General features: G+C 57.3%; 4 protein-coding genes across 24 annotated transcripts; 2 read left to right on the top strand and 2 right to left on the bottom strand.

Annotated features, from left to right (window-relative positions):
• Positions 1–1,768: 1,768 nt before the first annotated feature.
• On the bottom strand, positions 1,769–4,361 carry ADM2 (adrenomedullin 2). Its single transcript, XM_005903414.2, has 2 exons — positions 4,060–4,361; positions 1,769–3,340 (listed from the first exon to the last, which is right to left on the bottom strand). The coding sequence occupies exons 1-2, from the start codon at positions 4,167–4,169 to the stop codon at positions 3,022–3,024; spliced, it is 429 nt and encodes a 142-aa protein (XP_005903476.2). The 5' UTR covers positions 4,170–4,361; the 3' UTR covers positions 1,769–3,021.
• Positions 4,362–9,746: 5,385 nt separating this feature from the next.
• SBF1 (SET binding factor 1) lies at positions 9,747–40,932 on the top strand. 7 transcript variants are annotated; one of them, XM_070371375.1, is made up of 41 exons: positions 9,747–9,963; positions 16,107–16,192; positions 16,553–16,690; positions 16,888–17,046; positions 17,131–17,241; positions 17,824–17,929; positions 18,051–18,183; positions 18,267–18,375; positions 18,479–18,592; positions 18,693–18,770; positions 18,891–19,004; positions 19,074–19,202; positions 19,284–19,382; positions 19,476–19,680; positions 19,762–19,874; positions 20,676–20,825; positions 21,038–21,190; positions 21,268–21,426; positions 21,496–21,761; positions 21,842–22,014; positions 22,092–22,165; positions 22,238–22,433; positions 22,666–22,793; positions 23,347–23,525; positions 23,609–23,745; positions 23,852–24,059; positions 24,148–24,344; positions 24,467–24,604; positions 27,565–27,642; positions 27,904–28,076; positions 28,152–28,331; positions 28,783–28,884; positions 29,388–29,573; positions 29,643–29,769; positions 29,893–30,023; positions 30,093–30,323; positions 39,291–39,428; positions 39,519–39,730; positions 40,114–40,201; positions 40,298–40,429; positions 40,503–40,932. In XM_070371375.1, exons 1-41 carry the CDS (start codon positions 9,909–9,911, stop codon positions 40,599–40,601), a joined length of 5,784 nt encoding a protein of 1,927 aa, XP_070227476.1. In that variant the 5' UTR covers positions 9,747–9,908; the 3' UTR covers positions 40,602–40,932. The 7 variants fall into 7 exon arrangements, with proteins under 7 accessions (XP_070227476.1, XP_070227477.1, XP_070227479.1 ...); XM_070371376.1 differs by having other exon boundaries at positions 39,321–39,428; XM_070371379.1 differs by having other exon boundaries at positions 9,748–9,963; positions 21,122–21,190; positions 39,321–39,428.
• Positions 40,933–41,849: 917 nt separating this feature from the next.
• On the bottom strand, positions 41,850–103,483 carry PPP6R2 (protein phosphatase 6 regulatory subunit 2). Of its 8 annotated transcripts, XM_070371383.1 has the most exons (25): positions 103,243–103,483; positions 102,849–102,986; positions 87,508–87,634; positions 73,528–73,770; positions 66,141–66,327; positions 61,128–61,265; positions 59,966–60,031; positions 58,604–58,716; positions 58,181–58,294; positions 57,085–57,211; positions 56,077–56,229; positions 50,325–50,528; positions 49,086–49,150; positions 47,652–47,767; positions 46,618–46,703; positions 46,403–46,483; positions 46,094–46,191; positions 45,714–45,771; positions 45,520–45,635; positions 45,315–45,436; positions 44,868–45,039; positions 44,694–44,782; positions 44,106–44,253; positions 42,531–42,755; positions 41,850–42,442 (listed from the first exon to the last, which is right to left on the bottom strand). In XM_070371383.1, the coding sequence occupies exons 4-25, from the start codon at positions 73,752–73,754 to the stop codon at positions 42,346–42,348; spliced, it is 2,802 nt and encodes a 933-aa protein (XP_070227484.1). In that variant the 5' UTR covers positions 73,755–73,770; positions 87,508–87,634; positions 102,849–102,986; positions 103,243–103,483; the 3' UTR covers positions 41,850–42,345. The 8 variants fall into 8 exon arrangements, with proteins under 8 accessions (XP_070227484.1, XP_070227486.1, XP_070227485.1 ...); XM_070371385.1 differs by lacking the exon at positions 102,849–102,986 and having other exon boundaries at positions 44,868–45,006; XM_070371384.1 differs by lacking the exon at positions 102,849–102,986 and having other exon boundaries at positions 44,868–45,036.
• A 10,313-nt stretch (positions 103,484–113,796) lies between these two features.
• Positions 113,797–124,568, top strand: DENND6B (DENN domain containing 6B). Of its 8 annotated transcripts, none has more exons than XM_070371395.1 (20): positions 113,797–114,084; positions 119,301–119,339; positions 119,410–119,452; positions 119,971–120,083; positions 120,504–120,584; positions 121,139–121,244; positions 121,362–121,441; positions 121,515–121,577; positions 121,837–121,892; positions 122,423–122,545; positions 122,627–122,722; positions 122,819–122,913; positions 123,033–123,098; positions 123,231–123,295; positions 123,374–123,463; positions 123,548–123,601; positions 123,753–123,862; positions 123,968–124,070; positions 124,163–124,237; positions 124,319–124,568. In XM_070371395.1, the coding sequence occupies exons 1-20, from the start codon at positions 113,917–113,919 to the stop codon at positions 124,439–124,441; spliced, it is 1,749 nt and encodes a 582-aa protein (XP_070227496.1). In that variant the 5' UTR covers positions 113,797–113,916; the 3' UTR covers positions 124,442–124,568. The 8 variants fall into 8 exon arrangements, 7 of the variants coding, with proteins under 7 accessions (XP_070227496.1, XP_070227497.1, XP_070227491.1 ...); XM_070371396.1 differs by having other exon boundaries at positions 123,383–123,463; XR_011464299.1 differs by having other exon boundaries at positions 123,033–123,295; positions 123,968–124,062; positions 124,319–124,382.
• The last annotated feature ends 2,703 nt before the right edge of the window (positions 124,569–127,271 follow it).

The raw sequence follows: 127,271 nt of genomic DNA on the forward strand, positions 1-127,271 counted from the left end.
AGGCAGAGCTCCACGGGCCCGCATGCCCGTATATATGCCCAGAGGTTACATAAGTGACCGGACACCACCCAGCCCCTTGGCCTTGGCCCTCGGTAATGAGTGACCATCCACCCTCCTGCTGGCCTCTGAGAGTTAATGTGTCAGCATAGCACCCCCCCACCCCCGGCCCCAGCCAACCTTCACATCCCTGCAGCAACTAACCTGCCTGGGAGGTTGAGGTCGCCAGACTCCCACCTCTGCCAGGAGCTTTAAACTCCTCCAGGACGCTGCCCCTCCCAGCTCCCTATCTTCACTGGGCACCTGGATTGGGGCGGGCCGGGGCTTATTTCAGAAAAAGCTATTTTGACATTTTTGACATTTTTTAAAGAATGTTTATTTATTTGGCCAAGCGGGGTCTTGGCTGCAGGGCTCAGCAGTTGCAGTGCCCCGGCTAAGTGCTCAATGGCGCGTGGGGTCTCGGTTCTCTGTCAGGGTCCTTAACCACGAGAGCTCCGGGGAAGTGACCTTTGACACTCGTTCAGAACGGATGGAAGACTTCATTCATGATTGCGAGATGGGAGAGATGATCAGATGGTCCGCTGGAACACAGCAAGGTCAGCTGGGGTTTCACAGCCCTGGGGTGGGGGTGGGGGGCTGGGCAGGGGTCAAGGGTGGGGGCAGCCTTGCTAAACCGACTTGACAGGATTCTGTCCAGGGTGGGATTCTTGCTAACACTGGGCGAGGCTCATGGCTCAGAGAGGCTCAGGGGATCTTTGTCAGGCTCCGGGGCTGAGGCTCCATTTCCAGTCAGGGCAGAGATGAACTCACGGCCTGGGTCACTCGAGGACCAGGCTCGGCCATACACACAGCACGGCCTGGAGCTGATGGTGGTGTCATCAGAGACAGGCTGAGCCCTGGAGAAGGCTGAGGTCCGGGCGCAGCCTGGGCCAGGAGAGGGCAGTGGGCCAGGGGTTCTCCACGCGGCTCCTCCTGCCCTTGTGAGTCAGCTGGGGGTGCTTGGCCTCCCGTTTAAAACAGCAGAGTGCTCTCAGCCCCGTGAGCCACGGCGCCTCCCGCACTCCGTGGCGGGCATCCCTCGCTCTCTGTGCTCCTGGGGTCGGTTTCCTCCACTCCTCCCGCAGACGTGTCCGTCTCTGGGTGGGGGCTGATGTTTCACTTGCTGTTTCTACAAGTGCTCCACAAATATTTGCTTCAGGGATGGAGAGGGGACGCCAGGGGGGAGACTGGACCCATCACACCAAAGCCAAGTTGATGGCTTGGGCCAAGGGAAGGAACAAAGGGCCGGCCGGCGGGTCTGGATGAGGGCGGGAGATGGGGCAGAACCCAGAGGCCCTGGCCAGAGCGGGAGCAGTGGGAGGGGGTGGGTGGGGTCCCGGCGGGCATCCCCCAGGTCTCCAAGCTGGCTGTCGGACAGGCGGCCAGAACATGGCCTGGAGCTTGGAGGCCATGTGGACACCAGTGTGACGCTGTGACCGTGACAGGCGACCCAAGGCAAACGGCCCAAGGCTCAAGACGCACCTGGTGGGGGGCACCGGGCACCACAGCCCTGGGGGCCGCCTGGCAGGCGGTGTCGCCTCATGGAGGTGCCGTCTGGGGCCGTGTTCCCGGCCGGCGAGCATCCGGCACTGTACCGCGGGGACTTTGCCCCAGGGCTGGGGCTGCGGGGGGTTTTGCCCAGCTGAGCTTCTGACTCCCCGACCCGGCCTTCCTGGGGCCTCCTCTTCTTCATCCCGGAGCCCCTCTGGCCCTCACGGCCCACCCTCCCTACCCGCTGTTCCGACACCCCTCAGTGACCACAGGCCTCTCCAGCCCCGGCAAGTGCCTATTCCAGCCTCCGCACGGCATCCAAGCTGCTGTGGCCGCTCTCCGTTCACCCCTGAGCCGGGCAGGGACCAGCCCAGGCTGACCTCCCGCCGCCTGGTGGAGGGGTGGGGAGCCGGGAGCCGGAGGAGTCAGCACAAGGACAGGGAGCCCCCACCCGCTGGGCGCCCAGCTCAGGATGTGTGGGTGGGCACTGCGGTACCCACAGGCCCGGCCCTGCTCTCTGGCTGGGAGTTGGGGTAAAGGCGGTGCTCCGCTCACTCAGCGGCCGAAAGGGTGGCATGGCAAACGTCGACAGATTAAGTGCTGTGCGAGACATCTGCTGCATCAGGGAAATCGCCCTTCCGAACCCCGGGAGACCCGGGTGCCGGGACAGAAGGCTCTGGCTCCCAGCGTGTAGCTCCTCCCCCAGCCGCCACCCTGCCCACTCCAGACTCTGCCTCTGGCTGACTTGTCCATTGATAACCAGGGCCTGGTCCCATCGGGTCCCCACGCTGGGCAGGGGGTATTCAGGGAGCCCCTGTGGCCTGCGGAGCCCTGACCCTTGGTCGGCCACCCCTACACACCTTGAGCTAAGGTTCTGCCTTAACTGAGAGATTTGGGCTGGGAGAATTGCCACCCTACCCCACTCCCACCCTGCCCTGGGGGGTGGGAACAGTGCTCTGCCTAGCTCCAGGACCCCTCTACCCTCTCCCCAGCTGCCCTCATGGGGTGCAGGTAGAGGTCTCTGTTGCTACCCTGGACCCAACTGGAGCAGAGCAGCCCAGCCTTAACCCTGCCATGTCAGGACGAGTGGCCAACCCAGAGTCCCTCTCTCCCATGGCCCAGAGGAGGCCCAGGGTGCTCAGGTCCCTGAGGTCTGCCCCACTTCCTCAGCAGACCCACTCCTCTGCGCCCCGTTCTGGCATCTAATGTTGCTAGCCGCCTCCTCTCAGCCCCGTCCTCCAAGTGTTACCCTCTCTCAGTGCAGAGCCCCTGGGTGATCAGACCCCGCTGGGCCCCCACGTGGGCCTCTAAGTCTACAGCAATTGGAGGCTGGTTGCTGCAGAACGTGGCGGGGAAGAGTGGGGCAGGGGTGTTGGCTGGTGCCTGCACTGCCCTTCTAGGGGCTTCTCTCCGCAGGCGCTCTGGGCTGGGGGCTCAGCTGCAGCCCTGGGGCTGGGGTGCAGCATCCCAGCTGGGACAGGCCTGCCCCGCCGCTCAGCCGTAGCTGTGGGGGCTGCTGGGGTCCACGGGGGCTGAGTCCCGGGGGCCGGCCGACCCAACGAGCTGCCACAGGCGGTGGCTGAGGTTCTGCACCTGGCAGGTACCCAGCGCACAGCCCACACGCAGGAGCTGGGCTCTAGGCCTGCGGGGACCCAAGTGTCGGCGGGGGCCATTGCGGAGAGGCTGACCCCTGGCAGGCACCAGGCTGGCACTCTTCTTGGGCTGGAGGGCCTGGTGCAGCTTCCAGACTGCAGGAAGGGCTGCAGGGTACTGAGGCTGCGAGCCACTGGCAGGTGTCCGGGCTGGGGGCTCCCTGCACAGGGAGATGGAGGAAGTAAACCCAGTGGTCCAGCCTTTCAGGGAAGCCCACAGCTTTCCAACAGCCTGGAGCATGGCCAGGGGAAGCCCACAGCCCCCAAGTCACTGGCCAGCGAGCCAGGGGAAGCCCACCCCACCCCACAGGCTGGAGCACGGCCAGGGGAAGCCCACAGACCCCATGCCATGGGCCAGCAGGCCAGGGGAAGCCCAGAGACCCCACGCCATGGGCCAGCGGGCCAGGGAAAGCCCACAGACCTCATGCCATGGGGCCAGTAGGCCAGGGGAAGCCCACTGAGCTCAGGGCTGGGGTTCTGGCCCTCAGCCATCTCAGTAGCCCATTCAAGGGCTGGGCAAGCAGCTGCCTGACCTCCCTGGGCTACTCTGCTCAGGACTAAGTTACGCCCTTCCCTTGGGGTGGGGGAAGGTGGGCAGGTGTGGGAAGCCCCTTAACCTCCTCTCCCACAGCTGACCCTCCTTCTGAGGGGTCTGCTCTGCCAGTGGGGCAGTGGGCATGCCTTAGAAGGGCAGGCAAAGAAAAAGGAGCCCTCTGCCCTGCGGGGGGTGCCCACGGCCTGGGGCTGGATTTAGCAGGTGAGCCCTAGCAGCAGAAGCGGGTTTCCCCCAGTTCGGGGTCCTGGGGCAGCGGCGGGGTGTGGCCTTCCGGAGCATCTGATTTCCTGCCCCGGCATCCATGGTGGTCTGAGACCTGCTCACCTGTGTCCCGTGGGCGGCCGGCTCCCGGCCAGGCTGAGGGACAGCGCGCCTGGGAGCTGTAGGTAGAGGAGGCTGATGCAACCGAGGGTGACCGTCAGGAGCCGGGCCATGCGGGCGGGGCTGGAGGGGGCGGCGAGCCGGGCAGGTGTTGGGGGGCGGCCCCAGGCCCGCAACGCTTCCGCAGGCGCCTCGGGGCGTAGACTGGAGCCGGTCGGTCAGTTGGCGAGGGTCTCCGACAGGCAGCGGCCGGGAGAGTCTCCGGCAGGTGGTGCGGGCGCCTCCTCCGTCACCTTGTGCCCAGAGTCGTGCTGGGGCCAGAGCCCCAGCACCTCCCGGACTAAATAGTCTCCCGGGGGGGCGGAGCCGGACGCGCCGGCGGGGCGGTGTCCCGCCCCTCCCAACCCGGACCCCCACTGGGGCCGCTTCTGGGGACGGGGCGGCGGGCGGGGGCGCCCCCGAGAGCCAGCCTCGCCTCCGACACCTTCCGATGGGAGACCCTGTCCTGGGGCCTGGAGGGTCCAAACTGTCCAGGGTGAAGGAGAGGGTGCTGCGGGGTGTGGTCGCTGGGTGGATCCCGCCCACCGCCCTGGGGCTCGCCCCCAAATTTCTGAGCCAGTGAGAGGCGGAGGCCAGGCCAGAGGAGATTTTGAGACCCCATCCTCAACAGAGCGCCCAACAGCTCTATTCCTGAAATCTCTAACCACTCCCCTTCCCGGTGACTCCGACAGTAAAGAATCCGCCTACAATGTGGGAGACCTGGGCTCCATCCCTGGGTTGGGAAGATCCCCTGGAGAAGGGAAAGGCTACCCACTCCAGTATTCTGGCCTGGAGAATTCGGTGGACCATATAGTCCAGGGAGTGGGACACAACTGAGTGACTTTCACATATTTCCTCCCATTACTGAAATATTAAATGGTTTTTGTGAGAAATTTAAATAGGTAAGGACTCGAAATGGCAACCCACTCCAGTGTTCTTGCCTGGAGAATCCCAGGGACAGGGGAGACTGGTGGGCTGCCATCTATGGGGTCGCACAGAGTCGGACACGACTAAAGTGACTTAGCAGCAGCAGTGGATTCCTTTCCCAGGCCAGGATGGGTGCTGTTTTTACTTTCTCGTATGTGCATTTTTTGGGGGGGTGTCCTGTGTGTGTGCATTATATACACACACATATCCATATACAGGCAAAGACATCTGGAACCATAGAGCTTCAGCTGAAGCTCCAGTACTGTGGCTACCTGATGCGAAGAGCCGACTTGCTGCCAAAGACCCTGATGCTGAGAAAGATTGAAGACAGGAGGAGAAGGGGACAACAGAGGATGAGATGTTTACACAGCACCACAGACTTGATGGACATGAATCTTTACAAACTCCTGGAGATAGTGGGCAACAGAGGAGCCTGGCGTGTTACAGTCCACGAGGTCACAAAAAGACAGACACAACTTAGCAACTGAACGATAACAACAACAAACATAGAGACTGCCCTTTCTCGTGACTGAGCCTACACCGACAAGGAGGTGGTCTGTGACTTCACTGATCCTTTACTGGGGGACAATTAGGTGATTTCCAGGCTTTCCAAGAGCAAGTACCCTGCTTCGTGAGCTCATGGATGTGTCCCTACAGGATATATCTGCAGGCATGGGAATTCTGGCTAAAGGTGAGCCCGTGTTTGTACTGACAGGTGGAGCCAAACTGCCCTCCACAAGGCTGATGCACTGTCCGCTGATGCTGGACTTGGTGCCAGGGTTCCTCACCCCTCTGTCCATCCGAGAGGGGACGGTTATCCCATCACACCCCCACACATTTTGATTGCCTCTGCATCTCTGTGTTCGTGTTTCCTCTTCTGTCTTCCCACCCCAATCTTGCTCATGCTGTGAGGTCATCATAAGTGTCCTGATCACTCTCCCTGCCTCCTTCTGCACAGGCCATGGGAGCTCAACAAACACTAGCTGGATGAATAAATTAACAAGTGGTGGCCACCTGCCATGTTAAAAAGCTTGGTTTATGTCCTGAGGCAGGTAAGGAAGCATCAGCAGGTATTCTTGTTTCTATTTGTTTATTTTTACCGGAAGGAGGGTGGGTGATGTGATCACATTTATGTTAGAAAAGTGGGCTTCAGCAGGGAGGTCGGTCTGAAGCGCTGGCAGGAAGGATGCGGTGGGTGGGTGGATGGGTCAGAGACGCAGAGCAGGGGTGGGGGGGCAGACGAGGGGAGAGTGGGGGAGGGGTTAGCTACCTGGGGGACGTGCAGGCAGGAATGTCTGGCTGGCCTCCAGTGTCCCCGGCCGGGGGCTGAAGAGAAGGCAGAGCTGGAGCACCATCTGGGGAGTTTTGGAGCTGGCACGTCTGTGGGAGGTGGGAGCGTGGTGGGCATCACCCTCAGACGGTGCAGAGAGAGGACAGAACCTGGAATGGGAGGGGGACAGGCAGAGGCCCTGGGTGGGCCAGCCCCCACCCCCTTCAGTGTGCTGAGCAGCACACTGAAGGATCATCCTTCCAAAACACAAGTGACCACATCCCTCACCCACCAACAAAGGAGAATTGGTGTGTCGCCTGGTGGGCCAGTGCTTAAGACGCCACGCTTCCAGTGCCAGGGGTGTGAGTTTGATCCCTGCTTGGGGAACTAAGATCCCACAAGCTGTGTAGTGTGGCCCCAAATTTTTTCTTAATTTCTTAAATTTACTTTACTTATTTTTAAAAAGCTTCTCTCGATTTACTTATTACTTTTGGTTGCTCCAGGTCTTTGTGGCTGCACGTGGGCTTTTTCTAGTTGCGCAGCCGAGGCTCCTCCTCCCTGCGGTGGTTTCTCTGGTTGGAGCACAGGCTCTCGGCTCGGCGGCTTCATCACTGCGGCACTCAGGCTCAGTAGCTGTGGTGCGTGGGCTTAGTTCCTCCTCTGCACGTGGAATATTCACAGACCGGGGATCGAACCTGTGTCCCTTGCTTTAGCAGGTGGATTCTTATCTACTGCACCACCACGGAAGTCCGAAATTTTTTTTTTTTTGCTAAATAAAGGAAAAAGAAATAAAAATTCCCAGTCTCTATGTCAGGGGGAGGAAAGCCTCAGCAGTGTCCGTCTGCATTCTTCCTCTCAAAACACTTGGTGCCACCGAAGGCCTGGGGTCCGTTTCCTCCACAGCCCCTGGGCAGGGTGTCCTCTGGCATCAGGGCACAGCCTGGGAGCTTATTTCACCCCATGGCTCCAGACTGGGTCAGAGGCCCCTGTGATCCCACTGCCCTGCGTGGCACAGCTCCTGCCACTTGTGGTCTTTAACTGTGTGTGTGCCGCTCCTCCAGGGGGAGCCCACAGGCTTCCCCCACGGGTGCCCAGTGCAGAGCCACTTCTGGCGATGACAGGCTGGCCACCCGAGCACTGCTCGGCCATGGAAACAAACAAGAAGCAGAGCAGGGAAGTGCAGGAGGCGGGCGTGCTGGCGGCAGTGGAGGAATGCTTTGGAGAGTTCGGCATGGGGCAGGAGAAGCTAGGGCAGCCTTTGGCTGCGTAGACACGTCTAGTGAGGTTTTGCTTGAGTGTCTTAAGGTGGGAAAGACTGAGTTTGATCCTGATGGTGAGAATCCTAGAGAGGGAAAGATGAGGCTGGGGCATCAACAGCAAACAGCCAGAGGTGGGTAGAGGGCAGGAGGGGCAGAGCCTCTGTGTAACTGTGATGGGAGGCAGGGGTGGGCGGGCGGCGGGGGCTGAGGGCCAGACTTGCCGTGATGCAGGTCTGTTTTCTCTGTGAAGGAGGCCAGCGGGGCCATCTCTGAGACACATGAGCGGGCACCAGAGGTTTGAGGAAACTGCAGAGCAAAGAGCGCTGGCCAGACGTGGGCTGGCTGGGCGGTGGGGAGAGCAGCGACCCACAGCTGGGGCCGTGGTGTCACTGTACGGTGCCACTCCACACCAGCTGGTGCTACAGGCCTGGAGGAGACGGGTGGGCAGGACTGTGCGTGGCTGGGGTTTGCCAGCTGGGTACAGTGAAAACAGTCGGGGAGGTGGGAGCGAGGGTGTTGGCAGGGTGACGGGCATTGGAGCCATGCCAGGTGGGGGTGAAAGGACGGAAAGGGAGCCAAGGGGCCCAGGACTGGAGAAGGCGCGCCCGCTGCGGGTGGGGAGGCACAGACGCTCAGGAGCGGGGGACGCACCCTGAGGGGGACAGGTACAGGGTGCTAGCAAGAAACCTGAGCAGGGGCATCATGCTCGGGAAGCGGCCCTAACCCTACCCTTGACCCTAAAGTGCCTCTGAGAGGGCTCAGGGAGTGGGCTCCTTGCAAACAGGGCCTGAGGGTGGGGGAATATAGGGGGCAGGGTCCCCACCATCTCTGCAGGAGAGTCCATCCTAGGCTCAGGTGCCAAGCCAGAGGGCTTGCCGGGGACACTGCCTGCCCATGCACGAGCTCAGTGGTGTGGCAGTGTGGTGGCCAGGACCTTTTGAGGTAGAAGTGAGAAAAACCAACTCCAGACAGCTGGGGCAGAAAGGAGGGGTTCTCATCCCAGTACTCATCAGAAGCAGAAGAGGCTGTGACAGGGCCTGTGCCCGGGACAGGGCAGGGGGCCCAGTGGTCCTCTCCTTCAGCCCTCTCTGGGTTGGGTTCTCGGGGCTCCCGCCTGCGAGGGGGGAGCAGGACCATCAGCTGCTGCTGCTGCTAAGTCGCTTCAGTCATGTCCGACTCTGTGCGATACCATAAACGGCAGCCCACCAGGCTGCCCCGTCCCTGGGATTCTCCAGGCAAGAACACTGGAGTGGGTTGCCATTTCCTTCTCCAATGCATGAAAGTGAAAAGTGAAACTGAAGTCGCTCAGTCGTGTCCGACTCTTCCGACCCCATGGACTGCAGCCTACCAGGCTCCTCCGTCCATGGGATTTTCCAGGCAAGAGTACTGGAGTGGGGTGCCATCGCCTTCTCCGCAGTCTGCTCCTTCACAGGTTCTTAAAGCGCCACACTCATCCAGAAACGAGTTCCCGGTCCCAGCGTGTCAGCGGCAGCCCCGAGGCTCCCCCCACCGCGTGGCGCCTCTCCTAGTGTCTGCCCCCAGACTCTGAGACCCTCTTGCCCATCCGTGTGCCATGCGGGGCCCAAGGGTGGGCGGCACTGCCGGGACCCTCAGCGGGGCAGCCTGCTCCCTGCTCTTCACGGCAGGGTGTGCGGCGCGCTGTTTTGAAGGCACGTATGTTAAGCGTTTTTTCGGCTCACTGAGACCGGGCTCCCGAGTGGGGCCAGAGCCCTCCTCAGGCAGGGAACCCCAAGGGCAGGCCTGAGTGGGCCCCCTCCCTTGCCAGGATGGCGGCGTCCGGGACGTCCCAGGGCCCCTCCCAGTCCCGGAGGCCCGTGCGCAGGGCTGCGCCTTCCAGTCTTTCTCCGGGCTGACAGCGCGGGCGGGGAGACCCTTGGAGCCGAGCGGACCCGAGACTGAGAGCGCCCGGGGCAGGGCCCGAGCCCCCACGCCTTGCGAGTGCGCCGCGGCCGGGGGGCGCGCTCCCACCCGGGCCGAGCGAGCCTGCGACCCGGAGCCGCCGCCGCTGTCACCGCCTGGGGGCGGGGAGACGCGGAGCCCCGCCCCCTGGAGCGCGGCCCAATAAGAGCGCGCCGCTTCGGGATCCTCCCACCAGGGGCGAGGCCCAATGAGGGCGCGCCGCTCCGGGCCACGCCCTTCAGGGGGCGGGGCGAGGGCGCGCAGGCGCACGGCGCGGCCGGGCGGGCCGGCGGGCTGGGAAGATGGCGGCGCGAAGCCTGGTGGCCGCCGCGAACCTACCCCGGGGCGTCCGGGGCGCGCGGGCCGGGGCCGGGGCCGGGCCATGAGCGCGCCGCCCTCGCGTGCCCGAGCCGCGGAGCCCGCCCGCGCCCCTCGCCATGGCGCGGCTCGCGGACTACTTCGTGCTGGTGGCGTTCGGGCCGCACCCGCGCGGTGAGTGCCGGCGCGCGGCTGCGGGCTGAGGGCCGGGGGCCGGGAAGGGGCGGCGGGGCGGCCCCGGGTCCGCCGGGCACTCGCTGCGCCGGGCCCGCCACCTGGGGTCGGGGGTCACGGGGCCCGGCCTCCCCGACGTGGGCCGCGCGGCGTGACGGGGCGGGCCGAGCTCGCCGGCCGCCGTCAGGGCAGAGGCGGCCCGGCCGCGCCTCGGCGTCGCCGGGAGGCGGGAGGGCCCGGGGCGGCTCGGCCTGCGCCTCCCAGCTGGGTGGGACGGGCTCCCTTCGCGGGGTCCGACCGCCGGACGGCCCTGCCTCCAGGGGCACGGGCCGCTCAGTCAGCTGCAAGCCCCTTCTCTGACCCCTGGGGCCGCTGGCCTGGAGCCTGTGGCCCCTGTTCCGTGTCTCAGGCTCGGGAGGCTGGGGGGCCTGCAGACAGGGTTGGGGCTCAGGGACTGCTTCTTGAAGAGGCGGCGTTTGAGCCGGAATTCGGAGGACTCCGGGAAGAACTGTGGGGAGGAAAGACAAGAGTGTTCCTGGCAAAGGGCCTGCCCACCTCATACCTGCCCGCCGAGCCTGGTGACTGGTGCCCGTGGCCGGGGGGTCCGTGTCTCCGGTCACCACCTGTGTCTGAGAGCCCTTCAGCCCAGGGGGTAGGAAAAAGCCTGACGATGACATCAGCAGCGGCCGCGGAGACGTCGCGTTGGGGAGCGCGCTCCGTGTGCCAGGCCCCACACTGCCCTTTGTGTGCATGAGTGCGTTCCCTCCTCCCAGCAGCCTGCCCAGGGTTCCCTGTCGTTGGCCCCATCTGTCCACTGGAGTCCGGGCAGAGAGGTTGAGTACCTGGTCTGAGCCACTACAGAGCGAGTGGGACTCGCACTGAGGCTAGCCCAGAGCCTCGCTGTGGCTCAGACCCCAACTACAGGAGGGCAGGCACGGCTTTGGGGCTGGTGGGGATGGCTGTGTGATCAGGTTGGGGTTGAGCCTTGAGCCTGAGGGTGGGGCCAAGACCCCCAGTCTGCCTTGCTTCTTGGCGCCCGGGCTGCCGCTGCCACGCTCCTGGCTTTGCCTCTCCCTGAGCCTGTGCCTGCTGGGCCCCCACCCTCCTCAGCGCCCTTTCATATAGCGCTCACTCCTCTACCTGTCCTGTCTGCCCGACACCCTCGACACCCTCGGTGCTGAGCACGTCTCTGCCTTCAGGGGCGGCATTCTGGGCCAGAACCAGTCGTCCTCGCCGTGCAACCTGCACGTGGCAGGCTGTGAGTGTCGTTCAGGCCCAGAGAGAGAGCCGTCTTCTCCAGGACACGTGGGGTGGGGCAGCGAGAAGCCTGTGCCACCTGCGGCAGGGGGTGCACAGGGTCTGGGGCGACCGGGCTGGCTGAGGTGCGGCCCCAGCATGAGGGCCCCAGGACTGCGTAAGCAGTGTGGGCTTGGGGACTGAGGGCGCCGCAGGCCGTGCAGGGCGGCTGAGGAGGCAGAAGCCAGGGGAGGCATGCTGATGGTGGCAGCAGCTGGAGTGCGTGTCAGGGAGAGGAGAGGCAGCCTCCGTGGGCTCCACGATAAGCTGGCTGGAGCCACGTGGGCGGTGGGCACCCACGGACTATGTGGCCTCTGAGCGGGACAGGGGAGAAGGCTGGTGCCACAGTGCCAGTCACCCTGAGTGACAGGAAGGAGTGAGTCTCAAGATGTCCCGTGCAGTAGGGCTGGGGGCCGTGGAACCCCCTAACCATTACCTTCCGGGATTGGAGCTGCTGGTGAGCTGCTGGTGAGCTGCTGGCTGGCCACCTCGCCTCAGGGCCTTCCTTGGCAGGCCTGGTCCAGCCTGTGAGGACCAGCCCCGCAGGCTGAAGCAGAGGAGCACAGCCTGAGGCTCCTGCCTTGCCTCTTGATGCCTCTGTGACTTCGGGCCAGTCTTGCGGCCTCTGCGCCTCAGTCTCCTCTCCTGGTGACGGGATGAGTCACGGAGGCCTCCCGGCTGGCTGCGTGAGCATTGGGCGGGCATGCACACATGACGAGTTCACACAGGAAGCTCCAGGAAGTGACGGGTGCCTTGTTGATACTGAGCCGCACACATGTGGACGCTCGTGGCAGTGGGCGCCTTCGCTGGAGGTGGAGGGCCCCTGCCTGCTGGCAGGCCTCGGCCTCGAGCCCAGGGTCACGGGGCCTTTGGGTTCAGTGGAGAGGGTAGGCGTGGCCGGTGTCTTGTCCTTGGCTGGCATCTGGACATCTTCCTTGCTTGAGGGAGCTTCCTGGTTTTGTGGGGCTACCTAGCAGAAGGCTCTAGGTAGCAGGGCAGGGAGGGGCTGGGCTGGGACCCTTCCATTCATCTCAGAGGCTGCAGGCTCCTCCGCTATTGAGTTGGGGGCACTTCTCACTGAGGACCTGGGTTTAGCACATTTTACACCCTGGCCCAGCTCTGGGGATATCCTGGGGGCCAGAGAGCCCCTCATGCCCATTTCCTGGCCAGGGTGGTCTTGTCTGAGGAGAGGGCTCTCCAGCCCTGAGCCAGTCAGCGCTCCCCACCCATGGCCCTGCCCCTCTCTGGAGCAGGTCGGAGCTGTTTGGGCTGGCCAGGGCTGGGAGCCCGCAGGGTCCAAAGCCTCGGGTCAGAGCCAGGCTTGTCTGACCGGCAGGTTGGAGAGGCTGCAACCCCTCTGCCGAGTCCTGTGCTCTGGCCTCGGGCAGGGGGGCCCCTGTGTTGAGGTCTGGGGGGTGGACCAGCAGGAGGGTGCTGTCCTTCTGACGGCCGGGCTGGTCTCCGAGCGGGAGCGCTGAGTGGGGGTGGCCGAGCAGGCTGCTACCCTTCCATCGCCTCTGCCCCTAGCACTTGCTGGCCTGGGCTGGCCCGCTCATCGGAGCCTGGCACTGGTGACGACGTTGCTGGGGATGACAGCCGCATGCTCTGTGTTCCCCCCGCGGGGTTGACTGTGCGGAGAATGGCTGCAGGAGGAAGCTCTGCGCTGCCTGCGTCTCAGGGGGCCTCTGTGTCCTTCCTCCAGGCCCCCAGAGGCTGGCCCTGCAACTCCCCGCCGGCTGGCTGGGTTAGTCCTGTCACGGGGGTGGGGTTGTCCTCTCTTCTGCCTACCTGAGGTGGGGCAGGAACTTCAGCTGCTCGAGGTCTCCTCCGTGGCCTCAGGAGCTGGGATTGCTGGGGGTGCTGGGCGATGTGGCAGATACCTCCCACCCCCAGAATGCCCACCCCCAGAATGCAGGCCCGCAGCCGGGCCCCTGTTGGCACAGAGCGGAGGTGTGGGCTAGGGTCTCGGAGGAGGGGGAGGGCATCAGGGGAGGCCCACGTCGCTCCCAGTGTGAGTGCGGCTCAGGAAGCTGCCCGCACGTCCCCCCAGGAGCCAGTCTGCCTGTGGGGTGGGAGGGGCTGGGCGTGGGAGCTGCGGCAGAGGCTGGTTAGCCTGAGGGCCGTGGGGCACAGGATGTAGCTTCTTGGTGGTGGAGTGCCTGTCTGGCCGGCAGGTGCCCCAGGAACCCCAGAAGGCAGTGGTAGGGGGTGGGAGGTTCCTGGGGTCCTACCGCAGCCCTCGTGCGTGGGCAGGATTTGGAGCGCTGGCTTGAGGAGGTGATGCTCGTTGGGCTGAGGCCTGAGGGCTGGTTTTGGGGCTGGCGTGGCTCAGGGGAGGAGCTGGCGGGGTCCCCTTACCGCCCCGCCGGCTCCCCAGCCTCCGCTGCCCCTCACTTCTGTCGGTGGCCGGGAGGGCTCCGGGTTCAGGAAAGCCTGCTCTTTGGAGGCAGAGCCTGCTCTGGGAGTTGACGCTCTGCACGAAGGGTGGGCCGTGGGGGGCCAGTGGCCGGTTCCTCTGCCTGCCTCCAGAGGGTGGGGCTTGGGGAGCAGCCCTCTGCAGGCCGCCTGCCCCAGCTCTGGGGGGTGCTGGGGGCAGAGACTGCCATCCTCAGTCGCGCACCCCCTCCTCCTCCCTCCTCCCTCCTCCTGCTGCCTCGTGGCCAGAACTGGGTGAGCCCTGGGTGCGGTTTGGGGCTGCACACAGGCAGCCTCTGGGGGCGTGGATGGGGAGGAGCCCCGTGCCTGGGCTTGTTGAGGGCGGCCCTCGGGGTGGGCCTGGAGGGCCCGGGGTGTGTGCGCGCGCGCGCACGCGTGTGCATGTGTGTGTCTGTGTGTGTGTGTGTTTGGGTGTGGCAGCAGCAGACACCTGTCGTCCCCACCCTGGCTTGTCTGCCACCTCGGTCGGTGTCAGTGGGGGAGGGGAGGGCCACAGGAAGCTGAGGTTTTGTGAGTCAGAGTCACAGCCCTTCCCCCTCCCCGGCCAGCAGCCGCCCACCTGCTGCCGGTCTTCTTCCTGGAGGGTGGTGGGCTCGAGACTGCAGCCCCACTCCCCTGCCCTCTGGGGTCCTGGGGGGTGCTGGGGTCTGTTTGCCAGCGCCCTTGGGTCCAGGCCCCAGCTCTGTCTGAGGCTCCTGCGTCCGCCCATTCAGGTTCGGGCTGGCTGGACGTGGGACCGCGTGTCGCAGGTCCACAGAGGCTGCACACTTCGGCTTTCCCGCCCTCCCTCTGCCCCTGCTCCTCTGCCGGCTTGGGCGGCAGTCGAGGCTGATCTGAGCAGACGGCGGGACCTGCTTGAGGGTGGGACGTGGAGGTGGAGGGATTTTATCTTTCCTGCTTGAGCTGCTGCTTTGCTGGGTCAGAGACCCCTGTTCATCCTCCTCGAATTCTGTGAGGAAAGTGGTTCCCCAGCTGGGCTCGCATCATGCCTACAGATTTGGCTCCGTGGAGGGTGGGCAGGAGGGAGGGGTCTCCAGCTGGCCCTGCCTGTGTGGGCTGGACTGGGAACAGTGCCTTGCGCCTGGAGGGGGTCTCTGGGGAACACGTGGGAGCTAGGAGGCTGGGGGTGCAGGGACATGCCCTTCCCCTGGTCCAGGGGACCCAGGGCTGCACGCAGCCGTGTGGTGTGTGCACGGTGGGTGTGCGTGGTGGCCCGTGTGGGCAGGGGGCAGAGCTGTGCCCAGCAGCTTCAGGGCTCAGAAGAACCTTCCTGTCCTGCCAGCCCCACCCCTCTCTGGCCTTCTTCTGGGCCCTTTGCTGGTCCTGTTTGCCTCTGAGGCAGCAGGAACACGCAGCAGTCTGGGGCCATAGGCACGGGTGGTCCTCTCCTGGCACCCACACCAGTGTGAGACCTTTGTCGGGCTGGCCGGTGAGGGGAGGCAGGGCTGTGGGCTGAGGGCCTGAGCTGGGGGTTGGCTGGGGAGTCGGGAACAGCTCTCCCCTTCTGGAGCTGGCTCGCAGTGGGGGCTGTGATTGGGGGAGCAGGCGTTGGGGGCGGGACCTGGGGCCAGGGGCTGAGGGTGGGCGGGTTGAGCTCCCCTTGCTGCCATCCCCTGGGCCAGGGCACCTGCGTTCTTTTTTTTTTTTTTCTGTGTGTGTTTTTGAGGCGCTCATAGTTTTACTGTTTAAAATTTTCAGGTCATTAAATTTTTTTTATTGGATTATAGTTAATATATAATGTCGTGTTAAGTTTTTGCTGTGGAGGAAAGTGAATTAATTATTCAGATGGTAAAGAATCTGCCTGCTGTGCAGGAGACCCTGGTTCAGTCCCTGGGTTGGGAAGATCCCTGGAGAAGGGAGCGGCTACCCACTCCAGTGTTCCAGCCTGGAGAATCCCATGGACAGAGGAGCCTGACGGGCTACAGTCCATGGGGTCGCAAAGAGTTGGACACGACTGAGCCAGTAACACTGACACAGTTTTATAGATTCTGTTCCCGTGAAGGTCACTGCAGAGCGTTGGGTCATTTCCCGTGCTCTGCAACGGCCCCGGTCAGTTACCTGTTTCTGTTGGTGGTGTGCAGACGTCAGTCCCAATCTCCCAGTGTATCCACCCGCCCTGCCCCCTGGCGGCCATCAGCTTGCATTCTACTCTGTGGGGAGGCCCATGTGCTCTTGGGGACCCCGACCCACAGCCGGGCTCCTCTCCACGCCCCTGGTGGCCCTGGGCTGCAGAGCCCGGCAGTGTCTCCTCATGCGATTGTCTTTAGGGAAACCGTAGGTCTGGGAGCTGGGGCTGGTCTGGTGCCAGATGAGGGCAGGTGAGAGAGATGGCTCTGCTCAGACCCTCGAGGCTCCTGTCGCGTGGGGGTGTGGGGCTCGGGCGGTGCCCTGACCCCCGCTCCTGTCCTCAGGGAGTGGGGAAGGCCAGGGCCAGATCCTGCAGCGCTTCCCGGAGAAGGACTGGGAGGACAACCCATTCCCTCAGGGCATCGAGCTGGTGAGTGGGGCGCCCCAGGGCCTGGGGCTGAGGGCTGGGGGTGCCGAGGCGGCGGGGCAGATGCTGCGGGCCCCCGCAGTGCCTGGCCCTGCTGGGTACAGGGCGACGTCGCTGCCTTGGAGGGTGGGGAGCCCCCGTCACGTCCCTGCCTCACGATGGGGGCCTGTCCCTCGTCCCAGGGTCCTCATCCCTACGGAGCGGCCAGAGGCTCTTCCCTCCTCCTGTGGGCAGGGTGCTGAGCTCCAGGAGGCAAGGCACTTGGGTGGCAGAGCCTGCTGCCCCCCGGTGCTGGGCCTGACCTGGGGCCCCTCGAGGGCTGGGGGCAGCGGGCGCTGACCGCTGACCCACCCTCCCGCCCAGTTCTGCCAGCCCAGCGGGTGGCAGCTGTGTCCTGAGCGGAACCCGCCCACCTTCTTCGTCGCTGTCCTCACCGACATCAACTCCGAGCGGCACTACTGTGCCTGCCTGACCTTCTGGGAGCCTGTGGAGCCCACGCAGGTCAGCCCGCCGGGCCAGCCTCCGGCTGCGGACGCTCCCCCGCCACACGCGTCTCTCCCTGTCTGTGTCTGGTCCTCCACCCCGCGGAGGCTGCACTTGCCAGCTTGCCAGGCGTGTCTGCGTTGCCTGGACCCCGGCCCCCTCCCCACTGGGCTTGGGGATGCGCCCGGACCCCGGCAGATGGCTTCTGTCCGCAGGAAGAGCTGTGTGCCCGGGACGCCGCCGAGCGGGATGAGGAGGCCGATGAGGGGGGCCCGGGGGCACTGCCGCCCCCCACGCCCAGCCCGCCCGGCCAGCTGTTTGCTCCAAAGACGCTGGTGTTGGTGTCACGGCTGGACCACGTGGAGGTGTTCAGGGTGAGGCGGGCAGCTGGCTCCTCAGGTCGGCTGTGGGGTGCCCTTGCTGGCTGGACCGTCATCCCCAGCCTGTGATCCTTGCAGAACAGCCTCGGCCTCATCTACACCATCCACGTAGAGGGTCTGAACGTGGGCCTGGAGAACGTGGTCGGGAACCTGCTGACGTGCGTCATCCCCCTGGCCGGGGGCTCTCAGGTGGGTTGGGGGGCAGGCCGTCACCTGCAGCCTCAGGCCCTCCTGTGTCCGAGGCCGCGGAGTGGGGCCTGGAGGCCCTCGGGGTCCCGTCTGGTGGAGCGGCCGGCCTCGGATGCCCTTCTGTGTCAGTGCCACTGGCAGCCGCTGCCTCCCGTGGCCCTGCCTGCCTCGTGTCCCGGCTCCCGCCTGGCTCTCCACCCACACCTGTGTGTCCTCTGCCCACGCGCTCCTCGGGTGTGCCTGTCTCTGGTCGTCTGTGCCCCCGGTCTGTGCCCCCGCGTGTGGGTGTGTCTAACCGTGTCTCTCTGCCTGTCTGTCCTGTGCAGCTGGACTCTGGTGAGGATGGAGTGGTACGGATTCTTTTTCTTCTGCCCACTTAGGCCCTGTCCTCACCCCAGGTCGGAGGCCCGGGGTCCTCCCTGGAGCACTGCTTGGGCAGAAGCCGGGCTTGGCCTTGCCCCTCCCCATGCCTGCCAGTCCCACCTGGGGGTCTGTCCGCCCTCAGGCTCTCCTGAGGCTGTGGAGCCCAGGGCTGACGCAGGTCTGGTCGGAGCAGCTGAGCCCTGGCCCCTCTCTCTGCAGAGAACCATCTCTCTGGGCGCTGGGGACCGGCAGGTCATTCAGACCCCGCTCGCCGACTCCCTGCCCGTCAGCCGCTGCAGCGTGGCCCTGCTGTTCCGCCAGCTGGGTGAGCCTGGGCCCCGCGAGGCCCCCCAGCCCCCGCACCGTGCCCCGTCCGCCCGCCCGGCCAGTGGGCCGATGCCGAGGCTGCCCTGCGCGCCAGGCCCCTAAGCCCGTCTCCCCCTCAGGCATCACGAACGTGCTGTCCCTCTTCTGCGCGGCGCTCACGGAGCACAAGGTGCTCTTCCTATCGCGGAGCTACCAACGGCTCTCGGACGCCTGCCGGGGACTCCTGGCGCTGCTGTTCCCGCTCAGATACAGGTGCCTGCCTTAGTGCCGCCCGCGGCCCCTCTGCCCGCCCCAGCCCTCGCGGGGCGGCCGCACTGAGCCCTGGCCTGTTGCAGCTTCACCTACGTGCCCATCCTGCCGGCACAGCTCCTGGAGGTGCTCAGCACGCCCACGCCTTTCATCATCGGAGTCAACGCCGCCTTCCAGGCAGAGGCCCAGGAGCTGGTGAGGCCTGCTCGGGGCCTGCCCTGCTGCTCGGGGCCGGGCCGACGCCGGGCCCTGCCGAGTGGCCCGTGGTCCCTGACCTCTCGCTCCCTTTGCTGCACAGCTGGACGTGATTGTTGCTGATCTAGATGGCGGGACGGTGACTGTCCCCGAGTGTGTGCACATTCCTCCCCTGCCTGAGCCGCTGCAGAGTCAGACACACAGCATCCTGAGCATGGTGAGGCGGGCGGGGGCTGCGGCGGGGCCGCGTGGCTGGCAGAGAGGCCCGCGGCCTGGGGCTGGTGTGCAGCCGACCCTGGTCCTTGCTGCCTCCACAGGTTCTGGATCCAGAGCTGGAGCTGGCTGATCTTGCCTTCCCTCCACCTACAACGTCCATTTCCTCCCTGAAGATGCAGGTGGGCGTCACTGCAGCTCTGGGGGCGCCCAACTGCTGAGTCCTGGAGGAGGTGCCATGGCGGGTGTGTGGGGGTCGGGCAGGAGGGCAGGGCAGGGGCTCAGCTGCGCGTGTGCCCCAGGACAAGGAGCTGCGCGCCGTCTTCCTGCGGCTCTTTGCTCAGCTCCTGCAAGGCTACCGCTGGTGTCTGCACATGGTCCGCATCCACCCAGAGCCCGTCATCCGTTTCCATAAGGTGGGCGCCGGGCGGGGCGCGGGTGGGCAGAGAAGGGTGCCCGAGGGCTGACTTCTCTGTGTACCCCAGGCAGCTTTCCTGGGCCAGCGCGGGCTGGTGGAGGATGATTTCCTGATGAAGGTGCTGGAGGGCATGGCCTTTGCAGGCTTCGTGTCCGAGCGCGGGGTCCCCTACCGCCCTACAGACCTGTTTGATGAGGTGCACCCCCACCCCAGCTGGGAGGAGCCCCCCACCCCTGTCCTGCCCCAGCCAGCCCTCCTGACTCTGCTCCGCCCCCAGCTGGTGGCCCATGAAGTCGCTCGGATGCGGGCAGATGAGAACCACCCCCAGCGAGTTCTGCGTCACGTCAAGGAACTGGCCGAGCAGCTCTACAAGAACGTAAGGCGGGTGACGCAAGCCATGGGCTGGCCTGGCGAGGCCATCTTGCTGCCCCTGCGGGGCCACTCGCCCACCCTGCCTGTGTCCCCCCAGGAGAACCCGTATCCTGCCGTGGCTATGCACAAGGTGCAGCGGCCAGGCGAGGCCAGCCACCTGCGGCGGGCGCCCCGGCCCTTCCCCCGGCTGGATGAGGGCATGGTGCAGTGGATCGTGGATCAGGCCACAGCCAAGATGCAGGGCGCGCCCCCAGCTGTGAAGGCTGAGAAGAGGACCACTGTGCCCTCGGGGCCGCCCATGAGTGCGTAGCTGGGAGTGGGGGGCGTGCGTGTGGCTGAGAGCAGCCACGAGGTCAGAGGTGAGTGTGTTGTCTGTTCCCCAGCGGCCATTGTGGAGCGGAGTGGCGGGCTGCATGGTAACAGCGCACGCCGGCTAGAGGTGGTCCGGAACTGCATCTCCTACGTGTTCGAGGGGAAGATGCTGGAGGCCAAGAAGGTGAGGGGTGCCGGCGGCCCCCAGAGGAGCCCTGGCCCTCCTCCCCTGTGGGCCACTGGCGGGAGCCGGGCCGGCGAGAAGGGCGGGTGGACGCCAGGCCTGGGTCCCCCTCCCTCCAGCTCAGAGCAGCTGGACGAGGCCTGCAGGGGGACTCCCTTCAGCCTTTAGGTATCGGAACACCCTGAGGGTCTTAGTGGTTTTTCTTTCTCTCTCACAGAAAGTAGTGTAGACGCACAGGCGTCTGTGTTTTTTCTACTTTGTAGAAAGTGGAGGTCACTTAGCATTCCACGCTGTGATGTCCACTGACGCTTCAGGTCTCTCAGGACAGTCAGTTGCGTCTGTCTGGTGTGTCGCGGCTGTGTGGTTGTCCATGAAGCACTTAGCGCTCACAGCAGCCCCTCATGGGTTCCTGATCATTTCAGAGAGAACGGTAGTAGCAGAAGTCCGAGTGTAGCCCTTCTGAGCCCGCGGTGCTGAGCTGGCTGCTGGCACGTGTGTTATGGGCACAGGGCCTGGCCGGCCACGGGGTCACCTCCCTCAGAGCGCCTCGGCACGCTGGCCATGTCGTGAGCCGCGTGTGGGTAGGGCTGGCTACACTGGAGTGCCAGTCTCTCTCAGGCAGTGAAGCGCCGAGTCTGGTGCAGATCGGACCTGAGTGGCTTCCAGCCTCCTCTGAGCGGAGAGCCTGTGCTCCAGCCCCCACCTCTGGGCAAGGCCTTCCCTGTGCCTCCTTGCAGCCCCGCAGGGCACGTCGGGGGTCTCCACAGGCTGGAGCCCTCATCCCTGTGGCTCTGCCTGCAGCTGCTCCCGGCTGTGCTGAGGGCCCTGAAGGGGCGTGCGGCCCGCCGCTGCCTTGCCCAGGAGCTACATCTGCATGTGCAGCAGAACCGCGCCGTCCTGGACCACCAGCAGTTCGACTTCGTGGTCCGCATGATGAACTGCTGCCTGCAGGTGAGGCCAGGCTTCACACTCTGCTGGCGAGGATGCCACGGCGGCAGTAGGGGGGGTGGCGGGCAGGGCTTCTGCAGCCAGCCCGTGAGGGTGCCTCTTCTGGCAGTGCGACAGCTGGGAGGCCCTGGGCTGCTGGTGAGGGTGGCCTAGGAGGGCTCGCGTGCAGAGGCCTCCTGCTCTCAGCCTCTGGGCAGCCCTGGGGACTGGTGCAGACAGGTCAGGGACGGCAGGAGGTGCTGCTCTGGCGGTGCCGGTGGGGCGCACTGGGCCGGGTTCCGACGCCCCGGCTGCTGCAGGACTGCACCTCCCTGGACGAGCACGGCATCGCAGCTGCTTTACTGCCCCTGGTCACTGCCTTCTGCCGGGTGAGTGCTGGGGTGGCCAGGGTCTTCCTCTGCCCACTCCGGCTGCCCCCGCTGACTCTCCCACTTGGCCTCTGCAGAAGCTGAGCCCAGGGGTGACGCAGTTTGCATACAGCTGCGTGCAGGAGCACGTGGTGTGGAGCACGCCGCAGTTTTGGGAGGCCATGTTCTACGGGGACGTGCAGACCCACATCCGGGCCCTTTATCTGGAGCCTGCCGAGGACCGAGACTCCTTCTCGGTGTGTGGGGGCTCCCTGGGCCGGGGGATGGGTGGGCCTGGCTCTTGCTCACCTGTGGCCCTGCGGCAGGTAGGGGAGGCGCCTGTGCAGGAGGACGAGCGTTCTGCCCTGGACGTGGCGTCTGAGCAGAGGCGCCTGTGGCCCACGCTGAGCCGAGAGAAGCAGCAGGAGCTGGTGCAGAAGGAGGAGAGCACCGTCTTCAGCCAGGCCATCCACTACGCCAACCGCATGAGCTACCTGCTCCTGCCCCTGGACAGCAGCAAGAGCCGCCTGCTTCGGGAGCGCGCGGGGCTGGGCGAGCTTGAGAGCGCCAGCAACAGCCTCGTCACCAACAGGTGAGGCCTGGCCCGGGGTGGGGAAGGGCGGCGTGGGCCTCAGGCCGGGGCGGGTGCCCACTGTGCCCCTCCCTGGCCAGCATGGCGGGCAGTGTGGCGGAGAGCTATGACACGGAGAGCGGCTTCGAGGACGCAGAGACCTGTGACGTGGCCGGGGCTGTGGTCCGCTTCATCAACCGCTTTGTGGACAAGGTCTGCACAGAGAGTGGGGTCACCAGCGACCACCTCAAGGGGCTGCATGTCATGGTGCCAGGTACGGGGTCTGGGCCTGGAAACGCTCCCCTTGGGTGGGCGGGCCCAGGCCCGGGCATGAGAACCGCTCTCCCCCAGACATCGTCCAGATGCACATCGAGACCCTGGAGGCTGTGCACAGAGAGAGCAAGAGGCTGCCCCCCATCCAGAAGGTGAGGGGGCGCCGCGGGGGGCGGGCCCAGGACCCGGCCGTGTCCTGAGGCACCACTCCCCTCCCCAAATAGCCCAAACTGCTTCGGCCACGCCTGCTGCCTGGAGAGGAGTGTGTGCTGGACGGCCTTCGCGTTTACCTGTTGCCCGACGGGCGAGAGGAGGGCGCAGGGGGCCCCGGGGGCGGCCCTGCACTGCTGCCGGCCGAGGGCGCCGTTTTCCTCACCACGTACCGGGTCATCTTCACGGGGATGCCCACCGACCCCCTGGGTGAGCCTCGGGGCCTCTGCAGCCACCCCACCCTCGCTTCCCCTCTCCTCCCAGGTCCCTGGGCGAGCGGGACTTTCTCTGCCCCTCCCTCTCCCGTCTCAGGGGTGGGGGGTCTGTGGAGACCAGCTGTTGTCTACCCCTCCCTGCCTGCCCCGGCTGCCCCGTAGCTCTGGTCCCCTGAGGCTCTGTGACCCCCTTCACTCCCTCTGACTCCGCACCCGGCCTGTTCCAGTGGGGGAGCAGGTGGTGGTCCGCTCCTTCCCGGTGGCTGCGCTGACCAAGGAGAAGCGCGTCAGCGTCCAGACCCCTGTGGACCAGCTCCTGCAGGACGGGCTGCAGCTGCGTTCCTGCACTTTCCAGGTGGGCGGGGCCTGAGGGCCCCTCGTGCAGTCCTCACGGGCGGGCAGTGACGCCGGCACCGAGCCCTCTATGGCCCTGACTCTGCAGGGGCCGTGGCGCCTCAGCTTGGGGTCCTCTGTCCATGCCACATGCTGGCCACTGGGGCTCTCCGTTTCGTGTGTGAGGCTGGACCCCAGGATCCGGATCGAGAGTGCTGCGTGAGCACGCCTGACTGAAACCCCTGCGGAGGGGATGCACACAAAGATCGGGGCGTCCGTCTCTAGCTGCGTGCAGTTTGGGGAGCAGACCCTCCGTTAGCCTTGTGTCCTTGGGGTGCTCCCTCAGGGGTGTCCGTCTCTGGACGCAGAGACGAGACTGACCTTCACGATCCCATGGTAGACCCAGCCGCCTTCTCCGGGGCCCGTCTGGCCATAGGGCTCTCACCCGTCCACCCTATTAGAAACAGTTGTGTTCCGCTGATGCAGCGTGGGTTGTCCCGGAGGCCTGTCTGCCTTGGTGGCTGGGCTCAGGCCCACAGGCCGTCCAGCCTCTGAGGCCCTCCTCTCTGACGCAGCTGCTGAAGATGGCATTTGACGAAGAGGTGGGGTCTGACAGCGCTGAGCTCTTCCGCAAGCAGCTGCACAAGCTGCGGTACCCCCCAGACATCAGAGGCACGTTCGCACTCAACCTGGGTTCTGCCCACACCCCCGGCCGGCCGCCCCGTGCCAACAAGGACAAGGGACCTTCCTTCAGGTAGGGAACTGGGCCCAAAGGCCAGGACACTGTGTGTCCCCTTGGTCATCTCATCTCTGTGGCCGTGCTCTCCCACCCCCCAGGACCCTGTCCAGGAACCTGGTGAAGAACGCCAAGAAGACTATCGGGCGGCAGTATGTCACTCGGAAGAAGTACAACCCCCCGAGCTGGGAGCACCGGGGCCAGCCGCCCCCCGAGGACCAGGAGGACGAGATCTCTGGTGGGGGTGGGGAGCCCTGGGTGGTGTGGGTGAAGGTCTTCACGTGGAGGGTAGGGGACCTGGGAGGCCTGTGAGTGACGAGCCGTGTGTGCCTGGTCTGCCCCAGTGTCGGAGGAGCTGGAGCCCAGCACGCTGACCCCGTCCTTGGCCTTGAAGCCCTCGGACCGCATGACCATGAGCAGCCTGGTGGAGCGGGCGTGCTGCCGGGACTACCAGCGCCTGGGGCTGGGCACGCTGAGCAGCAGCCTGAGCCGAGCCAAGTCTGAGCCCTTCCGGATCTCCCCGGTGAACCGCATGTACGCCATCTGCCGCAGGTGAGCCCTGGCGCAGCCCCGGGGCGCTGGCTGCGGGTCCACGGTGGCTTTGCCGCTGCCCTCACCCGCCGCCGCTGCCTCCTCGCAGCTACCCCGGGTTGCTGATCGTGCCCCAGAGCGTCCAGGACAACGCTCTGCAGCGCGTCTCCCGCTGCTACCGCCAGAACCGCTTTCCGGTGGTCTGCTGGCGCAGCGGGCGCTCCAAGGCTGTGCTTCTGCGCTCTGGAGGCCTGCACGGCAAGGGTGTCGTAGGTCTATTCAAGGCCCAAAATGCGCCTTCTCCAGGTAGGCGCCCTGCTCCTGCTATGGCCTCGCCGCCCCCCCAGCCCCCCCCCCCCGCCCCGCCCCAGCGCCTGGCCCCGCCCCAGGGCCCAGGGCCCGACCCCTACCTCCGCCTCCCCCGCCAGGCCAGTCCCAGGCCGACTCCAGCAGCCTGGAACAGGAGAAGTACCTGCAGGCTGTAGTCAGCTCCATGCCACGTTACGCGGATGCATCCGGCCGCAACACGCTCAGCGGCTTCTCCTCCGCCCACATGGGCAGCCATGGTGAGTGTGTTTGGACGGGAGGACTTGGGGGCAGTGGCGGCATTTACGGAGGGCAGGCCCAAGGGGGCAGTGTCTGGGTAGTGGGACCAGGTAAGTGTCCTGAGGCCCTGCTCTGACCACTCCTTCGGGGGTTTGCAGAGGAGGCAGTAGGCCCAGGGCATGCACCAGGGGCAATCCTGGGCCCTGCCCCTCGCCCTCAGGACGCAGGTGCCAGGTGACCGGGGAGGTGCTCAGTGGCGCAGGAGAGCTTGTGAGGCTGTGCACGGGGGATGGTTTCCTGGGGTGGGGACGCTGTTGGGGGTGGTGAGCCGCGTGAGTATCTGGCACTGAGAGAGGATTCTAGACACACACCCAGGAGGGCCCCAGGGCCTGCAGGCAGGGGACGGGTGTGTGCTGGCAGGAGCAGCCTCCCCAGGGGTCTTGCTCCAAGGCAGTCACCTCTACGTTGCGCTTCCCCTCCCCCAGCCCCATCCGGCCCCTGACCCTCCTCGAGGCCCCCTGATGGCCTCCCCTTTCCCTGTGAGGGCCTCCCCTTGCCCTGTGAGGGCCTCCCCTTGCCCTGTGATGGCCTCCCCTTTCCCTGTGATGGCCTCCCCTTTCCCTGTGAGGGCCTCCCCTTTCCCTGTGAGGGCCTCCCCTTTCCCTGTGAGGGCCTCCCCTTGCCCTGTGAGGGCCTCCCCTTGCCCTGTGATGGCCTCCCCTTTCCCTGTGAGGGCCTCCCCTTGCCCTGTGATGGCCTCCCCTTTCCCTGGCCCCGTCTCCCTCCCCAGCTCCCCTCCTGGACCCTCCCGATGCTCTGGCCTCTTCTGCTTTGCTCTCTTGGCCACTGGGCCTCCTCTGGCTGCCACGTGACCCCTGTTGCTCCTCTGTGCTTGGGGCTTGGTGGTCAGAGGCCTCTCAGTCTGTGCTTGGAGGGCTCATCTGCCCGCTCGAGGCACGAGGTCCGGGAAGCTGCCCACCCTTGGCCTGACTGTGGCCCAGATGCTGGCCTGAGCCGACCACTGCCTGTTCCTCAGATGTGGTGACCGTGTCCACCTGGGACCTGTGCACACCTGGCGCTGCCCTGGCGGCTGTGTGTGCAGTCGGCAGAGGTCACATGGGGGTCACTTCTCTGTGAGGACCCCCCTTACCCTGTGTGGTACCGGGGTCACACCAGGGGTCACTTGTCGCTCAGGCCTTCCTGGTTGCCTCCCTCCCTGCAGACTCATCTGCGCTTTCCTCTGCGGTGGCTCTAGCTGCCAGGCACTGGGCCCTCAGGTGGGCTCCCTGCAGACTCGTCTGCGCTTTCCTCTGCGGTGGCTCTAGCTGCCAGGCGCTGGGCCTCAGGGTGGCTCCTGCAGCTGCCAGGCGCTGCGGTGGGCCTCAGGCTGGGCTCCCTGCAGACTCGTCTGCGCTCTCCTCTGCGGTGGCTCTAGCTGCCAGGCGCTGGGCCTCAGGTGGGCTCCCTGCAGACTCGTCTGCGCTCTCCTCTGCGGTGGCTCTAGCTGCCAGGCGCTGGGCCTCAGGTGGGCTCCCTGCAGACTCGTCTGCGCTCTCCTCTGCGGTGGCTCCAGCTGCCAGGCGCTGGGCCTCAGGTGGGCTCCCTGCAGACTCGTTTGCGCTTTCCCCTGCGGTGGCTCCAGCTGCCAGGCGCTGGGCCTCAGGTGGGCTCCCTGCAGACTCGTCTGCGCTTTCCTCTGCTGTGGCTCTGGCTGTCAGGCGCTGGGCCTCAGGTGGGCTCCCTGCAGACTCGTCTGCGCTTTCCTCTGCGGTGGCTCCAGCTGCCAGGCGCTGGGCCTCAGGTGGGCTCGGGGCTGGTGGCACCGCCTGTGGGCCCAGCCTTCCAGAAGCCCAAGCATCTTCCTTGATTCTTCCGCCGCCCGCTCTTGACTCCTGTGAGCTCACCACCCACGTCTGCAGCCCTCCCTGCGGTCAGTTGCCCCCACCCTGAGGCACAGGACCTGTGTCGGCTGTGGAAACAGGCGGTCCCACTGTCCTGGTGGTGGTTAATGGGGATGCCGACCTAGGGAGGCCCAGCTTTGGCATCCACCCTTCTAAAGGGCCACATACCTCACCCATGTCGTTTCTCTGCTGGGACCGTCGCTTTCTAGTTATTAGTTTTCCGTCCTTCAGTATGTTTATGGTCGTGCTGTCTTGCCTTCTGTGCCCTCCAGAGAGTCTGAGCAGCCCCTGCAGGCAGCAAGCACCCTCTCCACAGGGCCGCTTGTCCCCTGGTGCCTGGGTTTCCCCTAATGGTGCTTGTGGGGCTGCTGCTTGGTGCCCCCCAAGCTCTGGGCATGGGCCGTGCCCGCATTGCCCGGGGTGGACAGGGGCTCAGCTCACCTCCTCTGTACACGGTTCCGGCTCAGACTCTGTCATGAAGACACAGCGTGCTTGCTGTGGGTGGCGGTGCTTCTGCCTGCAGCGGGGTAGGCTGCCTTCACGCTCACCTCCAGTGGCCCGCACCCGGCTCAGAGGAGGGGCGGGGCTTGGTGCTGGCTTTGGAACCCAGGGGCCAGTGCAGAGCCTCGTCCTGCCAGCTCCCTGCACGTCCAGCACTCGAGCCTCGAGCCTCGAGCCTGCCTGTGTCCTGGATTGAACCAGCCTCGGAGGTCCCAGGCTGGGGGCTGCCTCCTCTCTGGGCTGCACTTCTTGGTCATCTCCTGCTGCTGTGTGCCTGGCAGGGAGTGCTGGGTGGCCACGTCATGAGCAGCCCTGGCAGTGTCCATGGGCTGAGGGTGCAGAGGAGGCCCAGTGTCCTGCCTGTTCTCTCCCCTCTCTACCTACCGTTGGGTCCTCTGTTCCCTGGGGGCCCAGAGGATCTTGGTGCTGACCCCCACTGTCTCTGTCTCCCCGGGGCTTCCTGGGGGTTTGGGGCAACCCAGCCCTGCACCCAGTCTCCTCGGGCCATACTTCCCCCCTTGCTGGGCGCCCCCCAGGCCTGGGGCCAGGTCTGAGCTTTCTCTCTGCTGTACCCCCAGTGCCCAGCCCCAGAGCCAGGGTCACCACGCTGTCCAACCCCATGGCGGCCTCGGCCTCCAGACGGACTGCGCCCCGAGGTACCGTACTGGCCACTCAGGCCGGCTCCCCCACACCTGGCCCCGATGGTCCCCGTGGGACTGAGTGGTCATGGGCACTAACGTCCCCATGTCTGACACTAACGGCCCCACTTGACAGACTGGTGTAACCCAGCCCTCCCCATGGCCCTGGGCACTAACAGCCTGATGCCCCGAGTCCCGCCCTTGCCCTTCCTGGGAGCTCAGCCCTAGGTAAGTGGTGCCCTGGCCCCGGTCTGGCGCTTACCTGGCTTCTCTGTGCAGGTAAATGGGGCAGCGTCCGGGCCAGTGGGCGCAGTGGTGGGCTCAGCACTGATGTGGGCTCCCGGCTAGCAGGCGTGGGCCCCCCCCAGGCCAACGGGGCCCCTCCTGAGCCAGGCTTTCTGCGGCCGCAGCGTGCAGCCCTCTATATCATTGGAGACAAAGCCCAGCTGAAGGTGACTGGGATGGGGTCCCAGGGCCGGGTGGGGATGTGAGGTCTGGGCCCGCCTTACACAGATGGCCTCTCCCAGGGTGTGCGGCCAGACCCCCTGCAGCAGTGGGAGCTGGTGCCCATCGAGGTGTTTGAGGCGCGGCAGGTGAAGGCGAGTTTCAAGAAGCTGCTGAAGGCCTGCGTCCCTGGCTGTCCTGCCACCGAGCCCAGTCCCGCCTCCTTCCTGCGCTCACTGGAAGACTCAGAGTGGCTCATCCAGGTCTCTCCCCTGCCCTGACCCTGCTGTGGGGGATGGCACCGGGAGGGGGTGCAGAAGCCACGGGGAGGGACTGTCCAGTGGCCACCTGGCTGTTTGCCCCCCAGTTATCTAGGGCCACAAGTGGGTGGGGTCTGGACTTGCTCATTGGCTTTGGGAGGAGGTCATGGCTGTTTCCCAGTGGTGGGAGGTGGACAGGGGCGGAGGCCAGGGCCCGGCCGTGTGGGCGCCCACTGCTCTGTCCTGGTGGGACTGGGCGTGTCAGGGAGGGCCTTCGGGCCCAAAAGGCGCTGACAGGTGAGCGGGAGGAGGGACGCACCCCTGCGCCCTTTGGGCCTGTCCAGCCTTCCCACGGCACAGGCTGTCCCCTAGCGGGGGCCTGCACAACCACCTCTTCTGTGGATGTGTGGGGCCTGGGGGCCTGGGAGGTGCTAAGGGGTGCGGGTCCCTGCAGATCCACAAGCTGCTGCAGGTGTCGGTGCTGGTGGTGGAGCTCCTGGACTCGGGCTCCTCCGTCCTGGTGAGCCTGGAGGACGGCTGGGACATCACCACGCAGGTGCGCGGAAGGGGGTCGGGGACATGGCGCAGGTGTGCGGGGGTGCGGGGACATCACGCAGGTGCGCGGAAGGGGTGCGGGGACATCACCACGCAGGTGCGCGGAAGGGGGACGGGGACATCGCGCAGGCGCGCGGAAGGGGAGCGGGGACATCGCGCAGGTGCGCGGCGGTGCGGGGACATCACGCGGGGGTGGGGGGACATCACGCAGGTGCGCGGAAGCGGGGCGGGGACATGGCGCAGGCGCGGGGGTGCGGGGACATCACCACGCAGGTGTGCGGAAGGGGGGTGGGGACGGCACAGGTGCGCGGAAGGGGGGCGGGGACATTGTGCAGGTGCGCGGAAGGGGTGCGGGGACATGGCGCGGGGGTGCGGGGACATCACGCAGGTGCGCGGAAGGGGGGCGGGGACATCACCACGCAGGCGCGCGGAAGCAGGGCGGGGACACGGCGCAGGCGCGCAGGGCGGGTGCCCGCGTCTGCTGACCCTCGCTGCTGCCGGCAGGTCGTGTCCCTGGTGCAGCTGCTCTCTGACCCCTTCTACCGCACCCTGGAGGGCTTCCGTCTGCTAGTGGAGAAGGAGTGGTTGTCCTTTGGCCATCGCTTCAGCCACCGCGGGGCCCACACCCTAGCTGGGCAGAGCAGTGGCTTCACTCCAGTCTTCCTGCAGTTCCTGGACTGTGTACACCAGGTGAGTGGGTGGCCGTGGCTGGGGGCTGTGCGTGCTGACCGCTCTCCGCTGACCCCTGATTGCACACAGATCCACCTGCAGTTCCCAATGGAGTTCGAGTTCAGCCCTTTCTACCTCAAGTTCCTTGGCTACCACCACGTGTCCCGCCGCTTCCGGACCTTCCTGCTGGACTCGGACTATGAACGCATTGAGCTTGGTACAGGGGCAGGGCGGGTGGGCGCGGGAGGTGGTGGTGGCGGCCGGGAGACCACGGGGGTGGCGCGGTCCGCGGTGGAGGGCGTGGTCAGCAGGCCGGCGCTGCCCCCCAACCCGCCCGCAGGGTTGCTGTACGAGGAGAAGGGGGACCGCCGGGCCCCGCAGGCCTGCCGCTCGGTGTGGGAGTACGTGGAGCGGCTGAGCAAGCGGACGCCCGTGTTTTACAACTACATGTACGCGCCGGAGGACGCGGAGGTGAGCCGGGCCCCGGGCGAGGTGGCCGGGCCCCTCCACGCCCAGTGCTCACGCCAGGCCCGCCCCCAGGTCCTACGGCCCTACAGCAACGTGTCCAACCTGAAGGTGTGGGACTTCTACACCGAGGAGACGCTGGCCGAGGGCCCCCCCTACGACTGGGAACTGGCGCAGGGGCCCCCTGAGCCCCCGGAGGAAGAGCGGCCAGATGGGGGTGCCCCCCAGAGCAGGCGCCGGGTGGTGTGGCCCTGCTATGACAGCCGGCCCAGAGCCCAGCCCGACGCCATCTCCCGGCTCCTGGAGGTGCGTGTGGCCCCGGGGACTGGGAGTGGGCTCCCCCACCCCCCACTGGCCTGCAGTGCCCACCCTGACTGCTGTCTGCAGGCAGCGGTGACCGAGGCTGTGGGGAACCCCCCAGTCTGAGGAAGGTTTGGAGTCACCCTAAGGGCTGGCGGGGTTTTCGCAGAGCCTGTGTCCTCTCTAGAGCCCTGCGTTCTCCTTCCTGGCTGTGCACACCCCCGTGTGGACAGCGCTCTGCTGGACTCCAGCTGCCTGGTGTCTCTTCAGAGAAGCTTGGGGTGGACTCTCAGGTCGCTCTTGTTCTCTGTCTGCCAGACCTGGCGGGTGCGCCCTGGAATAGAGGGGGCTGTGCGGTGGGCGGAGCCTCCCGCCCCGCCCTTGGCTGGGTGGCTTCGGGATTTCTTGGCGTCCTGAGCTGCTGCTTCCTGTGTGGAGAGCGGGCAGCGGTGAGGAGCGAGCAGGCTGTAATGTGTGTTGAGAACCAGCACTGGCAGCCTGCCATCCAGGGTTTGGGGGAGCCTGGGTCCTGGCTCTGTGGGTGAAGGGGGCTCACAGGCGCAGAGAGCGGCCTGTCCTCTCCCCCCATGCTACTTGCAGTCTTGGAGTTGGCCTCCGAGACCAGCATCTGTTTGGCGTGTCCTGTCTGTGCTGCCTTCACTTCTGACTGGTCTGTGTCCTTCCAGTTAAGGTGAGCTCCTGGTACTCATGTGGTTAGGTTTTCTCTTCACCCATTTCTGTCTTTCATTGGACTTCTTGGTCTATTTTTATTTGTATTTTCACGTCTAAATTTTTCTCTTTATTAAAAAAAATTTTTTTTTAATCTAGTTGGGGGATAAGTACAGCCCTGTGTTAGCCTCTGCTGTGCAACACTGTGGATCCGGCAAAAGCATTTACACTTAATCACTGATGTGTGATGGGTTTTTCTGGTGGCTCAGAGGGTGAAGAATCCTCCTGCAGTGCAGGAGACCCAGGTTTGATCCCTGAGTCGGGAAGATCCCCTGGGGAAGGAGACGGCTGTCCACTCCAGTGTTCTTGTCTGGAGAATCCCACGGACAGAGGACCAAAAAGAGTTGGACACAGCCGAGCAGCTGACACTTTGACGCTGATGTGCAGCCTGCCCTCCGGCTCGCTCTCCTTGTTTGCTCTGCTCTTGCTGCTGCTGTCCTGGTGGTCGAGCACCGTTGCTCCCCGTTAGCAGCACCGTGTGGCTCTGAGCTGTGTCTCTGCTGCACTTGGAGCGGCCGTCAGCAGCTGCAGCCGCAGGTCTTCTGGGACTGAGTTGTGCCCACAGCCCTGCCCCACGGAATGCTCGCGGCTGTCGTTGCCCGTCTTACCCCACCTGAGCTGTCAGCGCTCAGCGTGGGTGACGAGGGCCCACCTGTCTGCCGCGCGGTGACTCCTCCTCTCCCTGCAGGTCTGCTGCTGCGTCGCTGCTCTTCAGCCTGAACTTTTCTCTCTGATACTTACGTATGGATTTTATTTATTTGGTTGTGGGGGCTCAGTATTTGTGGCACACGGGCTCAGTTGCCCTGCAGCACGTAGGATCTTAGTTCCCCAAGCAGGAATTGAACATGTGTCATCTGCATTGCAAGGCAGGTTCTTAACCACTGGACCACCAGGGAAGACCCTGAAGAACTTTTAATGTTTCTTGTAAATCAAATCTGCTAGGGATAAATTCCCCCAGGTTTTTTTTTCACTTGAAAATCTCTTTATTGTGCCTTTTTAATTTTTTTATTTTCACCATTTCTTTTTTCCGAAGTACAGTTAAGTTACATTGTGGTGTTGCGGGTGTATAATAGAGTGATTTGGGTGCATCTGTATATGAAAGTGTCAGTCACTCAGTCGTGTCTGACTTTGTGCAACCCCATGGTCTGTATAGCCCGTCAGGCTCCTCTGTCCGTGGGATTCTCCAGGCAAGAATCCTGCAGTGGGTTGCCATTCCCTTCTCCAGGGGATTTCTGCGACCCAGGGATTGAACCTGGGTCTCCTGCATTACAGGCAGAGTTTTTACTGTCTGAGCCACCAGGAAAGCGTATACGTGTATAGTAGGTTCTCTTCCATTGCGGTTTTCACAGGATGCAGCGTGGCTCCCTGTGCTGTGCAGGTCCTTGCTGATCACTGTTTTACACAGACAGAGCGTGCCCGCTAATCCACACTCCTGACTCGCCCCGCCCCTCAGCCCCTTGGAGACCGAGCTTGTTTTCTGTCTGTGAGTCTGTTTCTGTTGTGTAAGTCAGTCCACTTACGTAACTTTTTAGATCCCACATTTAAGTGACATCAAATGGTACTTTCTGTCTCTGACTTAGTTTCACTTAGTATGATAATCTCTAGGCCCATCCATGTTGCTGCAGGGGCGTCACTTCATGCTCTGCGTGGCCGAGCGGTGCTCCACCGTGTGTGCGAGCCACACTGTTAGCCGTCCATCTGCTGATGGACATTTACGGGGTTTTCATGTAGGCTATCGCAGATTCTGCTGAAGTCAGTCCTGGGGTGCGTGTGTCTTTTCTGGACGTGTGCCGGGGTGCGACTGCAGGGTCACGTGGCGGCTCTGCTGTGGTCTTTTAAGGAGCCTCCACACTGTTCTCCGCAGCGGCCGCACCAGTTTACATCCCGCCAGCAGTGGGGCTGGGCTCCCTCTTCCCCACACCCTCCCAACATTTACTAGTTCCAGAATTTTTCACGATGGCCTTTCTGACTGGTGTGAGGTGGGACCTTACTATAGTTTTGATTTGCATTTTCCTAGTAATTGGTAACAGTGATACTGAGCATCTTTTCACGAGCCTGTTGCTCATATCCATGTCTTCTTTGGAGAAATGTCTATTTAGGTCTTCTGTTCGTTTTTTGGTTTGTTTTATTTTTTGGCTGCGTGGCTTTGTTGCAGCGAGTAGGGGTTGCTCTTGCTTGCGGTGAGGAGGCTTCCCACTGTGGAGGCTCCTCCCGTGCGGAACGGGGGCTCCAGGCACACGGGCTTCTGCAGTCGCAGCCTGAGGCTCAGTGCTTGTGGCTCTGCGGCTGCGGCAAGTGGGGTCTTCCCAGATGACGGACCGAGCCTGTGTCCCCTGCGTTTGCAGGTGGGTTCCCAGCCGCTGGAGACCAGGGAAGTTCTGCCGTTCACATTTTGCTGTCTTAGGGTTTTGTCCCAACCTTGTGTATATTATCAACGTGAAATTTTCAAAACTGATGCTTTGTGAAGTTTTGAGTGAAGAATTTTTCAGTGGATCTTACGCAGATGCTGTCTTTGATTGTCTAAGTGATATATGCACTAATGTCTCAGAAGATGATAGTTCTTCAGAATACAGTTCTGTTCAGATGATGTGAATATTAGATCAACGAAAGCCAAAAAAACCTTCAAAAAAACCTTAGTGATTGATTCTGAAATGGGAAGTGAAAATGAAACTCATGGTACTGGAGAACGTGCCTTTGCTTCTACAGAAGAGTGGATTGGAAACAGCGCGCGGAAATCAGCTTCACAGGCGGGCCGTAACCTGCCAAGTGCGAAGAAGCAGGTGACGTTTTGGCCAGCCGCACTATAAAAGCACTGGCCGCAGGCGTTCGTTTCTGCAGACACTGGCCCTGTCAGGAATGAGCCGACAGCGCTGACAGCCCCAGTCCCAGAGCGCGTAGCGTCTTCCCCGCTGGCCGGGATCTGCAGCGTCTCCCCTCGGTGTCTCGCGGTTCTCCGCCTAGGGCCCTCCGCCTCCGCGGGCAGGTGCATTCCTGGGTGTTGTGCTCTTCTTGGTGCAGCGGCAAACAGCAGTGTTCCCTTCGTTGCTCTCTCTGTGCTTTCCTTCTTGAAAGGCTGTTTTCCTCGGATGCAGAACTCTAGGTTGACAACTTTGAGCCCTGGCAGTTAAAAGGCGCCATTCCAGGCTCTTCTGCTGGCGATGCTTCTGAGTGCCGACGCTCCTTCTCACCCTTGTAAACTGTCTGTGACGTCAGCCTCTTTCCCCGACTGCCTTTCCGGTCTCCTCTCCATTTTGACTCGTTTACTTGTGGCCGTGCTCTTGTCCAGCTGCGGTGTGCAGGCTTCTCAGTGCAGCGGCCTCCTCGCTGCCGAGCTCGGCTCTGGAGCACAGACAGGCTCTGTAGTGGTGGCGCCTGGCCTTCGTGGCTCTGGGGCGTGTGGAGCCTCTCTGGACCGGGGCTCAGGCCTGTGTGTCCCACGCTGGCGGTCGGATTTCTCAGCACTAGGCCCCCGGGGAGCCTTTCTCTTCACCTTCAGTGAATTTGGCCATCATGTTGGCTTTCCTGTGTGTGTTTGTTCTGCTTAGAGCTCTTGAAGCGTCTTAGACGTTGTGGGGTGATGGTTTTAATCAAATATACTAGATTTTAGACCATTATTTCTTTAAAACGTTTTTCCTCTATGATGACTCCCTCGTTTCTCCTCTGACTTCCTTGCCCCGTAGCTCATTAAGGCTCTGCGGGCTTTTCGTCTGCAGCTCACGTTGCACGATTTGTATTCCCTGCTTTCAAGTCCACTGCTCTTTTCCTTCTTATGTTTAAAATGCTCTGAAGCTTATTTAATGAATTTTCTATTTTAGATATTAAGAGTTTTCAGCTCTAGAGTTTCCATTTTCTTTAGTTTTTTTCTCGCTAGAGATTCCCCATCTTCTCAACCGTTAGGTTCACCTTGAAGTCTTAAATGTGCTTACAACTGCTTTGAACTTCTTGTATGCTACTTGAGCATCTAGTTCATTTCTGGGTCTTCTGTTTCACTTTCCTCTGACGATGTTTCTTCTCTCCCTGCCTTCATGCTTGTCTAAGAACTGTTGTGAGCTGGACATTGTTGAAGATCAGGATCTCTTTGTCTTCGTTCAGGGTCATGGGTTTTCTTCGTCCTGGCACTCAGTGACCTGGTGGGTCAGCTTGGTCTTTTCAGGGGCTGTTCTTACGCTTTGTTAGGCAGCTGTTCAGTTCAGCCACTCAGTAGTGTCCCACTCTTCATGACCCCATGAATCGCAGCACGCCAGGCCTCCCTGTCCATCACCAACTCCCAGAGTTTACTCAAACTCATGTCCATCGAGTCAGTGATGCCATCTCATCCTCTGCTGTCCCCTTCTCCTCCTGCCCTCGATCCCTCCCAGCATCAGGGTCTTTTCCAATGAGTCAGCTCTTCTCATGAGGTGGCCGGAGTATTGGACTTTCAGCTTTAGCATCAGTCTTTCCAATGAACACCCAGGACTGATCTCCTTCAGAATGGACTGGTTGGATCTCCTTGCAGTCCAAGGGACTCTGAAGAGTCTTCTCCAACACCACAGTTCAAAAGCATCAATTCTTCAGCACTCAGTTTTCTTCACAGTCCAACTCTCACATCCATACATGACCACAGGAAAAACCATAGCCTTGACTAGACGGACCTTTGTTGGCAAAATAATGTCTCAAAGCATTTTTAATATGCTGTGCAGATTGGTCATAACTTGCCTTCCAAGGAGTGAGCGTCTTTTAATTTCATGGCTGCAGTCACCATCTGCAGTGATTTTGGAGCCCCCCAAAATAAAGTCTGACACTGTTTCCACTGTTTCTCCATCTATTTGCCATGAAGTGATCAGACCAGATGCCATGACCTTCGTTTTCTGAATGTTGCGCCTCAGGCCAACTTCTTCCCTCTCCTCTTTCACTTTCATCAAGAGGCTTCTTAGTTCCTCTTCACTTTCTGCCATAAGGGTGGTGTCATCTGCATATCTGAGGTTATTGATATTTTTCCCGGCAATCTTGATTCCAGGTTGTGCTTCTTCCAGCCCAGAGTTTCTCATGATGTACTCTGCATATAAGTTAAATAAGCAGAGTGACAATATACAGCCTTGACGTACTCCTTTTCCTGTTTGGAGCCAGTCTGTTGTTCCATGTCCGGTTCTAACTGTTGCTTCCTAACCTGCATATAGGTTTCTCAAGAGGCAGGTCAGGTGGTCTGGTATTCTCATCTCTTTAAGAATTTTCCACAGTTTGTAGTGATCCACACAGTCAAAGGCTTTGGCATAGTCAATAAAGCAGAAATAGATGTTTTTATGGAACTCTCTTGCTTTTTCGATGATCCAGCGGATGTTGGCAATTTGATCTCTGGTTCCTCTGCCTTTTGTAAAACCAGCTTGAACATCTGGAAGTTCATGGTTCACGTATTGCTGAAGCCTGGCTTGGAGAATTTTGAGCATTACTTTAGCAGTGTGTGAGATGAGTGCAATTGTGCGGTAGTTTGAGCATTTTTTGGCATTGCCTTTCATTGAGATTGGAATGAAAACTGACCTTTTCCAGTCCTGTGGCCACTGCTGAGTTTTCCAAATTTGCTGGCATATTGAGTGCAGCACTTTCACAGCATCATCTTTCAGGATTTGGAATAGCTCAACTGGAATTCCATCACCTCCACTAGCTTTGTTTGTAGTGATGCTTTCTAAGGCCCACTTGACTTCACATTCCAGGATGTCTGGCTCTAGGTGAGTGATCACACCATGGTGATTATCTGGCTTGTGAAGATCTTTTTTGTACAGTTCTTCTGTGTATTTTTGCCACCTCTTCTTAATATCTTCTGCTTCTGTTAGGTCCATACCATTTCTGTCCTTTATCAAGCCCATCTTTGCATGAAATGTTCCCTTGGTATCTCTGATTTTCTTGAAGAGATCTCTAGTCTTTCCCATTCTGTTGTTTTTCTCTATTTCTTTGTATTGATCGCCGAGGAAGGCTTTCTTATCTCTTCTTGCTATTCTTTGGAACTCTGCATTCAGATGCTTATAGCTTTCCTTTTCTCCTTTGCTTTTCGCTTCTCTTCTTTTCACAGCTATTTGTAAGGCCTCCCCAGACAGCCATTTTGCTTTTTTGCATTTCTTTTCCATGGGGATGGTCTTGATCCCTGTCTCCTGTACAATGTCACGAACCTCCGTCCATATTTCATCAGGCACTCTGTCTATCAGATCTAGGCCCTTAAATCTATTTCTCACTTGCACTGTATAATCATAAGGGATTTGATTTAGGTCATACTTGAATGGTCTAGTGGTTTTCCCTACTTTCTTCAATTTCAGTCTGAATTCGGCAATAAGGAATTCATGATCTGAGCCACAGTCAGCTCCTGGTCTTGTTTTTGTTGACTGTATAGAGCTTCTCCATCTTTGGCTGCAAAGAATATAATCAATCTGATTTTGGTGTTGACCATCTGGTGATGTCCATGTGTAGAGTCTTCTCTTGTGTTGTTGGAAGAGGGTGTTTGTTATGACCAGTGCATTCTCTTGGCAAAACTCTATTAGCCTTTGCCCTGCTTCATTCCGTATTCCAAGGCCAAATTTGCCTGTTACCCCAGGTGTTTCTTGACTTCCTACTTTTGCATTCCAGTCCCCTATAATGAAAAGGACATCTTTTTTGGGTGTTAGTTCTAAAAGGTCTTGTAGGTCTTCATAGAACCGTTCAACTTCAGCTTCTTCGGCATTACTGGTTGGGGCATAGACTTGGATTACTGTGATATTGAATGGTTTGCCTTGGAAACGAACAGAGGTCATTCTGTCATTTCTGAGATTGCATCCAAGTACTGCATTTCGAACTCTTTTGTTGACCATGATGGCCACTCCATTTCTTCTGAGGGATTCCTGCCCGCAGTAGTAGATATAATGGTCATCTGAGTTAAATTCACCCATTCCAGTCCATTTCAGTTCGCTGATTCCTAGAATGTCGACGTTCACTCTTGCCATCTCCTGTTTGACCACTTCCAATTTGCCTTGATTCATGGAGCTAAGATTCCAGGTTCCTATGCAATATTGCTCTTTACAGCATCGGACCTTGCTTCTATCACCAGTCACATCCACAGCTGGGTATTCTTTTTGCTTTGGCTCCATCCCTTCATCCTTTCTGGAGTTATTTCTCCACTGATCTCCAGTAGCATATTGGGTACCTACTGACCTGAGGAGTTCATCTTTCAGTGTCCTATCATTTTTCCTTTTCATACTGTTCATGGGGCTCTCAAGGCAAGAATACTGAAGTGGTTTGCCAGTCCGTTCTCCAGTGGACCACATTCTGTCAGACCTCTCCACCATGACCTGCTCGTCTTGGGTGGCCCCACACAGCATGGCTTAGTTTCATTGAGTTAGACAAGGCTGTGGTCCGTGTGATCAGATTGGCTAGTTTTCTGTGATTATGGTTTCAGTGTGTCTGCCCTCTGATGCCCTCTTGGGTTTCTCTTACCTTGGACGATGGGTGTCTCCTCACTGCCGCCCCTCCTGACCTTGAACGTGGAGTATCTCCTCTCGGCCCTCCTGCGCCGGCACAGCCGCCCCTCCTTGGACGTGGGGTTGCTCCTCGTAGAGAAGCCTTTCCTCCAGGCTCCACGGACACGATCTTTTCAGGTTTCAGCAGGTGGTCTGTGTCATCAGCAGGGCGTCCCCATGGATTCTGCGTCTCCCCGCGCTGTGTGGCCTCCAGCATCTGGATGTAGCTCACAGCTTCCGAGTAGCTGCTCTCTGCCAGGCCTCATGTGATCTTGCCGCACACGTGGCGGTTGCTCTTGGCTAGAGATGCTGGGGGCGGGGGGTGTCTGTGGGGAGAGGTCGAGCTCCTGCTCCCCCCACCCACCACCTCTGCCCCGCCTGCTGGGGCTCCGTGTGCCTGTCTTGGGCCTCAGGCCGTGGGGCAGCCCCGTAACCGCTCAGCTCCACGTGTCTGTGTGCCAGCCAGCGCCTTGTCGCTCTTTTGAAGATAGCGTGTCCTTTTTTTTCTGGCTCGTTTTGGAATTTTCTCTTTGAGAAGTTTTTCTGTAATAACTTTCAGAAGTTTTTCTGTGGGGTGTGTATGCTCAGCTTGTCCTGTCGGGGTTTGTCGTGTTTCGATGGCATTTTTGATGTCTCTGTTTAGCTGTTTTCTCCAGGTGCTGGTTTCGTCCAGTCCCTCACGCTTGCGCATCTTCGTCGTGGGTGACAGCCACACACTTGTTGCATCTTTTCACCGTCTCCTTTCTGCGGTCTTTATCCTTTTGTCTCTACGTGTTCCCTTCTGCAGAATCTTTTCTTCACTGGTTCCCCCCTGCAGGAGATGCAGCGGCTGGAGACCGAGCTGGGCCGACCCCCCGAGCGCTGGAAGGACGCCTGGGATCGGGTGAAGGCAGCCCAGCGCCTCGAGGGCCGGCCAGACGGACGTGTGAGCAGGGCGGGTGTGGGGGGTGGGCGGGCAGGCCTGCAGCCAGGAGGCGGGGAGGCTCCCCTGACCCAGGCCCCCTCCTGCCTGCAGGGCACCCCCAGCTCCCTGCTGGTGTCCAGCGTGCCCCACCACCGCCGCTCGCTGGGTGTGTACCTGCAGGAGGGCCCTGTGGGCTCCACGCTGAGCCTCAGCCTGGACAGTGACCAGAGCAGCGGCTCTACCGCGTCCAGCTCGCGGCAGGCAGCCCGCCGCAGCACCAGCACCCTCTACAGCCAGTTCCAGACGGCAGAGAGTGAGAACAGGTCTGCAGCAGCCCCGGACGGGCGCGTCGGGGATGCCTTCAGGGGCGCCTTCGGGGGGCTTGCAGGGATTTTTCAGGACTGATTGGTGGGGGAGGCCTTGCCGGTGGCCTCCACGTGATCTGACCAGTGCTGGGAAGAAGTAGAGCTGGTGACCTCAGCGAGAGAGGGAAGGGACGGCTGGGGTTGGCGCGGGCCCCGTGGGCTGCACCCTGCTTCTGGGCCCGGGGGCCGCGTGGCCAGTCGTCGGGAGACCTGCCCGCTTGTTGGGACCTGCTGTGCATGGGACGTTGTTGCCCTGAGGCCCTGGGCTCCGGGGTCGGGTTGGCTTGGGGGCACCGGGGCCGGGCCCTGAGGTGGTCTGGCCGGTCCTGCTGCAAACACAGGTCCTACGAGGGCACCCTGTACAAGAAGGGCGCCTTCATGAAGCCCTGGAAGGCCCGCTGGTTCGTGCTGGACAAGACGAAGCACCAGGTGCGCGTTCGGCGGCCCGGAGGGGCGGGGCGTAGGCGGGGGGGCGGGGCGTGGAGGGCGCCCTGCCCTGACTGCTGCCCGCCGCCCCGCCCCCAGCTGCGCTACTACGACCACCGCGCCGACACGGAGTGCAAGGGCGTCATCGACCTGGCCGAGGTGGAGGCTGTGGCGCCGGGCACGCCCGCCATGGGCGCCCCCAAGACCGTGGACGAGAAGGCTTTCTTTGACGTGAGCTGCGGTGGGGGCGGGGCGGGGCGGGTGACCCCCGGGAGGGCCGAGACTCAGCGTCCCGTGTCCGCAGGTGAAGACGACGCGTCGTGTTTACAACTTCTGTGCCCAGGACGTGCCGTCGGCCCAGCAGTGGGTGGACCAGATCCAGAGCTGCCTGTCGGACGCCTGAGCGCGGCCCTGCCCCGCAGCCCTGCGTCCAGTTACCGACCACGAGGGGTGGGCAGCGCCCCCCGGCCATGTTTACAGACCCCGCCCTCGACAGTATTGAGGCCCCCCCCCCCACCCCGCGTGTACAGCCCCCGCCCCGCCCCGCCCCGCCCCGCCAGCTCCAGCTCCTGGAGGCCTGGCTGCGCGCCCGCCGGCAGCAGCACGGTACAGCCCTCGCGGTGGGCCTGTAAATAGCCCCCCCCCCGCCCCGCCCGTCTGCGCGCTGGCCCCGGCCGGCCGGCCCCAGGCGCCCTCTTCCTAGAGTGAGAGTCTATAAAGAGCTAACGACACCGCGTGCCTGCGTCTGCTCTGCCTGCTCTCCCCCCTACCCCGTACCCGGGCCGCAGTGTGGAGGGGCATCGTCAGGGCCTTGTTTGGGGTCTGCCCCCCCCAGGCCTCAGGCAACCCTGGGGCTGGTACAGAGGGCGGGTGCCCCTTGGAGCGTGTTGTGAAGAGGGGTACAGAGGAGGGGACCCTCAGGAAGCTGTCCTGTGTCCAGAGGGATGGGGTTGGCAAGGATGGGGGAGACGCCAGGAGGGTGGGTGCTCTAGAGAGCAGGGGTGCTCAGGGCAGACGTGGGTGGCGGGGCCCGGTGCCCTGACTGCATCCGTGCCAGGAACCTTGTCCAAATGCCTGTCTCTTACTCTCCCGTGAGTCCTGCCTTTTGGCTCTGACCATCCCCACTGCCCCATTCTGGGCTGTAATGGGGGTCACTCTCCATTCAAATGTGGGTGTCACCTGGACTGGGTCTCACTTGCAATGAGTGCCAGCCAGCGGCGGGGTGGCAACAGGTGGGAGGTGGGGTGTGGCACTGCAGAGGCCAGAAGCCCCCTGAGAGGTCCCAGGTGGAGACCACAGCACACGGTCAGTGGGGCCACTGGACGGCCCAGCAGCAGCACCCACCATGGGAGGGGTGCTCCTGGCCTGGGGACAGCCGTCGGGCTGAGGTCCCTGCCCAGTGCTCAACTCCAGGCGGAGCTGCTCTCGGCGCTGACTCAGATGGGCCCGGGGCAGTGGAGGGCCTGGGGCTCCAGGGCCTGCAGCTGAAGAACACGCGAGACACGCAGGTCTGTAGGTGACAGTAACAACCTTTATTGGAGTCGAGGGTCTGGGTGCCGTCAGAGCGTCAGAAGGTCATGTGAGCTGACCCTGCAGACCCCCGTGGACAGCTTGGCGCCCCCCAGCACTGCTGGGCGCGCCACACCCCGCCCATGGCCCACGCCCCCAGCGTGTACTGCGGGAGGCCCAGGATACCCTGCCAGGCCGCAGGGGGCTTGTGTTTTAAGGCAGTCGTTTGCAGCCTGGCACGGGCCGCGCCCAGCTCTGGGCAGCTAGGACCCCATCTGGCCAGCCCTGCTCCAGCCCTGCATCTGACCCCAGAGCCGCGGAGACCCTCTCCTGCGCCAGATAAAAGTGCAAACATGGCTCTTGCTGCATCTGAAGAAAAAACTGGTAAAAAACAGGCATGGAGTCTGTGGAGTCTGGCCCGGCCCTCGGGCCTCTGGGGTCGCGGCTCCAGGCTCCCACAGGCAGAGCCACGGCCAAGGCCTTATTGCTGTGTGCGGGGCTGGACCCCTGTGGCCGCTCGGTGGGGCTCAGGCAGGACAAATGCAGGCGGGGCTGTCCGGCTGGTTCCAACTGCCAGCTTTACCAATGCAGCATTTATTTTAAAATTAAATTAAATTAAATTAAAAAGACAGACTGCATCACCAGGTGCTTTTCTGGGCTGGGTGCCAAGACTGCGCAGCAGCAGCGTCACACGGGGCCATTGAGGGCGGCTCCTGAGGGCGGCGGCCCACCAGCCTGTCTGCGGGGTGGGGGGGGGCGTCGCTCAGGGCCGGGGTCCCCCGCCCGGGTTCCCCCAGCCCCTCCCCCGGCCTGACCGGCTCACCTGTCTCTTGTCACTGTCCCCAGGGCGGCCGCCATGGAAACGGCTGGGCTGGCGGGGGCTGCAGTGGTGACGGCCACCATGGGCCCCGGGGGGATGGCCACGGCCAGCACTGGGGAGATGGCCCGGGGCGCAGGGCCCGTCACGGCGGCCTCGGCAGGGGCAGTGGGCGCCTCAGCAGGGTCCAGGGGCGCTGGGCCGGGCGGTGAGCTGGGGGCACAATCAGCCCTGCGCGGCAGATGGGCTCTGGTTAGCCGTGCCCCCGCTCTGCCACCCCAAGTTCCAAACATTCCAAAGACCCCCCCGGCCCCTGTGTGGCCCGCCAGGCGGCCACCTCCTGCCAGGAGCACTCACCGGGGCTGCCCGTCCCTGCGCCCCCCGCAGGCCACCACCTGCTCTGGAGCGCCCCCATAGCCCACGCCCTTCTGTGGACCATGTAGCCCAGGGCCATTCCCTGGACAGCCGTAGGCCATGTCTGCCCAGAACACGCCCACCCACTCCTGGAGACGGGGAGCACAGGAGGGTGGCCTGGGGTCTAGGAGCGCCCACAGCACCCAGCGGCCGCACCCGCTCCCACTACAGAGCGTCACCCGCTGCCTTGTGAGGACTCCGGGGAGGCAGCGAGGGTGGGGGAGTCCTCACGTGGCGGGAGGAGCCTGCAGACAAGCCTGGCTCGTTACCCACAATGGCCCAAAGTGCACCCCTCAAACCAAAGGATTTGCTTTCAGAACATCGCCAAGTGAGTTTCAGGGGACACCAGGGGTCAGGAAGAAGCTGAGCCATGGGTCTCCCTAGGCGGCTCGGTGAGAACCAGCCCCTCCTGACGGGCACCTGCTCCCTCCTGGCTGTGCCCACGGGTGAGCCCAGCACCGTGGGATCGGCGTGCCCTGGGTCCCAGGAGCTAGTGTGTGCTGAGGCAGAGCTGGGCCCCCACAGAGAGGCTGAGCCCAGAACGGAGAGGGAGGCTCTGAGGGGGCGGGGGAGCAGGGGCAGCCCTGTCCTGCCTGCCCGCCCAGCGCTCCTCACGCCGACTCAGCTCCTCTGCTCCCCCGGCCCAGAGCCCTGCCGCCCGCGTCCCGTGTCAGCACACGGCTCTTGCTGCCTGCCCAGCCTGGAGCCTCTGTCCACAGTGGGTCCCCCAGGCCGCGGGCTCGCCCTACACACGGAGTGGTTGCAGGGCTGAGCTTGCCGGGGAGCACCCCCGTCAGGGCCTGGGCCGAAGCAGAGCCCCAGCCAACCCTTGTCCTACCGGTCCAGCGAGACAGACGTGTGTATGTGTGAGGTGCCCAGCGATGTGTGTGACTGGACTGGGCACCCACCCCCAGGACGGCAGCAGCTCCAGAACCCCCCTGCCCCCCAGGACCCCCGAAGCCTGGCCAACCCCTCCAGCGAGGCATGGGGTGGGCTGGCCCCTCGTTACCTCAGTGACCACCCGTGGCTTCCCCTTAGAAGAAAGGGCATCCTTCCTGTCCAGAGCTGGCCTCTGAGAAGTCACAGGGCCGTCAGGACGAGAGGGAGCAGAGGTCCAGGCCTCCGTGCGCCCCGGGGAGCCCCCTGCCGCCCATCCTGCCTGCTCACCTGGGGCCCGACATGGACAGCGGGGAGGCCTTCTGGCTGGGACCCACACCAACAGCCTCCAAGGCAGCAGCCGCCTTCTGCTCATCCTCGCGGCTGCTGGCAGCCACCAGGGGTGCCTTCCTGGGGACACACGTGCTCCAGGCACCAACTGCAAGACGGGGCAGCGATGCCAGGTGAGGACAGAGCGCCGGTGTGCAGCGTGCGGGAACTTCAGCCCACAACCCAGAGACACACCTGTCCCCCACACCCACTACCGTGCCCGTGTAACACGCACACGTGTGTGTCTGTGAATTCACAGCAACTGCAAAGAACTGTCCTCCCCACAGGCAGGGCCACCACTCAGGCCGGTGGCTTCCAAGTCTGTCTGACAGGGCTCAGGGCCGACAGGCCCCAGCACGAGCACAGGGCGGCACGGTGCACCCGCCGTCCGCTCCTGGGGGGCGGCAGGCCAGCCCGGGTGCCTTGCCTGGAGGTGGGCCCTCCCCCCAAGACAGGCCCGCTCCAAGCCCACCATCACCCGGGGGACGCGGCCACCCCGGGGTCCTGGCCGCCCCACCCCACTCCTCTGCCCAAGGCGGCCCCACTCACGGGCTCTCTCTGGGCCGTGGTTCAGGCCAGCCTGGGCGTCGCCGTGGCCAGTGTCCACCGGGGAGCTGCACCTCGGCCCTGACTCAGAGCTGTGGACGAGGCCGACACTCAGCCTGAGCCAGGAGACCTGGCTTCAGGCAGCCGGGCCCCCACCCCCCCCAGCGCCCGCCTCACCAACAGAAAGGCTGGAAGTCGGCAAACTTGGCCCAGCCTTTCTCCTCTGGAGCAGAGGTGCTGGGGGAGCCGGCTGCCCACACACTGGAGCCCACGTCCCGGGCCACTGCTGGGGCAGGGCTGGCGGCCATGGGAGTCACTGGCCCATCAAACACAGCCCATGAGGAGCCTGCTGGGGGAGACAGGACGCCCATGCCCTCGTCCAGCAGGCAGACCGGCCCTGCCCTGGGGTCCAGGCGTGACCGTGGAGGCCCAGCAGCAGGGGGGCAGGCGTGCCTCCCCCAGAGTCCCTGGGACACCCACCCTAGCCAGGACGGCGTGGCCAGAGGGTGGCTCCGGGGTCCACCCAGAGACCGTCAGGGGCTGAAGGTGTCTGCTGCAGGGCAGGGTCATCAGACCCTTTGTCTCTGCGTCTCCACCAAAACCCCCTGCAGCCCCATCACCTACCTTCTGAGCCGCCCTCACATGGTGAGCCTGCCTGAACTGCGTCCACGCCCTCGCCTGCACCCTGGCCTCGGCGCTCTGGGCCGTCCTTTGGGCAGCGCTCTGAGGCGTGGGGGCCCCCGAACCTGGGGGGAGAGGAGTCAGCTGCCCTCCCCGCGGTGGGGCGGGGCTGAGGAGGGGCGGGCGGGGTGGCGTGTCTGGGGCCCACCTGGCTCTGGTCACACGGGCCGCACGGTGCGTCTCCTCGGCCTCCCAGAGATCGTCGTCCTCGTCGAAGGGCTGGATGTGGTCGCTGCAGCAAGCCTCGAACAGCGCGGCGCCCGGCTGCGGGACAGCACACGTGGGCCCCCTGGCCTCGTGCCTGCACAGCCTGGCCGCCTCCCAGAGACCCCGCGGACTCACGCTGTCGTCATCAGCGTCGACGCTGAAGCTGATCTCCGCAATCCTGTCAAACGGGGCGCTGCGGGGACAGCAGGGACACCGTCACCTCCACCAGAAGGGGTGGGAGGTGGCCCCGCCTGGACCTGAGGGGCGGGGACAGGGGCGCCACGCTGCAGGCTCACAGCCAAGGGCAACCCACCCGCCCCACCTGCCCCACCCTCCCCTGAGGGCACCACCAGACCCTGGGGTTCATGTGCATCCAGCTGAGGAGGTGGTGGACAGCCTGAGCAGCGCTGACCGCAGGCCGGGGACCTGGTGAGGCCAAGCGGCACCCGGCTCCCGCCCACAGGCACCGAGGATGCGGAGGGCACGAAGGAGGTGGGCACAGGCTGCTGGCTCACTTGACGCTGTCGTCCTGCTCAGCAAACTCCTCATCGCTGAAGCCAAACTGGTCCACGAAGGTGGCCGTCATCTGCTGGACCTGGTACTCGGAGAACGCCTGGACAGGGCCGGCTGCTCTCAGGAGACGCCCTCAGCGGCTTCTCCCAGCTCCTGCCCCTCGGGGGGGCGCCCAAGGCGGCCACATCCACATAGGCCCAAGGGTCCCGTGGACGCAGAGTGCCCGGGGGCCCCCCCGCCAGCCCCACCTGCAGCTCTGGTGGCGCGCAGGGCGAGGTGCTGTGGGGACACAGAAGCCTGGCCGCACGCACCTGTTGCAGCGACAGCTCGCTGGGGAGGACGCCCTCCATGTCCTCATCCTCACTCGAGGGGTGAAGGTGGTGTGTGCTCACCTGCAACGGCCAGGGCGGGCAGGCGTGAGCGGGCACCCCGCCGCCCCAGCCCTGTGCACGGGCAGCCCCGTGAGCCCAGGCCAGGCGGGACCGCGGGGCCCGCAGAGCTCTGCCCGGAGGCCGGGCCTGCTCACCAGGTCCACCGCGTTCCTGCGGTTGGCCTCCGACAGTGTCTCCTCCACGAAGCTCTCCCAGCGCCCGCGGCAGTCCGCCGGGAGCCCTGTGGGAAGGCCACGCACTGAGCCCCTGGTCTCCGGAACCCCGCAGCAGCGCGCACCCATCCTGGCCTCACAGGCCCGAGCCCGTGGGCACGTGTTCCCAGGGAGCTCTGGGCCCCGACACCCGCCCCCTACACAGGGCCGTCAGGGACGCGCGGCTCCATGAGAGGCACTGACCCAGCCCACCAGGGACTGAGCGCCTCGCAGGTATCTGAGGCCCCCAGCTGCTTAGCTCACAGCTGTCCCTGGCTGTGGGGGCCACGGCGGAGACCACTGTGGAGGTGCCTGGCAGGGCACGCCAAGGCCGTACGCGTGTGAAAGACCAGCTGCACGTCGGCAAGGCAGCTCCCCGCACCCGTGGGCTCAAGGGCCAGACGGCACGCACAGCTGGCCAGGGCTCCCGATGGCGCGCGCCTGCTCAGTGCGCCCCCGCATCCCATCGCCCTGGGCCGGCCCTGTCCTCAGCCTCCGCGCCACAGCCCCTCAGTGCCCTCAGGCCTTGGGCCTGGCTCCTGTGCACTCACCCCCGTCACCCTGAGTGCACGCCCCTGCTGGCACCCACTGCTTGGGACATGCTGTCCTCCTCCCCGAGAGGCCAGGCTGCTCACCTTCTCCCATCTGAACCCCCTCAGGCCCCCCAGCTCAGCCCAGGACACGGTGCTAGGAGCTGCAGAGTGGCGTCCGGGACATGCAAGGGGCACGCGGCAGCCCCAGGTGGAGAGGCCGCAGACTGCGATGAGAGGGGGCCCCACAGGGCTCCGGGCTGCTCTTACGAACCGCACAGGCGGGGGTGCAGGGCTCGGCAGGGAACTGACTCCGGCCCAGGCCCACTGGGAACGTCACCCGTGGGAGGCAAGCTGACCATCCAGCAGCAGGGCCAGTCCCACCCACTGAAGGCCACAGTGCAGGGGGCACCGCGGGCAGCGACACCCGGGCCTGGAGGCGCTCACCTTGGAAGACCTCGCTGACCTGGCTCTGCAGGGGGCCCCCCTCCAGGTTCTGCACCACCGCGTTGGCGATCCGGGTGAGGTGGCCCATGTTCCCACGCCTCATGCCACCCGCTGCCCTAGGAGAGGGAGTATCAGGTCGGCGGGGCCTGGCGCGGCCCAGCGTCGGCCACCACCTCCCACAGGGCTCCTCCCCATGGAGCTCGTTGAGCAGCACATACTCGGCGCCAGTGCCCCCCACTCCCAACTTCGCACAGCCAGAGGCCCCGCACACTAGCGTCGGGTCAGGGCCGCGAGAGCTGCTCCAGGGCGTTCTGGGACCCAGGGGGACTGAGGGCCAACCGGGGACCAGCAGTGGGCAGCAGCAGGGGTGGCTGTCCCTGCCCTGGCTGGCGGCCACCAGCACGCCCACATGGCCCTTCCTCAACCTCTTCTCTGCCCCCAGGTGGCCGACAGCAGAGGACGGGAAGACGCAGGCTCTCTGCAGTCGGAAAGGCAGCCCTGAGTCCCGGGGGACGGCACCTGCTCTACACCGAGTCCTCTCTGCTCAGTCCAGTGACAGCCAGAGAGCGCACTGAGGGTGCTGACCCGGTGGCCCCCCGGCAGGGGAAGAGGGTCAGGAGACTGGGAGGAACCGGCCCAGAGGCGAAGCCGGACGAAGGTGGAGGCCTGTGAGCAAGCTGCTCAGGACATGGGAGAGCTGGGTTGAGGCGTCACACACCTGTCTGCTGCTTCCTGGGGCTCAGAGACTCCTCGGTTAACAGCACTGAGCCATTTCTTGACACAGGTACACACGTGTGTACCAACACGCAAAACAGAGGAGGAGACCCAGCACAGGCCTCCCGAGTCCCCACACCCGGGCCCAGGGGAAGCCAGGGTGGCCCCACCGTGCCTGGGGCTCCGTGAGGACGGACGCAGCTCTGTGGGTCCGGCACAGCAGGATGGGAAGGATGAACCAGGTGAGGCCACAGAGATGCCCACCCAGAGCACCCTCAGGAAGGCAGAGTGGGAGCCGAGGGGGACCGGGTGGCCCACTGGACCCTGCAGCCACACCAGGTACCCAAGCAGCCAAGACCTTGGGTGTCACCACACCCAAGCGGCGGGCGACACCACCTGCTCGTTTCAGAGAGGCCCCAGCCCATCAAAGTGACCAAAGGCCAGGAGGGGCAGGGAGGAGGCAGGGAGTGGCCTGGATGCTCTGTCCAGGGTTTAAGGCTTCCGTGAGCGCCACGGCTGGAGGCCAGCACGGGGACCTGAGAGGGTGTGGAACACAGGACCGGGGTCTCCGCTGCTGAGCAGGTGCGGGGCCCCAAAGCCAGGCAAGCAGGCCTCAAGAAGCAGGACCCTGAGTGCGCCTCAGCCCCGCCAGCAGCACAGCTGCCCCTGGCAGTGGGACCTGCGCTTGGAAACGAGGCCTCCCCGCAGCCCCGCTCTTACTGCGTGCGGTCGTTGGCTTCCCAGGCCTCCAGGATCCTCTGGACCAGGCAGCACTTCTGGAACAGCTGGGGACAGGCGGCAGCGGTCAGGTCAGCGGGCAGCACGCCCTGTCCGCCCACCCCCGGGCTGAGTGGGCTCAGCAGGCAGCACGCGGACACGCCAGCCCCGAGCTCCCTGTGGGCACACCTGACATCAGAGCCCAGCCCTAGGGTTCCCGCCACAGCCCCGGGCAGGTGCCACCCAGGGCCATCACGAGCAGACACGCGTTCCGCCCCATCCCCTCCTCTCGGCCGCCGCCTCCCGCTGGCCATGCCCCTGCTTTCCCTGTTCAGGACGGAGGCCACTAGCCGGGGCTGCCCTGCTTCTAGCCCTTCACAGCTCCCCGCCCGGAGAGTCTGTGCTGGGTCTCGGTCGCAGTCGCACCGTCTGGGAGGGCCCGAGCGCCGCCCCCTCGCCCTGTGACGCTCTCCCCACTGACGCTGCCTTTGCTGTTGCCCAGGTCAGGTCCACAGGTGTGGCCCCTCAGGACTCCCTCCCAGGCCTCTGGCCACAGACCCAGGGGCCCCCTGCCCAGCCCCTCCCGTCCCGGCCTCGCATCACCCACGGGAGGGGCAGCACGGCTGACTCCCGGGGCCCAGCGTGTACCGCCGGGCTCCTTGGCTTGGGGACCACGTGTGCCACGTTCTGCTCTTCCCTCCCCTCCTTAGTGAGCGCCAAGGAGCACTTAGACCAACTCCCTGCAGGCCTGGCACTGGCCACGCAGGGCTTGCAGCCCCCAGAAGGCCGATCCCGGGGGCCTCGGGCTATCGGGAAAGACGGGAGAGCCATGCAGGGCCGCCACTCTCCCCAGAGGCTCACAGCCCCAGAAAGCCCCCCCATAAGGATCAAGGCGCGTTTGCTCTTCCCCGGGCACTCCTGCCGCAGCAAACACGTCATCTGGGGGCCACTCGCCACCACAGCCCAGATGAGCCAACTCGGGCAGCATCAGGGCTCCTCGGCACCCCTCCCAGACCCTCCACCCACGAGCACTGGGGTCTGGCAAGTGTGGACGCCTTCTTTGTGATCTCCCGTCTCGTGGTTTTAAAAGCAGAGCAGCCCACCCACATCACGTGAGGGTTAAGGACAGAACACAAGGCCCACAGCACTGCGTGTGCACACAGCCTGGGTGGACCTCAGGGCACACAGGACGCACAGAGACTGGCAGGACACGGCAACCCACATGACCCCAGCTGGACTTACGTGGGTCACCATGGTGCCCTCAGGGAGGCTGCTGGCAGGCTGGGGGGCTGCTGGGTCCCCACTGGAGGGTGGAGGCTCCAGCGCGTCCTCGGGCCCACTGGCTGCGGCCCTGTCCTCCCGGGCAGCGTGGGACAGGATGGCGGCTATGCAGAGCTCCACTTGGAGGTGCAGGAAGTTATTCCAAGTGTACTTAAAAAACAGGTCCTGCAGAGATGGGACGAGGGACGCACCCAGGCTGTCTCCTGTGGGCGGAGCCTGAGGGGCCCCACTGTCTGGCCGCCTCCCACACTGCCCCCCTCCCACTCCGCCCTGACATCTGGCTGCAGGGCTTCTAGCAACTTCTGCAAAGAGCCACCTGCAACCCCTCCCCATCCAGCCCAGGCCGTGCTTCTGTCTCTAATCTCTGCTCCTGTCTGACCGCTTCCTGTGGGTCTGTTTTCCCCGCCCTAAGTGGGAGGTTCGGCCCATGGCAGCTCAGCCTTACTCCCTCTCGGGTGTGTCTCCATGAAGCTGCAAGTTTCCTGTAAAATCACCTCCACTACACGATACATGTTTTGCTATGTCATATTTTTATCATCCTTCTTTTATTATCTTTGACCCACAAATCACTGGGAGCGTGAGCAATTCTCCACCCCCGGGGGGGCCATGAACAGGCGCCCGTGTGGACATTCCCCAGGGGCCTGGGTTGGAAGCCCCTGGCGGCTGAATGGGCAGTGGCTTCTCTCTTGAGGCCTCCTCCAGACTTGCCTGAGGTGAGCAGGCCGCACCGGCGAGGCGGGGAACGGGCACCCTCACCCACGCCCCGTGGCCACCTCACACCCAGCAGGGCTCACAGCAGCCAGCGTCCAGACCCCCTACTGCCCCCACGGAAGGAAGCCAGGTGCGCAGGGTGGAGAGACGGGGCGGGGGGACGGGGCACACGCCACCCCAGGGTGGGTTTGGGGCCTTCTTCCAGGCCGGGGGGTGGAGGGAGCTGGATAAAAGGAGGCAGCCTGTGGGCCTGCACAGCTCTGCTCCAGAGATGCAGTCTCCAGGCTTCACATCCTCTGCCTGTGTGACCTTGGGTGACAGGGAGGTTGCTTCATCTTCAACAGAGTGAGAACCACCTCCCTACACAGACCACACGACTTCACTGGTGAGTTCCACCAGACATTTAAAGAGGAAAGAACACCACCAATCTGCTCAAAGCTTCCCAAAGAACTGAAGAGGAGGGGGCACGTGCTACCTGCTCCGTCCTGAGGAGAGCATGCCCACACCAGTCACCACGGGGAAGAAAACTACAGCCCTACATCCTGATGAGCAGCAAGGCAGAAACCTCCACGGGGACGAGCAATGCAGCAGCAACAACGGCATGCTGTGACTAGGCGGGTAAATCCCCCAACACACGGGCGCGGCGCCACACGCAAGGCGGTGTGACACGCCACAGGGACAGAATGACGGGACAAACCTACACAGCCAGCTCAGCCGGCGCTGAGGCAGCATCTGACAAAATGCAATGCGTTTTCCTCACGGTGACAGGTGGAAACCGCCTCTGGTGGTGAACGTGCACAGGAGCACAGAATTGACACCACACACACGACACCGATGCTGAGAACACGACGGTCGCTGCTGGGCCGGCCGCGAGGGAGAGTGGAGCCGCCTCTGACGCACGCTGCACACGCAGACCAACTCAAATGGACCAAAGACCCGGAAAAACTTAGACGTAAACGCTCTTAGAAGAAAACCCAGCGGGAGGATGCAGGACAGTGGGTTTGGCCAGGCTCTTAGGTACAGGTGTGACACCAAATGCTCAGGCAACAAAAGGAAAAAAAGATAAACCGAACTTGATCGAAATGGAAACCTTATGTGAGTCCAAGGACACTATCAAGAGACTGTCAACTCACACGACAGGAAAAAATAACGCAAATCATACATCTAAGAGGTTAGCATCAGAAAACATACAGAACTTCTTCAATTCAACAACAACAAAAAACAAACATCTCAATTCAAAATGGGCAGAGGACGTGAAGAGACATTTCTCCAAAAGATACTCAAACGGCCAGCAAGACACATGACAAGACGCCCAACATCACCGACTGCCAGCGTGAGGCGCGCTCAGCTGCTCAGTTACCACCAACTCTGTGGGACCCCGTGGGCTGTATGGTCCACCAGGCCCCTCTGTCCACGGGATTTTCCAGATAATACTGGAGTGGGTTGCCATTTCCTACTCCAGGGATCTCTGCAACTCAGGGACTGAACTTGTGTCTCTGGTGCCTCCCGGATTGGCAGGTGGATTTACCACTGCGTCACCGGGAAACACAAATCAAAACACAGAGGACGCACCTGGTGGCCCAGTGGTTAGGAACCTGTTTTCCAATGCAGGGGCCATGGGTTTGCTCCCTGCTCGGGGAACTAGTAATAACATCCCATATGCCAAGGGGCAGCTGAGTCTGCACCGCAACTGCTGAGCCCTTGCAACACAATTAAAGACTCTGCATTCTGTAACTGAGATCTGACACAACCAAATAAATATGAAAAAAAAAAAAAGGGAGGTGGGGCTTCCCTGGTAACAGTGGTAAAGAATCCACCTGCCAACACAGAAGACGCAGGTTCAGCCCCTGATCCAGGAACACCCCACATGCTGCGGGGCAGGTGAGCCTGAGCACCGCAGCTACTGAAGCCTGAGCTCTGTGACGAGACGCCACCGCGATGAAAAGCCTGTGCACCACAGCTGGAGAGCGGCCCCCACAGCCACTCAGACCCAGTGTAGCCAAACACAGAAATACACTTATTAAAAAGACACAAAATAGTGAGATGCCACCTGAAACCCGTCAGAATGGCTATTATCAAAAAAGCAGAAAGTGCGTGTAAGTGAGGCTGTGAAGGAATTGCTGGTGCGAATCCCACTGCCTCCAACAGCTGAACACAGAATTACTATGTGCTCCATCAACTCCACCCCTGGGGATGCAATGAGAGCAGGCATTCAGATTTCTTACACACCCACAGTTACAGGAGCATTTTCACGGGTTCTCCAGGCAAGAACACTGAAGTGGTTTGCCACTCCCTTCTCCACTGGACCACGTTTTGTCAGAACTCTCCACCGTGACCCGTCCATCTTGGGTGGCCCTACACGGCATGGCTCATAGTTTCACTGAATTAGACATGGCTGTGGTCCATGAGAGCAGACTGGTTAGTTTTCTGTGATTGTGGTTTTCAGTCTGTCTGCCCTCTGATGGATGAGGATAAGAGGCTTAGGGAACCTTCCTGACGGGAGAGACTGACTGAGGGGGAAACTGGCTCTTGTTCTGATGGGTGGGGTCATGCTCAGTAAACCTTTAATCCAATTTTCTGTTGATGGGCAGGGCTGTGTTCCTTCCCTGTTATTTAACCCGGGGCCAAACTATGGTGGAAGTGATGAAGATAAGACCTCCTTCAAAAGGTCCCATGCAGGCACCGCCACACTCAGCGCCCCTGACCCTGAGCAGGCCAGCTGCGACCCACGCCTCCACCAGAGACGCCTGGACAATCACGGGCAAGGCTGGGTCAGTCTCTCGTGGGGGCACCACTCCTTTCTCCCGGGTCCTGGCGCACCAGGTTCTGTTTGCGCCCTCCCAGAGCCTGCTTCCCGAGTCCTGTGTAAGTTCTGGAGGCTCTGTGGTGGGGTTAGGGCAACCTCCTCCAAGAGGGCTTGTGCCACACCCAGGTCTGCTGCACCCAGAGCCCGTCCCTGCAGCAGGCCACCGCTGACCCTACCTTGTTGTGGAGCACAACCAACTGTGGGAAATTCTGAAAGAGATGGGAACACCAGACCACCTGACCTGACTACTGAGAAATCTTCGTGGAGGTCAGGAAGCAAGTTAGAACTGGACATGGAACAACAGACTGGTTCCAAACAGGAAAAGGAGTACGTCAAGGCCGTATATTGTCACCCTGCTTGTTTAACTTATGTGCAGAGTATATCTTAAGAAACGCTGGGCTGTATGAAGCACAAGCTGGAATGAAGATTGCTGGGAGAAATATCAGTAACCTCAGACATGCAGATGACACCACCCTTATGGCAGAAAGTGAAGAAGAACTAAAGAGACTCTTGATGAAAGAGGAGAGTGGAAAAGTTGGCTTAAAAGTCAGCATTCAGAAAACTAAGATCATGGCATCTGGTTCCATCACTTCATGGCAAATAGATGGGGAAACAGTGGAAACAGTGACAGACTTTATCTTTGGGGGCTCCAAAATCACTGCAGATGGTGGCTGCAGCCGTGAAATTAAAAGACGCTTGCTCCTTGGAAGCAAAGTTACGACCAACCTAGAAAGCATGTTAAAAAGCAAAGACATTACTTTACCAACAAAGATCCATCTAGTCAAGGCTATGGTTTTTCTAGTACTCGTGTATGGATGTGAGAGTTGAACCACAAAGAAAGCTGAGGGCTGAAGGATCGATGCTTTTGAACTGTGGTGTTGGAGAAGACTCTTGAGAGTCTCTTGGACTGCAGGGAGATCCAACCAATCCATCCTAAAGGAAATCTGTCCTGGGTGTTCATTGGAAGGATTGATGCTGAGGCTGAAGCTCCAATACTTAGGCCACCTGATGCGAAGAACTGACTCATTGGAAAAGACCCTGATGCTGGGAAAGATTGGAGGAGGAGGAGGAGGGGACAACAGAGGGTGAGATGGTTGGTCGGCATCACTGACTCTATGGACATGAGTTTGAGTAAACTCCGGGAGTTGGTGATGGACAAGGAGGCCTGGCGTGCTGCAGTCCATGCGGTCACAAAGAGTCAGACACAACTGAGCAACTGAACAGGAGCATTATTTAAAATGGCCATAACGAGGACTTCTGTGGCAGTCTACTTCCAAAGCAGGGGGCACAGGTCTGACCCCTGGTCGGGGAACTAAGACCCCACACGCCATGCCTCGTGACCCAAATGAAAACTAAGTATACAAATTAGTTTAAAAAATGGCCAAAATGTGGAAGCGACCCATTGTCCATCTGTGTGTGGATGCATAAACAGAACGTAGTCTATCTACAAAACGAACTATCATTCCACCTTAAAAGAAAGAGACTACAACACGCGCTACAGCAGAGGTGACATTACCCGAAGTGAAACAAGCCAGACGCAGAAGGAGCACAGAGGCCAGAGCCCAGCCACACAGGCCAGTGGGCCAGTCAGAGCCACAGACAGGAGGCAGGAGGGTGGGGCTGGGGAGGGTGGGAGGAGGAGGACCGAGTGTGTGACGGTCAGTCTGAGAAGATGAGCACAGCCTGGACAAAGAGGTGACGGCTGTACCACAACGTGAGCAACGAACCACATCAGTGACAGCTGCTACAACGGTGTATCTCACGTTATATGTGGATGTTTTGCCAGGATCAAAGAAAAGTGAAAAGTAGGAGAGAGAGAATCTGCTTTCGAGGAGGGGAGCGGAAATGAGGCCTTTCCCAGCTGCCCTCTGACCCACGTCTGAGCTCCATGGTCACAGCAAAGCCAGGGACTTTGACTGAGGCAGGCGGTCCTTCAGGCCCAGTTCCAAGGTGGCTCCTTGTGGGAGGAAGACGATGGCTCTTCAGGCTGTTTTAGGCTGAAGAGCTACAACGTTCTGAGGCAGCAACGAGAAAGGGGAGGCCTGTCTCCCCACCACCTCTGCTTTCAGGGCAGCCCTGTGTGAACCGACACTGAGGCAGGGCCTGGGGGCAGGACGTGTCTCAGCGCAGCCTCCCTTAGGCGGGCCTGGCCCGGGGCTGGCCCTGTTCCTGACCGGTGCCCGCAGGCGCACTCACCAGCAGCAGCCCCATGGTGTCCAGCCGGCAGAGCTCCTGGTTGATGCTGGGTGTGCCCGTGTGCAACAGAGCGGCCACGAGGCGGGCGCTGTGCAGGCGCGCGTTGCCCAGGGGCTCCTCCAGCACGCCGACGGTGGTCAGGATGGCTGCTTTCTGTGAACACAGAAGCACCGCCAGTTCAAGCCTGTGCCCACCTGTGGGCTTCATTTAGCTCAGGAGCCAAATGTCAAAGGACCAGGGCCACTGCTGTGTGACGTGGCCTAGCCGGGGAGGAGCCCTCAAGGTGGTCTGCAGGAGGAGACAGGGAGTCGGTCAGGTGAAGAGCCTCGGCGCTTCCCTCAGGGCTCACAGAGTGGCCCCGGGAGGGCTGCTGCTGCTGGGAGCCCGGGGCACCCTGGTCTCAGCCGGCCAGCCACACGGGTGTGACCTGAGCTCATGACAGAGGAGACTGATGACAAAGCTGGCCACGTGACAGGGTCATCCTGCATGCAGTCCACCTTTTCATTAGCAGAATGCTCCAGAATCCCTGCCTTCACAGGCCCTCCCTTCCAGTGGGAAGCAGACCACAAGCAGGTGGGTAAACAGAGCAGGTGGCACAGGAGAGCACAGATGGTGCAGAGGAGGCCGCCCAGAGCAGCTGGGCGGGTGCACAGCCCTGGCTATGCTGAAGGACCAAGGGGCGAAGAAGTGGGCCTTCCTCAGTGTCGCCAGCTCTGCCCAGAGCTGCTCAGCGGAGCTATGGGGCTCCCTGGGGACCCCCTGACCCTTGGCTGGGTGTCCCCCACACAGAGGCTGAGCCTACAGTGTACCTGGGCCTTGGGCAACCCCTTACCAGAAGGCAGGAGTCATCTGGGGGTCAGTGAACCGCACTACTCCCAGGCCTCCCGAAAGAGAAGACAGACACTCAGCAGATGGGGCTTGAGTGTGTCCGCCATTGCGGGCAACGCATGAGGTCCTCACCTCGCCAGCAACCCCACCCACAAGGTCGCCTCTGCTCAGGACGCCTACCTTGGGTGGACTGAGCAGAAGCTGGTGGAAGTCCTTCAGCCGCGGCTCGATGCCATGCAGGACACCAGGGCTGACGGTGCACGGCCTGTCCAGTCCCTGAGAGCACGAGTCCAGCAAGCCCTCTGACCTGTGGATCAGAAGCGGCTGGACGCAGGGATGCCCCCATGCTCGTCTTGGGGGGCTGCTGACTGCACGGGAGGCGGGGCAGGCGGGCCGCGGCATCACAGCCCCATGAGCTCGGCTCCCTCCTCCCGCCTCGAAGACCTTCCTGCTGACCCCTCTTCGCCGGAGACACAGACAGGACTGGCCACACCCCCCTTTTGGCTTTTTTATATAAACAGTGTTTCCAGTCACAAAAGGAATACACAGTCGTTATAGAATACAATGTTTAAATACACGAAAGGATGAAAATACCAAAGAAAGCCAGCGGCAGTCTCTTCCCAATGGTGCTGCTGTCCCTGCGCTGCAGGCAAGGCCTCGACCAGAGGCCCCACTTCCTGCGCAAAGGGCCCAGCCTCCCTGGGCTCATGTAGATAAAACATCAATATTCTGGTTGCTGAACCAGAAAAAATGATGATAACGTCATAATTCTAGTTTTAGGTAATAAATATGTATTGGTTACCAGAGTGAGAAAGAGAAACTGCCAACAATCTCACCATTGAAACTAAGTCAATTTCTTGTCATTTTCTGGTTTTCTCTTTCTTTAAAAAACAAACAAATGGCACGGGCTGCAGTGAAGCCCCTCCAGAGCAAGGACGCGAGGGGACTGCGGTCTCCTTGGGGGTCAGACCGCCAGCAGCGCGCGCGGCAGGGCAGGCGGAAGTGCGCACGCGCCACGCGCTGCAGGGACGCATGTGCGCACAAACGCTCTGCAGACTGGAGACGGGCTTCCTTTGGGCTGAGGTGGGAACGTGACTGATGGCGAAGGTCAAAGGAGACTTGGCCCCTGCCATAGGGTTTATCTTTCAACGAGAAAAGTATCCCCAGGATTACCTGTGTAACTAAAAATGTTAAAAACGCCGACAGCCCAGCCCAGCCACTGCCCTGGGCCTCAGGCCACTGAAGGGGCAGCTCTTCCCTCTCGGGGGACACTCACCCCGCCCGCCTGGGCTCCAGCAGGGTAAGTAACACCTGCGTCCCGCTGACGAGGCAGAGCTCGGTCTGCACTCCATCAAACATGTTCCTCAGCAGCTGCTCCACGCACTCCTGCCTGTAGGACACGCACGAGGTCACGGCCCGGTGGGGAGACACACAGACCCCGACCCCACCAAAGGAGCAGCACCCTGAACCCCAGAGGGGCCCTACTTGGGGCTCACGCTGAGCACCCAGGGTCCTCAGGACACAGCTGCCCCAGGGCCCGCACTCTCTGGACCTGCCAGGAGACCCCCAGAGACCCCTCCCCTGAGGAAGAGGCCCATCAAGGTAACCCTGGGTAGGGGCGAGCTCCTGAGAAGTGATCAGAGGCAGCGGCATCCCTAACCCCCGCCCCCAGGCCCGCAGCGCTGCGGCCCACACTCACGACTCCAGCACCGTGAGGAGGGGGTCTGGCTGTGGAGCCTCCAGCAGGTGGCTGCCCTGCTCCCTGCCCAGCCGGATGATGTCACAGAGCGTCTGGGAAGCGTTGGACTGCCTCTGCAAGATGGGCACGCAGAGCCACCCTCAGGGCCAGCCTCTGCCCACAGGGTGCAGACCTGGCCGCCCCTCAAGAGCGCACACTGGGCCTTGGTGGGCAAGTGCGCCCTGCAGACCCTGCTCCAGGTCTCTGCTTTAGATCAGTAAGTGGCTATTAATACACAGGGTGAGTCCTGTGAGCTAATGAAAACAGGAAAGTTACTACAGAGAACCCAGAGAACTCAGCTTTTCTATGGAAATACGAAGGCCCTGAAAACGCAGACTCTTTGACGCGGAGCACCGTGTGGGAGCACCGTGTGGGGTGAGGCTGAGGCAGATGAACAGCATCAGAGGAAGACTCAGCTGCCGGCTCCGAGCAGGCAGCATCGCAGGCCCAACCCTGACGTGCGTGGCACAGGGGACGGGGCCGCAGGACGCATTCTATGGCTCTTTCAGGGCAAACGAGGGCAGCCAGGCGCCCCCAGGCCTGCGGAGGAGCCAGTCGGCACCCAGCGCTCACCCCAATCTGGAGCCCAGCAGCCCTTGCCCGCTGCCCGGTCAGCGCGTGGGCAGCACAGCCCACACAGCACAGCCAGGCAGCGGCCGAGGCAAGACCACGCTCTCCAGGCACGGAGAACGTGCGCAGCTGTCCAGAGTGGGGATGCCTCTCGGGCTCCACCCGACACCCACAGGGACACCACAGGAGAAGGGGGCCACCCCACAGGCTTCCTCCAGGGCTCAAGCCCTTGGACGCCCTCCTTGGGAGCAAGAAGCGGCCAGTGAGGACCGTCCCCGAGAGGGGTGCCTGGGCCAGAGGAGCAGCAGCTGTGAGCTGCCTGCAGAGCTGGGGGGCACGGAGCTGAGGGCAGCCTCGGACAGCAGCCCTCAAGAAACTCAGTCCTGCCAAGCCCCCAGGGGCAGATCCTGAGATGATCACAGTCTTATGAGAGACCCTGGGCAGAGGACCTGTGACCCTGGCCCATAAAAACTGAGATAAAAAATACTGTTACAAGCAATTAATGTTTGGGGTAATCTGTCACTTAGCCATAGATAACTAACACAATTCTTTTCAAACTGATTTTTTATAATATGTATGCTTTATGTTTTAGAGAAAAACTGTCTAGAAGTCAGTGCCTGATTAAAGCAAGAGGAGAACTCGTCAGTCCACATCTGAGGAGGAGTGGCCTGCCCTCAGACAGTGCCGGAGAGCGCCCGCGGCCGCCCTGAGCTGGGCTCCTGCCCCAAGGTGGCTCCGTGAGCCCCTACTCACGTCTTCATCCTGACTCGGATGGATCAGCTCCACGAGTCTCTGAATGGTCTTCTCTTCATTAAGCCACTGAAAGGGAAACGGAGGCGTGTCAGTGACCGCTCACATCTGACTGAATGGAAGGGAAGTCCAGGCTCTAGCACAGACACCTCACCACACCGGCATGTACCCAGGCCCAGCAAGCACAGGCAGTGGCCGAGTTCTGGAGTGACCCGAAGATGCCAAGAGGAGGGAGGCCCCGTCCACATGCGCCCGTGGTTCACTCGAGCACTGCTCACAGGACACCCCCGCAGCAGAGCCAGGAGCCCCTTGCTGGGGCCTGGGGGTGCGCTCCCGCACACAGCCCAGCTGCTCCCAGTGGCACTTGGGCCTTCCAGAGCAGCCCGGTTCCTCCCCACACTTCCTTATCCACAACAGGCTCAACGTGTCCAGGGAAGGGCTCCCACCAGCTCCTAACAATGCTGATGTTCACGCCGTGCTAACCAAGCCACAGCAGCTCCTAGAGTTCGTTCTTGGTGGGCGGCTGTTCCGTGATGAAGTGAGCTATGAACCTGAGAGTGGCACCTGTCAACGCCAGGAGCTGGAGACTGGCCAGAAGGCCGGCGGCTTACTCATCCTACTTTAAACTACAAACACAGCCTGCCGATCAACAGCTTACAGTGACTGGCACAGATCTCCTGGGCTCCCCGGCCGAGCGCCCTCTCTTTTCTGGGAAGCCCAGGGAGCCGTGGGGGGCGCCTCACTGCGAGAGCGTCAGGACCGACAGCAGGCCAACTCCAGTCTGCGTGAACTCTCTACGTGGAGCCCGGAAGGCGAGTGCTTCCTCTCAGGCAGGCGCCTGGGCGCAGGATGAGCGCCCAACAGAGCCCTGGCAGCCTCCTGGTGGGGAGGCACAAGAAAGGCAGCCCCCTTCTGCTCTCTGCTCATGAATGGATCGAGGCAAGACAAGAGAACAGGTGCAGAGGACAGACCCCGCCTCAAACACAAGCCACCATGAGAACCTCTGAGGGCCCAGCCAGGAGGGAAGGTCTTGCTGGGTGGAAAGCCGGGTGCTGGGCACCCCAGTGCTGCTCCGCCAGCCCCCGCCTCCCTACGCCAGGCGCTCAGTCCACAGGCAGAGAAGCTGCAGGCCGCGCAGACAGGGAGGAGGAGCCCACACACTCACACGCAGGACTTCCTGCCGGAGCCCGACAGGCTCCACGCAGCTGACCAGGCGCAGCAGCAGGTCCATGAGGGCCGACGTGCCGATGTGCTTCAACACCAGGCTGATGAACTTGTCCTTTTTCCTCAGGAACGCAATCACCTGCAACCAGATGAACCCTGAGAGGCGAGCGGGGCAAGCCCTGACCCTAGGAAACACTGTCTTCCCCCGAGAACTGCCACAGAAAGATTCATTTTCAGCAACACTGAGCAGAAATAATGGAAAGACGTGGAAAGAGTTGTAAGAAAGATGCCCTCAGTGACAGGCAGAGACCTGAGCACAGACAAGTCCAGGAGGCAGTGGGGAGCCTGAGAGGGTCCTGGGCTGGTAGAATTTCCCCCACACAGCCTGGGCACTGATGGGGCCCAAACACCTGAGTGAGATGGCACAGTGACCACTCCATATGCACTGCCTCAGGTCTTCCCAGCAGAAATGACCAGTGCAGAAAGAGCTGACAGTCCCTGGACACGAGTCACAAATCCGGAAAGCTGACAGGCCCCATAGATGGCAGAAGGGACAGGACAGGAGGGTGGAGGGGCAGCTGGCGGGTGGCTGAACACAGATGGCTGGGAAGGGCCCATGAAGAGGTCTTCTTGACCACCGAATAAAGGGGCCTGCGAGTTCAGGCCACTGCACTGAGGCAGACCCAGGGCTCTACCGGGGCCATGGGGACATGCGGGAGGCAGGGGGTCCCAACCATCCTCATTCTGGAAGTGAAGCGGGGAGGAGAGGAAGGAGGAGGAAGAGAGAGAAGAGAGGCGATGGGGAGCGGGCGGACTGGTATTTGAAAAGAGAGAAACAGGAGGCAGCAAGATGGCTCCAGGAACACCCCTGTGCACCTACAGACATTGTTACAAGAGCGCATCAGGAACAAGTTTATGCCAAATTCTATAAATTTTAAAAGACAAATTTCTTTGAGAAACACACTTATGTAAACTGACAGAAAAAAAAAAAAAAAACTGGAGTTCTAGGGTGTCAAGAGAAACAAAATCTATAATTAAAAGCGTCCCCATACAGAAAACTCCAGACTGCAGTGGCTTTACTAGAGAATTCTGTCAAACATTTGAAGAAAAATATCCCCATCTTATGCAGGACTCCTCCGGGGAACATAAAGTGAGAGAATATGCCCCATATCATTGTATGAGGACATAAAATCTTGGTTCCAAAACTTGCTGTGGGCACTTGAAGAAAAGGCAGTGATGGAAGGACCCACTGTCGTGCACTCTGCTCAGCGCTCTCGAACGGCCCGTGTGGGCAAAGAAGCTGAGTGGACACATGTATGCGCACGCTGCTTTGCTGTGCGCCTGAAACTAACACAATACTAAACCAACTATACCCCGATAAAAGTTTTCTTTTAAAGGAAATTATAAGCCAACCTCACTGATGGCAACAGATAAAAAATTCTTTAAAAAAAAGGCAATATGAAAAAAAGCATAATGTATCACCATCAAGTTGAATGTATTCCAGGAAATCGACAATTATCTTAGTAAAGTTTCTCAATAAAAAGACAGAATAACATGAAAATATAAAGCACCTAAGAATAAACATAACAAAAAATATTTAAGACTGATTCCCTGAGAATGAGGTTACTGAGAGAAATTAAAGAAGCCCCAACTTCTCAGCTTTTCCCTACAGTACAAAAGCAGCCACAGATAATATGTAAATAAATGGGAGATGATGAAATTCCAGTTGAGCTATTTCAAATCCTAAAAGATAATGCTGTGAAAGTGATGCTCTGTCTGCACTGGTCATTTCTGCTAGGAAGACCTGAGGCAGTGCATATTGAGTGCTGCACTCAGTATGCCAGCAAATCTGGAAAACTCAGCAGTGGCCACAGGACTGGAAAAGGTCAGTTTTCATTCCAATCCCAAAGAAAGGCAATGCCAAAGAATGCTCATACTGCTACTGCTAAGTCACTTCAGTCGTGTCCGACTCTGTGTAACCCCATAGACAGCAGCCCACCAGGCTCCCCTGTCCCTGGGATTCTCCAGGCAAGAACACTGGAGTGGGTTGCCATTTCCCTACTACCACATAATTGCACTCATCTCACAAGCTAGTAAAGTAATGCTTAAAATTCTCCAAGCCAGGCTTCAGCAATACGTGAACCGTGAACTTCCAGATGTTCAAGCCGGTTTTAGAAAAGGCAGAGGAACCAGAGATCAAATTGCCAACATCCGCTGGATCATCGAAAAAGCAAGAGAGTTCCAGAAAAACATCTATTTCTGCTTTACTGACTATACCAAAGCCTTTGACTGTGTGGATCACAATAAACTGTGGAAAATTCTGAAACAGATGGGAATACCAGACCACCTGACCTGCCTCTTGAGAAATCTGTATGCAGGTCAGGGAGCAACGGTTAGAACTGGACATGGAACAAAAGACTGGTTCCAAATAGGAAAAGGAGTACATCAAGGTTGTATACTGTCACCCTGCTTGTTTAACTTATATGCAGAGTATATCATGAGAAACGCTGGGCTGGAAGAAGCACAAGCTGGAATCAAGATTGCGGGGAGAAATATCAATAACCTCAGATATGCGGATGATACCACCCTTATGACAGAAAGTGAAGAACTAAAGAGCTTCTGGATGAAAGTGAAAGAGGAGAGTGAAAAAGTTGGCTTAAAGCTCAACATTGAGAAAACTAAGATCATGGCATCTGGTCCCATAACTTCATGGCAAATAGATGGGCAAACAGTGGAAACAATGTCAGACTTTATTTTTTTGGGCTCCAAAATCACTGCAAATGGTGATTGCAGCCATGAAATTAAAAGGCGCTTACTCCTTGGAAGGAAAGTTATGACCAACCTGGACAGGATATTAAAAAGCAGAGACATTACTTTGTCAACAAAGGTCCGTCAAGTCAAGGCTATGGTTTTTTCCAGTGGTCATGTATGGATGTAAGAGTTGGACTATAAAGAAAGCTGAGCGCAGAAGAATTGATGCTTTTGAACTGTTGTGTTGGAGAAGACTCTTGAGAGTCCCTCGGACTGCAAGGAGATCCAATCAGTCCATCCTAAAGGAGATCAGTCCTGGGTGTTCATTGGAAGGACTGATATTGAAGCCGAAACTCCAATACTTTGGCCACCTGATGCGGAGAGCTGACTCATCTGAAAAGACCCTGATGCTGGGAAAGATTAAGGGCAGGAGGAGAAGGGGACGACAGAGAATGAGATGGTTGGATGGCATCACCGACTTGATGGACATGGGTTTGGGTGGACTCCGGGAATTGGTGATGGACAGGGAGGCTTGGCGTGCTGCGGTCCATGGGGTCATAAAGAGTCGGACACGACTGAGCAACTGAACTGAACTGAAAACAATAAAGCTTCTATAAAATAATACAGAGTATCTTTATGATTTTGAAGTAGATAAAAGTTTAACGGACAAAACAAACAAAAAAACCAACCATAAATAAAGAGTTATGATTTGCACTACATGAAAATCAGATACTGTTGATTAAAAAATAGAGTAAAAACCAAAAAAAAACCCAAAAACCCAACCCCAAAAACCAGCAAACAGAGTAGGAAATGATGTTTGCAACACAAAATCAACAAAGGGAGAATTCCCTAGCAGTCCAGTGGTTCAAACTTGAGATTCCATTGCCAAGGGCATAGGTTCAATCTCCGGTAGGGGAATAAAGATCTGGTAAGCTATGTGGCACAGCCGAAAAAAAATCAGAGGACTTGTATCCACAAAATAGACAACTGCTACAAATGAAAAGAAAACAGAGAGGCTGAAAGAAAATGGGCAAGAGATCTCACACAAAAAATATCCAAATGGCTGATTAATATACAAAAAGGTGCTCATCCTCAGCAGTCACCGAAGTGATGCAAATTAAAACCACAATGCTGTTATCTACAACTATCAGAAAAGCTGAAGTAAACCAACTGATCCCATTAAAGGCTGGAGAGGAAGTGCAGCAGCAGGAACCGTGCTCTGCTGCTGGGACTGCAAACAGCCTCAGGCACTTTCACTTTAGCCACGCACGCTGCCCACCTGATGTAACACCAGGAGAAAGGAAGTCTTCATGCTTCCGAGACTCACAATGCAGTGCTTACAGAACCAACACGCTGTCTGGGGTTTGTTCTGAAACTGAGTACTGGGGACGGTGAGCAGGGGCGGGAGATGAAAGACTGACATGCTGGCTCCTGAAGCGGGCGCTGGGCAAGGCGCCTGCACACCGCACAGCCGTTCCGGGACGTGTGCGGTGCATGGTGCCGAAGCATGCCAGGGCGGTCTGGGGCAGGCGCACGCGTCGTGCCCAGAAGAACCATGCTCCAGCTCAGTGAGGTAAGCTCACCCCACGCTCTACAGGAACCTGTAACTGGCATTCGTTTCATTTTTTGGCTGCACCACGCGGCTTACAGATCTTAGCCACCTACAGTGGACACAGAGTCCTATCCACTGGACAGAGGAGAACTTCCTTTTATTTATTTGAAACAACAAGTGCCCTAGACACAAAGAAGTGATCCCCAGGTGGCGCCAGTGGTAAAAAGTCCACCCGTCAGTCAGGAGACGCAGGTTCCACCCGAGTCAGGAAGATTCCCCAGGGAAGGAGATGCTACCACTCCGGTATTCTCGCCTGGAAAATCCCATGGACAGAGGAGGCTGGCTATAGTCCATGGGGTTGCAAAGAGCTGGGCACGACTGAGAACCCGTGCATGGTATAAACACAGATGCAACAGCAGGAATCCTACGGTCCTAGCACGACGCAAGCAGGGCCTGGGCCTCACGGTGGGACCGGTCAGCAAGAGGGCAAGCCGGCCTCGCCTGGGGCCTGTGCCCCTCTCGAACAGCGCTAGTGCTGCTCATCCAGAGCAGGCCCGCGGCCCTCTCTCGGGAAGCCAGCTTCTTCATCCACCCCGGCTCCCACAGCAGCAGCCACGCGGCTCCAGGTGTGTCCCTCGGAACAGTCAGAACCGCCCTCCACGCATCAGCCGAGCCTCCCTCCCAAAGCATGCGGGCTGGGCGGATGATTACCTGTTCAGTTTTTCTTGCAATGAGATTACCAATGGTCTTGCTGAAGAAACTGGCGAGCAGAGGATTGAGGGGCGGCTCACGGTCCAGGAAGTTGTAAAGAACGTTCAGCAAAGTCTCATCCCCTCCCAGCCTGTCGTTGATTTGTGGCACGTCGCACGTCAGTAGCTCACAGGCTGTGTTCGGGTATCTGCAGGGGCAGAGAGCAACAGCTGGGTGCGAACTGGACTTCTCCACTGCTCAGGAAGCCCCTTAACAGTCTTCTCTTAGGAAGCAGCTCCACAAGCAAAAACCAAAATGGCTAGACCTCACAATAGAATAAAAATGTGATTATTCTGTGACCAACCAGCATTTTTCACTAGAAGCTCAACGTTTAATCATCCTTTCCGCTGACTCCTTATACCCTCATCCTGACATCCTACATTTTCAGACTCTGTTTGTGTTTTCTATGGAGCCTCTTGCAGCCTTTCGGCCTCTCCTCCGCCCTCCACTCTCCCGCCAGGCCTCTCACGTGTGTCAGGTCGTCCTTCCCTCTCCACGCGCTGCTCACCCCACACAGCAACCAGCACAGACCCGGCCTGTTCCCAGACTGAAGAGCCCCCGTACCACAGCTTATGCAGCACCAGGGCACGTGCTATGCAGATTATTATTAAGAAGTGCTGTCTTACTGCATCTCACTGTTGACTACGCCGCGTTTATTCCTTCCTGACAGGCACAGCCGCCGGAGCAGCAGACACACGGTGGTCTCTCCTCTTGCTGTTGCCCCAGTGGACAGTCATGATGCAGCCGTAACGTAGCCATAACCCGGAGGCCAGGGCTTTTCAGGTGGAGCTTATGTATGTTTACAGAATACAAGTGGCCCGTGGCCAGGTGGGTGCATCGTGCCGTGCACATGTGGTAAGTGATCTCAGCTGCTACACAACCGTGCGTTTACAAACGTGGGGGACAGGGCTGGGCTCAGAGAGCCTGACCACCGCCATTTTGGCTAACTGGCTACTTCCCTACAAATATATGTTAAAATGCATTATTCCTTTGATAAAAATGATCAGACAGAACACATTCCTGATCCCAGCATGTATCACCTCGTACCACTGTGTTCCCTGCCTGACCCTCTCACAGACACGGGCCGGACAGGCCTACCTGACGCCCCGCGGCATCCAGAGCCCGCCTCGCGGTGCAGTGACAAGGCCTGTGCACACGCCGCCCGGGACCCGCTGTGTAGCCTCAGGCACGTGACTGAGTCTCTTGGAGCCTGAGCTGCCGCATCCAAACACGGGAGCTGAGAGTCCACCCTCCCCAAGGCTGTGCATAGAGCAGAGCCTGGCACACGGGCAGCCCCGGATCAAGGTCAGCCGCAGCGACCCTCCAGCTCGCAGAAGCCACCCAGAGGGCCCCAAACTAAGGCGCTCACTGTGGGTTAAGAGGCTCCAGAGGCAACAGCTGATGGAGCGCACAGCCAACCAGGTGCAGAAGGGGCGGAGGTAGGGCCATCAGCGTGGCTGTGGGGCAGGTGCTCCTGTTAGCCCAGGGGGCAGAGGCCCCACGGAGGGCCCACCCCATCGAAGACGATGCCTTCGAACTGCGGTGCTGGAGAAGACTCTAGAGAATCCTTGGAGAGCAAGGAGATCAAACCAGTGAATCTTAAAGGATATCAGTCCTGAATATTCACTGGAGGGACTGACGACGAAGCTCCAATACTTTGGTCACCTGATGCGAAGAGCTGACTCACTGGAAAAGACCCTGATGCTGGGAAAGATTGAGGCAGGAGGAGAAGGGGACGACAGAGGATGAGATGGTTGCATAGCATCATTGACTTGACATGAGTTTGAGCAAACTCCTGGAGATAGTGAAGGACAAGGAAGCCTAGCGTGCGGCAGTCCACAGGGTTGCAAAGAGTCAGACACCACTGAGGGAGTGAGCAAGCACACACACACCTCCCCCAGGTTAGGAAGCGCAGGTTCAAATAGCAGCTGATGAGGGAAGCGCGGGGCAGTCAAGAAACGATGGTGCAGCCCCGGAGCAGGGGCCTTAATGGTGTTCCCTCATTCAGTCGTTTCCTCCTCTTTGCGATCCCAAGGACATGCCACGCTTCCCTGTCCTTCATCTCCCGGAGTTGGCTCAAATTCATGTCCATTGAGTTGGTGATGCCATCGAACCATCTCGTCCTCTGTCGTCCCCTTCCCGTCCTGCCTTCAATCTTTCCCAGCATCAGAGACTTTTCCAGTTAGTTGGCTCTTCCCATCAGGTGGCCAAAGTATTGAAGCTTCGGCTTCGGCGTCAGTCCTTCCAATGAATATTCAGTGTTCATTTCCTCCAGGATTGACTGGCTGGGTCTCCTTGCAGTCCAAGGGAGTCTCAAGAGTCTTCTCTAACATCACAGTTCACAGACATCAATTCTGCAGCACTCAGCCTTTTTTACTGCCCAGCACACACAACTATACATGACTACAGGGAAAACCATAGCTTTGACTAGACGGACCTTTGCAGGCAAAGTAATGTCTCTGCTTTTTAATATGCTTTCTAGGTTGGTCACTGCTTTTCTTCAAGGAGCAAGCATCTCCTGCTAAAGGGATACACACAACAATACCTTTGAGCTCTTCAGCAGAACTAAGCTCCCACCCCACCCCCAGATGGATAACAGTAACTTCAGGCTGAGCCCAAGATTTCTGGAACTCTGCCCTGTTACCTCACCACCAACCAAAGAGAAGAAAGCACCACATCCCGCAGCCCTCACCTCAAATTTGCCTATAAGCTTCTCCCCTAAAACTACTGGGGAGTTTAGGGCTTTTGGGCACTGATGCCAAGCAGGGCCCTCTAGGTCTCCCAGGCAAGGAGGCCTTTTTGTCCCCCATTTCCTTTAGACAAAGCATCAATTCTTGGCTCAGTGGTAAAGAATTTGCCTGCTGACACAAAAGACACAGGTTTAATTCCTGGGTTGGAAAGATCCCCTGGAAAAAAAAATGGCAACCCACTCCAGTATTCTTGCCTGGAAAATTCCATGGACAGAGGAGCCTGGTGGGCTCTAGTCCATGGGGTCCCAAAGAGTCAGACACGACTGAGTGCACGCACACAGCCTTCTTATAGACAAGACTGCAGCTTCCACGCCCTTCTTTGAGTTCCAAAAGGCAGAACAGTTACTAATCAGAGGAGCAGCAGCCAGGAAACCATGTGAAACAAGACTAAAGGATCCAGAGAGACCCATAAAAGATTAGGAGACGACCACCAGAGGCCCTGCATACAAGACCCTGATCTTGCCAGCAACCCCACTCCTTAGAGATTGCAGAAGAAAGAATGCAAGACTGTTTCGGCTCTGGTCCTTATCACAGACCCCTGCCTGACTACACAATCTCTCCCGACTCACCAGGAAGTGGGGCACAGTGCCTGAGGCACTAGCCTACTGAGCGTTCCCCTTTCGCCTGGCAAAGCAATAAAGCCATTTCCCTGGTGGTTCAGACGGTGAAGAATCTGCCTGTAATGCAGGAGACCGGGTTTGATCCCTAGGTCGGGCAGATCCCCTGGAGAAGGGAATGGCTACCCACTGCAGTATTCTTGCCTGGAGAGTGCCATGGACAGAGGAGCCTGGTGGGCTACAGTGCATGGGGTCGCAAAGAGTCCGACACGACTGAGCGAGTAACACTGTCCCTTTCTTTTCCTTCTCCTCCGCAACTCTGTCTTCATATTTCCGTTTGGCAATGGTGCACAGAGAGCCAACATTTTGGCAACAGCACAAGCCACCTATTCTTGCTCAGCCCCACAGTAAAACACATCTCTCTGCTCCAACCTCTGACGTTTCGGTCTGGCCTCACAGTGCTTCGTGCACAGGAGCCGTGCTCTGTGCACTCAGAGAGGCCTCGGTGCAAACAGTGGTCCCCAGGCAGGCGGAGAGCTTGCTGCAATGAGACTCCCTGCTTCTGTTTGCTTTGTTTTGTATGTATTTATTACTAATTTCTCCCAAACTCTTTGACTTTAAAGTTCTCCTGGATTATTGGTGCCACTTCTGAGATCCCCCTGTCCTGACCCAGGGGATAAAGTCCTGGGAAACTGCAGAGCAACAAAGTTAGAAAAGGCCCTAGGAGGCCCTTGAGGAAACTGGGGGCCTGTGGCATCAGACCTCTCAGCAGCAGGGCTGGAGTCAGGAAGAGAAGGCGTGAGTGAGCCGCGTGCACGTCTCCGTGAACACAGGCCGCCCCGGCCCTGGGAGCCCCGCAGGGACCCTCTGTCAGAGCCGCCACCCTCAACGGCGAGCCGTGAGGGGACTCAGGATGGGAGTGCACAGGATGTGACCAAGACAGCGGCAGGGCAGGTCAGAGGAGTGGAGCGTGAGCCCAGACCCCGCACCTTCCTAGGCACAGAGAGGCGCTCAATCCACAACGTGAGTCGTCTGGTCTTCTTTAATGAACAGCAATCGTCTGAAGTTCTGACTACCTGGTCTTTGTTGGAAAAACTCCTACACATCTTGGCTCCTCACTCGCCTCTTCAGAGGTGTCCCTGAGTTATCGGGGAGTCCTCTCCCCAGGGTTTAAAGTCTTCAGAGAGTCCACCAAGTAAAATGTAATTCTCAGCTTTTAAATTGTACCTTTTTTTTCAGTTGACAAAGACAACCCTAGAGTCTTCAAAACAGCAGGAGAACCATGTCCAGCCTGGACGTGACCCGGCAGAGCCAGCCCGAGGGAGAAGGGTACACTCAGGAGACTGTCAGAGAACAGAACTTGCCAGGGGCAGCAAGCGAAAGAGAGAAGAATGAAACCCAGGAACACAGGAGGTGGCCGCAGCAATTACCGGGTGAGGAAGCAGAGTCCAGGGCCGTCACGGCGGAGGCTCCCGGGGCCTCTGCACGCCTCTCTGTGGCCTGCCCGGCTGCTCCCCAGGCGCTCCCCGCAGCTCGGTGTCCCCCTCTGTGCTGCCCTGCAGGGCGGGGTGGGGGTGCGGGGAGACCTTCCTGGGCTGCCGGGCCCAGCCCTGCTCCCCACAAGCACGCAGGTCTGTGACTTGGGAAGAGGAAGGCCTCCTCCATCCATCGCCACACCACTGCGTCAGAAACAACAGTGTGAGCTTGGCATCCACCTGCGGACTCTTTCGTCTCATTTCTCAAATGGCCCAAAGCTCGGCAGGCAAATTGCACGGGAACCTTAAGAAAGAGCCAGAAGCATCCTCAGGAATCTCGGGCCAGCTCCCGGCCCCAGGCTGCTGCACAGGGCCCCAGCTGCATGGAGCTCCTCTGGTATTAGAGCAGCTGACCACTCAGGGTGGCCCCTGGGCCCCTCGGCTCAGAGGCACCCCTACTTCCGGACAGGTCTCTGCATAATCCAGCCTGCAGCCAACAGGCTGACGCGGCCGTCAGGGCGGCCACGGGGGCAGCCGTCTGGAGGCTGAGATGACGGGGCTCCTGCCCACCGCGCTCACGCCCAGCTCACCGGGTGCTGCCACACACCCTGAGGGCCACACGGATTGGCTCGACAGAGACCCATGGCTGAGAGCCTGAAACAGGTCCAATCTGTACCCTCGGCACCTCTGAAAAATAATCCTGACCCCCCACCCTCTTCCAGCTACTACCTCATCCATCTACCCAGCCTATTTCTCTTTTCAAAAAGTATATTTAGTTTTAACTAAAAGCAAACTAATCTTTAATAAGCAAGTTAATTTTAAAATTAACTTTTAAATTATAAAGGTTGTTCTTTTTTTAACAGGCGACATGCACACATGCTTTAACGACTCAGCATGACCAGGCTCCTGAGGAAGAGCCTGCATCCCCACTCGCAGGCCATACTGCTGGGACGGTCACCGTAGCCTCTTGGCACCTTCTCTACTATTCACCTCCATGTTTCCAAATAAAACACAAACACACATCTTCAGCAACTGCAGACATCACGAACTGACCTCCTGTGTGACGCTAGGGCTCTCACACCAGCCGGCCCGTCCAGCCCACCGCCCTCTCCCCGCCTCTATAAAATTAGACCACAGTTGTTAATTAAATCCCTATCTGGGGCTGCCCTTTCTGTATAAGCATGCAAACACCAGCCCGTCTACTTACTTGTATGTGTCCCTGCCCAGAGCGGCAGGTCTCCTTGTTGCCTTATTTGTGCTCGCCAACTGCCGATCTCCTCAAACTCTGACTGTAAAGCTCCCCCAGTCTCTACTGCCGCGATGGGACCCTCTACCCAGAAGCACAACCAGCCAGCCAGCCCTCCTCCCCATCCCACTGCTGCCAGCGCCTGACAGGAGACCCCCGCTCGGGCAGCAACAGGGCCCATTCGGGAGCAAAAGAGTGAAAGGAATGGGGTCACTAGTGGCGACGCGGACATAAGACCAGGCACATCTCAGGAGGCGGCCTGACAGCCTCTGACCCGCCACACCGCGCCCTGGCTCCTCCACGAGCAAGCCCCTGCCTCTCTCTGGAGCACTCCAGTCAGACGGGTGTGCAGACCACAGCCCTGACTGCGCCCCCGCCCTCATCGGCTCATCCTGCTTTATTTGCCTCCTGAGTCAGCAAAAACATTCTACAGATGGTCAGAGAGTAACTGTCTTAGAGGGTTTGTGTTGTCACAGACAACAGGTCATAGGTGTATCCAAGAAGACTTACTGACGGACACTGAAATGTGGGTTTTGCCATTTTCAGGTAAATGTTTACAATTTTTTCATTTTTTTCCCAACCATTTAAAAATGTAAAACCATTCTCAGCTGGCAGGTCCTACAAAAACAGGATCTGACCTCAGGCCATAACTCCCTAGCCCATTCTAAGACGTGACAACACACGCCGACCCCAGTGGCCACGTGAGCAGCTGAGGGCACCCTGTCTGCCCTGACTCCCCGTGCCACCAACCCCTGCTCCTGCACGTCCCAGAGTCTGAGTGGGACCCGAGCGGCACCCTCAGAGTCAGAGGCCAGTGCTGGGCCCTTCCTGCCCCCCGAGGCCCCGCCGTTCACACTCCTGTGTCCGCACCCAGCCCCGGTCCCAAGTCCTCACTCGGTCCCCTCTGTCATCTCCTAAGGTCACAGCCCTGTCTTAACGTCACCCGTCGGGACAACTGACACAGAATGCTTCCTCCTGGCAGAAGGCCCCAAGTCAAGTGGCCACGTGCCACCCGTCGCCGGGGACTGGCCGCTTCACCAGGCCGAGCACACGCGCCCGTCTCTGTCAGGGCTCAGCCTTTTTCTAGCATTTCCCCAAAACGCTTCAACGTGCTGCACTGCTGCTCATTACCACCCAGGGTGAGGAATCACACACAGGGACCCAGACCTTAAACATCACAGAGACAAAGCCCGCCAGTGGCCCTCCTCACACGTAGGGTGGGGTCAACACTCAGGGTCAGCTGCTCCCTTCAAAAGCTCGGCCCCGGCCGTCCTCAAGCCCTGCCCGCTGCCCCCGAGCGCAGCCCGGCCTGGTACCCACTTGAAGCGGGCCCTCTCCTCCAGGTCCAGGGCGGGGTCCTGAGTCACGAGGCCCACCAGCTCCTCCATGCTCTGCCGCCGGCACAGGAAGTCCAGCAGCTTCCGGTTCTGGGCCTTGCACTCCTGCAGGATGTCTTCCCCGTCCATCAGCTCCCGCAGCGTCACGCCCTCCTTATCCAGCAGCTTGTCAACGTGCGACATGGCGCTCAAGTCAAACTTCCAGAACATGGTGCTGGCCACAGAGCTGCAAGCAGACAAGAGGGTCACTTCCCCCAGCCTGTGCACGTGGGCCTCAGCCACCCTGCAGCCGAGTCCCAAGTCCACGCTGGCTGGCCTGGGCTGCAGGGGGTGCCCCCACTGGCCGCCCCCGCCTCCTCCCCTCTCGCTGGAGCTCCTGCTCACGGCCCCGTGCCCGAGGCCGCATATACCTTTCCCCGTGTCAGACAGCAGATACCCCTCCACCCAGAGAGTTCACAACTCACAAACCTCCTCCCAGTGTCCACCTCCCTCCTCAATCAACACTGCCCACCTGTTCCCAGATGTCTCCAAATCATGTACTTTTTTAATTTTCTGTATACTATCTTTGAAAAAACTTTCTGGTTGAGGAGAGACAGCCCTTCCTGTGCAGCCAACTCAGAGCAGCAAAGCATTTCCAGGAGCGCATCTCCAGCCTAAAGGCTGATCCCCCAGGCCCCACCCCCCCCTGCCCCGCTGCAGGCCCACAGGCCAGGAGACCCCTTCCTCTGCTTTCATCATCCCAGCACCAGGGACCAGGGACCAGGCAAGCAGAAGCCGCACACACAGCTTAAAGCCTGCCAAAATTATCCAAGCAAGCTGGGCCTAAGCAGCTCCCCCTGCCCAGCCTCGCCTTTCACACGGAAACCCCACAGGGGCCACAGCCTCAGCCCCTCTCTCCTGCCTCTTCTGCCTCCTGACCCCCGGGCTTCCCTACTTGCCCCGCTGAGGTCCGGGCCGCCCGCCTCCAGGACCCAGGAGGGCAACAAGCTTTGCTCTCCTGTCTCTCCGCCGCTGCCCCCACCTCCCTGCCCCCGTCCTGTCCCCTTGCTGGGTGGAAAGGGCTGCCCCTGAAGCCCCTCCTCCACTTGCACACCAAGGCTCCACACTCCCCACCTTGGGCTTCTCGCCCAGCAGCCCTCAGGCCACAGCCCCACCCCGTCTCCAGGCCTGGCTCTTTGTGCCTGGACTATACAACGTGTGACCACTCAGCAAGTCCCTGTGGCAGTCTGTGAGCCTAGGCTGGTTTGCAGCAAAGTTTTCCATGTCGGATACAAAATGAAAAACCTAAGCCTGTACTTTTAAAAAATTCATCAATTATTTATTTTTGCGTTGCTGCACTGGGTCTCGGTTGCCTTTCTCTAGTTGCAGCCTCAAGCCTCTTCCCTCTGCGGTGGCTTCCGTTGCTGCGGAGCACGGGGCGCCGCGCAGTCTAGAGTGCGGGCTCAGCAATTGTGTTAGGCTCAGCTGCTCTTCACATGTGGGATATTCCCGGACCAGGGATCAAGGCTGTGTCGACCTGCACTGGCAGGTGGATTCTTAGCCACTGTACCACTAGGGAAGGCCTCAAAGTCTGTATCTTTAACCAAGTTAAACCTGTATTTTGAGATTATGAATCTTTTCAGTGTTAAATCACTATTTACAAAATCATGATGACAGATGGGGGATTTATCTGATCTAATATTTTTATTTGGAAGAGTAAAGGACTCCCCACACGACAGGAAGCCCTAGTTTGTGTGGGTGAAGCCCACCTCTCAGAACCCCATGACACCAGCCCCTCAGCTGTCCAGCCATGCCCTCCACAGCCTCTTGTCTTTGCTGCATTAAACTCCCTTTCCCGAAACAGACATCTTCATGCTCCTCTCACGGCGGCGTTAAAGCCTGTCTGGCCCCAAAGGCCCAGCGCTCGCCAGGGCGCTGTCCCCAGTGTGCCTCCGGGTCCTCTGGGGACTCCCCGCTGCCCCCAGCTCCACCCTTGCCACAAGTACGCCACGTGTCTCCCGACACAGACCGCGCTCTGCCCCTACCCGCTGCACACGCTCCTGTGCTCAGGCCCTTCACTGGCGAAAATCCCCCCTGCCCGCCAGACGCAGACGCAGGGCACTTGAACACTCAGGGCAGGGGCTCCACAAGTCAACCCGCACTCGATTTCCATCTAGGTCCTAACATCTTCCTTATTTCTCTTGTGAGGAGTGCAGATGAGTATCTGCAGCGTTAGTGACAGACTCTAGGGGACCAGAAAAAACAATTGCTAGATGGGCCTTCAGGGCAAGACTGCTGCCCCCACACATCAGGCGCCCTCTCTCCTGAAGCCCTACAGAATGGCCTGTGCACGTGGACAGCACACAATCCAGGGAGGCAGACCCCCACCTAACCAGGGCTTTTTATCCAAACAAGAACTTGCCGAGCAGCGCAGCCAGAGGTGGTCTCTGCGTCCTGTTCTCAGCCAGAGTGGCCGAGAGTCCCACACTAACACAGCACACCGTTCCCCTAGTTCACACTGGCCACATCCTGCAGCGTCCTTGTACTGTCCACATATCTGTATCTGCACACTTAAAGTGTTTCTTTTCTAAACAGCACACAATTGATATGGTCTTGCTTTGTTATTCTGTTATTCTTTGCCTTTTAATTAAAGTACTTAGATTATTTAATGTAACATGGTTGGGTTTAAGTAATTTGAAAAAAATACAACACACTTTTATGACAAAAATAAAGCCTCTTAATAAATTAGAAATAGAAGGGAACTTCCTGCACCTAATAAAGGGCATCTACAGAACACCTACAGCTAACAGCACGCTTAATGTGCTGAAAAGACTGCATGTTTTCCTTCTAAGATTGGAATAAGAAACTGAGCACGTCTATTCTAGATCCTATTCAAGATCTACTTCTATCCAAGGTAGTACCAGAAGACAAGGGAAAAAAACACATACAGGTTAAAAGAATAAGTAAAACTGTCCTTACTCTCAGATGACATGACTGTGTAAGCAGAAATGCCTAAGAAATCTGCACGGAAGAGAGCTACTGGAATTAATGAGTGAACCTAGCTAGCTTACCAGTTACAAGGTCAATATCCAAAAAGGAACTGTATCTCAATATACTAGCAATAAAAAATTTTTAACTTCTGCTGTGCTGTGCTTAGTCGCTCAGTCGTGTCCGACTCTTTGCAACCCTGTGGACTGTAGCCCGCCAGGCTCCTCTGTCCATGGGCTTCTCCAGGCAAGAATACTGGAGTGGGTTGCCACACCCTCCTCCAGGGGATCTCCCCAACCCAGGGATGGAACCCATGTCTCCTGCACTGCAGACAGATTCTTCACCAGCTGGGCCACTAGGGAAGACCATGTTAAGACATGGGTTTTTCTTAAACTGGTTTATTGATTCAATGCAATCCCAAATAAATTCTAGCAGATTTTTAAAAATAGAAATGGACAAGTTGCTACTAAAATGTATATGGGAAAAAACCCAGGAGAACCAAAGCAGTTTTGAAAAGAAAGAACAAAATTGGAGTGCTAACACCGCCTGATTTTAAGGCTTCCTATAAAGTGAGATTACTCAGGAGAGTGTGGTTCTAGTGGTTCAGCAGAACAAAACAGAGAGACTAGATGAAGACCAACACACACACACGGCCAACTGACTTTCACTAAGTGTACCACAGCAATTTAACAGGGAAAGGATAATCCTTTTTAACATATAGCTCTGGAAAGTTGAGTATCTATATATAAATCAGACCTCAACCCTTACCTCACATCATACATGGATCACAGACTTAACCATAAACACCAACACTAAAATCTTTAGAAGAAAACTTAAGAATAAAATATTTGTAAACTTGTGATAGATAAGACACAAGGAAAAACAAACTATTATTATTATTTATTTATTTTTGCTCAAAAAACAGAAGACACGCTTACAGAAGGAAACGAAATGGTGGGCTGCAGCTGTGCTGGCATCTTCAGGCAACAGCAGCAGTGCTCCAGGGCAGCGCAAGCAGACGCGAAAGACGGGAAAGAAGCGGAGGCCCAGGAGGGCCTCAGGCGAACAGAACGGAAGACCTGTAAGCCTCCTCTCCAAACCCAAGAAAGAGAAATCTTCTTCCAAGAAGGAGCTGGCTGGTAGTGATCTTGAAGAGACGGCTAGCACTGTAAGTCTTCCCAAAAGGAAGAACTCTTTCCCCAAAGGGGAACCAGACAATGACCCTGAAGAGTCAGGAAACAAGAGTGATCCCAAGAAAAAGAGGAAATTCTCTCCCAAAGAGAAGCCACTCAGCAGTGGGCCTGAAGAGGCTGCTACAGCAAGAGCTGTGGCTGCAAGAAAAAGAAAAAGCTCTGAGAGCCATCCCAGGAAAATCAGAGCAGACGTCTCCCTAATGGGCCATAACTTGCAGAGAGAGTTTCCAACCCACCCCGACAGCCCAATAAAAATAAAAACATCTGATAAACAGGACTATATCAAAATTGAAAACTTCCTGCTCTTTAAATGATACCATTAAGAAAATACAGATAAATCACAGAAAGGGAGAAAGTATTTGCTCTCTATATCTGATAAAGCATTCTTTTTAAAAAAAAATAATTTTATTTGTTTTCATTTTTGGCTGTGCTGGGTCTTCACTGCTACGCAGCTTTTCTCTACTTGTGGAGAGCAGGGGTGTGCGGGCTTCCCACCGCGGGGGCCCTGCTCGTTGCGGAGCAGGGGCTCTAGGGCTCTGGGCTCAGCGCTGCGGCTCCAGGGCTCTGCAGTCTGGCGCATCAGCTGTGGTGCACTGGCTGAGTTACTCCGCAGCAGTGGGCTCTTCCCAGACCAGGGATAGAACCCATGTCTCCTGGAGTAGCAAGCAAATTCTATATCACCAAGCCACAAGTCTCTAACAAAGCATTCTTAATGAGTTAACATGAAGACCTTTTATAAAGCAATAGTATAAAAAACACTCGACTGAAAACATGGACAGGGACTTCCCTGGCGGTCCAGGGGTTAAGGCTCTGTGCTCACAACGCAGGGGGCCTGGCTTTGACCCCTGAACAGGGAGCTAGACCCCACACGCTGCAACTAAGGCTAATAAAAGTATTTTTTAACAAATGGACAGAAGATCTGAACACTTTGCAGAAAGATATAAAAACAGCCAATAAGCACATGGAAAACTATCACCGTTGTTATCGGAAAAGTACGCCAAGGGGCGCCACTCCAACAGCTGAGATTAAAATGCTGTCAACAGCACGGTCCACGCGGACGCAGGGCAGAAACTCCCGCACTGTGAGCAGGACTGTAAAATGGCATGACCACCCTGCAGAACTCTTTGCCAGTTTCTTATAAAGTTAAGCATACACTTACCATGTGACCCAGCAATTCCAATCCCAGGTATTAACTTTAGAGAAATGCAATCATAAATCCAAACAAAGACGCCTTGTAAACGAAGGTTCACAAATGCCTTAGTCATAACAGCCAAACACTGGAAGCAGCGCAAATGCCCACCGACGGATGAGAGATAAGTGATGCCATTCCTACAACAGAAGACTACTCAGCAGAGAGGAGCAAGCGCCTCTGTGAGGACAGATGAAGCTAAAACCCTGGTGAGTGAAGAAGCCGGACACGAAAGAGCAAAGCTAAATCATTCCATTTAAATGCAACTTTAAGCACAGCAAACTGAACCCATGGTGCCAAGGAGACGAGAGGCTGCTCAGGGTCACAGGCTACAGGCAAGAGCAACAAGACAGAGTTGTGAGAGCGATGTCAAAATACCCTGCATCTTGACCATGGCGGTGTATTTATTAAAATTCACAGAACTACAAACATAAAATGGGTCCACTTACTGTATGTAAATTATACCTCATATAATATTTTTATCACTTTTTTTTGGCTGCACAGCACGGCACGCAGAACCTTAGTTTCCTGATCAAGGATCGAACCAGCGTCCCCTACAGTAGAAATATGGAGTCCTAACCAATGGCGCACCAAGGAAATCCCTCAATATTATGTTTTTGTAATATTCTTTTTTTTTGGTAGTATTCTTACTACTTGGTGGGAATGCAAACTAGTACAGCCACTATGGAGAACAGTGTGGAGATTCCTTAAAAATCTGGAAACAGAACTGCCATATGACCCAGCAATCCCACTGCTGGGTATACACACGGAGGAAACCAGAATTGAAAGAGACACGTGTACCCCAATGTTCATCCCAGCACTGTTTATAATAGCCAGGACATGGAAGCAACCTAGATGTCCATCAGCAGATGAATGGATAAGAAAGCTGTGGTACATATACACAATGGAGTATTACTCAGCCATTAAAAAGAATACATTTGAATCAGTTCTAATGAGGTGGATGAAACTGGAGCCTATTATACAGAGTGAAGTAAGCCAGAAAGAAAAACACCAATACAGTATATTAACGCATATATATGGAATTTAGAAAGATGGTAATGACAACCCTGGATGCGAGACAGCAAAACAGACACAGATGTATAGAACAGTCTTTTGGACTCTGTGGGAGAGGGTGAGGGTGGGACGATTTGGGAGAGTGGCATTGAAACATGTATAATACCATATGTGAAACGAATCGCCAGTCCAGGTTCCATGCATGATATAGGAAGCTTAGGGCTGGTGCACTGGGATGACCCAGAGGGATGGGATGGGGAGGGAGGTGGGAGGGGGTTCAGGATGGGGAACACGTGTACACCCGTGGCAGATTCATATCAATGTATGGCAAAACCAATACAATATTGTAAAGTAATTAGCCTCCAATTAAAATAAATACATTTATATTAAAAAAAAGGGGGGGTAGAAAGAAAAAAAAAAAAGAACCTGCCTGACAATATAGAAGATACAGGTTCAATCCCTGATCCGGGAAGATCCCACACGCTGCGGGGCAACTAAGCCAGTGCACAACTACTGAGCCCACGTGCCGCCGTGAAGGAAGCCTCGCACCCGGAGCCCAGTCACGGCACGAGAAGCCGCCGTGAGCACGGAGCACTGCAAGCAGAGAGCCGCCCCCGCTCACACCGCCCAGAGAAAGGCCGGGCGCAGCCACGAGCAGACACAGCACTGCACGCAACAGTCACAGAGGTCAAGAAACCGTTAGAAAAAAGACTTAAGGCTAAATGCTGCTGCTAAGGTGCTTCAGTTGTGTCTGACTCTGTGCGACCCCAGAGACGGCAGCCCACCAGGCTTCCCCATCCCTGGGATTCTCCAGGCAAGAACACTGGAGTGGGTTGCCATTTCCTTCTCCAATGCATGAAAGTGAAAAGTGAAAGTGAAGTTGCTCAGTCGTGTCTGACCCTCAGCAACCCCATGGACTGCAGCCTACCAGGCTCCTCCGTCCATGGGATTTTCCAGGCAAGAGTACTGGAGTGGGGTGCCATTGCCTTCTCCGTAAGGCTAAATGCTGCTGCTAAGTCACTTCAGTCGTGTCCGACTCTGTGCGACCCCATAGACGGCAGCCCACCAGGCTTCCCCATCCCTGGGATTCTCCAGGCAAGAACACTGGAGTGGGTTGCCATTTCCTTCTCCAATGCATGAAAGTGAAAAGTGAAAGTGAAGTCGCTCAGTCATGTCCGACTCTTAGCGACCCCATGGACTGCAGCCTACCAGGCTCCTCCGTCCATGGGATTTTCCAGGCAAGAGTACTGGAGTGGGGCGCCACTGCCTTCTCCGGTAAGGCTAAATAGTGACAAAAGAGCTATAAAGCTAAGTGCAAGATTTAGAAAGGATTCATAAATTGGAGAGGCTTACTATAAAATAACCTGCAATTTACAAAAACATCTACAGGGTTTCAGTAACAACAACAGAAAACAGACTCCCTCAGGGCCCCTTCCGCCTCTCCGTCTGCAGCCTGACCTCAGCCTCACCCGTATTCATTGGTCTTCTTCATGGAGATGGCAAACCACCACCCACCACTCCCACCCAGAATCGCCACAAAACTGCTACTAAAACAAGCTTTGCATTATCCAGTAACAAGATAAGGAATCCTAACATATCCTTTTTCCAAAAACTTGTTTATGCACTCTGGGCTGTGCCGGGTCTTGCCTGCTGCACAGGCTCTTCTCCACCTGCAGTGAGCAGGGGCTGCTCCTCAGCGCGGCGTGTGGGCTCCTCACTGTGGTGGCTTCTCTCGCTGTGGTGCACAGGCTCCCGGGCAAAGAGGGCTTCACAGGTGCAGCTCTCGGGCTCTAGAGCAGAAGCCCAGGAGGGTGGCACACAATCTTAGCTGTTCCAAGGCACATGGGATCTTCCCAGAGCAGGGATCAAAACTGTGTCTCCTGCATTGGCAGGCAGATTCTTTACCACTGAGCCACCAGGGAAGCCCACGAATCCTAATATATCCTTCAATCACTACTCACATTTTTAAGTAAAATAGAGCAGAGGTCAGAATTTTGGGGCACGTCAATCAGGAGAGGACATGCCTCTCCTGATTAGGACAGTTGTCCTACTGAAGGAAAGCAAAGATCCTATAAAGCTTGAAAAGTCAAACACCCATAACAAAGGGTCTTAAGTTCAAGGTCATACACACACACACACACAAAATAGAATGTGTAACTTTTAATCAGGAGTAAAACAAAAATAATCTATCCGACGGAAAATAGAAAAGGAGATATAAAAACAGGGAAGTACTAGTAAAGGAAAATGTGAAACAAAATGGTAGAAATTAATACTAACATACAGCACTGTAAATCAACTATACTTCAATAAAAATGAATTTTAAAAAAGAAATTAGTCCTAATGATAATTTTAATAGTTGTATAATATATGGAATAAACTAATCAATGCAAAAGAATTTTCTCAGATTTAATTTCTAAAAAACAATCTCCAACAAAAGACACACACTTTAGGGGACTTCCCTGGTGGTCCAGTGGTTAAGAGATCTGCCTGCAAATTCAGGCGACACAGGTTCAATCCCCGGTCCAAGATCCCACGTGCCACAAGGCAACTAAGCCTGTGCACCACAACTTCTGAGCCTGTGCTCCACGACGAGGAGAGCCCTGCAATGAGGAGACTGCCACCCCAACTAGAGAGGAGTCCCTCCTCGTCACAAATAGAGAAAGCCCATGAGCAGCAACGAAGACCCAATGCAGCCAAAAATAAATAAATTTAAAAAACAATTTTTTAAAGAAAAGCTCACCTTTGCTCATCTCACCTATTACATATAAACCAGCACTGTGACTAGAAATAAAACTAAATTACTCTCAAAGTCATTCACTTAAACTGACCATTAGCTCACTGGCCCACATTGCTACAATTCTAGATCATTCAACCAAAAATCTCTGTGTACTAACGTTCCTGAGCTTCAGTGACTAGCCACGCACTGTAAGAAACGGGTGATCTCAGCAGCGGCATCCCTGGAGAGTTCACAGCGACAGCCCCAGTTTAGGCAAGCGCATCTCATGGCCAAGGAACTGGTATAAAGTAGCTTTAGAACTGTCACTCGGGTAGCGGCTGCACACGTCTTTTCCAAACACTTCTTGTATCCCAACAACTCTGTGCTACCCTCCAAAGAGATGCTAGCATCCTCTTACTGCACCCTTGCCTACCAGAAGGCTAACTTTCCTTCCCAAGATGACCCAGAGGCCCGCCACTGACAGCTCGTCTTTAGAACAAGGCACTGGCTCACGACTGCGGCTCAGATCATGAGCTCCTTATAGTAAAATTCAGACTTAAAACTGAAAAAAGTAGGGAAAACCACTAGGCCATTCAGGTATGAACTAAGTCAAATTCCTTAGGATTATACAGTGGAAGTAACAAATGGATTCAAGGGATGAGATCTGATCAACAGAGTGCCTGAAGAACCACGTACAGAGGTTTGGAACACGGTACAGGAGGCAGTGAACAAAACCATCCCCAAGAAAAAGAAACGCAACAAGGCAACGTGGCTGTCTGAGGAGGCCTTACCAACAGCTGAGGAAAGAAGAGAAGCGAAAGGCAAGGGAGAAAAAGAAAGATATGCCATCTGAACGCAGAATTCCAATAGCAAAGAGAAAGAAGAAAGCCTCCTCTCCCCTGATGGCTCACACAGTAAAATATCTGCCTGAAATGCAGGGGACCTGGGTTTGATGCCTGGGTCAGGAAGATCCCCTGGAGAAGGTGGCTACCCACTCCAGGGGAGAACCCCATGGACAGAGGAACCTAGTGGGCTACAGTTCATGGGGGCGCAAAGAGTCGGACACGACTGAGAGACTAACCCTTTGACTTTGACTTTCAGCGAACAATGCAAAGAAACAGAGAAAAACAACAGAATGTGAAAGACTAGAGCGCTTTTCAAGGGAATTAGAGCTACCAAGGGAAAACTTCATGCAAAATGGGCACAATAAAGGACAGAAACGATATGGACCTAACAGAAGCAGAAGATAGTAAGCAGAGGCGGAAAAAACACACAAAAGAACTCTACCAAAAAGATCTTGGTGACCTGGACAACCAGGATGGTGTGATCACTCACCTAGAGCCAGACATTCTGGAGTGTGAAGTCAAGTGGGCCTTCGGAAGCATTACTACCAACCAAACTACTGGAGGTGACAAAATTCCAGCTGAGCTATTTCAAATCCTAAAAGATGATGCTATTAAAGTGCTGCACTCAATACGCCAGCAAATTTGTAAAAGTCAGTAGTGGCCACAGGACTGGAAAAGGTCAGCTTTCATTCCAATCCCAAAGAAGGGCAACGCCAAAGAATGCTCAAACTACCACACAACTGCACTCATTTCACATGCTAGCAAAGTAATTCCCAATATCCTTCAAGCGAACTGAGTACTTTCAGAAGTACAAGCTGAATTCAGAAAAGGCAGAGGAACCAGAGATCAAATTTCCAACATCTGCTGGATTACAGAAAAAGCAAAAGAATTCCAGAAAAACATCTACTTCTGCTTCACTGACTATACTAAAGCCTTTGACTATGTTGATCACCACCAACTATGGAAAATTCTTAAAAACACGGGAATAGCAGAGCACCTTACCTGCCTCCTGAGAAACCCATAGAAGCAAAGAAACCAAGAAGCAAAACTTAGAACCAGACATGGAACATTGGACTGGTTCAAAATTTGAAAGGAGTACATCAAGGCTGTATACTGTCACCCTGCTTATTTAATTTATATGCAGAGCACATCATGCAAAATGCCGGGTTGGATGAAGCATAAGCTGGAATCAAGACTGCTGGGAGAAATATCAATAACTTCAGGTATGCAGATGACACCACCCTTATGGCAGAAAGTGAAGAGGAACTGAAGAGCCTCTTGATGAAAATTAAAGAGGAGGGTGAAAAAGCTGGCTTAAAACTCAACATTCAAAAAACTACCATCATGACATCCAGTCCCATCACTTCATGGGAAATAGGGAAAAAAATGGAAACAGTGACAGACTTTATTTTCCTGAGCTCCAAAATCACTGCAGATGGTGACTGCAGCCATGAAATTAAAAGTTATTCTTGCACCCTGGAAGAAAAGCTATGACAAACCTAGACAGCATATTAAAAAGCAGAAACATTACTTTGCCAACAAAGGTATGTATAGTCAAAGCTATGGTTTTTCCAGTGGCCATGTATGGATGTGAGAGCTGGACTATAAAGAAAGTGGGGCACCGAAGAATTGATGCTTTTGAACTGGTGCTGGAGAAGATTCCAGAGACTCCCCTTGGACAGCAAGATCAAACCAGTCAATCCTAAAGGAAATGAACCCTGAATATTAATTGGAAGGAGTAATGCTGAAGCTCCAATCCTTTGGCCACCTGATGGGAAGAGCTGACTCACTGGAAAAAACCCTGACGCTGGGCCAGACTGAGGACAAGGGATAAAGGGTGACGGAGGACGGGACGGTTGGTGGCGTCACTGACTCGATGGACACGAGGACGGGACGGTTGGTGGCGTCACCGACTCGATGGACACGAGGACGGGACGGTTGGATGGCGTCACCGACTCGATGGACACGAGGGTGAGCAAACTGGAAGACAGTGAAGGACAAGAAAGCCTGGAGCGTTGCCGTTCATGGAGTCGCAAGGAGTCGGACATGACTGAGTGACTGAGCAACTGGCCCGTGAACGGCGTGGTGACTTGAGATTCTCTGGTTACACCTGAGCTCCAGCACTCTACAAGCATCCCTGTCATACCCTGACAACGCCCTCCAGTCTCTCTGGAATGCCAAGCAAAGTACTGCCATTACCTTCCAGACTCTTATCCAACAGCCAATGAAGAAACTTCAAGTGCTGCTGCTTGCCTGACTTCTGGTTAGTACAACCATCAGACAGAAGGCAGCTTCCAAAGAGAAACGCTGCCCACACAACCACGCAGTTCCATGAACAGAGCCCTTCAGAAATGGACATTCTGTGGTAGAGACTGTTGCTAAGAGAAAAGGAGCCTCCGACCACAGGTCAGTCCAGCGCTGGCTCTGCTGGGGGACCTGGCCTCCTGTGTGTCGTGTCCTCACCTGAAAACTGGGACAAGGAGCACCGCCGAGGACTGCTGTGAGGGTGACTCGAGCTGCCCTCTGGGTGAGGAGCCCGGAACAGGACTGGCACAACCTCTCCTCAGAGGTACTGATGGCAGAGAGGAGGAAACAGAGACACGGCCACCGTGCTGCCAAGGCTGGGCTCAACAGCGGCCAGGGGAGGCACAGCTTGCTCAAGGGAGCAGACCAGAGCCTCTCCCGGAGCCAGCTTCAGTGGCATCACGGTGCAGCTGAAGGTGGGCATGAGGGAAGTTCTGCACTGCGCAGTCAACAGATGCTGTAAGCGAGGAGGGTTCTGAGTCTCCCAGAGAGTCAGTAGTTAAACATTTATCAACACACCACTGAAACCGCACTGGTCTGGAAAAAAATGACAAGGCAAGTCCATGGAGAGCAGTGGATACCTGCACAATCAATCAATCCACAAACAAGATCATGTCTATACTGCACATAGTCCACCGGGGGCGGCAGGAGGGAGACCCAGGGAAAGGGGGTGGCTGGCAGGAACAGATGAGTAAAAATCTAACATCAGAAGTGAAAAGAAGAAATAACCACAAACACAAAGGCAAGTTCAAATGATTACCGGAGAATAGTTTACCTAAGACCATGCTGAACCATCTGGACTCTGCAAACCCACCGTCGAAGCCCTGTCAGATGCGGAACTGGCCAGAAGCTGCCTCCAGAAGAGGGTGGACATGAGTCTGAGCAAACTCCGGGAGACAGTGAAGGACAGGGAAGCCCGGTGTGCCGCAGCCCATGGTGTCGAAGAGTCGGGCAGGACTTAGAGACTGAAGAACAAGTCTCTTTCGACTTCTGAAGAGATGGCTTAATTTTTAAGTTTTATTTATTTACTTAGCTGGCTGCAATGGCTCTTAGTTGTGGCATTCGGAATCTTCCCTGCATCGTGAGGGATCTTGCATCACAGCGTGCGGATTCTCAGTGCAATGAGCAGACTCAACGCAGTGCACTGGCTTAGTGGCTCCACAGCATGTGGAAGCTTTGTTCCCAGACCAGGGATTGAACACCTGTCCCCTGTATCACATAGTGGATTCCTGCCCACTGGACAAGCAGGGAAGTCCTCTTGGCTTAGTTTTTAAAGCACTGAAGCACACACAAGAAGTTGTAACTACCGTAATTCATCCAGGATCTGACTGGATTGCAGTGGGAGGGCCTTTCAGGAGCTTCTGCTCCTGCGGAGGCACGAGTCCTTCCCTCCCTTTCCGGCGCCTGTATGGACTGCGCTCTGACGCTGACCATGCTCACACCCGAGCCCGAGCCACCTGCTCCGCACGAGTGATACAGAGCGCTCGCCACGCAGCACACACACGACTTGGCTGTTTTATTTGGGTTACACTTTGGCTTAGAGAGGCCACGTCACTTTTCCACAACACAGCACCTCAAAACCAGACACACAAGGGTCAAAGAAACCCCAAAAGTCAAGAGACCATATACACAGCTTCAAAACTACAACTTTTGTTGTCATCCATCCTCGAGTGTCTCCTCATACCGCGGATTTGTATACACCACACAATTAACGAGAGTCAAAAACAATTCTTACCTTCTATGGAAACTCCTTCTTTAAATTTTATATTTAGGCAAAATATAAAAACATTTGGGATTTTTTCTTGGAGTATATGCAACTTTAAGAAGAAATTTTTCATTCAGTAGATGTATAATCTCTTCACCTGAAAAATAAGAGAGGAAAAAAAACTTAAGTTCTACATCTTTAAAGTCAACTCACCAAAATAATACAGAAAAGGAAAACAAAAGTCATTACCTTAACTGAGAATTCAGATAATCAGAACAATTCATGACCAAGGATCTAAAACTCCCCTGTCCTTGCTTGCTCTGCAGGGACTGGTGCCAGCGCCACACGCCCACCTCCGGCTGGTCAGCCAGCTCAATGGCCGGGGTGCAGGGCCATGAGCAGGGTCTGTGCAGCTGCCCACTTCCACGCCTACACTACCAACACCAACAAACACACATCCGGATCACCAGATGACAAGCCACGTCCCTCACGGCTTCCAGAAAACCGTGTCCCAGAGTGTTCCAGGTGGGACTGCTACACAGCGTTTGCAAACAATGTGACTCGCAATCCTCGTAGGAAATCCTGACTTCAAGGCGCGCAGCAAGAACAGACTAAGAGAGCCCTGGGCTGTTCACTCTGCACGAAAGTCATGATTTTACCATTTGAAAATCATACTTATGCAATAAGGAGGGATGTCCATTCTAGAATATAAGAGCCTTAAGAGACTGATTCATCAAATACAATATTTAAATCTTGTTTGGGTCCAATTAAAATGAATCAACTTGAAGAGTGTATTTTTGATGCTATTGGGAAAATCTAAATACAGACTGGTATTAGCACTAAGGAATTAATGCACATCTCTTAGTTGTAAAAATAATATGGTCACTTGTTTTTAAAAATAAAAACCTCCCTTATCTAGCAGAAAAAATGAAGTATTCATGAGTGAAATGACATTATTTTTTGGATTTACTTTTAAAACACTTTACCAAAACACAAGAGCCAAACAAATTTTAAAGGGGTGAGAGAGAAGAACACCAACAACAACAAAAAAACTGGCAAAGTGCTGATCACCGATTAAGCTGGGAAATGAGCACAAGGGTATTCAGTGTTTTCTGGTGTATTTTTAAATTTCACATAAAAAGAAAAAAAAAGTACTTGGAGTTGTGCTAGTAAACCAGCAGTAAGTCAATGTCATATCCTAAGACAGGAAACTAGTTTTTAAAACTGTGAAAGAGAACAAAGAACCCTTCCTTTAAAACTGAGTCAGGAGGTCCAAAGGGGAGCCCTCACCCAGCACTACCGGGTTTCGATCACAGACTCCCATGGAGGAAGGCTTCCCATCTGCCCAGCAACTCAGTCAGTAACAAACCGTCAGCACCCTGAACTCTCATTTCCTCCAAGGGACTTTTGTTCAAGAGTACCTCCCAACTTCCTCCTTTTTCTCTACATAGTAACCTTCGTCTTCTTTGTTTGGGAGACTTGCCTATGGCTTTTGTTATTGCTTGGTTGTCCTGAACTGCTATTCTCAAATTCCCACCCAATTCAAAATTGGCTTTCCAGCACTTCACAGTTTCAAAATAAAGAACTATCTCTATAAAGGCCCTCAGACCTGTTTATTCTGCCTCTGAACAGGGTGCTTTTATAACACTGCAACTTCTTGACACATTCTCCTCAGTGTGAGCTGGAGGAAGCCCAACAACTGGGACATGGGGGTGCGGCCGGGACGTGGGGGGTGCAGCTGGGACATGGTGGGGGGTGCAGCCAGGACATGAGGGTTGCAGCCGGGACATGGGGGTGCAGCCGTGGAACGGGGGGTGCAGCCGTGGAACGGGGGGTGCAGCCGGGGAATGGGTGCAGCTGGGACATGGGGGTGCCGCCGGGACATGGTAGGGGGTGCCACCGGGACATGAGGGGTGCAGCCGGGGAACAGGAGGGTGCAGCCGGGAAACAGGGGTGCAGTCGGGGAATGGGGCGTGCAGCCGGGACATGGGGGGTGCAGCCGGGAAACAGGGGTGCAGTCGGGGAATGGGGCGTGCAGCCGGGACGTGGGGGGTGCAGCCGGGGAACAGGGGGTGCAGCCGGGACATGGGAGGTACAGCCAGGGAACGGGGGGGTGCCGCCGGGACATGGGGGTGCCGCCGGGACATGGTGGGGGTGCAGCCGGGGCATGAGGGGTGTAGCCGGGACATACAGGGTGCAGCTGGGGAATGGGGGATGCAGCCAGGACATGGTGGGAGGTGCAGCTGGGGAACGGGTAGGGGGCCGTGCAGCTGGGGCACGGGGGGGTGCAGCTGGGGAACGGGGTGGCCATGCAGCTGGGGCAGGGGGGTGCAGGCGGGGAATGGGGTGGCCATGCAGCTGGGGAATGGCGGGGTGCAGCCAGGGAATGGGGTGGGGGAGAGGGTGTGCAGCCAAGGAACGGGAGACGAGGCTCCTCGGCAGGCAGGGACCCTGAGCACGCACCCCATGCTCACACTGCCTGGCAGCGCCACCCTCTCCCATGCCCTCCCTCCCAAGGCAGGCACCCTGTCCTCCTGCTCAGACCACAGCAGGCTCTCAGATCTCATTGGCAGCCTGATTTTCCTGTGACCCCTTTCTCCCAAGCCCTACCCCACCTCCTTCCTTAAACACACGTATTCCCTGAGGTCCACACAGGCACCCCAAACTGGAAGGGGGCAGCACTCTCACAGGCCCCAGCACTCCCTTCTGTGCCTCCTGATGCCTTCACTCAAGGATCTGTTTTTGATACTTTTGCTTCTAGCCGAGATGAAACAACAAGGACCAGATTCACAAATGAAACAGCTCTCAGGACACTGGCTATCTGGCGGGGAAAACAGTGATCCTCAAGGAGGGAACAAGAGGAGCCCGTTAACTGCCCAGCTTCCTGCCTGACAAGAGTTCTGGGTCACAGCAGAGGAACCAGGTGGGTCCAGCAGTCCCCGAGGGGAAGAAAGAGCGCTGGGAGTCCAGGGGGCAAGGCGCGAGCGTTGCCAAGCAGAGAGCGGAGGATGTGCCTGCTCTGGCCAGGTACTGCTCAGCCCAAGCAGCCAAGCCAAGGATTAGAAGAACGATCCTCCAAGTTCACATGGGTCAAGGAGAGGTACTCCTCCTCCCAGTCACAGTGGCTATTTCCCTAACTTCAAGGCACTGCACAAAGAATTCAGAAGACTTCTGCTTCACTGGTGGGGCAACATGAGACCTGGACTCAACACGACTCAACTTTGTCCCACCTGACAAAGCCTAAAAGCCGGACCCCAGAATCTAGCTTAGTTGGTAAAGAATCCGCCTGCAATGCAGGAGACCCCGGTTCGATTCCTGGGTTGGGAAGATCCGCTGGTGAAGGGAACGGCTACCCACTCCAGTATTCTGGCCTGGAGAATTCCATGGACAGAGGAGCCTGGCAGGTTACCGTCCATGGGGTTGCAAAGAGTCGGACACAACTGAGTGACTTTCACTTCACTTCACAGAATTAAACTCTTTCCAAGTGATTTAACAACATTCCAGACAAAGGTCAAGAATATTTATAGAAAACAAAAATACCCAGCATCCAACAAGATAAAAGTCACAGTATCTTGGCATCCAATCAAAAATGACCAGATATGCAAGGAAGCGGGAAAACACAAACCATAATCCACCCAGAAATAACACAGACAGTAAAATTAATAGACAAGGACATTAAGCAGTTGTTCTAACTGTATTCCATATGTTCAAAAACCTAGAGGGAAGATGAGACATGTTAAAGAGAGACATGAAAGATATACAAAGACCCAAAGAGAATCACAAACAGACTCTCAATCCAGCAAAAGGCAGGAAAAGAGGACAAGGCCCCGAGAGCACACGCTGAGCCCTGACCGCAGGCCAAGCCGGGCACCGCCGCACTCTCAGCGCACCCCTGCTCCCTCACCCACCCTGCACTATTTCCCGACTCACTGCCAGCCTCTGCAGCGGACACCTCGGCACATGGGCCTCTGCCTGAAACGCCCTCCCTCCACCTTCCTTACCTGGCAAATTCCTATCTGCCCCTCAAATTCAAAATTCAAAGACAATCACTTTTATCAGGCTTTCTTGAGTCCTTCCTCAGAACTATTGCAAGAGAATCAACACGCTGTAATCTAGTTTTAAGTATTTTTTATCTTCAATCATGAAAAAAATATTTAAAATATTAAAAAGTCCAGAGAAAAATATAAAAATATCCACGTATTGAGATCTAATAAATGTTAACTATTTGCTTATATATGGAGACGATATTAGTCGCTCAGTCGTGTCTGACCCTGGGTGACGCCATGGACTGTAGCCCACCAGGCTCCCCTGTCCATGGGATTCTCCAGGCAACAATCCTGGAGCGGGATGCCATTCCCTTCTCCAGGGGATAGCACCAACCCAGGGATCAAACCTGGGTCTCCTGCATTGTGGGTAGATCCTTTACTGTCTGAGACACCATGGAAGACCACTGACATATGCCACCTACTTAAAAAAATGTTTCTAGGAGTTCCCTGGTGGCATGGAGGGTAAGAATCTGCGCCACAGAGACCCGCCCCAGCACACAGATGAGACCGGCAGGCAGTGCCTGCCTGGACCTGCTCTCAGCACCGCGCTCCTGGGAGAACCAAAACCAAGGCGGCAGGCAGGCACGCTCGTGCCTAGGCTGCGCCTGTCACTCCGGCTACACCGGGTCCTCGTCGCTGCGCGCGGGTCCTCGTCGCTGCGCGCGGGCCCCGTCAAGCAGCGGTGAGTGGGCGCTGCCCTCCAAGTGCAGTGCAGGCTTCTCGGTGCGGCAGGCTCTCTCGCCCAGGAGCACGGGCTCCAGGGTGCAGAGCTTCAGGAGTTGTGGCACACGGGCTTAGCTGCCCCAAGGCATGTGGGATCTTAGTTCTCAGACCAGGAATCAAACCCGTGTCCTCTGCATAGGCAGGTGGATTCTTAACCACTGGACTACCTGGAGTCTCTAGGCTGAGACTCTGGAAGGAAAAGTAATGTTAAACAGGCAGCTAAAAAGCAGTGCCAAATAGGCAGAAAAACTCCCCAACAGCACGAGGGTAGAAACCGGGGCAATGAACAGAGCTGAGTCCAAACAAGAGCACAAAAGGACTAATTGAAGGAGCACTGATGCAGGGTGACGCTACCCTAAGAAGCAACGGGAGCCACTGTCATGGGGGCCTTACTACTAAGGGCCGGCAGCCGTGAGCCAAGTACGACTCAGTGCAGGGCGCAATCCGCCACCAAGCCCAGGTCACAAGTGAGACTGCAGAGGCCGCAATCGTGACAGGACCAGCCCAAGGCCAGGAGGTTACTGTCAGCTCTTGAACGGGAGCCCAAGCTGTCTGAGAGCAAAGTCCATGTTCTCAGTCTCTACACAATACCAGACTCTGGCCCAGATTCTAGTTGATACAGGAGGAAAGAGGAGTCACAGAAGGGGCAGTAGGCTGAGGCAGATGGAACGGAAGCAAAGGCGTGACCCAGGGCGTCACCCAGCGAGCCCCCGGAGTACAGCGCCCAGGGCCTTCACCGTGACGAGCTGGGGTCAGGCAGTGGCCACGGCGCACGACTTTCTGAGTGTGCTCAACACCAACGAACTGCACCCTTTACAAGACTGGATCTCTCAGGACAGGAATTACATCTTCATGAAAAACACGCACACTCAGTGGGCTGACAGGCAGGAGTCAAGTTCCCAGAGGAGAGCAGACCAGAGGCGCCAAGGCCCCAGGAGCCACAGCTCGCCCCCCAGCGAGAAGGCAGCTCTGCGGTGGCCCCCGAGGAGAGGCTGGGGGGCTGGGAGAGAGCCCGCAGGACTGAACTCAGGAGGCAGGGCGGCGACGGCTCCCATGAAGAAACCTGCTGGAGCTCTATCTACTCCTTTTAAGTTACTGACCACAAACCTCATGTGCACAGAGAACACAGCCCTGCGAGCCTACTTCCTCTTGGAGCAAGCTTGCCTCTCCTGAGAAGACTGGGACAGATGCTGGACAGACACGAACTCTGCACAACCCCTCGCATCAAAAAGCAAGGCTCCCTGCCCAGGACCCCCAGTCACCACAGGTGGGGAGCGATGGGGCGGGTCCAAGTCTGAGCTCCGAGAGGCCTCACAGCCTCTGCTCTCGCCCCCGAGGAGCCCTGTGGCCGGTGCAAAGAAGCCCTTCCAGCCTCCCTAAGGATGACTGAACCCTGGAGAGCCCCGGCTCGCGAGGAGGCCCGGCTCCACACACAGCAGACAGGAGCCAGCGCCACCCAAACTGGGTTCAACCCACCAACTCAGGAAAAACAGTCCTTTGATTCCTTCTGTTCCCTCACAACCCTTCAACATCCTTACCCCCTAATTCACAGAAAAAGCACACAGTCTCAAGTGGGAACCCTCTAGTCTTCGTGCAGATTTGGCTCACCAAATTTGGCATCACAGTCCCTGCCCCCGTCATTACAGCACAAAAAGGGCCTTGCTCCCGCCAAGACAACCACTGCACCCGCACGCTCAACCCTGCCCTTCACACCTCCGGTCTGCCTGTCTCCCCTTGCTCACTGTGCACGCGCACAGGCGTGCACACCCTGCCCCACAGACGCTTCTCTGATCCTGCTCACAGCAATGCTTCCCCGAGGGACGCTGGCTTTCGCCGTCCCCTCCCATCCAGCTCCTGAGCCCACCACGCCATCAGACTGTTTCCATTAAGGAAGTCAGTGCCCATCCAGGACCGCCCCCTCAGCATCTCCCAGCCTGACACGGTGGAAGTAACACCATGTCGTAGCTTCCCTGACACCATACCCTGCAGGGTCCTGTGGCCCCCAGAGCCACTCTCTGTCAGCTCCCACTTCCTCTGCTCAGTCCACCAGCGGGCACCTCCCAGCGTCAGTTCTGTCTCCCTCCCTGCCCTCTGCTGCACAGGTTTAAAAGTGCAGCTCCCTGAGTTCTGGTTCTAGAAAAACTGGAGCAGCTATATCACACTAATCTCCCTGCTGATAATAAGTATAAACTCTAAACAAAACATAAAAACAGCTATTTGAAGATACCAGAGACCACTCAAAAACATGCAGTAAGTGGGGGGAACACAGTCACTCTAAGAAGAGCGAACCCCACGAGCTCTACACTGAAGAGCTCCTGACGCAGAGTCGACCACAGGAGGAGAGAGGTCCGATTTCAGGGCTACCAGGACGGCTGAAACAGAATGGGAAAATCAAAAAGAGAAGTGCACGCGTGTGCTCAGGCATGTCCAACTCTATGAGAGTGAAAGTGAAAGTCAGTCAGTCGTGTCCGACTGTGTGTGACCCCATGGACTATTGAATCCATGGAATTCTCCAGGCCAGAATACTGGAGTGGGTTCCCTTCTCCAGGGGACCTTCCCAACCCAGGGATCAAACCCAGGTCTTCCACACTTGCAGGCAGATTCTTTACCGGTTGAGCCACCAGGAAAGCCCAAGAATACTGGAGTGGGTAGCCTATCCCTTCTCCAGGGGATCTTCCCAACTCAGGGATCAAACCCAGGTCTCCCGCATTACAGGCGGATTTTTTACCAGCTAAATCCAACTCTATGCAACCCCACAGACCTCAGCCCATTAGGCTTCTCTGTCTGCGGGATTTCCCAGGCAAGAATACTAGTGTGGGTTGCCATTCTCTTCCCCAGGGGATCTTCCCAACCCAGGGATCGAACCCGCATGTCCTGCATTTGCAGGCCAATTCTTTACCACTGAGCCACCAGGGAAGCCCAAGATGAATAAGGTCTGAGGACTGGATGTAAAACATGGTGACTACAGTTAATAACGAGGCACTGAAATCTGCTAAGACAAAACCTAAATGTTCTTACCACATATGTGTACGTGTGTATATATGTTAAGACAGTGATAACTGTGACAATTAACTAGATGAGAAGAATTCCTTCACAGTGTTTACATTTATCAAACCATCACAACGTCCTTTTAATATATTACATTTTTATTTGTCAATTACACCTTGATGAAGCTGGGGGGGCGGGGTGGAACTGAGCAGAAAACAGCTGTTGTGAGATGAAAGAGCTAAGCCAAGATTTGGCAGCTGTCCAGCACTGTGCAGACAGAATTCAGAGGTTAAATTTTGCTAAACTAGATGGGTTTTCTATTAAAATCTCAGAAGGGCCATGCCTTAGGAGTAAAACCCATGTTCCAGAGCTAAAAGTTATGCCCTAAAACTTAGAACAAAACCAAAACATATCTACTCTAGAAAAGCTTTGACAGGATTAAGATCATCTTCTAGTCATTTTAACAGCCTGCCCTAACAAACCTCAACACTCTTTAAGGAGAGACAACCTAAAGCAAAGTTTCTAGCAGACACTACCCACAATGTCCATTTTGCAATTAAAAAAAAAATTTATTACACATGCAGAGAAGAAAAATGTTACCCATGATCAAGAGAAAAAAACAATCTACAGGAAGCAAAAATGACCATATATTGAAACTGGAAGATGAAAACTTCAAAAGAATAATTATAAATATGTTAAAGGATTTTAGGAAAAGAGAACAGAAGGAATGACAGGTGGAGAATATTAGCCCGGAAATGCAAACTTGAAAGAAGAACCAAAAGGAAATTCTGGAACTGAAAAACTCAGTGAAAGTGAAAGTCGCTCAGCTGTGTCCGATTCTTTGCGACCCCACAGACTGTAGCTTCCCAGGCTCCTCTGTCCGTGGGATTCGCCAGATCAGAATGCCAGAGTGGGCAGCCGTTCCCTTCTCCACAGGATCTTCCCAACCCAGGGATCAAACCCAGGTCTCCCACACTGCAGGCAGATCTTTACTGTCTGAGCCACTAAGGAAGCTGAAAACCACAGCATCTGAAATGAAAATGTCACTGGACAGAATTAATAACAGAATGGGCACAAAGAGGAAAAGCAGGGAGCTTGATGACAGATGAAAAGAAAATATACAAATGTAAACAAAGAGGGAAAAATGAGTTTGAAAATACCAACACATTCAAAACCTGTGGGGCAATATCAAACAGTCTAAAATAGATACCACCAGATTCCAAGAGAAGAAAGATTAGGAGGTAAAAGAAATATTTAAGAGGCAATGGCCAAAAAGTTTCCAAAGGTGATTAAATACATCAACCCACAGATCCAAGAAGGATAAATACAGAAACACCACACCTAGAAAACTATACCCAAATGGAAAAAAAATTTTTAAGAATTTAATAAAAATAAATACATATCTTAAACACAGAAGGAAAAAGGATATCAGGTAAACAAAAGTAAGACTGACAGCTGACTCCTCATCAGAAACAACAGAGGCCAGAAGACAACGAAAAAGGGCTTCCCTGGCGGCCCAGGGGTTAGGACTTCGCAGTCCAGTGCGAGCGTCAGGTTTGATCCCTGGTCAGGGGCACTAAGATCCACATGCTTTGTGGACAAACCACAAAACAAAAACCCATAAAACAGAAACAATATTGTAACAAATTCAATAAAGACTTTAAAAATGGTCCACATTAAAAAAAAAAAATCTTAGAAAAAACCCACAATGGAATAATTTTTTCAAAGCACGTAAGGAAAAAAGCTGTCAACCTGGAATTCTATATTCAGCAAAAATACCTCTCAAAACTGAAGGGTAAGTAAAGACTTCTTCACACCAACAAAAATGGAGTGATTCTGTCCCCAGCATACCCACAACATAAGAAATACTGAAGTGCGTGCTTTAAGCCAAAGGAAAATGATCCCTTATAGAAATCCAATCCACAAAACGGAATGAAAAACTTCCCAACTCATTCTTTGGGACCAGTATTACACAGATATCAAAACAAAGAATATTATATGGGGAAAAAAGTCATACACAAATATCTCTTAAGAATATATATATAATATATGCAAAAAAATCCTTAACAAAACACTAGTGAACAAAAATCCAGCCACCTTTCTTTTGGCGGGGGGGTGGGGGGGGGGCATGCCTGGCGGCGTGCAGGATCTTAGTTTCTTATTCTTAGTTCCTCCACCAGGGAATTCCCCACATACCCCCACACTAAGGGCATTTATCCAAAACTGCCAAGTTACTTTAACATCTGAAAATTAATTAATACAACACATTACACTGATGGGGCTTCCCCGGTGGCTCAGATGGTAAAAGAATCCGCCTGCAATGTGGGAGACCCAGGTTTGATCCCTGCTTGTAAAGATCCCCTGGAGAAGGGAATGGCGACCCGCCCCAGTATTCTTGCCTGGAGAACTCCATGGACAGAGGAGCGTGGCAGGGTACAGTCCATAGGATCGCAAAGAGTGGGACTTGACTGAGCGACTAACACTTTCATTTTCGTTACACTGATAAGATAAAGGACAGACACTAAATAATCATCCCAACAAATGCAGAAAAGGCACTGGACAGAATCCAACACCCTTTCGTGGTAAAAACACCCCCAAACAAACTAGAGGGCAACCTACTCAACCACTGAAGACCCACGGCACCCACACCACCACTTCTATTCCTCAGTATGGTAGAGGTCCTAGATCGTACTACGAAGAAAAAGAAACAAAAGGCATAATAATTGGAAAGGAAAAGTAAAACTGTCTTTATTCTTATGCAGACAGAATACAAACCTACCATGAGAACAGATAAGTAAACTGAGCAAAGTTGCAGGATGCATGATCAGTATACATAAACCGTGTTTTTGCATATGAACAAGCAACTGAAAAAATAATATAAAAATATTTTAAATAACATCAAAACTATCAAATACTTACAAACATACTGAATGAAAAAAGTGATCTTTCACACCAAAAATTACAAAATGTTGCTGAGAAAAATTAAGGAAAATTTAAATAAATGGAGAGATGTACCATTTGCACAGAAGACTCAGTTAATACAATAACTCAATTCTAAAATTGATCTGGACTTCCCGAGTGGCTCAGTGCTGAAGAATTCTCCTGAAAGGCAGGAGACTTGGGTTCGATTCCTCGGTCGGGAAGATCCCCTGGAGAAGCGAAGGGCATCCCACTCCAGTATTCTTGCCTGGAGAAGCCCATGGACAGAGGAGCCTGGCAGGCTATAGTCCATGGGGTTGCAAAAGAGCTGGACACGACTTAGACTAAACACCACCACCACGGATCTAGAGATTTCATGTGATCCCAACCAAACTCCCAGAAAAACTTCATGTCCAAATTGCAGAGCTTATTCTAAAGCTGGCAAGACAATCTTGTAGAGGAATAAAGGTGGAAGTCTTATGTGACCTGAGTTCCAAACTGACCGTAAAATCGCAGCCACTAAGACAGCGTGGTGTTGGCACAGGATAAAAAATAGACCAATGGAACATAACAGAAAGCCCAGAAACAAACCTGCATACACATGTTCAGTTAACTCATAACAAAGGTTCCAACGCAATTTAATGAAGACAGTCTTTTCAACAAAGGATACTAGAATGATTATCTAATTCATACGGGGGGGAAATGTACCCTTTTCCACTTCACACAAAAAAAGACACAAGATGGATCATTCATAAAGGAGATCAGTATTTGCCTGGAGGTGGAGGGGCAAAAGAGGGTTGGCAGGAGGGATCCCAAAGGGACGTGAGAAAATTTGGGAAATGATGGATACATTCACCATCTTGACTGTGGTGATGATTTCACAGGTATGTGCGTATGTCAAAAGTTACCCAATGTTACACTTCAAACACGTGCCGTTTAGGGACTTCCCTGGTGGTCCAGGGGCTAAGACTGAGCTCCCAATGCAGGGGGCTGGGTCCAATCCCTGGTCAGGGAACTAGACCCCATGTGCCACAACTAAAAATTTTGCATGCCACAAGATCCCACTTGCTGCAACTAAGACCTGGCACAGCTAAATAAATAAAATGAACAATTTTTACAAACATGTAGTTTATTCTATGTCATTTGTATCTCAAGATAGCTGTTTAAAGGAAAAAGAGTACTCATAAACTCGAATACAAAAGCTACCACTATAAAGCTTCTACGAAGACAAAAAAGTGGACAGTGTCTTCACAATTCTGATGCAGGCGCAAGTTTCTTACAACATATGATAAACATAAAAAGAAAATACTGACAAATTTTTACTTCACCCAAATTAAAATTTTCTCCTCATAAACAGATACCATTAAGAAACAAATAGGCTGAGACTTCCCTGGTGGCCCAGTGGTTGAGAATCTGCCTGGCAATGCAGGGGACACGGGCTCCTTCCCTGGGGAGGAGCTAGGATCCCACATGCCACAGGGTAACTAAGCCCACTCACAGCACAACCACTGAGCCCGCACACGCCGGAACCCACAGGGCAGCCATCAGAGAGCCCGTGTGCCACAGCTGAGACCTGTCGCGACCAAATAAATATTTTTCAGAAAAAAAAGAATCGGGCAAATTACAAAATAGGAAAAAACATTAACCCCTCATTTCCTCTCCTCCTCCCACTCCCTCACTGTGTATGTATCCACATCATAAAAGACTTCAACCAGAATTTTTTTAATTGCTAAAACTGAATAATAAAGACAACCCAACAAAGAGCAGACAGAAGACTGGACACTTAACAAGAGATACACAAATGGTCGAAAAGCACATGAAAAGTCACTCACCGTTGTTTTGTTTAAGTGTATTTATTTACTTATTTTTGGCTGCGCTGGGTCTTCCTTGCTATGTGGGCTTTTCTCTAGTTGCAGCGAGCAGGGACTCCCCTGGCGTCTCACTGCAGTGGCTTCTCTTGCTGCAGAGCACAGGCCCTACAGAGCACATGGGCTCAGAAGTCGCAGCTCCCGGGCTCCAGAGCACAGGCTCAACAGTTGTAGTGCACAGGCTTAGCTTGTTCCGCAGCAAGTGGGATCTTCCCTGATCAGGGATCGAACCTGTGTCTCCTGCATTGGCAGGGAGATTCTTTACCACTGACCCACCAGGGAAGCCCCACCGTTGTTATTAAAACCATAATGAAACACCACTACCACCTGCATTAAAATTTAAAAAAAACCGATAATATCAACTGTTGGTATGGCTGCAGAGAAACTAGAACTCTCATACACTACTGACGGGAGTTTAAGGTGGTACCAGTTTGGAAAACTCACAGTTTCTAAAAAGATTAAACATAAATCTATTCTATCACCTAGCAATTCCATTCCCACACATTTACCCCAAAGAAATAATACATATCCACAAAGAATGTACAATAAACTTAGTGACTAGTTACAACAGCCAAAAGGTGAAACCAACCCAAACATCAATAAGAAAACTATTTTCACACAAAGGAATATTATTCAAATGAAAAGCACAACTACAGATAAAGGAATCAAAATCATTATATTTCAAAAATACTGAGCAAAAGAAGACAGACACAGAGATTCCCCTGGCGGCCCAATGGCTAAGCCTCCACGCTCCCCACGCGGGCAGCCCGGGCTCCACCCTGGTCAGGAACTGCAGCGCGCGCCACAGCTGAGAGTCTGCACGCCGCAACTAAAGACCTCGCACACCTCAACCACGACCCAGCACGGCCAGAGAAACCCACAGAGACACAGAGGACTATACACTGTGCTTTCTGGCTCCATGCGTATGCCGCTGAAGGACCTGCAAAATTAGTCTAAAAAACAGAAATCAGAATTAGAAATCAGAATCAGGAATTGTTACCTTTCACTTTTGAAGGATGGCTTTAACAACCATGGGAAAGGGAAAGGGGAAGTGAAGTCGCTCAGTCGTGTCCGACTCTTTGCGACCCCGTGGACTGCAGCCTACCAGGCTTCTCCGTCCATGGGGTTCTCCAGCCAAGAGTACTGGAGCGGGGTGCCACTGCCCTAACAACTAAAAAGGCACAGGAAGACACTGCACTCACTCCCAACATCCTGTCTCTCCCTCTGTGATTCATATGCTGATGGCACTCCCCAACTCAACCTGCAGCCTGGGGCCCCTCATAGGCCGGAGTCAACAGACTACAAGAGACGACTGGAAGGCCAACGTTTTAACCAAGGCTCTGAGTGTCTCCCCTTTACCCTGGCCACATATCGGTCTTATCCAGGTTCCTGGAGAAGGTCCAGGATCTTTGCATGTGCTGTCCCCTTAGTCTAGAACGCTCTTCTTGCCTTTCAGGGTTTAGCTGACATTCAGTTCAGTTCAATCCAGTCACTCAGTCGTGTCCGACTCTTTGCGACCCCACGAATTGCAGCATGCCAGGCCTCCCTGTCCATCACCAACTCCCGGAGTTCACCCAAATTCTTGTTCCATCGAGTCGGTGATGCCATCCAGCCATCTCATCCTCTGTCGTCCCCTTCTCCTTCTGCCCCCAACCCCTCCCAGCATCAGAGTTTTTTCCGATGAGTCAACTGTTTGCATGAGGTGGCCAAAGTACTGGAGTTTCAGCTTTAGCATCAGTCCTTACAAAGACATTAGAGAAGCCAAAAGGAAAGGTAAGCCAAAAAGGAAAGGACGTGAAGAAGAGACGTGAAGAAGAGGTGAACAGCTGAGAGAACCAGTGAGAACTCAGGCCCTGAGAAGCCAAGGGCAGGGCAGGAAGAGGCCACGGGGAGAGGTGAGTGAGTGAAAGTCACTCAGTGGTGTCCAGCTCTTTGCGACCCCATAGACTGTACAGTCCACAGAACTCTCCAGGCCAGAATACTGGAGGGGGTAGCCTATCCCTTCTCCAGGGGATCTTCCCCCACCCCAGGGATAGAACCCAGGTCTCCTGCATTGCAGGTGGATTCTCTACCAGCTAAGCCACAAGGGAAGGGGGGAGGTGACAGGTGGATAAAAGAGTAACAGGCTGGAGAAGGCCTTATGGACAAGGCAGGGGGGTACAGGGACAGAACGGGGCCGGAGTAGAGTGACATGCGGGAAGTACGTGGAAGTGACTGGACGAGCTGGTGGTGATAGACCAGGGCATCAGCAGCGAAGTGGGAGCGCTCAGTAAAAGTCTGTGGTCGATGCAGGGAGTTAGGCTGTAAAGACACAAAGCGGAAGGGGGGGCCGTATGGAGGACCCCACAGTGATGGCCATTCACGGGGCCTGAAAAGTGCATAAGGGAAGGCGACAGGTGTGAAGGAGAAGTGATGGAGGGAGACACCGGGCAGTGAAAGGGCACTAAGAGAAGTCGCTCCGTCGTGTCCGACTCTTTGCCACCCGTGGACTGTAGCCCACTAGGCTCCTCCGTCCACGGGGTTCTCCAGGCAGGAGTACCAGAGTGGGTTGCCATGAAGGTGTAAGGCGATGACAGATGGAGACAGGCGACTGGAGAAACAGGAGCCCTAATGGTGACGGGAAGGGCACAGCGAGGGAAGAGGAGGCAGTGATGGGGAAGGGGCCAGATGCCACAGGGCTCAGGCAAGGGGAGCGCCACGCGGCGGGCCCTGAGCGGGACACAGGCAGTCCCGGGAGCACTGCCGGGGCACCTCGCCGGCGAGCGGGGCGCTGACTGTGGGGGCCCTGGCAGCACAGGGGGAGGGAGGACACAAACGCGAAACTTACTGACGAGGAGGACAGTCTCTGGGGGGTCGCTGACGGGGGGCTCCGACTGGGAAGACACCGCAGGTTGGGGGTGGCCGCTGCCTCGAGGGGCGCTGGTGGGGCGGACATTAGGGAGCGAAGACTACTGCCCTGGGGGCTCTAAGAAAGTGGAGGGGTGGACATCGGCGGGAGGTCACTGGCGGCGGACGCGGACAGAATGTCAGCCCGCGGGGCACACGTGGAGAGGACGCGGACGGGGCGGGCGCTAACGGGGCAGGGCTGGCCTGGGGGACGCTGACTGGGGGGCGCCGGCAAGGTGAGCCTCCCGGCGGCAGCTGACATGGGGACACGGAGGCGCGGGCCCCGCCGGCTCCGCAGGCCAGCACCGCCGGCCCTCAGCCGCGGCCGCACTCACCTGCCCCGCGGGCCGGGCGTCGCGGCGGCTCCTCGGAGGCCCGGGTGGAGGCCAGGGACCGGGCGGAGGCGAAGCCCGGGCGGCCTGGGGTAGGCCGCGCGCACATGGGCCCGGCCGGGCTAGGCGCCCACAGACACTGCGCCCACAGATCCGGCGCGGCCTGCCGGCGCCTCAGAACCGGCTCAGGCCCCGGGCCGCGCTCCGGTCGCTCCAAAATGGCGGTGGCGGCGGTCGGCCGCGCGCACGCCGGGGGCGGGGCCTCGTGCCTGGATGGGGCGGGGCCTCCGTGTGGGTGGGGCGATTGTGGGCGGGGCCGCGCCGGGGGCGGGGCCGCGCGTGGTGGGCGTGACCGCGGGGGTCGGAAGGGCCTCAAGAGGTAGGGGCGGGCGTGGCTTCCTCCTCCTCTAGTCCCTCTCTGTAAACATCTCTTGCTCTGTCGTCCCCTTTCTCCTGCCTTCAATCTTTCCCAGCATCAGGGTCTTTCCAATGAGTATGTTCTTCGCATCAGGTGGCCAAAGTATTGGAGTTTCAGCTTCAGCATCAGTCCTTCCAATGAACATTCAGGTCTGATTTCCCTTAGGATGGACTGGTTGGATCTCCTTGCAGCCCAAGGGACTCTAAAGAGTCTTCTCCAGCACCACAGTTCAAAAGCATCAATTCTTTGGCCCTCAGCCTTCTTTATAGTCCAACTCTCACACCCATACATGACTAATGGAAAAACCATAGCTTTGACTAGACAGACCTTTGTCAGTAAAGTGATTTCTCTGTTTTTTAATATGTTGTCTAGGTTTGTCATAGCTTTCCTTCGAAGGAGCAAGTTTCTTTTCACTTCAAAATGGATCTGATCCCTGGCTATGCCGAGCCTTGTCAGCAGAGGGTGCTGGAGAGGTTGCCAGAGAAGGTTTGCTACAGGGCCTCTCCGCTGGCGTCAAGCGCGGCTTCCCCGGGGTCCCACATTTGCCTAGACAGCTCCTCCCGAACATCTTTCCCAGGTAGACCGCAGGGTGGATTTCTGGCAAGTTCTGTAGGGTGATCGGTCATGAAATGCGGGTTAAAAGCATCAATCTTACAACCGAGAATAGATTACAAGCCCTGCAAACGAAGACCCCACCCCACCCCCCACCTCTGAGGCTGGAGGGGCACTAGGCAGAGTTTCAGAATAGGGGCTAGTGCTTGCGACGCTCGGGCTGGTTGTCCTGCTGTGATAGCTGGCAACCCTCAGCCTGATCATGATGCTCTTCTGGGGTCAGCTAGGATCCCTCTCCTCTCTCACCCACCCTGAGTTCCAGTCCCTCCACTTCTAACTGGAGCCCCTCTCCCCGAAGCCCTAGTCTTAGAACAGTCTCTCCCACCAAACTCACAGCAGCAACCTCCCCGCGGGCTCCCTGCTGCTACCCTGCAATACTTGCTGGAGGCCAGCTTGTCATAGTCAGCAGAGCACCCAGTGGAAACAAGTCCAACTGCATCCCTCCCCCAGGGGCCCCCATCTCACACAGCATGAAAGCCAGTCCCTGCTGCCACCCACAGGTCCTACACAGTCGGGTCTCATTTGTGCTCTGCTCCTTGTTCATTTAGCTCCAAATCATGACACCTTCCTGCCACAGGCCACTCTCTGTGCAGCCTGTCACACCCTCCAACTGCCCCCGTGCTAACTGACCTCCCACATCTTACTCCATCGTCCCCTTCTGTCTGAGGACTTCCCTGGCCTCCCCACTTAAAATCTCAAGCCTCCATACACACATGCACGTGTACACACACGCATGCACACGGGCACACTCACAGCCCCTTTCCCTGCTTGGTTTTTCCTCCTTGTATCAGTAGTTGGGGTTCAATAAGGAGACAGAGACCACACAGTGACTTCAGAGAAAGTTTGATATAAACACTACTGATAGTGAGATTAATTATAAAGAATGCTGTATTCAAGAAAGGACAGAACATTCCCTGCTCAGTGCTCCCAGGACCCAGCTCCATTACTGCAGAGCAACAGAGAAAACTGGATCTGGATTTGAGGCAGTAAGTGGAAAGTGGACTGACCTCTGGAAAGTCAGCTTCTGCATGCAGCCTTTCAAACACACCTGACTTCCTATCAACAAAAAACAATGCTATATTTTCACCTACGAGGGACATCTACTCTTACTGTAAGTGAAGAAGCCTCACCTTCCCCTCAGGGAGAGCATCTGTGCAGTCCCAGCAGTCCCTGCATCATTACTGGCTCATTCATCACTCCTCAGATGGTCACTGCTGCACTGAGTATTCTCTTATGCTCTCCAAACTCAATAGTAATGTTAACTTTGGACAACTTGTGTATTTTTTAACTAAATTTATTATTCAGTGTATGTATTCAGTTCAGTTCACTCTCTCAGCCGCATCCAACTCTTTGTGACCCCATGCACTGCAGCACGCCAGGCCTCCCTGTCCATCACCAAATCCCGGAGCTTGCTCAAACTCATGTCCACCAAGTCAGTGATGGCATCCAACCATCTCATCCTCTGTCATCCCCTTCTCCTCCTGACCCCAATTCCTCCCAGCATCAGGGTCTTTTCTAATGAGTCAGTTCTTCACATCAGGTGGCCAAAGTATTAGAGCTTCACCTTCAGCATCAGTCCTTCCAATGAATACTCAGGACTAATTTTCCTTTAGAATTCACTGGTTTGATCTTGCAATGCAAGGAACTCTCAAGAGTCTTCTCTAACACCACAATTCAAAACCATCAATTCTTCGGCACTCAGCCTTCTTTGTGGTCCAACTCTCACATCCATACATGACTACTGGAAAAAACATGGCTTTGACTAGATGGACCTTTCTTGGCAAAGTAATGTCTCTGCTTTTTAATATGCTGTCTAGGTTTGTCATAGCTTTTCTTCCAAGGAGCGTCTTTTAATTTCATGGCTGCAGTCACCATCTGCAGTGATTTTGGAGCCCAGAAAAATAAAGTCTGACACGGTTTCAGTTCTTTCCCCAGCTATCTGCCATGAAGTGATGGGACCGGATGCCATGATCTTCGTTTTCTGAATGTTGAACTTTAAGCCGACTTTTTCACTCTTCTCTTTCACTTTCATCAAGAGGCGCTTTAGTTCTTCACTTTCTCCCATAAGGGTGGTGCCATCTGCATATCCAAGGTTATTGATATTTCTCCCAGGAATTTTCCTTCCAGCTTGTGCTTCATCCAGCCCAGCATTTCGCATGATGTACTCTGCATAATACTTTGGCCACCTCATGTGAAGAGTTGACTCATTGGAAAAGACCCTGATGCTGGGAGGGATTGGGGGCAGGATGAGAAGGGGACGACAGAGGATGAGATGGCTGGATGGCATCACTGACTCGATGGACGTGAGTCTCAGTGAACTCTGGGAGTTGGTGATGGACAGGAAGGCCTGGCGTGCTGCGATTCATGGGGTCGCAAAGAGTCGGACACGACTGAGCGACTGAACTGAACTGAACTGTTGTTCCATGTCTGGTTCTAACCGTTGCTTCTTGCCCTGAATACAGATTTCTCAGGAGGCAGGCAAGGTGGTCTGGTATTCCCATCTCTTGAAGAATTTTCCACAGATTGTTGTGATACACACAGTAAAGGCTTTAGCATAGTCAGTGAAGCAGATGTTTTTCTGGAATTCTCTTGCTTTTTCTATGATCAAATGGATGTTGGCAATTTGATCTCTGGTTCCTCTGCCTTTTCTAAATCCAGCTTGAACATCTGGAAGCTCTTGGTTCACATATTGTTGAAGCCTAACTTGAAGAATTTTGAGCATTACTTTGCTAGTGTGTGAGATGAGTACAATTGTATCGTACTTTGAACATTCTTTGGCATTGCCTTTCTTTGGGATTGGAATGAAAACTGACCTTCTCTAGTCCTGCAGCCACTGCTAAGTTTTCTAAATCTGCTGGCATATTGAGTGAAGCACTTTCACAGCATCATCTTTCAGGATTTTAAATAGCTCAGCTGGAATTCCATCACCTCCACTAGCTTTGTTCACAGTGATGCTTCCTAAGGCCCACTTGACTTTGCACTCCAGGATGTCTGGCTCTAGGTGAGTGATCACAGCATCATGGTTATCTAGGTCATTAAGATTTTTTGTGTAGTTCTTCTGTGTATTTTTGCCACCTCTTCTTTATAATTTCTGCTTTTGTTAGGTGCATACCATTTCTGTCGTTTATTGTGCCCATCTTTGCAAGAAATGTTCCCTTAGTGTCTCTAATTTTCTTGAAGGGATCTGTAGTCTTTTCCATGCTTTTGTTTTTCTTATTTCTTTGCATTGATCACCTAGGAAGGCTTTCGTATCTCTCCTTGCTATTCTTTGGAACTCTGCATTCAGATGGATGTATCTTTCCTTTTCTCCTTTGCCTTTTGCTTTTCTTCTTTTCTCAGCTATTTGTAAGGCCCTCCTCAGACAACCATTTTGCCTTGTTGCAAAATGTGTATGTAATATTTCAAGTCATTTAACATTTCTAACTGAAGGATAGTTGCTTTACAATGTTGTGTTGATTCTGCTGTGCAGCAAAGCAAATCAGTTACAGATACACACTCACCCATTCTTTTTAGATTTCCTTCCCGTTTTGGTCACCGCAGACCACTGAGTAAAGTTCCCTGTGCTGCTCAGCAGGTTCTCGTTAGTTATCTACGGTATCATTACTGTGTGTGTGTCAATTCCAACATTGTGTATTTCTTAAAAATGGAAAACAGAGAAAAGACGATAGTTAGTTTATATATTATATATGCAAAGAGAAAACATGCTAAGCTACTACAGTCCTTGTTTCTGAAATTGATCGCAAGATGTAGTTGATAGTTATGGCTTTTCCATAGAACGCTTTTCCCATAGTGTACACAGAACAGCTAGTCCAAAGCCAGGCTGAATCCAGAATTTCTGGACAGAAGGACCAAATAAAATAAACTCTATCACTATATATAAATACCAAAAGCAAAAGTATTCACCAATCAATTAGGAAAAGTAAAACTGTGATATGAAATAAACACGCCTCTGGAGCGCAGTCAGAGCAGGAAGAGCCATGGCCTGTCCTGCTCTCCTCAAGAGCCCAGCGGCGTGGCAGCTCACAGATGGGGGTAACAGGAACTGATGCCTGCGCGCTCAGTCACTCAGTCCTGTCTGACGCTCTGTGTGACCCCCTGGACTGCAGCCCACCAGGCTCCTCTGTCCATGGGGTTATCCCAGCAAGAATACTGGAGTGGGCTGCCATTTCCTCCTCCAGGGGAATCTTTCCGACCCAGGGATCAAACCTGAGTCTCCTGCATTGACAGGCAGATTCTTTACCACTGAGACACCCGGGACTCCCCAGATCAGAAAACTGCTCCTCCATAAACCAAACAGGATCAACACAGAGACAGCCACACCTGTATACACCATAACCAAATGCCTGGATGTCAAAGACAAAGAAATCCATGAAAACCGCAAGAGGAAAATGACCCCCATCCCACCCATGGGAAGGAGGACACGGTTAAATAGCTGACTTCTCACAAGAGACGATGGAGGCCACAGGCAGTGAAATGACGTGGGCCAAGTGTCGAAAGAAAAACGAAACAAAAAAGAAAAATGTGCAAAGGAAAGACAAAACCTGCCAATGAATGAATTTTATACTCAGCAATACTATCCTTCAAAAACGAAGGCTGGAGAGAAAAATGAAAGTGAGATAAAGATAGTCCCAGTAAACAAAACAGGAAATTTATTGGGAAGAGATTTCCCTTATCAGAAACACTAAAGAAAGTTCATCAAACTGAAAGAAAATGAAAAGAAAAAGAAAGTTCTTCAAGCTGCTCTCTCAAATTCATAGGAGTGAAGAAAAAAAAATTTAAGACAGAAAAAAAAAAAACCCAGGAGTGAAGAACCAAATTCAACAACTTATAAAAAGACTTATCTACCAAGATCAGTGGGGTTTATTCCAAGAATGCAAAGTTGGTTTAGCATCCAAAATTCAATTAATGTAATACACTATATTAATAGGAAAGAGGGTAAAACCCACAAGATTGTCACAATAGCTGCAGAAAAGGCATTTTACTAAATTTAACACACATTCATGATAAATACTCTCAAAAAACTAGGACCAGATGGGAAATTTATCAACTTCATTAAAGGAAAATATCTATAGCTAACATCAAACTTAATGGTGAAAGATGTTATGCTTTTTAAAGACTGGAAACAAGCCAAGGATGTCTGCACTCACCACCTCAGTTCTGCACTGTAGGATTCTGCATGCAAGCAGCTTGGAAGTCGCCAATCTCTGCTGAGAAGTAAAGGGCTAAACAAACTGAAAAATTAGCAACTCTTCTTGGGTCTGTAAGAGAAGAGAGAACACAGCAAACCACTCTTCCCAAGGTAGGAGAGATAGGCAGGTGAATACAAGTCGTCACAGTCTGCAAACATTCAGGAGAGAAACTGACTTGAGACTCTGTGTGAGGAGGCGGGACCAAACTGTAATTAATAAATTTCTGGAGGCTCACCATAGACAAGTCTGAGAGTTAAAAACACCACGGGGACTCAGTCCTAAGGGAGTCCATACAGTACTGTGAGATTTACCCCTGGAACATGACCAGGTTCCCAAGTAAATATCGCAGCAAAGTCCCCTCAAGCTTTCTGCCGAGGGAGGGAAGGAACCATTCCCAACGTTCTGAGCACTCTGTTTTTCCTAACAAGGCTGCCTTCAAGGAAATCTTGTTAGCCAGAGCCTGACCTGCTGGGGTGTTATCAGAGCCTAACTGACCTGGGAAAGGGAAATGTCCAGCTCCAGCCTCCCCTGGACATCCTGCCCCAACCAAGGGGAGATATAAAACGGAGAAACACTTGTGAAGTTCCCATCCAGAGGCACAGACTCAGTAAGAGACTGGGGCCTCATCCCAAGATGGACTGAGGCCTGGGCTCTGGTCCCAGGGAAGAAGGCTTCCCTCCCCCACCCCTCACCTGATGTTACTAAGGCTTGTTTTCAGCAGGTCCTTCCACCCAGTACATCATGTCTGGCTGTCGCAAAATAATTACAAGGCAGATCACACAATTAAATGGCAAAAGACACAATCTGAAGAGACAAAGCACAGTTCAGAACCAGACATGGCAGAGAGATTGGAATTATCAGACTAGCCAGAATTTTTTACAGGAAAAGGATACAAGGTAAAATCAACAAAGGGAAAAGGCTCCTGGGGCCAAGCCTGGGGAAGACAAGTGCCAGCTGCCAGGTCCTCCTGGAGTTACACTGGAGAAGCTTAACTGTCCCAGAGTGTCATGACAAAGGGCGGGAAACGCTGCCAACCAGGGAAGTTCATTAGAAACTCAGCAGCCATGGTCTTAGCAGGAGCTTATATTTGTTTGCTAAGGCTGCTGTAACAGATACAAACCTGGAGAGTTGAACAACAGAAATCCGTTCTCTCGCAGTGTAGGAGGCCAGGAGTCTGAAATCAAGGTGTCAGCAGGCTGGGTTCCTTCCGGAGGCTCTGAGGGACCATTTCACACATCTGCTAACTTCCGGTTGCTGCCAGCAATCCATGTGGGTTTCACACTCCAGCCCCATCTCTGTCTCTCTACAGGTTTATTTGCGACTGCCCGGGTCTTCCTCGCTGCATGTGGGGTTTCTCCAGTTGCGGTGAGCGGGGGCTCCTCTTCCTGGTGGTCCGGGGTTGAGAATCTTGCTGTGCTCCACAACAGCAGAGCTGCCCGGACTTGCCGCAATGAGAGAGCGCGCCTGTGCACAGCAACAAACACCCAGGGCAGCCAACAACAATGGAAACGAATTGAAATCTTAAAAAAGGAATAAAAAGGCTGACCACATCAAATGTGGCAAGGATGTGGAAAAACTGGAACCTTCGTACATTGCTAGTGGTAACATCAACCAGTAAAGCCCCTTTGGAAAATAGTTTGACAGTTTCTTATAAACTGAACATACAGCCCAGAAAAGGGGGAGAAGGAGGAGCTGTGATAATATGATAACTGGAGTCCACTGGAGGAGCTTGGAGGCTTCCCAAAGGTTGGGCTGTGACAGTCTTTGATTGGCTTGGATGTCCTTGGGTGGAGGGAAGTTTTCTGCTTCCTGTTAGAGAAAAAGTAGAGACACCTGTCTTCCTGTTTCTGATAACTGACAGTGAACTGTGGACATGGGAACGCTCCCAACCAGAGCGTTCTGGCTATCCTGGCTCCAACTTCAACTGAAATTTCTTTAAATAACTCCACTGAGAGTGGATTATGAAAATGTCATGCATCCAGACAATGAACGACTAGTCATATAAGGGAACAAATTACTGATATTCACAACAACATGAATGAACTTCAAAAATACTATGCTAAGTTATGACCAACCTAGACAGCATATTAAAAAGCAGAGACATTACTTTGCCAACAAAGGTCCATCTACTCAAGGCTATGGTTTTTCCAGTAGTCATGTATGGATGTGAGAGTTCTTTATAAGAAAGCTGAGTGCTGAAGAATTGATGCTGTCAAACTGTGGTGTTGGAAAAGACTCTTGAGAGTCCCTTGGACTGCAAGGAGATCCAGCCAGTCCATCCTAAGGGAGATCAGTCCTGGATGTTCATTGGAAGGACTGATGTTGAAGCTGAAACTCCAATACTTTGGCCACCTGATGTGAAGAGCTGACTCATTTGAAAAGATCCTGATGCTGGGAAAGATTGAAGGCAGGAGGAGAAGGGGACGACAGAGGATGAGATGGTTGGATGGCATCACCAACTCAATGGACATGAGTTTGGGTAAATTCCAGGAGTTGGTAATGGACAGGGAGGCCTGGTGTGCTGCGGTCCATGGGGTCGCCAAGAGTCAGACACGACTGAGCAACTGAACTGAACTGAAGTGCAAGAAACCAAACAGAAAGACTGCATATTGTATGTAGTAGTTTACTGCTTGCCTGCTAAGTCACTTCAGTCCTGTCTGACTCTTTGCGACCTTATGGACTGTAGCCCACCAGGTTCCTCTGTCCATGGGATTCTCCAGGCAAGAATACAGGAGTGGGCTGCCATGCCCTTCTCCAGGGGATCTTCCTGAGCCAGGGATCAAACCCAGGTCTCTTATGTCTCCTGCACTGGCACTTGGGTTTTTTTGTTTACCACTAGCATCAGCTGGGAAGCTATAGGGCTGTTGCAACAAATTATGACAAATTCAGTGGCTTAAAACAATGTACACTTACAGTTTTGGAAGTCAGAAATCTGAATTGCATCTTATGGGGCTTAAATCAAGGTGTCAGCAGAACTGCATTCCTTCTGGAGGCTCGAGGGGAGAATCATTCCCTTGCCTGGTTCTAGCTTCTGGAGGCTGCCTGCTTTCCTTGGTTCATGGTCCCTTCCTCCATCTTCAAAGCCAGCAGTGTGGCAACTACCAGTTTCTGATTCCCTTTTCTGACTCATTTTGGCCCATGGATTCTAGGCAGAAGTGTTATATCACGTATCGTTGTTGTTGTCTAGTCTCTAAGCTGTGTCCAAGTTTTTTGCAACCCCATGGACTCGAGCCTGCCATGGCTCCTCTATCCACAGGATTTCCCAGGCGAGAATGCCGGAGTGGGTTGTCATTTCCTTCTCCAGGGGATCTTCCTGATCACTTGTAGGCCAAGGCAATTAATAGCTAGCAGGTCTCCACTAATCTCTTTTCCACTGCCAGTGCCGTAAGAGGCCATGAGTTCCAGAGGTAAGTCAAGAAGAGACACCTGATTCTCCCATCGGTCTATGGACAGTGAGAAATCTACTGAAGACTTGGGAGCTGTTACTCCGAGCTAGTCTATCCTAGGCTAAGTGCGGAGCTTTTTAAAAAAAAAAAAAAAAAATATATATATATATATATATATATATATATATATATACACAGAGAGAGAGAGAGAGAGGAGCGTGTCAGTTATATTATTGTCTCAGCTCCAAAGTCGCCCTTCCATGATCCTGTGTGTGATGCGGGTGGGGGGGATGAGACTCTGAGGCCACATTTTGAGGGGCAAGGGCTGGTGATGCCGTAGAAGAAGAGGGGGCTTGCCATCCGCCCCCAGCCACACTTCCCCACCGCAGCCGAAAATAAAACGGCACTGCTGGCTGGAGTTACGCGTTACACACAGAATTCGGTTTGGACAGACGGGTCTGAGACGGTATGCAAAGGCTGTCCAACAGGGGCCCAGAAGTATCTGGAAAAGCAGTGGACCCAACAGGCGAGGAGGGCACTTGCGGGAGTCTCCCAGCACCGGTATCCGGGCTAAAGAAAGCAAAAGTGCCCCAGAGGTCACACACGGACCCTCTGCAAATCCGCACGCCAGGAGGCGACCACGGGGACAAAACTCAAAGGAGACCAGGACAGCCGGTAGAGTGGGAGGTCAGTAACGACGAAACCCTGCCGGGCAGGGCACTCGCCCGGCTCAACCAGGCGGGGACACGCCGCGCCCCCCGGGGCGGCGCCCCGGCCCTGGCTCGGCTTCCCCGATCACTCCTCCCACCGGAAGTCCCTCCTCCAGGCTCGGGCCGCTCTGGCCCGCGCAGGAGCATCTCGCTTGTGGTCTCGGAGCCTCTCCGCCGCACGGCGCTCCTCCAGCCGCCAGGGGCGCGCGAGATCGCCCCTGGGCCGTTCTGGCCCGCGATGGCCTCTCGACTGCTCCGCCGCGCTGTGCTGTAGCGCCGGGGTTGCTGCGGCCGGTCGGTTCCCTCGGCAACGCCTCGGGCCGTTTCCCGGGCAACGCTGGGCGGTGCAGGTAGCTGCGGCTATGGACCAGGGGGCCGGGGCCGGCGCCGGGCCGCAGCGGGCTCGCGGCCGCCTCGGCGCGCCGTCGTCCGGGATGCGGGCACCGGGGACGCCCTGGGCACGCTTCTCGGCCTGGCTGGAGTGCGTGTGCGTGGTCACCTTCGACCTGGAGCTGGGCCAGGCGCTGGAGGTGAGGGGGCCGCGGGCCGGGGCCGGGGCGGCCGCGGAGGGCGGGTCCTGCGCTGTCGCTGGAGGCGGATGCGGCTCAGGCGTTGCCGAGGGGCCTGGGAATCCCACTGCCCGTGAGATACCCTCCGGTTCTTCCCCCTCTGGAACCCTGCGCTGGTCCCCTCCTGAAACACGCCCCCCAAGCAGAGGGGAAAATGTGAAGTTGCCAAGACCTCCCATCGGGATGGAGGAGAGGGGAGCCCTGCACTTCTCATCCCGAAAGTGGCACACTTGATTCCTCCCCAGGAAAAGCCTGTCTCTCCCCGCTCCCCCCGCCCCCGCCTTTCCCACACTATGACACCTTCTCCCCTCAGTTACTCCGGCCAGAATCCCAGGGGTCACCCTTGACTCCTCCCCTCCCTCCATCCCACGTCCCGGGAGGATGCAAGGCTGACAGCTCCACCTGCGGAAGGCTCCAGATTCGTCAACCCCAAGTCCAATATCTGTGGTCTCTTGCTTAAACCTCTGGGCTCCTCCTTGTTAACTTAGAACCTGATCCAGACCCCTGGTGGGTCACATCCAGCCCTGGGAGTCATCTTTCTGTGCACTGACTGCACCCAGCCCACCCAGCCTAGGGAATTCTCCCTGCCTTCGAGACTCTTTCCCACCCCCACCCACATGGATGTAGATGACAACGTGACAGACTCAGAGAGGAAGGTCTTCTGTAGTTGAGCAGGCCTGGCGGGATGGTCTTCCCTGTGCCCTGAAGGCCATGACACAGACTGTGGAGCTGACCAGGGCAGGGGAGGCTTAAGACATAGGCTTCAGCATGCTGTCTGAGGCAGCTTTCTGAGAACCCAGGAGGTGGTGCATCCCGTGGCTGCAGTTGGCTGAGGTGAGCCTGGTCAGCCGTCATGGGAAAGCCAGCGTCAGGGTGAAGGGCTGTTTTCCAAGGCCTTGCTGAACTCCACGAGGCTGTGGGAAGCTCAAGTCCTAATGGGCAGAAGGCTGACATCACCCAGCTCGCTGTGGGGACCCCACTCACCGCACCTGTCCCCTGATGGCGCACCAGGCTGACTTGATGCAGGAACCTGAGAGCAGAGAGGTCAGGTGATTTGCCCAGCATCTCAGAGTCCATTTTCCTGCTGGTGCCCAAATTGTTCCCGATGAAATCACAAGGGAAGGGAGTCTACTATTTCCTTAAGGCATTCTCATGTATGATTTTCTAGAACTTAACCATTCAAGCAAGAACAGTTAAAGGCTCCATGTGCTGGGCTTCCAAGCTTTGCTGGGGCTGTATAACTCCCGGGGTGTTGGGGGGCCGGCGCGTCTGTGCAGGGATCAGGTAGGGCAGCCCCCCGGTGCTCACTGGTTTGAGTCTTGTCTTTCTTCTCCCCCCTGGAGATTGTGGGGAGGATCAGGCGTCATTTCAGCTGAATCCACAATCACTCATGGAGCACCTGCCCTGCCCTTGCTTGTTTTTCCTGGGCTTGGCCTGGCTGAGCACCACGGAGGCTCTGGCACTGTGCTTGGCGCTGGGGCAGGATGGAAGACCCAGGAACTGCCCTCCGGACACTCGTGCGTCATGGAGACTTCCATGGGCAGACGCAGCTCAGAGGAAGGAACAGCACTTGGCCAGATCTTGGAGGATGAGAAGGAGGCATCCAGACCTGGGAGGGGGGCTGTTTCAAGTAACCCCTCCCCCCAGAAGCCAGCAAAAGCAAAGGCAAGGAGCCAGCCATTCAGTCACTCAATAAATCCAGTATCAAGCGACTGCCGCCAGCCAGGCTCCATGGTCCTGGTGCTGGACATGAGGACACAGAGCTGGGTGCGATGCCGGGGCCTGCCCACCGGCAGTTCATGTCCTGTGCTAGAGACACAGAGTCAGTGGTTCAGGCCCCGCCCCCCGAGAGCGTGCGGGATGTCTGTGGTGTCCCACCCACGTGGGTGCTCTGGAGCCTGCAGGCAGGCAGGGGTCAGACCTGCAGGGAGGGCGGGCAGGGCTGTGCTCCCAGCCGAGCAGAGGGCCCAGCTCCGCTGCCTCAGGCCTTGGCAGCGCTCCTCTCTGCAGCCCCGCCAACCACAAAGCCGGTGAAGTGAACCACGGCCGAGCCCAGAGGGTCCTGGCTCCAGCGGGTATCAACGTCCCCTCAGCTGGCCACAGCTCCCGCACTGCAGTCTCACGACTCTTTCAGTCTCCGAAACTACCGAAGGCCCAAGGGGCTTTTTATGTGGGTCGCATCTATCAACGTTCTCTACACTAAAAGTTAAAACTGAAAAATTAAAAATGCATATTAATCCATTTTGAATCAAGAGATACCATTTATATTAATATAGCTATTAATATTTCCACCAAAACAACCATATTTTCAGAAACAAGTTTACTGAGGAGAATGGCATTATTTGATACTTTTACATCCCTTTTAATGTCTGGCCAAATGGAAGGCAGCTTGAGAGACCCCCGCGTCATGAAGACCCCCCACGTCAGCTTCAGTCAGTGCCCCTGACGTCCTGCATCACAGCCTCGGGAAGCGATGCCGCACGTGTGAGGAGAGACTGGAATAGGCAGCCTCGGCTCAGGACACTACTAGGGCACCCATGCCGCGCATAGAGAAGCGCTTTCCTGTAGGTACCTCCTCCAGCAAGGCGAAGCTCCGAAGCTCCCACGTCTGTTGTCCTCAGGACGCCTGGGTTACAGCAGCACCACCCCTGAGCCCTGAGGCTTGGGTGGAAAGGATGAGACCCCGTGGCTCCAGGGGACAAGGCTCACCATATGCAGGCTCTGTGCCCTCTGCCCGTCTCTGTGGGTCTGCCCCATTTTTCCCCTCGCTCAGGTGTGGCCTTCCCTCTGGCCTGTGCTCCCGGCTCCTAAACTCTGAACGCAGAGCCCTTGGCAGGGCTGCAAGCCTGCTCAGACGCTGCACGATTCCTATGCCTGCAGACCAGATTCAGACCCCTGACCTCAGCACTGAGAGCCTGGTGTGCCCTGCCCTGGCCGCCAGGCACCTGCCTTTCCTCTGCCCTTCTCAACAGACACGCAGAGGCCTGGCCCGCGCAGCCCTGTGGCTCCTGCCTCTCTGGGTGCTGTCTCCAGGTACCTCTGTGGGCCCACCCCACAGACAAACAGCGTTTGGCCAGCTCCCCTCCTACCTCTTCTCAGGAGGTTCAGTGGTAAAGAATCTGCCTGCCAAGCAGGAGACGCAGGTTCAATCCCTGGGTTGGGAAGAGCCCCTGAAGGAGGAAATGGCAACCCACTCCAGTGTTCTTGCCTGGGAAATCCCATGGACAGAGGAGCCTGGCGGGCTGTAGTCCGAGGGGTCGCAGAGAGTCACGCGACTTAGGGACTAAAGCAGCAGCAACAGCAGCCTCCTTCCTCTTGGCTCCTCCTTCTTGCTGCCGCCTTAGCTGACATCTTGTGATTTCTACGTGACCCACCTGTTCCACTGTCCTTTAGAGACATGTTTTCACACTCTCCATAAATATAGGCCCCTCAGAGTTGTTGGGGGTTCAGTTCCAGGCTACTGTAGTAAAGCCAGTCACACAGATTTCCTGGCTTCCCAGCACATAAAAAAGTTACGGCTACACTAGCTTCCCTGGTGGCTCAGACAGTAAAGAATCCGCCTGCAATGCAGGAGACCCGGGTTCAATCCCTGGGTTGGGAAGATGCCCTGGAGAAGGGAATGGCCATCCACCCCAGTATTCTTGCCTGGAGAATTCCATGAACAGAGGAGCCTGATGGGCTACAGTCCATGGGGTCGCAAAGAGTCCGACACGACTGAGCGACTAACGCTACTACTACTACCTTAGACCTTGGTGTAACGAGCATGCAAGAAATGGCACCGCATCTAAAAACAATGTGTGTACCTTTATTTCAAAGTGCTTCCCTGCTAAAAAACGCTATCGTTTGAGCCTTCAGTAAGTCATCATTTTGCAACAGTAATATCAAATACATAGATCACAGGTCACTGAGACACATACAGTGGTGAAAAAGTTTGAGATGTTGTGGAAGTTACGAGGATACGACGCAGAAGTGTGACGTGAGAAAATGGCGCCTGTAGAATTGCTAAGCCCTTAATTTGTGAAATAGTCATGACGTCCAGAAGCACAATAAAGCAAAGTGTAATAAAACAAGACATGCCTGCGGCGCGGTATCTGGTGAGGGTCTGCTCCCTGCCGGGGCTCCGAGGCAGAAGTGCCTGGGACACAGTCCCAGGCCTCGGGACACTTGGTGGCAGCAGAGGAAACAGTAGGCCCAGAGCACACGGAGGCAGGAGCTACACGATTGCGCCAGCGGGAGTCCCAGGGCCCAGCACTCAGCATCTGGGGTTCAGGGCACAGCCCAGAAGAAGCCTAGTTTCAGCCAAAGCCCACGTGCTCCTCTGCCTGGGAGTTTGGCACAGAGTGAGAAGGGGGCCACGCACACCAGCCCCCTCTGCTCCCGGTCCACTGCAGGCAGCCACTGGAACCAGCCTGCTACTCTGAGCACAGGCCAGGGCAGCGGCGCCGCCGAGGAACAGCAGCATTCGGGGCTGCCTGCTGTTTTTTGCGTCCCACAAGGAGATCCATTCAGACCCGCTGCCTGAGCACAGGGCTGCTGGCTGGACAGGCAAGCCTCAACCTGCTTGGCTCCCCTCGAGCACGCCCCGTCTCCCAGATACAGCCTGGCCAGCTGGTCGTGCTCCCTGGACACTTCTGGGGCTTGGGTACCCCACAGGTCATGCTCCAAAGCGGGAGCAGGCTGGAAGCTCCCGGACCCCTCCCTAGTGGGGGTTGGAGTGAAGATGCTCAGAGGCAAGGGTGTCAGCGTCAGGCACCACCTAGTGAAGCCGGGACGAGGAGGCTGGTTGCCTGCGCGAGCAGGCGGGGAGGGAAGGGTACAGCCAAGCCCCTCTGGGTGGGCAGGGCAGGCGCGGAGGCCAGCAGGGCCTGCCCCCCTCCAAGTGAGGGGGCGTCTTGGGGACGGGCAGTTGGTCCATGGAGACAGAGAGGCCGGTCTGAGCAAGCGGCCATGAGGGTGAGAATGTGGGCAGGGAGTCAAGCTTGGTCAGGGTATGCCGGCCAAGAAACGGGAAGGATGGGGCCGGGAGTGGCCCCATGCTGCAGGGGCCAGGATGCTGGGGTGGGTGTGGAGCCCAGGAGAGGGGGAGGGTCAGCAGGGAGTCAGAGGAGGCGGAGGGGGTGCAGCCCAGCACCGAGCCAGCCCAGCCCATGCCACCAAGCGGTCTGTGTCCCCCACAGCTGGTGTACCCCAGTGACTTCCAGCTCACGGACAAGGAGGTGGGTCTCAGCCCTCTCGGGAGCAGACCTTGCCTGGAGAGCAGACCCTCATGGGGTTTCTGTGTTTCAGAAAAGCAGCATCTGCTACCTGTCCTTTCCCGACTCCCACTCAGGTAGGCCACCCCACCGCCTCTCCCTGCCCTGCCCTGGGCGTCGCTCTGGGACCGGCCCGGCCCGCACCGCACCGCCTGGAGCCCCGGCCGAGCTTCCTCTGGGGAGATATTCTGAGTCCTGAGTGGCCGCCAGGCTCCCTGGCTCCTGTGGAAAGAGGGGTCTGGGCAGAGGGACCCGCGGGGTCTGGTCTTCGCCCCGGCAGAGGGGCCACCGGGTCCTGGCCTCGGCCCTTCCCCGGGGCTCGCATGTGTGGCCAGCCTGTTTTCCATCCCAGGCAGGCTCAGCCAGGTCACATGGAGGTCCTGCCACCCCACAGTGGGCTTCCTCTGTGCCCACACTGCGGGGCTATCTACGCGTGTCTGTGTGCTGAGTGAGGTTAAACCCCGAGATACAGGAGTCAGGGCACGGGGGCCTCTGTGGGGAGATAAAGGGGCTCTGGCCTCCCCCCTCCGACCCCCCAGGGGCTGGCAGGAGAGACTCCAGCTGGACCCAGCGTGACAGGCCTTCTCTTCCCCAGGCTGCCTTGGGGACACGCAGTTCAGCTTTCGCATCCGTCAGTGTGGAGGGCAGAGGTGCCCCGGGCACGCGGGTGAGAAGCGTGGCGACAGAGGGGCCCCCGCGTCACTCCAGGTGAGCGGCTACCCCCTCCCCTCCACCATGGGGCAGGATCCGGCCGGGAGCTGCCCCTTCAGGCCGCCTGGCCCACCCCCAGCCGGCAGGGTCTCCGACTGCCGCAAGCTGAGCCTGGCGCCCCAGCCTCGAGCGGGGGCTGGCCAGCCCTTCTGAGGCCCTGCTGGTGTCCCCGGAGCTGGTCCTGGGCGCTCGTGTGCACCAGGGCAGGGCTTAGGGTGCAGGCCTAAAGGCCTCCCGAGCCCCGAACCGCTGCCCGGGTCTGCGGAGATGTCCCTGGAGAGGTTCCCAGGTTCCCAGAGCCAAGGTTCACAGGCCAGCTGGAGGCTGGGGAGAGCATGCCACAGCCTGGGCCGGGGTCCACGGGGGCAGCAGGGAGCGTGGGCGGGGGCGCGGCCTGGCTGACACCCCTCCTTCCAGAGAGAGCCCGCACACTACTTTGGCTACGTGTACTTCAGGCAGGTGAAGGACAGCTCCGTGAAGCGGGGCTACTTCCAGAAGGTGAGCCTGGGGTGGCTCCACTGGGAGCGGGGGCAGCTGCCGTCAGGAGGGACTAACGGCCTTGGGGTCCGGAGCCTCCAGGAACACCCTCTCCTCTGCAGCTCTGGGCACTTGGTGCCGGGCTGAGCCCACCACCACCCAGGCCGGGGTGTGGGCTCTGTGGAGGCCCCGCTTCGCCCAGCCCGCCCGCAGCCTTGTCCAGCCCCGGCTCCCTGCCCCTCCCCAAGCTGGGATGTGGGTGGGGCGCCTCATCACAGTCTCCGTGACTTCATTCTTGAGCTCAGGAACCAGAGCAGAAGGTGCTTGAATCCCAGGAGACCCTCCCAGAATCCTGGCCACGTGCCTTTGCCAAAGGCCTGGGCTCCAGCTTGCTCTGCTGTGGTGGTGGTTTTCTAGTGACCTGAAGTCCCTCGTCAGGCTGTTCCTGAGACAGCCATCCTAGAAAGCCGGTGGGACGCCCTGCCCCGGGCAGCCCTGGAGAGCCAGGCCCCAGGAGTCCCTGCGGGGTCCCCATGGGCTGGGGCGGCGTCTCACCAGCCCCGGGGTCCCTGCAGTCGCTGGTGCTGCTGTCCCGCCTGCCCTTTGTCCGGCTGTTCCAGGCACTGCTGGGCCTGGTGGCCCCCGAGTTCTTCGACAAGCTGGCGCCCTGCCTGGAAGCAGGTGAGCAACCAGCAGGCCCGGCGGGGCCACTGCGTCCACCCGGCTATAGCTCGCGGCGGTTCCGCTGGGCAGCTTCCTCCAGGCCCAGCCTCTGACACCAGCCGCCTGTGTCCACAGTCTGCAACGAGATCGACCAATGGCCGGCGCCCGCGCCGGGGCGGACCCTGAGCCTGCCCGTCATGGGAGTCGTCCTCCAGGTGGGAGCTGGCAGCCGGCGCGGGGGCCCCTGTGCGTGTGGCCCTCCCGCCGCAGCTGCCCCTTGGTCCACAGGTGCACATCCCATCGAGAGCGGACACACCTGAGTCCGGGCCCCTGGAGCCCAGCGGCCACGAGGTGGGGCCCCTCTGCCTGCCGCAACCCTGCCCCCGGCCCAGGCCTCCCAGCTCCCCTGCTGGGGTCCTGGGGCCGGCCACACCCCAGACAAAGCCCATGACCCAGTTGGGGGCGGGGTGGCCCCGCCTGCTCCTGGGTGCTGGGCTCAGGGAGACCTGTGGGTAGGGATGCAGCCCGAGAACTCCTCTGGGGGGACAGGGGCCGCTTGGTGCTCTGGGGCAGCAGCCTCAGTCTCAGCCTGGCCCCTCACGCCTCGCAGACCCTGCTGCCAGCCTCGGTGGTCCTCCCCAGCGTCCACGAGCTGGACCTGTTCAGGTGAGCCCTGCACGCCCCCACCTCACCCCCCCCAACCCCCGCCCGCCGCAGACGGTGAGTGAGCCCCTGAGGTTCAGGCCCATCCGGGCGGGGCTGCCAGGGGCACTGCCAGTCAGGAGCTGGCCCCCCGGCCTGTTCTGAGAGGGAGACTTGGGCAGACAGGGAGCCCGGTGCCCAGGGTCTGCACCCAGAGGATCCGAGAGCCATGGGCAGGCTGCGCAGGGACAGCAGTGACGGTGCTGGAAGGTGCCGCGGGGGAAGGCCATGCTCCCTGGGGGGTCGGCGGGGGACCCCACCTTTGGAGCCCCGCCAGGTCCAGCAGGAGCCAGGGATGCCGGCCTCCAGCTTGGGGGCCACGGGGGCGGCCTGGACGCGCCCTCAGCAGGTTCCCACGTCTCTCCACCGTTTCCCTCTGGTGTGAGTCCGGCGTCCACTCGGAGCAGGGCCTGCCCGGACCTGTGGGGGCAGGTGGTCGGAGCTGGGGAGCCCCCTGCCCGGCCGACACCCCCGCCGGCCCCCCGCCCCCCCAGGTGCTTCCGGCCCGTGCTGGCCCACGTGCAGCTGCTGTGGGAGCTGATGCTGCTCGGGGAGCCCCTGCTGGTCCTGGCGCCTTCGCCCGCCGTGTCCTCGGAGATGGTCCTGGCGCTGACAAGGTTGGCTGGGCGCCCGGCGGGGGGCAGGGGCCCAGGGCCCGCCCCGCGTGCTCACTGCCCGGAGGGCCCCCACTCCCGCAGCTGCCTGCAGCCCCTCAAGTTCTGCTGCGATTACCGCCCCTACTTCACCATCCATGACAGCGAGTTCAAGGAGTTTACCACGCGCACGCAGGCCCCGTAAGCGCCGTCCTCGGCCCCGCCCCTCCCCCGCCCGGCCCGGCTCCTGCCCCCGCCACGCCTCGCCTCCTTCCCTCCCTTTTTCTCTCTCTCTAGACCAAACGTGGTCCTGGGAGTCACAAACCCTTTCTTTATCAAAACACTCCAGCACTGGCCCCACATTCTCCGAGTCGGGGAGCCCAAGATGTCAGGTGAGGCTGTCTCCGCCTCCACCCAGGGCCCCTGGGGACGTGCGTGGGGCCTTGTGGGGTCTGAGCCTACAGAGACAGAGCTGAGGCCCTGAGGCCCGGCCGTGGGGTGTGTCTCGTAGGGGACCTTCCCAAGCAGGTCAAACTGAAAAAGCCCTCGAGGCTGAAGACCCTGGACACCAAGCCAGGTCCGTGTTCCTCTTCTCCTGGGACCCAGAGACAGGCCTTGGGGCCGGGCAGGGGCGGGCAGTGGGGCTGGCACAGCCGGAGGGGGTGCCCCCACCCCCAGAGCAGAGCACGCGGCTCTCTGCCCTCCCCAGGCCTCTACACCGCGTACACAGCCCACCTCCACCGAGACAAGGCCCTGCTCAGACGGCTGCTGAAGGTACCGCTGGGGGTGGGGTGCTCCCCTTGGGAGGGGGACCCAGGCCTGGTGCTTTGGCTCAGCCCTGGCGACCCCCAGGGCCTGCAGAAGAAGCGGACGTCGGATGTGCAGACGGCGGTGCTGAGGCGCCACCTCTTGGAGCTCACTCAGAGCTTCATCATCCCTCTGGTGAGGCCATCACGGGGCAGGGGACCGGGGACTGGAGGGGGGGGTGGCGGCTGTGGCCCAGACTCACTGCCCTCCCGCCCCCAGGAGCACTACATGGCCAGCCTCATGCCGCTGCAGAAGGGCATCGTGCCCTGGAAGGTGTGGTCCCAGGGGGGGCTGGGGGTTCTCAGTCAGGGCCAGGGGTGTGCCTGGGAAGTGCCCCGGGGAGACTCCTAAGTGGCCCAGGCGTGCCCCTGTGAGGCTGGTCCTCCAGCACTGGCTCACTGGCCACTCGCCGCCACTGTCACAGACTCCTCCCCAGATCCGCCCCTTCCGCCAGGATGACTTCCTGCAAAGCCTGGAGCGATCTGGGCCCCAGCTCACCTGTGTCCTCAAGGGCGACTGGCTGGGCCTCTACAGGTGGGCGGCCCATTGGTGGGGTCCAGGGCTCCCGCGGCCGGTGGGCGCACGCACCCACCCGTCAGCCCACCGGAGCCCACAGCCACCGCCCCCCTGCCCCTACAGGCGGTTTTTCAAGTCCCCCCATTTTGACGGGTGGTACCGGCAGCGGCACAGGGAGATGACCCAGAAGCTTGAGGCCCTTCACCTCGAGGCCATCTGTGAGGCGGTGAGGGGAGTGCTGGGGGAGGGGGCTTGGAGGGGAAGCTGCTGCCAGAGTTGGGGGGGCCTTTGGAGACAGACAGCCCATCGTCCACGCAGAACATCGAGATCTGGATGAAGGACAAGTCCGAGGTGGAGGTCGTGGATCTGATCCTGAAACTTCGGGAGAGGCTGGTGAGATTCTGTGCGGCCCTGCCTGCACTTGGCCAGCCGGCTGTGCAGGCTGCCTGCCCCTGAGCCCCGCTGTCCCTTTAGGTTCGGGCGCAGGGCCACCAGCTGCCCGTGAAGGAGGCGACACTGAAGCGGGCACGGCTGTACATCGACACGGCCATCAGCTCCCTGCCCAAGGACCTGCAGGCCGTCCTGTGCCCTCCCTAGGACCATGCCCGTGGGCCCCGGCCAGAGTCTGGCAGCTGTTTTCCTCCCCCGCCCCCCCACGAGCTCCCTGCTTCCCCCCACCTGGCACTACCGTCGTCCAGCAGTAAAGGTGGCATTTGGAACCATAGCCTGGACCCTGACTGTTGGTGGCTCGTGTGCCAGCTGAGCCTCACCTCCCCCTGGGCCCCACCTGCCCACCCCAAGGTCTTAGGCGGGTGGGGGCGGCACGCTGTGAGCCCTTACTGATCTGATCTGGGCCAAGGCCACCCACCCCCTGCAGACGCCCATCTGCCCGCACCCTGCAGGCCCAGGCGTTGCCTTTGATGTGTCCTTTAGACCCACCTACCAGCAGCATTCCCTGGTAGCTCAGAGGTTAAAGCGTCCGAGAGACCTGGGTTCAATCCCTGGGTTGGAAAGATCCCCTGGAGAAGGAAATGGCAATCCACTCCAGTATTCTAGCCTGGAGAATCCCACGGATGGAGGAGCTTGTTGGGCTACAGTCTATGGGGTCGCAAAGAGTCGGATATGACTGAGCGACTTCACTTTCACTTTAGACCCACCAGGATGCCCAGCTCAGGACCAAAGACAGAAAGAGGTGGCTGCCAGGCAGACGCCTCCCTCACACAGGCGCCCCCTGCCCCCCTTCTTGCCTGGAGGGGAATCTCAGCTCCAGTCCTCGCCTGGGAGGGGAGAAGCCACTTCGCTCAGAGGAGTGCTGCCCTGCGGCTCGTGGGGCTTCTGCCAGGCCTGGGGGACTGCCAGGCGGGTCCAGGGCCCTGTCTCGGTTCCACTCGAGGGACACCCCACTGGGCACCCCTCCCGCCACTCTGCCTTGCCCTGCCCCAGCTCACGGGCGCTCCAGTGGCCCCCCGCGTGTCCATCTGCCCCCGCAGGCAGAAGAGGGTCTTAGACTCTAGCCGGACCCGGCCCCTGCAGCTAGAGCCCTCCAGAGTTTCAGGGCCCTAGGCTCCTTGGCAAGGACTGAAAGCCTCCTTGAAGTGACCCACGCCCCCATGGGACACCTTGGAGCACTGGACCCAGGCCCGACCAGTGCCGTCAGCTGCACTCAGAGGGAAGCTTGGTCAGCCGGAGGTGGGGTGGGGCGGGCCGAGGCTTGGACCCAGAGCCGCAGGCCTTCGGGAGGTCCCAGCGAAACGCCCGAGAGGCTGCACCTGAGAGGCCTCCAGGCCCTTGGCGGGCGGCGCGGGTGCCAGTGGGGCCCTCCTGTCTCCTCTGGAGCGCCCCCCAGGCCGGGCCGCACCACCACTGCTCCCCAGCTGGGTGGGGGCGCCCCCAGACGGCAGCAGCACCGGTCTCGGAACCTCCAGTGTCGGCTCGTCCACCCTGAGCGCCGCCTCCGGTGGCCCCCCTGCACCCTGCCCGCTCTGGGACAAGGCTGCCAGGTGCGGGGTGCCCAGCTGTCACTGTGGCACGTTGCCCGGTCTCCTTCCTCTGTTTTTGGAGGATGACGGCCTGTGCTAGAGGGCAGCCTCGCCCATGGTCCTCCCAGGGCTGCACTGCAAGGGGGCTCCGGGGTGTCCTCGACCCCCCAGACTTCTGGCTCCAGCAGTCCCAGCGGGCACCGCCAGATGCCCCTGGATGCCGGGCCCTCCCTCCAGCACCGCTTGAGTCCATGCCGCGGCCCCTCACAGCAGCTTGTTCCCCTGGTGGGGGGTGTGGGGGAGGGCCGCCTGGCAGGGTGGCATCGCTGCCCACGGTGGACTCCAATGCTGGCAGCCTCTGGGCACAGCACAGCCTGGCATGGAGTCCTGCCAGCTCCATCCTCCCCCCCATCAAAGCTCCCTGGTTCTCTCTCAGGATCAGGTCAGCCCTGGCTGGGACAGACGGTGAGGAGGGAGGAAAGGTCAGGAGGGTCAAAGGAGGCCGACGCACCACCAACCAGAGCTCTGTGCACAGCAGGGCCTGGATGGGCAGGAAGCAGTGGTCCACGGGGGCTCCGCGGTCAGCCAGTGTGGGAGGCCGCTTTCTTTGGGAGGTTGTGTGTGGGTCTGGAGTGGTGGCCAGGGATGGGCGTGGGACGATGTGGGCTGATCCAGGGCAGGAAGGACAGTCGTCACCCCCAAGCTTCCTGCACGCTATTTAAAGCCTCGCCTTTAGTCTGGGATGGGGGGCCTTCCCGCATCTTTGGTATTAAAGTGTCTTTCTGTGACACATGCTTGTCTTTCAACTTCCTCTTTGGATGAAAAGTTGGCATTCCTATGAGATTCTGGTAACTCGAGGGCTCTCTTGGTGGGGTGTGGATGGGCCTTGGTGTGGCTGGTTCAGGGCTGAAAATGTGAAGGTGTGGCCTTGCTGGTGGGGAGCATGTCGCAGAAAGAAGTCATGTGCGACCCTCTCCAACAGCTTCATCCTAGTGGGGGGTTTTGAGCACTGGAGGCAAGTCCCAGGGTGGAGGAAACAGACTGTCTGCAGGGAAGGGGAAGTTGGATGGCAGCTCCCTCAGAAAGGGAGGGGGTCCAAGTGTGGGAGTTAGGGTTAGGGCTGGGAAATGGCCTCACACTCCCCTGGGTCCTTAGCAGCCACTCACCACACCAGGGCTTGTGACCAGAGAGTGTCCATGAGGGAGCGGGAGGACACAGGAGAGCTGGCCTCCTGGGGGGGATGGTCCCCACCTCTGCTCAAGTTGGGTAGGGAGCGGCCAGGGGCATCAGGATCAGGGTGGATGAGGCCAGAGTGGCCAAAAGTGGGGCAAGCTCTTGTCTGGAACTGGACTCCCCAGGGAGGGGCCGTGTCTGGGCACCCACCTCTGAGCACTGGAAGGCCAGTCGATGGATCCTGGGTGCGAGCTGGGGGGGAGGGTGGCTGGAAG

The sequence above is a fragment of the Bos mutus genome, chromosome 5 (assembly GCF_027580195.1).
Source record: "Bos mutus isolate GX-2022 chromosome 5, NWIPB_WYAK_1.1, whole genome shotgun sequence".
NCBI lineage: Eukaryota > Metazoa > Chordata > Mammalia > Artiodactyla > Bovidae > Bos > Bos mutus.

What these genes read in the sequence shown, in the direction of transcription:
- PPP6R2 (XM_070371382.1), bottom strand. Translation starts at nt 73,754, where the DNA reads ATGTTCTGGAAGTTTGACTTGAGCGCCATGTCGCACGTTGACAAGCTG. An exon ending in TTCTGCTCAGTCCACCCAAG is followed by an intron (nt 56,230 to 57,084) that starts GTAGGCGTCCTG and finishes CTGTGTTCACAG; the next exon opens with AAAGCAGCCATCCTGACCAC. An exon ending in ACACCATGGGGCTGCTGCTG is followed by an intron (nt 50,529 to 56,076) that starts GTGAGTGCGCCT and finishes CCATCTCTGCAG; the next exon opens with GACCTGTTTTTTAAGTACAC.
- DENND6B (XM_070371390.1), top strand. Translation starts at nt 113,917, where the DNA reads ATGGACCAGGGGGCCGGGGCCGGCGCCGGGCCGCAGCGGGCTCGCGGC. An exon ending in TGGAGCCCAGCGGCCACGAG is followed by an intron (nt 121,578 to 121,836) that starts GTGGGGCCCCTC and finishes CACGCCTCGCAG; the next exon opens with ACCCTGCTGCCAGCCTCGGT. An exon ending in AGGGCATCGTGCCCTGGAAG is followed by an intron (nt 123,602 to 123,752) that starts GTGTGGTCCCAG and finishes CCACTGTCACAG; the next exon opens with ACTCCTCCCCAGATCCGCCC.
- ADM2 (XM_005903414.2), bottom strand. Translation starts at nt 4,169, where the DNA reads ATGGCCCGGCTCCTGACGGTCACCCTCGGTTGCATCAGCCTCCTCTAC. An exon ending in CGGCCGCCCACGGGACACAG is followed by an intron (nt 3,341 to 4,059) that starts GTGAGCAGGTCT and finishes CTCCCTGTGCAG; the next exon opens with GGAGCCCCCAGCCCGGACAC.
- SBF1 (XM_070371375.1), top strand. Translation starts at nt 9,909, where the DNA reads ATGGCGCGGCTCGCGGACTACTTCGTGCTGGTGGCGTTCGGGCCGCAC. An exon ending in TCCCTCAGGGCATCGAGCTG is followed by an intron (nt 16,193 to 16,552) that starts GTGAGTGGGGCG and finishes CCTCCCGCCCAG; the next exon opens with TTCTGCCAGCCCAGCGGGTG. An exon ending in TGGTCACTGCCTTCTGCCGG is followed by an intron (nt 21,191 to 21,267) that starts GTGAGTGCTGGG and finishes TGGCCTCTGCAG; the next exon opens with AAGCTGAGCCCAGGGGTGAC.